The sequence below is a fragment of the Psittacula echo genome (assembly GCF_963264785.1).
Source record: "Psittacula echo genome assembly, chromosome: Z".
Lineage (NCBI taxonomy): Eukaryota > Metazoa > Chordata > Aves > Psittaciformes > Psittacidae > Psittacula > Psittacula echo.
The window spans coordinates 46,769,277-46,913,455 of NC_137742.1; the positions used below are offsets into that span (position 1 = coordinate 46,769,277).

Below are 144,179 nucleotides of genomic sequence, written 5' to 3' on the forward strand. Positions count from 1 at the left end.
TTCCTTCACTCATCTCTCTCTCACACAGCTGCTGTGCAGTGTTTCTATCCCTTCGTAAACAAGTTTTCCAACAGGTACCATCAGCCTGGCTGTGGGTTCAGTTGTGCCCAGTGGTGGGTCTGTTGAAGCCAGGTGAACCGGCTGGAGCCGAGTGGAACAGCACGACTGTCTGACAGGTATGGCTCCACTCTCTTCTCACAGAGCGCACCACTTCAGTCTCTGGCTTCCAGCACAGTGCCAAGGACGCTCCATGCACCTTGTCACCTGTTTTGCATTAATTCCTGCATTCCTCACCTTAAAGGATAAATTCTCCTGAGGTAGTGACTGAAATTATGTACTCAAATTTAGCCAGGTAGCATTTAGTTCATTTATCTTAAGAAGTGAATTACCTTAGCAGAAATATTAGGTTAGTCTGACATTGTAAAGTCTGACCTTCCATAAAAAGTGTTGTATTTTATACCATTTTCCATTTATCTCTATGTCCTTGATTGCTTTTCCCTCAAAAACTGCTACAATAATGTGCATGGATCTGAGTTTGAGCAGAGATCTGTAGTTGTCTACACCTCTTTTTTTATAGTTTTGTGAATAAATGCCATATTTGCCATTTTGTAGTTCTTGGATACCTGCTCCAGAAGAAACAGATCTGTAGCTGTTATTCTTGTAATTCCACAGGTTGTTTTTTTATCAACTTCTGTTTTGGCGTAATGGCTATCTGCTTACCCTTCTCTCTCTCCTGTCTCATTCCCTCAGAAGCGGAGTACAAATTACTTCCCCCTCAAATGAGGACATTTTTGTTTCACATTTCCTACTCAGGGAATAATTACTGTCATATCTTTCCTTCTTAATGCAAATTGGCGTTAATTACTGAGCTTGCGTTTAGGCCATATGTTAGCATAGAGTGGTTCTACTTTTTTCCTTTGTTCTTTTTTTTTTTTTCTTTCCCCCTGCATAAATAGAAGTATGAAGCTGTTCTTGGAAAGACAGCCTAGGTGGAATGGCCTTTTTCTGTCTGTAGTTTCCTTGATGTCAGACACTATTCTAGATGCTGTCAGCTCCTGTTTCTTCTTGCTCTTGTTTTCAAAAAGATGATTTAGCACCTCTTTGCATACCAGTTGCCTTACTTCCTTAGGAGGCAGGCTCCAATACAGAATATAATTCTGTGCTTCTTTACCTTCAAATCTCTCGAACTCTCTAAGATTAAACTTTATAGTGTAGTCATTCTCAAAAGAATATTTACTTAATTTATCAAAATATATCCTTTTACATGCACTTACAGAAATAAGAATAACTAAACCTTATGTATAACTCCATGTTTGTTCTGTTAGTTAAAATGAATTCAATCAGTACAAGGTATCTGGATGTAAGAGCATATTTCAAGCACATATAATGAAAGTATTTTTTCTAATTACTGGAATATATCCAAAATGTCAACCAGGTGAGTATTTGGTGGAGAAATATAACAGCTATCATTCCTGCAAGACTTGTGCACTGGAGAGTATTTGCATTGTGTTAACATTTCCATTATTACTACCTTCTATCATCAATTAGTAGAGTTCTGAATCCCTATCTTAATCTGAGCCTAGGAAACTGGAAATGATGTAGGATATGGCTACTTTTATGAATGTATTAAAGTAATGTAGCAAGGCTGTGTGACTCAGGGTTAAGAGAAATTTTCTACAATCAGAACAGTGAAACTCCAAAACAGCTTTTAAAATAGAATAACAGGTATCCTAAACTATCTCAAGCTAAAGGCAATAATGCAAAAAAGATAAGGAAGATGCTGGTACTTGAAATAAAATATGGGAATTTGTGTTTGCCAACCTTGTTACACTTGGAGAAATAGCAAAGAATCTTGAAATACTTAAAAAATGTCTGAAAGTACCTGTGACCACAGTATGTGGTTATTTGCATGCAATAGGGATTGCATTTTAGAACATTCTTTTCTTTTAAAGAAAAAATGTTATTTACAAGAATAAGTCCTATAAATCTAATTATGAAAATGTTTATATTTTATTCTTAGTCTTTAATTTGTAGAGTAATTCTATTCTGTAAGATAGAATTGGCATTTGCTCTGTTAAATAAATCTTTTCCTCATCCTCCAAATTTGACTATTTAGTAAAGTAATTCAAGGAACTAATAAACTATTCTAAAAAAACAAGTGTGTCTGAGAAAACACCTCTGCAGCACTTCAGTAATCTTGTCCAGAGACACAGTGATCACAATGTACAGCAAAACATTCCTATGAGAAGTTTTTCCTGACCTCTGCCTAGCTAATAAAATAGCTTGGATTTGCTTGGCATGAGCAGGGCCTATAAAGTGACATAATACTATAGAAAATAAGGATAACAATTGGCAAAATGGGTTTAAAACTGAAAAGTTACCAATTGTTCAAGTGAGGTGTCTCTTCAACTCCATGTATGTAAATAAAATATCTGCATGTTATTTGTTTTTCTCTAGTGATATTTAAGAGGAAGAAAAAACCCCAGCAACCCAAGAAAATAAGATAGAAACCAAAGAAGATAGATATCCAATAGCAAAAGAACTCAAGAGCTTGAATTAAACTATAGAATTGTAATAAAGCAAAGAAAAACCAAGAACAGTCTCAAAAGGAAAATAGGAAACTAGGATCAGTAGGAAAATGGGAAAAGATTAGTTACAGGAAGAAATTTTAATAACAAAGGTTACAATATTTTAAACATATAAATATTTCTCTAAAGCTTCTATGTGGATAGGATCTTTTAAATTGAATTACAGTTATAACATAAGTTCTGTTTAAAATAATAATTTTTGAAACTGTCAATCCACAAAAAATGAACAGAATTTTTTTTCTCCTCTTCTAGTTAAACTAAGGGTGAATGTGACCTACATCATTATAGATTCATTATAAAGAGTTAAAAAGTAAAAGTGTGTAATTAAGTTTAACCTGGCTTTCTCTTCCTCATAAAAATATATTTTTGCCATATTAAGGAGGGGTTTATAATCTTGGTGTTAAAAGTGTGTATCACTTTATGATAGTTTTCTTTGATTGTTATACCGAGATGACTCAGCGTTCATTCCTTATACATCAGATTTAAAGGGGGCTATAGGAAAGATGGAAAGGGATTCTTTATGAGGGAATTCAGTGATAGGATGAGGGATAATGGTTTTGAACTGAAAGAGAGTAGATTTAGATTAGTTATTATGAGGTAATTTTTTACTGTGAGGGTGGTGAGACACTGGAACAGGTTGTCCAGAGAAGCTGTGGCTGCCTTATCCCTGGAAGTGTTCAAGGCTGGGTTGGATGGGACTTTAAGCAACCTGGACTAGTGGAAGGTGTCCCTCCCTGTGGCAGTGGGGCTGGAACTGGATGATCTTTAAGGTTCCTTCCAACTCAAACCATTCTGTTACTCTCATACCCTTCTCCTCCATCCTTTCTTCCCTCTCCCCAGCTAATTAATCCATCTTGTAATAATTAATAATAATAATACCTTTAGGTGTGAGTTTATCGTTAAGCTGGTACGAAAGAGCCCTTCATTCAAAAACAAGCTCCCTGAAGAAGAAAAACAAAGTGCCAGTGTGTTACAGAACTACTGAGACATCTTCAGAGAAATTACAAGGGATTTACATTGAATTTAACGGAAGCTGTGAAAAGCAGTGCATTTGCATGCTTCACTCTTCAGTGGACAGCAATTGTCATTTATTTCTGTTTGCCTGAAGCTGTGAAACAGAGTTGGAAAGCAAAGCAACTGATAAGTTCTGCAGCTCAGGAACTATCACAGATTTTTTTTTTTTTTTTTTACCTTATTTCTTTGGTGCACATGAATATGAATGATTGAGGAGTCTTCATACAGGTGGATGTGCAAAATAAAGAAAATGTAAATGTCTGCATGAAACATGGATTTATACAGACTGATTGAAATTGTTGTTGCATAAGCAAGCCATATTAACTGTTATTACTGTAGGATCTCATTTGCGCTTTCTGTGTTCAGGGGGAACATTTCTTCCTTGAATGGATCTGCTGCCTTGCTAAACCGTGAATGTGTGTCGGGTGGTGAGATTAGACTCTTAACTACTTGCAGATGACATTCAGCCATAGCAAACCCTCCTCTGTTGTCGACAGTTTGTTTAATAAATGTGTATATTGCTGACATTTAGACAAGAAAATGTCTGTGAAATGTGTATTCTTACAGAATGTGGCTGAAGCTGCTTAAACATTTTGAGGCTGGTGTTTCTAGGTTTTGATGTGGTCTCTGTGTGTACATACATATCCTTTGTGACTTGCTTGCAAACTTCACCAGCAGAAAGATTGTGCTCTCCCCAGCTCCTCAAAAATATAAAAAGTGTTGGTGTATAAGTTAATTTTAAAACTGGATTTTCAGAAGAAGGTAATGAATTATTCATACTGAACGTTTTGCCTCATTTTCTGTTTGCACATTGTATTTGCAAAAACATTGTTCTAATAATATTATTCAGCTTTCTTCTCAAGGTAATTTCTGCAAATAACTCCTTGTAAACAATTCACTTGAAACTTTTCAGATATATGAAATTTAAGCCTGTTTGATTGGAAAGATTATGCATTTATGTTTTCAGATTGGGATGGTTCTAAATCAAAAGCATCTAATGTGCAGTATTTGTTTAAAATCTATTATTTCAGCTAGCAACTTCCTGCTTGCACTTTTGAGTGGAAAAAAGTCTGCAAATGAATCAGGCTTAATTAACAGTCCAAATAATTACGGGAAACAGCTACTAAAAATTTACACTGATTCCCTCTATGATAGCTGCTCTTAGGGCAGAGCAGTGGGTGATGTCTACCTGGACTTCAGCAAGGCTTTTGACATTGTCTCCCATAGAATCATAGAATAGTTAGGTCTGGAAAGGACCTTAAGATTATCTAGTTCCAGCCTCCCTGCCATGGGCAGGGACACCTCACACTAAACCATGCCACCCAAGGCTTCGTCCAACCTGGCCTTGAACACTGTCAGGAATGGAGCACTCACAACCTCCCTGGGCAACCCATTCCAGTGCCTCACCACCCTCTCAGTAAAGAATTTCTTCCTTATATCCAATCGAAACTTCCCCTGTTTAAATTTGAATCCGTTACCCCTTGTCCTGTAACTACAGTCCCTCATGAATAGTCCCTCCCCAGCATCCTTATAGGCCCTCTTCAGATACAGGAAGGCTGCTATGAGGTCTCCACGCAGCCTTCTCTTCTCCAGGCTGAACAGCCCCAACCTTCTCAGCCTGTCTTCATACAGGAGGTGCTCCAGCCCCCTGATCATCCTCGTGGCCCTCCTCTAGACTTGTTCCAACAGTTCCGTGTCCTTTTTATGTTGAGGACACCAGAACTGCACACAATACTCCAAGTGAGGTCTCACGAGAGCAGAATAGAGAGGCAGGATCACCTCCTTCGACCTGCTGGTCACACTCCTTTTGATGCAGCCCAGGATACGGTTGGCTTTCTGGGCTGCGAGCACACACTGAAGCCGGCTCATGTTCATTTTTTCATCGACCAACACCCCCAAGTCCTTCTCTGCAGGGCTGCTCTGAATCTCTTGTCTGCCCAACCTGTAACCATGCCTGGGATTGCCCCAACCCAGGTGTAAGACCTTGCACTTGTCATGGTTAAACTTCATCAGGTTGGCATCAGCCCACCTCACAAGCGTGTCAAGGTCCCTCTGGATGGCATCGCTTCCTTCTGGCGTATCAACTGAACCACACAGCTTGGTCTTATTGGCAAACTTGCTGAGGGCTCACTCAATCCCACTGTCTGTGTCACTGACAAAGATGTTGCACAAGGCTGGTCCCAACACCGATTCCTGAGGGACACCACTCGTTACCAGTCTCCAGCTGGACATTGAGCCATTGACCACAACTCTTTGTGTGCATGCAGCCATCCAGCCAGTTCTTTATCCACCAAGTGGTCCACCCATCAAATTGATGTCTCTCCAATTTAGAGACAAGGATGTCATGTGGGACAGTGTCGAACACTTTGCACAAATCCAGGTAGATGACGTCAACTGCTCTGCACCTGTCCATCAGTTTCATAGCCCCGTCATAGAAGGCCGCAAAATTGGTCAAGCAGGATTTCCCCTTCGTGAAGCCATGCTGGCTGTCACCAAGCACCTCCTTGTTTTTCATGTGCCTTAGCATGCCTTCCAGGAGAATCTGCTCCAAGATTTTGCCAGGCACAGAGGTGAGACTGACTGGTCTGTAATTCCCCAGGTCATCCATTTTCCCCTTCTTGAAAATGGGGGTTATATTTCCCTTTTTCTAGTTGTCGGGAACTTCACCTGACTGCCATGATTTTTCAAATAGGATGGCCAGTGGCTTAGCAACTTCATTTGCCAGCTCCTTCAGGACCCGCGGATGGACGTTGTCAGGTCCCATGGACTTGTGTACGTTTAGGTTTTTAAGATGGTCTTGAACCAGATCCTCTCCTACAGTGGGCCTAGGGTCTTCATTCTCAAAATGACATCCTCCTAGACAAGCTCAGGAATTATGAACAGAGAAACAGTTTGAGAACTGGCTGAATGGCAGGTCTTGGGGGGTTGTGATCAGTGGCAGAGAGTCTGAAGACTTGTAACTAGTGGTGTCCTCCAAGAGTTAATAATGCATCCACTCTTGTTTAACTTATTTATCAATGACTTGGATGAAGGGGTTGCTTCCTTAGCAAGTTTGCTGACAATACAAAATGAGGAGGAGTAGCTGATAGCACAGAGTGCTGTCATTCAGAAGGATCTAGACAGGCTGGAGAGGTGGGCAGAGAGAAGCCTTTTGAAATTCAGCAAAGGCAACTGCAAGGTCCTGCACCGGTGGAGCAATAACCTCATGCTTCAGTACTGCCTGAGGGCTGGCCCACTGGAAAGTAGCTTTGTGGAGAAGGACCTGGAGTTCTTTGAATCAACAGGTTGTATTATGCCATTGCAGCCTAGAAGGCCAGTGGTATCCAAGGTTGCATTAGGAATAGCATTGCCAGCAGGTTGAGGAATCTTACCCTTCCCCTCTACTCTGGCATGGTAAGGCCACATCTGAAGTAATGTGTCTGGTTCATGGCTCTTCAGTTCAAGAAAGACATAGGCCTACTGGAAACAGTTCAGCAGAAGGCTATAAAGATGATTAGGGGACTAGAGCATCTCTCCTGTGAGGACAGGCTGAGGATGCTGGGCCTGTTCAGCCTAGAGGAGAAGACTAGGTGTGTGTTAAGAAGGTGGGGACAGGCTCTTGGTGAGATGGCAATAGGATGAGAGTCCATAGGCATAAAATGACACATAGAAAGTTCCACCTGAATGTGAAAAATAACTTCTTTACTGTGAGGTGACTGATTATTGGAAAAGGTTGCTCAGAGAGGTTATGGAGTCTCCTTCCCTGGAGATATTTAAGAGCCAAGTGGACACAATGCTGAGTAATATGCTCTAGGTGATCCTGCTTGAACAGGGACATTGGACTAGATGACCTCCAGTGGTCCCTTCTAGCATTAGCCATTCTGTGATTCAGTGATTTATTGCAAGGAAATGTCATTCACTTCAGAAATGAAATGGCAAATATTAGAAAGGAGGATATATTTTCCTCAATTTTCAGACATTTAATTTTTGTAGTAAGTAATTTTAGTAATTTCTATTGTTCTGTAAATTCCATAAGAACACTATACTTAGGCACACTTTTTATAAAGTGCAGATTGTTGCAGAAAAGGGTAGCAATTTGTTTTCCTCCACAACTGTTGCAAGAAAGAGTAGCAATTTATTTTTCTCCACAAAAATATGTTGATGTCCACATAAAGTCATTGCCTATATAGGCACACACATACTAGATTTATTAACTAGCAGTGATCAAATATTCACTATTTAATTGTTTTGGCTTTTATCTCAAGATGCTTTGTAATATTTTTCCTATGAAAACCGCTTTTGAAATTCCACAGCAAACGTTTATTGGTATGCTTAGAGCTTACTAAACTTTATAGAAACTGGGCTTTTTCTTTGTAACTATTTTTCTTGAACTAATAATTCTAAATACCAGCTTTATCTGGCTGTACAGATGTTCAACCTGTAATTGATTTTTTTCTTCTTTTTTAATTTTTACTCACTGAGGTGGCCAGCCTAAAACATATTTTGTCAGGCCCGGCCACACCCTGATTTTATTAGCTGCGTCCATCTGGACCCAACCCTCTCTATCCTCAGGTTGCCTACTTTGATACTGTTCCTAGGCTCTATTCCTAGAGCATCAGTTCCCACCTCTTCTAAGTTTACTATTGATTTTAACACAGCAGCAAATAAAATTTGAACAACAAATACAATTGCGGGCATCTGGCCTGAACTAACGTCACTGCTAAAACATATCCTGCTACCTGCTCTATCCCACCTCTCTGTCAGTGCCACCATAACTTTAATTTTCTCACTAACCATGGCTTTGCTAGGGAACCTTCATTAGGTTCCTTAGCAAAAAAGGCGGTAGCTTATGCAGCCTGATGGCTCCTGTATTCCGTTTTACCTTATTCAGCTTTAGCTAATTTTTTGGCTTTTCATGGTTAAACAAAAACTTCATGTGGTGATCACTGTGAGCTATTAAACATCATGTCTATAGATTCATGACTTTGCCCCAGAGGTTCTCCCACTCTTCCCTCCCTGGAACATGTTCCTGTAGGTAAACCCTGGGGCCCATCTTGGCTAACGGCTTTAGTGCCAGCAGTCCTTAGCTACTGTTCCCCTCTGGATTCACTCCTAATTCCAAACTGATTGCCTCTCAAGTGCTCATGCTTTTGTCAGCTCTAACTTCAGATGAAGATTTATGTGAGGCCTCATTTCTAAACTTAACCACTTGATTCCGACCTAAACCACACATGTTGTCATTTTCAAATTCAGTCCAAACTCTTACTCATCTATAATACATAATTTCAGCCTGTTCTTGAGTTTGATGCAATGGCTATCATCTCTATTTTTAAAAATATTCCTTTGGTCCTGTGATGTCAGATGTTGCCTGTGCATTACTCTGCTTTCTAACTGCAGTCTCATATATGCCTCTGTGTTCCAATAATATATATTTCATCTGTACGGGTATAGACACACAGGCAGAAAGGATTAAAATTTGTTAAAATATGTTATGTGCACCAAAATAAGACTAACAGTGTTTGGTGTTAAAGAAGCAAAAAAATATAAACAGGAACTTCACAATCTGAAATCTCTTTGTGGCAATAAAATTGGTTAGTATGTTTTTCCTTCTTGATTTTAAATTGTAAGCCTAAATATACTAGGAAGTCTTAAAATCAATTTCAATTTTTAGTACTCAAATTGCAAGATAATTCACATTTGCATTGAAGCTATCTGTTCTTCAAGGGTAATTTTTAAGTGATTTTGGCTTCATCTGCTTTTACTTTAAAGAAGAGATTATAAACCATATTCTCATTAAATGTGCTTTTAAAATAAAAAAGATTCAATAGGCCTTTACGGAATAATTGAGTCATGTTCATAGTGAAATATGTTTATTCAATGAATTTGTGGCTTGAAATTCTTACATTAGCAGGAATATACGTCACTGTGTTATATAGCAATGGATGATAACATTGTGATATCAGGTAGTTGGTAATAATCTCATAAGAACTTTACATATTTTCTTATAAAAAAATCATGATTATTAATATTCTTAGTCTTGTGGTTGATATATAAACTTTAGTACTTCACTTTGCATCTACTGAGTTATTTAACATCTCATAAATAAATCAAAAATATCCATTTATTAAATGGAAAGCACACATACATAAATCAGGTGTTTAGTTTAGTTTAGAGGAAAGCTTGACAGCGCAAACCCACAATACATAGCTCAATTAGGAAAAATCAATTGTTGAACTATATTTCAAAAAATATTTAAATAAAAAGGTTCTTATATAAAGGGAAATGGGGAAATATTTTTTTTAAATGTTCTTTTGTGTCAGACATTAAAGTGGAAAAATTAGGTTGCTGAATTAGATATTTGGGACACTGACTTACAGTTTTGTCAGTGGTTTGACTCTGCCCATTAGCAGATTTCATATACCTCTGTATGCTAGAAGACAAAACTACAACTGTATAATTAAGGAATATTTCCTATTTAAAAATCAGGAATATTTCCACCTTAAAAATCATAATTTTCACAATATTTAAATGAAACTTCCTTTTAAAGAGAAATTTAATTAGTAACATAAGCATATTGTATACATTTTAGCTAAGCTTTCTTACCCTTTTTTTCTGTTCCCTAGTGCTTTTCAGTTTCAGCTTTCTTGGAGTAAAAGTTACAATTCAATTTTGTGTTCCTTTGGTTTTTTTCCCTTCAATCTGTGGCACCACTAAAAGTTAAGTGAAATTATCTTTGTCCATTACTTAAGTGGCAGAAGAGCATTGTCTCTTCAGCAAGAGGAAAGGATTTGAAAAAATTGGAGAGATCTGTCCATATATAATGTGATACTCTCTTGTCTGAGACAAAATCTTCTGCATTTGGGAAATAATTGCTTGTCACCCTTCTGAAGCAGTCAGCCTTGTACTCACTCTTAAATGGGAATTAGGTTTACATTAAATAGCTAATTTCTACTCCGGAGTGTCTTACACTTTGCATCTTAGATATTATGAACTCTTCTAAATCTGGATCTACTGTGAAGGTATGCTATTTGTTTCCAGCAATTGCTTACAGATCAGTAGAGGGTCTTAAACCTCAAAATATGTTTTATGAAGTATATTGAATTATTTATTGTTTTTATGTAGATGAGATAACCAAGATAATTTTCCCATATTAGACAGCTAGTGGATTATAAGGCATATAATTTAAATAGTGGAAGATTGCAAGCACATATTAAGTGATTTCTTTAAGGCACACTACATTTGCCAATCCTCAGAAGTTCTTCAATCCTAGACCCAGGTAATAACTCCTGTATCATTCTTTGTTTCTCTTTAATTCAGAAAGAAAGACATTAAAGTTATTAAACATTATATATTGGATATGTGGGACAAATAAAAATAAGAAAGTTAGACTGGTACAATACTTTTAATGTTATTACACTGTAAACCTGCTGATGGAGCATTGCTCCCACTGGTTGAAATCTTCTTTTTCTTTATGAAGGTGTTTGTTATGCTTATCTGAAATATGTGTTTTGAATAAGAGCTGCTAGCACTTATAATCAGACACCTGTGCCTTCAAGATATGCAAATCTGATGAATGATCAGACATAGTAAATATTTGAGTTAAGGCTTTCTCTAGAACCTATCTAACTAGTATCAAGAGAAAATAGGCATTTTTTTCCTCCACGTTTGGTGAGGTTATTTTTCACACTGACTTTCTATCCAATATAATAACTGCAACAGCCACAAAATTTTATTAGGATTTAAGACGACAATTTATTATTAATTATGCTGAATAAAGCGTGTAACTCTCATTACAGTAAGGGAAAAATGTAAAAAGCCACAAGGAAATACAATGTGGAGTAGCTGTACTATTTCACCTGAAAACTGATTTCTGGGACTGCTGAATTTCACTTTAATTTATACAAATCCCACAGATCTAAAAAAAAAAAACCTTTTAGCTGCCTAGAAGCAATACTATTTGATGCAATTATCCTAAAGGTTTCTCTGCTCTCATATTCTGAAGCCAAATTATCTCCAGACGTCAGCTTCACTTGGCCTTTTCTAGTGCCAATGCATACAGCAAGAAATGTCTCAAAATGATAATGATTTGAAATGAGCCAGGATTGAGCAATTCCTTCTGCTGTGATCTCTTCTGCTTCCTTTCAGGTAGTGTTTAATACAGCAAAATGTAATTGCATGAAGTATATGGTTCATATCCAGACTTCACAAAGGACAGAAGTTACAGTAATGGGTGATGCTCAAAGTGACATAGTGCAAGAAAGTAAACGTAAATGAAAATCTGTGTACAGGTGGCAATATGGATACTAGCTCCCCTGGACAACAAAGATCTCAGACGCCAAAACTCCAGCAGTCAACATCCATACTGTGAAAACAGCCAAAGGAAGAAGCTATTAAAAGGTCAAGATCACTTTCTGAGAGCTATGAACTCTTTTCATATTTACAAGATAAACAGGTATTGAGCTTTGTTACCTAATTTATGACAATAGCAAGGTATCTGCAAGCTGGGGAAAATCTTTTCAAGCATCGCTTCAGATGTGATGCTGAAAATATCTTCTTTCCTGTGACCAACTTAGTTCAAAATAGTCATACTTTAGCATTTCTGAGGTTTTTGACCTTTCTTTATAGTGCCATCCCTGTGTCATTCCTCCTTCCTGAAGAAAAGTATAAAAGATAACATTAATAATGTTAAAAGTAAAACCAGTTCTGCTAGGAATTGTGATCCTATGCTTGCAACAAGTACTAGAATGTAATAACCCAAAATGTTTTTCCAAGAAAAATGAGTCATTTTGAAGCCTGGATGTCTTTGTTGTTGCTGAAAAAAGAGAACAAACTTATTGCAGCTGATATTCTCTGTCCCATCCTTGGAAGTGTTCAAGGTCAGGTTGGACAGGGCTTTGAACAACCTTGTCTAGTGGAAGGTTTCCCTGCCTGTGGCAGGGGGTTGGAATGAAATGATCTTTAAGGTCTCTTGCAACACAAACTATTCTATGATTCTAAGATTCTCTATCTGTGGAGTGAATTCAAGGTCTTAATTGGTTTTAATCAACTAGGCAAAACCCCCATATGCTTTACAAAGAACTGGATGGAAGATATGTAGATGTTCAAAGCCTTTGTTGCTAAAAGATTGCGAGAGCTGGGCCTGTTTAATCTAGGGAAGAGAAGACTGAGAGGGGAGCTCATTAATGCATATCAATATCTCAAAGGCAGATGTTAAGAGAATAGTGTCAGATTCTATTCAGTGGTGCCCAGTAGCAGAAGGAGGAGCAATGGCCATAAGCTAAAACACAAGAAGTCTCATCTCAGCATGAGGAAGAACTTCATTACATTGAGAGTGACAGAGCACTGGAACAGGCTGCCCAGGGAGGTTGTGGAGTCTCCCTCCCTGGAGACGTCCAAAACCTGCCTGGACGTGTTCCTGTAGAACCTGCTCTAGGTGACCCTGCCTTGGTAGGGAGGGTTGGACTAGATAATCTCCAGAGGTGCCTTCCAACCCTAATGACTCTGTGATTCTGTGCACATATAACTGGCTGGCAGTTCATGACTTGCTGGCTGCGAAGAAGAGGCTTCTCAATGTTTCTTTTGATACACGGTTGAACAGTCACTGGTGCAGCAGCAAGCAGAGGAGTAGTTAACAGGTCAGAGTAAGTACAGGAGCTCTAAAATTGGATAAATTCAGCAGTGTGGAATTATGCAAAATCTTTTATTTGGAGAGATTTTTGCCATTTATTATTGAAAATAACAAGGAGCTGCTACTTGATGTTAATCTGATGTGGTTGTATTTAAATAAGTATTTGGTGCAGCACAGTAAAAAATCTGTTGATCGATGAAATGTAATTCTAGGACAATGGGGGAAAACCCTTTGTAAAATGACAAAACCATGAAGCTTTAGTTCTGAAAGAGACAAAAAAAGTTGGATGCTGTTTGCATTTAATGAAAATAAGGGCTGAGCTAATCTAAAGTGCAAATGAGCATTCAGAGTAAAGCATGATTTGTTAGTGGAGGCAAAAGGTCAGCTGGATGTCCCTTGTGCAAAAGCCATACCTGAAGCATCAAGATATATTTGTTTATATAATTTCATTATTTGGAAATGAAACAAATATCAACATAGTAAAACAGGCAAGAGGAGGCATGCAGCAGCCTTCAGAATCAGATTAAATTCTCAAATAATATATTCAAACAGTAAGGTAAAAAGTAGAAAGCACAAAGGCCAACAGCAAGAGTTTCCAGAAAAAATCACTGACTTAAAAGGAGTGTATAGTTAAAATCATCATAAAATAAGTTTAAAAACAAGTTAAGCAGTCCATTGTTGCTAAAAAAAGAAATATCCATTTTTCTTATTCCCCACCATGCATTTCCAAGACTGAACTCCAGTGATAAAAGATCTGGTGATCAAGATCAATCCCAGTGATTATGAGGTCTTTTTACTGTTGGATTGGTGGATTTAGTCATCCCAGTGGAGAAGCCTGCACACATTGGGGCTGCTGCAAGATGTGAAGGGTAGCCCAAGGGATGCCTGGAGGAAAGAAAGAGGAACAATACAAAGGGAGTAAGAACATCATTTTCCCAGCAGTGGCTTGTTGCTAGATGAGCTAGATGGGAAGTTTAAGTGTTAGGAACGCATGTTCCTAATTTCTGTTGCTTTCCGTTTGTCTTGTCAAAAATTGTAATGAATTTGTAACTTTTGGAGTTACAGAGGACCTGGAGTAACTGAACGCGCTGTAGTAGCCATAGTAGAAGGAAATCATGGGTCCTCCAAGGGCTGTGAGCCATAACCCAAAAATGTGTACAGTTGTGGTGGTGAAGTCTAGACAAATGTATAATGTTGTGTCATGTTTAGTGGGAGGTATGTGGTTGTTGCCAATACTTGGCACAGCTCCTTAACCTATACAGTATGAAGTTTCTGGTGGAATTGTATTTTTTTAATTGGCTTGGAGGAAGCAAAAATGTTTACATGTTTCTTTGCCAAGGTAATTCTGCTCAACTGTGCCTTACTGAGAGAGACCTGTGCTTTCTAAGTATATGTCATTGGGGTGTTTGTGAAACTGGTCTAGCAGAAGAATGTTTTCTGCCAGAGTTTGCTGCACTTGGATCTATTGGGCAAGTCCAGTTTCAGCACAAGTTCAGAAGAGACAGGGCTTGTGCTGGTTTTGTAGTGTTAAATGGATTTTGAAGGGTGCTGTACAAAACAGGAAAGTAGAAGGAGGAGGTGGTGCAGGAGAAAGAGTGGCTACTTTTGATAAAACAAAGTTTTGTAGAGCTGAAGTAACAATTTCATTGTTCTTTCTAATTAAACCAATTATGTATAATCAAAGAGTGGAAATTTAATTCAATTTCATGATTTTAGGGAGCTGGAAGCTTGGCGTTATGCTGTCTGTTTATACATTCTACACCTTGAAGATGTCATTCCTAAAAATATTTTAAGTTTTTATTGTGCTGAAAAAAAAGTGTATTTTTATTTTTCTTTTGTAAAGATGACTGAGCTGTTATAGTCATATGCGCATATGACTATTGTTTTCATTATATTGTTTTCATTATAATTGTTTTCATTATAAGGCTGCTACTGCTTTTCCAGCTTTTCTGGGGAAATACAGAAATGGTTATTTTAAGTCCCATCACAAACTGAGCTATTCAGCAATGAAATAAAGTGTTTAAATTATCAGCATTTGATCAGTTATATAACTGCTGTTTTCTCTATTCATGCTATTTAATTTGGAATGCTGTTTACAAAATACCAAATGATCACTTGTTCTTGCAGGCTAGTAGAGACCATCAGTAACAATTTCTGATGTTTTATACAGATTTTCTTTCCAACTCTGAAGGAAAACTATCAAGTTGATGCTTTCCTGCCTTAGTTTTAATTGCTAATAGATCACTGTTCTTGTACATCATGCTTCCCATCAGACATCAATTATCATCTGCTCTCTTCTTCAGGAGATGGCTGGATGTGCCTCTGCCTTAAAAACCACTATGTTTCCTTGATCTTGAAGACTGATTCTGAAGAAAGATGTTCTAATGAATCTGTCAGTACCTGGCTGTCTTGGCTATTCTAGGTACATGCTGATTTCTACTTCATTGAAGTGCAAAATGTCTTCAACTGTGACCTTTTAATTATGAGTTAATGCAAAGCCTGAGAAAAAACAAAAAGAAATAAAAATTTTAAAAATTATTTTGATAGAGCTAGGTATACACTGTGCAGCTTCTTGTCCTGGGTTCAGCAGTAGCAGTCATTATTTTCTCCTTCTTAGTAGCTGGTGCAGTGCTGTGGTTTTGACTTTTGGCCTGGGAACAGAGCTGATAACACCGATGTTTAGCCTGACCAAGGACTTTGTGAGTCTCATGCTCTGCCAGGGAGCAGGGGAAGCCAAGAGGAAGCAGAGACAGGACACCTGACCCAAACTAGCCAAAGAGGTATTCCATACCACAGCATGTCATGCCCAGGATGTAGAACTGAGTGTTCCCAGAAGGGCTGGATCGTGGCAGGGTGGCGGTGAGGTACCGGTTGGTGAGCGGTTGTATTCTCTTGCTTGTTTTTTCCTTTATCATTATTATTATTAGTGGTAGCAGTAGTGATTTGAGTTATACCTTAGTTATTAAACTGTTCTTATCTCAACTCATGAGAGTTGCATTCTTTTGATTCTCCCCCCCGTCGAAGAAAGGGTGTGTGGGGGGAAGTAGACTGCATGGTTCTAATTTACGGCCTGGGCTTAAACCATGACACTTCTATATAGTAGGGACTTGGGGTTCTTGTATTTTTTGTCTCTCATGTCATTGTAGGAGGCTCTAGTATTACATTTCTTGAAACAGTGATATATTTAAAGAAAAAATTCATTGGATCCCTCTTCCCCATATCTTTCTTAAAACAATTTACAGAGTCTGTGGCTCCAAACATTCTTACAGTCAAAATAAGTAATTTTACACTGTCACAGTCTCCTTGGATGGCTAAGGTTATTTCCTGGGACTTTGCCAATAGCTGGAGTGATTACAACTTTTAGTTCCTACTATGTCAGAATACAAATCTCAAACACATTTCAGTGGGGCGTGATGCTTTGAGGAGAGAGAGCCTGTGGTCATCGTTCTAGTTCTCAATACAGAATTTAGGATCTCTGCAATTCAGGATTTTGGGAGACAGCCTTCTCAATTATCCTCTGGAACACTCAAGAGATTTGTGCATTCAAGTGAATAGGTTTGGCACTGTTCTCACATTGGACACGTTATTCTACACTAATAAAAGCATAATTGAATAAAAATATATTATAAATATAATCTAATGAAGAGTCCCTCCCCAGCATCCTTATAGGCCCCCTTCAGATACAGGAAGGCTGCTATGAGGTTTCCACGCAGCCTTCTCTTCTCAAGGTTGAACAGCCCCAACTGTCTCAGCCTGTCTTCATACGAGAGGTGCTCCAAGTCCCCTGATCATCCTTGTGGCCCTCCTCTGGACTTGTTCCAACAGTTCCGTGTCCTTTTTATGTTGAGGACACCAGAACTGCACACAACACTCCACGTAAGTGTTTTTCCATTCCACAGAGAATGCGAAAGTGAAATAGATTGGTGGAGCCACACCCTAAGGCAAGGGCAGAGGGAAGTGGTTGAACAAGTGATGAATCCCATTCCTTCCAACCATCAGATAGAAGGAGTGAACTTAAGAGACAAGGAGGTATGGAGGGAGGTCTCTCCCCAGAGAGGTAAGTGAAAACCCTCACAATCCCTTCCTCCCTCCCAGTTGCCCTTGAATAACAGGTATGGGGTCTTGGAATTACAGGGCCAGGTAAATGGAGATGGAGGGGTAGATCTATCTAGTGACTCACCTAGGGCTTGTCACTCACCCCCATGCCTTAGAACTTCCTCAACCAAGAAGAAAAGAAGAGTAATTGTGGTGAGTGACTCCCTTCTGAGGGGAAGAGAAGGGCCCATTTGTCGACCAGATTCATCCCACAGGGAAGTCTGCTGCCTACCCGGGGCTCAGATTAGAGATGTTAAAAGGAAACTCTCTGATCTGGTGCAGCCCTCTGACTACTATCCGCTGATGGTTTTTCAGGTTGGCAGTGATGAAATTATTGCAAGGAGGGCAAGGGCAATGAAGAGAGACTTCAGGGCCCTGGGACGGCTGGTTAGAGGGTCTGGAGTGCAAGTGGTGTTTGCCTTCATTCCTGTTACAAGCAAGGGTGAATAGATAAATAGGAAGAGTCTGCAGATTAATGTATGGCTACGTGACTGGTGCCAAAGGCAGGGGTTTGGGTTTTTCAATCATGGGCTGCTATATGAGGCACCTGGTTTGCTGGTGGCAGGTGGGAGACACCAGTCCCAGAGGGGGAAAAGGTTTTTGGGGCAGGAGTTAGCAGGGCTCATTGGCAGGGCTTTAAACTAGATATGAAGGGGAAAGGGTTGATAACTGGGCCTGTTGGGGACAAGCCCAAATGAAACATGCTAGGGCTTGAAGGATGGCAGACTAGGGAGGACTCTTGATCTATTGTTTCATTTGAGGGAAAAGATAGTTGTTTAGACCCTGTTCCACAGGGGAAAAAGGGTACTAGGGCAAGAGCTAGCAGAGCTCACTCAGAGCTTTAGGTTAGATTCAAAGTGCGAGGGGGTTGTAGCTGGGTTTGAACTAGTGGGGCATTGTTCTAGTATTAATGAAGACCAGAAGGCCTCCCGCCTCCCAAGGGTGCCATTAGCGTGCTCTGCTCGCTCCCTGAAATGCCTGTACACCAATGCACGCAGCATGGGGAATAAACAGGAGGAGTTAGAAGTCTGTGTGTGGTCTAAAGGTTATGATATGGTGGCAATTACAGAGACATGGTGGGACAGCTCACATGACTGGAATGTGGTCATGGATGGCTATATCCTTTTTAGGAAAGATAGGTCAGCAAAGCGAGGTGGTGGAGTTGCCCTTTATGTGAGAGAGCGACTAGAATGTGTTGAGTTCTGTCCAGGGGCAGATGAGGGGCAAGTGGAAAGTCTGTGGGTATGAATTAAGAGACAGGCTGGTATGGGTGGTACAGTTGTGGGGGTCTATTATAGACCTCCTGATCAGGACGAAGGAGTTGATGAGGCTTTCTACAGGCAACTGAAAGCAGCCTCGCAACTACATGCCTTGGTCCTCATGGGGGATTTTAACTACCCTGATATTTGCTGGAAGACTCACACAGCCAATCATTCACAGTCTAGGAGGTTCCTCCAGTGCATTGATGATAACTTCTTAATGCAAATGGTGGACAAACCAACTAGGAGAGGAGCGCTGCCGGATCTAGTACTCACCAACAAGGAGGGTCTGGTTGAAGTGGTGATGGTCAATGGCAGCCTTGGCTGCAGTGACCATGAGATGGTGGAGTTTAGGATCCTGTGTGGGAGGAATAGAATACCTAGCAAGGCCACAATTCTGGATTTCCGAAGGGCCAACTTTGGCCTCTTCAATCAATTGCTAAGGGAAGTCTCATGGGAAAGGGTACTAGGTGGTAAAGGGGCTCAAGATAGTTGGTCAGCATTCAAAGAGCACTTCTTCCAAGCTCAGGTTCAGAGCGTCCCAATGGGTAGGAAATCAAGTAAGGGAGCCAGGAGACCAGCATGGTTAAACAAGGAACTGCTGGGCAAACTCATGTGGAAAAAGAGAATCTATGGATTATGGAAGGAGGGGCTGGCCACTTGGGAGGAATATAGGACAGTTGTTAGAGGATGTAGGGAGGCAATTAGGACAGCTAAGGCCTCCTTGGAACTTAATCTTGCAAGTCGGGTTAAGGACAATGGAAAGGGCTTCTTCAAATACATAGCAGATAAAACTAACACGAGAGGCGATATAGGCCCACTGCTGAACGAGGTGGGTGCCCTGGAGACAGAGGATATAAAGAAGGCAGAGGTGCTGAATGCCTTCTTTGCCTCTGTCTTTACTCCTGCAGACTCTCCCTGGGGGCCCCAGATTCCTATAGCCCCAGAAGGAGTCAAGGATAAAGGTGGAGTTTGCTTTGGTAGATGAGGATTGGGTTAGGGATCACTTAAGCAATCTGGACATCTATAAATCGATGGGTCCGGGTGGAATACACCCATGGGTGTTGAGGGAGCTGGCAGAGATCATTGCTAGGCCACTCTCCATCATCTTTGGTAAGTCGTGGGAAACAGGAGAGGTGCCTGAGGATTGGAGGATGGCAAATGTCACACCAGTCTATAAGAAGGGCAAGAAGGAGGACCCGGGTAATTATAGACCGCTCAGCCTTACCTCCATCCCTGGAAAGGTGATGGAACAACTTATTCTTGACACCATCTCTAGACATATCAAGGATGAGGGGGTCATTAAGAGTAGCCAACATGGTTTTACCAAGAGGAAGTCATGTTTGACCAACCTTATAGCCTTCTATGAGGAAGTAACTAGGTGGATGGATGATGGTAGAGCGGTAGATGTGGTTTTCCTTGATTTCAGTAAGGCATTTGATACTGTCTCCCATAGCATCCTCTTAGATAAGCTAAGGAAGTGTGGGCTTGATGATCAGGTAGTGAGGTGGATCAAGAACTGGTTGAAAGGAAGAAGGCAGAGAGTTGTAGTCAATGGGGCAGAATCTAGCTGGAGGTCTGTGACTAGTGGAGTCCCTCAGGGGTCGGTGCCGGGACCAGTGCTGTTTAATATTTTCATCAACGACCTGGATGAGGGAACTGAATGTACCCTCAGCAAGTTCGCTGATGACACTAAACTGGGAGGAGTGGCTGACACACCAGAAGGCTGTGTTGCCATTCAGCAAGACCTGGACAGGCTGGAGAGTTGGGCGGGGAGAAACTTGATGAAATTCAACAAGGGCAAGTGTAGAGTCGTGCATCTGGGAACGAACAACCCCATGTACCAGTACAGTTTGGGGGTTGACCTGCTGGAAAGTAGTGAGGGGGAAAGGGACCTGGGGGTCCTGGTGGATAGGAGGATGACCATGAGCCAACACTGTGCCCTTGTGGTCAAGAAGGCCAATGGCATCCTAGGGTGCATTAGAAAGGGTGTGGTTAGTAGGTCAAGAGAGGTTCTCCTCCCTCTCTACTCTGCCCTGGTGAGACCGCATCTGGAATATTGTGTCCATTTCTGGGCCCCTCAGTTCAGGAAGGACAGAGAATTGCATGAAAGAGTCCAGCACAGAGCCACAAAGATGATTAAGGGAGTGGAACATCTCCCTTATGAGGAGAGGCTGAGGGAGCTGGGTCTCTTTAGCTTGGAGAAGAGGAGACTGAGGGGTGACCTCATCAATGTTTAAATATGTAAAGGGTGAATGTCAGGATGATGGAGCTAGGTTTTTCTCAGTGATGTCCAGTGATAGGACAAGGGGTAATGGGTGTAAACTGGAGCATAAGGGGTTCCATGTGAACATCAGGAAAAACTTCTTTACTGTGAGAGTGACAGAGCACTGGAACAGGTTGCCCAGGGGGGTTGTGGAGTCTCCTACATTGGAGATATTCAAGGCCCAGCTGGACAAGTCCCTGTGTGATGTACTCAAGGTTACCCTGCTCTTGCAGGGGGGGTTGGACTAGATGATCTTTTGAGGTCCCTTCCAACCCTCGGGGTTCTGTGATTCTGTGAGGTCTCATGAGAGCGGAGTAGAGGGATAGGATCACCTCCTCTGAGCTGCTGGTCACACTCCTTTTGGTGCAGCCCAGGATATGGTTGTCCTTCTGGTCTGCGAGCACACACTGCCAGCTCATGTTCAGGTTCTCATCGACCAACACCCTCAAGTTCTTCTGCACAGGGCTGCTCTGAATCTCTTCTCTGCCCAGCCTGGGATTGCCCCAACCCAGGTTTAGGACCTTGCACTTGGCATGGTTAAACTTCATAAGGTTGGCATCAGCCCACCTCAGAAGCATGTCAAGGTCCCTCTGGATGACATTCCTTCTCTTCAGCATATCAACTGAACCACACAGCTTGGTCTTATTGGCAAACTTGCTGAGGGCTCACTCAATCCCACTGTCTGTGTCACTGACAAAGATGTTGCACAAGGCTGGTCCCAACACCGATTCCTGAGGGACACCACTCATTACTGGTCTCCAGCTGGACATTGAACCATTGACCACAACTTTTTGCTTGCAGCCATCCAGCCAGTTCTTTATCCACTAAGTGGTCCACCTGCCACTGTACCTACACTGACCCATGAGGGACATCACTCGTTACTGGTCTCCAGTTGGACATCAGACATGTACCACAGCTCTCTGCATGTAATTCTTTGTCCACTGTGTGTTCCATCTATCACATTTGTTTCTCTGATTTAGAGACAAGGTTGTCGTGTGGGACAGTGTCAAAGGCTTTGCACAAGTCCAGGTAGACAACATCAGCTGCCCTGCCTCTGTCCATCAGTTCCGTAGCCCCATCATAGAAGGCCGCCAAATTGGTCAGGCCATGCTGGCTGTCACCAAACAGCTTGTTGTTTTTCATGTGCCTTAGCATGCCTTCCAGGAGAATCTGCTCCAAGATTTTGCCAGGCACAGAGGTGAGACTGACTGATCTGTAGTTCCCTGGGTCATCCATTTTCCCCTTCTTGAAAATGGGGGTTATATTTCCCTTTTTCCAGTTGTCGGGAACTTCACCCAACTGCCATGATTTTTCAAATATGATGGACAGTGGCTTAGCAACTTGGTGAACATCAAGTTGAACGTAAGCCAGTGATGTACCTTTGTGACAAAGAAGGCCAGTGGTATCCTGGGCTGCATTAGAAGGAATGTTGCCAGTGAGTCAAGGAAGCTGGTCCTTCCTTTTTACCTCAGCAGTGGTAAGGCCACATCTGAAGTGCTGTGTTCCGTTTGGGCTTGCCAGTACAAAAGAAACACGAGCATACTTGAAAGAGTCTAGGGAAGGACCATTAAGATGATTAGGGACTGGAACATCTCACATAGGAGGAAAAGCTGAGAGGGCTGGGACTGTTCGGCATAGAGAAGAGAAGGTTCAGGGGAATTTATAAATATGTACAAACACTGGAATGGAGGCTGTAGAGAAGACAGAGCCAGGCTCTTTTCTGTGCTGCCCAGTGAGGACAAGAGGTTAATGATCAGAAACGGAAATATGGGAGGTTCCTTTTCAACACCAGGAAACACATTTTTTACTGTGAGGGTGACTGAGGAGTGGCACAGGTTGTCCAGAGAGGTGGTGGAGCCTCTATTCAAAGCTATCTGGATATGGTCCTGGGCAGGTGTCTCCAGATGCCCGTGCTTGAGCAAGGTTGGACAAGATGACTTCCAATCTCAACCCTTCTGTGATTCTGTGACCCTAACTTCTTTTCTTAGGTGATAACTTTCGCTCTGACTTATCATCCTCCCCACCTCCAATCCTATTCTAATTTATTTTCAGATTTTTCTAATCCAAATTTATGCATTAGCTCCATTTACTCCTACCATGAATCTTCACTTTGGACTTTTCTCACTGCTAGAAGTATTTCTTTTGGTACACCTAGCTAGCTATTCTGTCTTTCTGATCCTTGTCTCCTCAATTTCTTGTCTGATATCACAGTATTTCTCATTCACAGGACCCTGCTATTCCAAACCTACTCCTGCCTTCTATTATCAGTTCATTTCCTACCGCTTTCTCCCTTTATGCCCTTTTAAGTATCTCAGATCTGATTTTCTACACCAGTCCTAGAGCCAGCATATGCATGACAGTTTCTTTTCCTTTTTCTTGTTACCCAGACTACTTGCTCTAGACTATTACTATTCTAAGCTTTGAATAACTAGACCCTGTACTCCCCACATTCAAAGCATCAAATCTTTTTGTAAGGTTTGGACTTCAGATGAGACCACTGACCAGCCCATTTTTGATTAGTTCATGTGGTTGGATAGAAATTTATGCATTTACACAGTCTGGATCATGACCGTTGCAGATTGAAAATATTTCAATGGCTATCTCTTACGCATCTGGGAAATTTACTTCTAAATTGATGGGAATAAATTCTGCCAGTAAATTTTCAGGGGAATAAGGATATAGACCTCTCAAACACAAAGGCTACCTGAGAGTCAATATGCGTCACTCTAGCATAGACAGCCCGTTGAGTTTTCAGTGAAAGCCTTAGCTTAGTTTGATAAACTTACAAGCTACTGAAAATAAGTTTGCTGATGGAAATACTTGAAATTGTTAATGACAGGCAATACCACCATCCCCTCCTATAACTGCAAGTTCTACCATTATAAATGGAATAAAGCTGCCTCATGTAATATTTTTCTTTGTCAGAGCCTCCTGTAGACCAATTTTTATCAATAAAACTGTTATTATGAGATGAGGTGCTGTTTATTCTTTGCACAGATGATGGCTTATGCACACACAGTAGTAATTGTTTATGTACCATAATTGTTCATGTACTTTTACAATAATTGTGTTGTTTGTGTACTTAATCTAAATAGCAGTTGTTGACAGCTGAATTATTCATTCTGAACTCATCAACAACTGATACATTTTTTTTTTCCAGCTACTGCTGTAAAGAACTGTGAGAACAGCATGCAGGTTGAGAGCAGCATTTCCTGAAGTGACCGGGAGCTAGAGAAATCTCTTGTCTGAATATCAGCTTAGAGCTTATTGTTTATATCTCCGTGTGCAGCCTGAAGATATGTACTGCAGAAAAAAAACCATGAAACTTTTACCAAGGGAAGGTACCATTATCAGATTTCAGCTTTTCTAAATAATTTTTTCTGTCACTTCCTCTTACAGCCATATATCATTTTCTTCTATGGCTTTGCTGTCTTCACCACATAAAGTAGCAGCCTTTTCAAGCCAAGCATATACTTTGAACATAGGATGGTAGAAATTTTCCTATGATGAGCAATAATCTGGGCTGCATTCCAGCTGAAGTATGCAAAAGCTTCTTGCTACATATTTTAGATGTAGGTTTCTGTGTCTAGATGTGTATACAAATGCTAAATTTTAGCCATTTATATTTACCTATTCTAAGAGGATAACATCTATAAAGTTAGAGAAGAATGATAAATTATTAGTTTGGGGTGTTTGTGGGAGTTTTGTATTTTTTCTTTTCCTTCTAAGTTTATGTAAAGCATTCATGGACCCATTCTGGCTCTTGGTGAGGTTGTTGGTAAGTTGTGCTAGTAACAAAGATTATCTTACTTGTTTTAGTGCTTGGCAGAAAAAGGTCATCGTGAATATGCAGCCTGCAGACAGTACAGTCAGAACACATAACAATATGTCAAAGAAACCATGCTACTGAAGTAAACAAATATGACAGCATTTTGTCAGGGATTCAGCAGAATAAAAGAAGATCCTATAAAATAATCACACAGTAGCAATCTAGCAATCTAGCTTTTTGACTCCACAGTCCAAAAAATTGTAAAAAGAAGGACCACTTTAAACCACTTTAAGACCCCTTCTGTTTCAACCCCCACTGTTTTCTCTATGCACTGTCCGTACCCTCATTTACTGAGGAATATCCAATAAATAAATAAATAAATAAAATTTAATCTGATTGAATGAAACTGAAGTTTCACGCTGGAGTGAATTTGTTACACATCTTGCGTTAGTTCATCCTTCAAAGAACTTTAAGTTAGTTCACAGCTTGTAAACCAGAGAAACATGTTGCATACTGATGGAAACAAGTAAGAATTGATTGGTTAAGAAGGGCACATAGATTGTTCATATTTAGAATGAGCTATGGACCTACTTACTCTTTTATTTATTGAAAGCCTAATTTAAAGAAGCAATTTGTTTGATGCTACTTACATGATCACCATTAAACCATTATAAAAAGGTTTGGTTTCTTTTCCTTTTAACAAATATAATTACTGTTATACTTGACTAGGAAGTATTTAGTGTTCTAAAATGTCAGTGAAGGTTAGATTTTTAAAAATTTATTTATCTTTCTCTTCCTTTAGTTGTTTTCTACGTAGGTACAGAAAAGTCTAATGAGTATCGGAGCTATATCCAACAGACTTTTTGCTCTGAATACTTACTGTGTTAGTAGAGACAGTATGCTAATGATTTAATAGGTATAAGTCTCTGTCCTGGAATTCATCCTTCAATGGATTAAAAATCATGTCAGCAGTGTAAAGAATAGATGGAAACACAGAAGTGTTTTGTTTATATTTCAAACATGATACAGTGATATGCACATTTAGGCAAGTGATTAGTTTCTAAGGTTCCTATGTTACGTGTTACTCATACAAAGACTTTAATATTCTGAATTCCCCACCATCTTCTGTTTCTGTTCTATTCTGTCCTGGAACTGCAACTCATTACTACTTCTCTTCTAGTATGCGGATCGCTTTAGAATGATTAGTTATCACTTACATTGTTAAAGTGGCCAAAAGTTGAATGTTTTGAAAATGTATAGTATCAATATATTTCAAAACCTCACCCACAATGGTAAAGGAAAAATATGATTGGATAAGATAAAATGAAAGGAAATTGTAGTCTGTAGCACAGAAGTAATGAATTTCCACCCTTTTTCTTCATTCCTTCTTTACCCCTGTTTCAAAGAACCTTTCATTTTGGAACTACCATGAATCAAGTTTCATCTCTTTCTGTGTCTGCACCTGTCCCTTTTAAATAGTGGCTGCATGGTCTTGAGAAGTAAATGACTAAGCACTGTCGAAAACTTCAAATCTCCTATCTCATTTTCCTGTTGCTTGTATTGCTGAGGAGGAAGAAAGCCAAGGTCATTCACTCTTTATATTCCTTTTCTGGAATAATTTTAACTTATTAAAAAGAAACTTATATAACAACATTTTAAAGTAAATATGTTGTATATTTTTTTGTTGGTACAGATATGATTAGAAGAAAATCATGGTTTACACCGCATAAAATAGGAATAATGAGAAAAAAATGAAAAAAAAGAAAGAGATTGTGTTTAGGCTTCTTGCCAGCTGTATGTAGGAATTGATGCATTTTGTCTAACTTCAGTTATCTGCAACATAAACATTGATATCTAGTTTGTTTTCTAGGCTCCCTTTGTAAACAATGGAGAAAACCAGGCTCTTTAAGGGTTCAATTCATCTCATTTTAAAGGTGATAACTAAACTAGGTTGGATAGTTGTACTATTTAGAAGTACCCATTTTTCTCTATTGACTAGAAATGGAGGCAAGTTAGCATGTATATTGGTTTCTAGAAGTCAGATTACATATCCCTAATTTCTGATGACTAACAAAAGAAAACATGATGTCAAAGAAGGGTCTTAGTTTTGTTCATGTGATGATGTTCTACCCTTTTGCTTTTGGAGGTGTTATTTTTGCTGCCGACAAGAGGTTATTTTTATTAAATATTGCCTTTGGAAACTGCTATAGAGGCTCAAAACAACAGAGATTAGTTCTTCATGAGACATCTTTAATTATCCAGCTGTTTTTTTCTCTTGGCAATAGTTTATCTTGGCTGATGTTCCTGCTTTTTATTGCTGCTATATTCTGGTGTTTGGGTACTTATGAAAAGGTGGTACCTGCTTTTCTGTAGATGATAATTTACATTTTAAATGTTTTTAAGCATTTAAAATTGTATTATAAATGTCTTAGTATTTTAAATTGCATCCTGACAGAGGGAGGTGGAAGGAGATAGCAAATACAGAAAGCGTTTAATTGAATTTTGACTGGTTTTGAACATGATCTACCAATTGTCATGGTTACCTTCAGAGTGGGCAGCTCCTCCTTCAAGACCTGCAGCAGTATTTCAAAGGGAAGTCTTGCATTATATTAATTATATTATATTATATTAATTATGTTATATTAATTATATTATATCTAATCCCACACAAAAGTGAGTTCCTTCTGAACTCAATATGTACTTCACAAGAAGTACACAGGATAGAACTGGATTTTAAGTAAAAGCTAGGTAGGAAGCAGGAAGGATCTCAGCTTTCAGAGTGCAGAGCTTATTTCTGTCACTTCATTTAAATTCGTCTTCCTTTTGAAGTAACATGCAAACAACAATTACAGTCTACAAATGAAATCAATTAAGAAGTTATGAGTGAGACTTGAGTTGTTTACCGAACTAAGGGGCTGTAAGGTGCCAGAGAGAAGTCTAGCTGTCTGTATGAAGGTTGTGCTTGTTAAAAAAAAAAAAAAATATATATTAAAAAAATATATAAAAAAAATATATAAAAAAAAAATATATAATGTCTGCAAAATACCAATTAGAGAAAGAAGGGGAAAGCCATATTAAACATTAGAAGACAGTTTTGATTTCCTGTTGGGATGCAGATTAATATTTATTAGTATAAGTTTAGATACTGAAAGGTCTTTTTAATCAAGGTGAGAGGCAATTTTCATTAGATGATCTTTAAAAATGGATAAATATGCATGAAGAGATTAAATATCCAAGGCATAGCAAAATTTTAATAAGGATCAAAAAATATATTGCTCTATAATCCGTCAAAGGAAACAACATTGCTTTTGCACTCAGTTGAAGAGACTGCTGTTGTGACAAAGTAGAAAAAAAAGGGAAGAAACTAGTTTGTTTTTTTTTTTTATGAGTTAAGAGGAAGAAATTGTTCAGGAATAACTTTCATGGTCAGTGGACGGTTGCACTGGTGTTATTTGTAAGCATTTAATACTTTAAACTAGATGTGTTGGGGGAGGGGGGCATCATTCCATCCCAACACACCCAGTCAGTTGCCAGCACCTATAATGAGTGCTCGGAGCGATGCAGAGATATTGCAGCCGCTCCAGCCAATGAGCCAGCTTCGTTTGGAGCTCGGCTCAGATGTCTCTATGCAAATGCCCGTAACATGGAGAACAAACAAGAGGAATTAGAGATGTGTGCACGTCTACAGGGGTATGATATAGTAGGCATCACAGAAACATGGTGGGATGGCTCCTACGACTGGAGTGCTGGAATGGAAGGTTACAGGCTCTTTAGAAAAGATAGGTCCGGCAGGCAGGGAGGGGGAGTTGCTATTTATGTTAGGGATAGGCTGGAGAGTATGGAACTCTGTCAGGGAACGGGTTAGCAGTTGACAGAGAGTTCGTGGGTCAGGGTTAAAGGGAGAACAGCAATGGGAGACATTACTGTGGGGATCTGTTACAGACCGCCTGATCAAGAGGAATCTGCGGATGAAGTGCTCTATAGACAGATAGGAACAGCCTCGCGTTCACAGGCACTTTTTCACATGGGGGACTTCAACAACCCTGACATCTGCTGGAGTGAAGGTATGGCCCGGCAGAAGCAATCCAGGAGGTTCCTCGATTGTGTGGAAGACAACTTCCTTCTGAAAGTAACAGAGGAGCCGACATGAAGAGGTGCCATGCTTGACCTCGTGCTCACCAACAGGAAAGGGCTGGTTGGAAATGTGATGCTCCAGGGCAGCCTTGGTTGCAGTGACCATGAGATGGTCGAATTTGAGATCCTCAGGACCGTGAGAAGAGCGTGCAGCAAGCTCACTGCCCTGGACTTCAAGAGAGCAGACTTCGGCCTCTTCAGGAACCTGCTTAGTAAGGTTCCATGGGATACAGCCCTAGAGGACAGGGGGGCCCAAGACTTTTGGTTGTTATTCAAGGATCACCTGCTCCAAGCACAGCAGTGTTGTATCCCAACTAGAAGGAAGTGCAGCAGGAGGGCCAGGAGACCTCCTTGGATGGATAAGGAGCTGCTCAGGAAAATTCAAAGGAAAAAAGAGGCTTATAGAAGGTGGAAGCAAGGACAGGCAGCTTGTGAAGAATAGAGGGATGTTGTCTGGGAAGCTAGGGACCAGGTTAGGAAAGCTAAGGCCCAGTTAGAATTAAACTTGGCTAGGGATGTTAAGGATAACGGGAAGGGATTCTATAGGTATGTAGCGAATAAAAACCAGACTAGGGACAACGTAGGCCCCCTCCGGAAGATATCGGGAAACTGGTTACCCAGGATTTGGAGAAGGCTGAGGTTCTTAATGACTTCTTTGCCTCGGTCTTCACTGGCAAAGGCTCTGACCGCACCATCCAAGTCTTGGAAGGCAGACGCAGGGACTGTGAGAATGAAGACCCTAGGCCCACTGTAGGAGAGGATCCGGTTCGAGACCATCTTAAAAACCTAAATGTACAGAAGCCCATGGGACCTGACAACATCCATCCGCGGGTTCTGAAAGAGCTGGCGAATGAAGTTGCTAAGCCACTGGCCATCCTATTTGAAAAATCATGGCAGTCAGGTGAAGTTCCCGACAACTAGAAAAAGGGAAATATAACCCCCATTTTCAAGAAGGGGAAAATGGATGACCCAGGGAATTACAGACCAGTCAGTCTCACCTCTGTGCCTGGCAAAATCTTGGAGCAGATTCTCCTGGAAGGCATGCTAAGGCACATGAAAAACAAGGAGGTGGTTGGTGACAGCCAGCATGGCTTCACGAAGGGGAAATCCTGCTTGACCAATTTTGCGGCCTTCTATGATGGAGCTACTGAACTGATGGACAGGGGTAGAGCGGTTGATGTCATCTACCTGGACTAGTGCAAAGCGTTTGACACTGTCCCACACGACATCCTTGTTTCTAAATTGGAGAGACATCAGTTTGATAGATGGACCACTCAGTGGATAAAGATCTGGCTGGATGGCTGAATGCACACAAAGAGTTGTGGTCAATGACTCGATGTCCAGCTACAGACCAGTAGATGAACGGTGTCCCTTAGGGATCAGTTTTGGGACTGGTCTTGTTCAACATCTTTGTCAGTGACACAGACAGTGGGATTGAGTGCGCTCTCAGCAAGTTTGCCAATAAGATCAAGCTGTGCGGTTCAGTTGATACGCCAGAGGGAAGGGATGCCGTCCAGAGGGACCTCGACATGCTTGTGAGGTGGGCTGATGCCAACCTCATGAAGTTTAACCATGCCAAGTGCAAGGTCCTACACCTGGGTTGGAGCAATCCCAGGAACAGCTACAGGTTGGGCAGACAAGAGATTCAGAGCAGCCCTGCAGAGAAGAACTTAAGGGTGTTGGTCAATGAAAAACTGAACATGAGCCAGCGTCAGTGTGCGCTCGCAGCCCAAAAAGCCAACCGTATCCTGGGCTGCATCAAAAGGAGTGTGACCAGCAGGTCGAAGGAGCTGATCCTGCCCCTCTGCTCTTCTCTCGTGAGACATCACTTGGAGTATTGTGTGCAGTTCTGGTGTCCTCAACATAAAAAGGACACGGAACTGTTGGAACAAGTCCAGAGGAGGGCCATGAGGATTATCAGGGAGCTGGAGCACCTCCCGTATGAAGACAGGCTGAGAAAGTTGTGGCTGTTCAGCCTGGAGAAGAGAAGGCTGCGTGGAGACCTCATAGCAGCCTTCCTGTATCTGAAGGGAAGGATGCTGGGGAGGGACTATTCATAGGGACTGTAGTGATAGGACAAGGGGTAACAGGTTCAAACTTAAACAGGGGAAGTTTAGATTGGATATAAGGAAGACGTCTTTACTGTTGTCCTGGGTTCAGGCTTAAACCACGACAACTGTGAGGGTGGTGAAGCACTGGAATGGGTTGCCCAGAGAGGTTGTGAGTGCTCCATCCCTGGCCATGTTCAAGGTCAGGTTGGACGAAGCCTTGGGTGGCATGGTTTAGTGTGAGGTGTCCCTGCCCATGGCAGGGAGGCTGGAACTAGATAATCTTAAGGTCCTTTCCAGACCTAACTATTCTATGATTCTGTGATTCTGTTTTTCTTGCTTACTTGCTACATTTCAGTTCATCCACAGCAAATTCACTTTCTCATTTTAACCAGCTGTTTTGGGGTGTGTTGCTGACTGTAAATGTCAGAGTGCTCCTAATTTATCCTTGGAGCAAAGCTATGCAAGCCACTGGCATTGCACTAAGGATAAATTTGACTGGTTATATAGAAGTATATCATAAGTTATAAAAAGTAGCACATCAGTGGTCAAACAAGACCTTATAGCTCAAGATCTCTGTTGTATGCCATTTGTCTGATGGTATGAAAACTGCACCATATTCCAAACACATCTTGACACTATCTGTTTCTCTGAATTCCACAGTTCAAAATGACTTAGTGAAGGTCTGGAGGTTAAATATTGGACATTAATTGATAGGAGGATGGTCTAGAAACCTGATTTCATCCATTATATAGTAAATTACACTACACTACTGCCACTCTAGAACTGTAGTATCATGTGTAATGTTGCAGATTTCCTCATTACACCTTGGTGAGACATAGTTTCAATGCAGTATTAATTAAAGTCTATACATTTTTTTTTATTCTCCCTGTTTATAAGGAAGGGAAAACAGTGTAATAACGTTTCTGACTGAGGAAGATTGTTTTGCCAAAGTCATAGGTTGTTTCACTTCTAGGAAGAAGGGATGTGTAAGTTTGTTGTAAGGTTAGCATGGAACCTCTGCAGAATCCTGCCTTGTGTTCAGCTTGAGAGTTTCAAGACTCTGAAGGCACCTGAAGTAGACTAATCAAAAGTAGCAGAGACAGGGCAAACTGCTGTCAGACCATGAAGATGGTGTAGTGGCAAGACAAACAATGTATTAAGAAGAAAAATAAAAAGGGAATAATAAGACTCTTCAGACTGAGGAAACTGGGGGGGATAAAAACGAGGTGGCCATTTTACTGCTTCTGCTAATGGGGGCTGAGGGAAAGAAGTGTGCCTTAATTGCCTACTCTGCTTTCTTCACAGGTGTCCGTGAGATCTAAGCACAGCGATTCCTGTCTCACTTTTAATTTGAGCTAACTGCAACTCCTTTAGAAGGCTTCCCATACATGCTCAGCTGTCATATATATATAATAATAATAGTTAGACATGAATCCAGCCTCATGATGAGAGTAAAATAAAAATGAAAACCCAGAGCATTACCTGATTGCTTACCTAACCTCTGAAATACTTCATCTTCCAATCCTCTTTGCCCTCATGCTGATGTAAGACAAATTCTGGGAGAAGGTGGGGGAAAACATAGCTGCTCTAGCTGGGTCAAGTATAAAATGTTGACTGATTGAATCAGTGGACTGGCTCAGCCTGTTCTTCTGGTTGAAACAGCAAGCAGAAGTTACTCACAGGCTCTTCCTAAGACACCTGAACTGAAGCATGAAAATCTGTAGAAAGCCATTGTTCCCTGCCTCGGCCGACTGCCTTCTCATGCTGGAGAAGTGTTGTGCATCATGTATCTGCCTCATGGGGCTTTCAGAAACACTGACACTGTGGCCAGGCAATATATTTGAAATTGTTTGTGGAGAGAATTAAATGATGATTGGTCTTCTTGTAGCTTATGCTTTATTTTTGATTTCTCTAAAAAGAAGCTAAGTAGTCTAGTCTTCTCCCTTAGGAGCACTTAAAAATGCATTTCTCAGAAAGGATGCTGGTAGTAGAAAAATAATTGTTCATTATTGAAGGCATATTTTATCTTTCTCAGAAAACAGCTGTGTGGGTTGGTTTTGTTGTTCTGTTTTGTAAATGAGTCATTTTGACTTTGCATTTATCAGAAGGAGCCTTGGAGTTTGTATTTTATATCAAAGAAAAGAATTCTGGAATATTCATATCTTGACAAAAAGAGAAAGACAGATGATTTTTGTGGTATAGTGAACTAAAACCTTCATTAAGAACATGGCCTTGTATCTGAAGAATGAAAAAAAAAAAAAAATCTGACAGAAAAAAATTTCCCCAGACATGAATTTTAAGAAAAGTCCTTCTTTAGTACCTATACCACTCACCTAATTATTTTTTTAATTCATAATGGACCTTCTTAGCACATCAAACTTTCTGGCGAGCCAGTAGCTCATTTGTATCACTTTTACCAGCATTTGCTTTATGGAACTTGTTCGACTGGGTGTTTTTTTCCCTACAAAATAATGCTTTTATTTACATTTGCAATTCTTGAACCTTGGCACGTATATTGCGTAAAATATTATGTACACGCATCACAGGTGTGCATGATGCAAGCTATAAAACAGTAGAGTATAACAAAAGTGGGTGCACTTTAAGAACGACATGCATAGTCTTGTAAGCATTTTCTGAAGCAACAGCTATGTCTGATTGTTAGGAAATAAAAACTCAGATAATCCCTTTCTTAAAAGAAGCAAACTTGTTGTCTCTCTAAATCTAAACCAAAAGGTTTTCTTCTAAGAAGGGTAAAGGCCCCTCTCCACTTAAAAAATCTGGAATCACAGTTATCAGAACATGGACCAGATGATGGGATGTGAAAGTATTGCAGTGCCAGGCTTCTCCTGTCAAGTGAATTTTTGATATTGTAGCTGTTACATGCATGCATAAACTTGATGAAACTCTGCAAGAACCATACATTACATGTGAATTAAAGATTCTTGATTAGAAATGTACATTGATGAGGCAATGAGAAGCCACTTATTACTGTACATCTATCATCTTTGACACAAGATTATTAGGATACATAAGGCAGAATAAAGAATTAGTATTTAATGTCTTTCAGCACAGAGTGGCTGGATACAAATGCTTAAATGGTATCTATCTCTTCCAAATATGTTTTGGCAACATAAAATTCAGTCTAAATCGTGGCCAAACTCTTCACAGTTACTGGCATGCCATATAGGACAACACACAAAATGGAGGCAGGTTGATGCTTGAAATTCATATTAAGGTGTTTTAGTCTATGCAAAGGATAATCAAAACCAAAAAGAAGAATCTGTTACAATTAATGCACAGCTCAGGGAGTATAGCCTAACTAGTGAAAACATGTAAATGTCATCAACAATCATACCTTGTAAGAATGAAGCAAAAATGTATATCCCACTGCTAAAAGTAGAGTGAGCAGAAATAGCAGTGTAAAGCAACTATCCCCCGAAATGCACCTATATGATTATGGAATTTTGGTCTATATTCCTAAATTGTGTGGATTTTTTTTTTTTTTTTTGTCATGTTATGCTCTGCACTGAATCTGAAGTGTCAGAATAATGTTAAGAGAAATTAGCCCGCTTTTCACATCAGTAAAACAGAAAATTCAACAGTCTTTTCTCACTGATTGAAAACTGAGGTCACAGTTCTAGATAAGAGGAATCACCTAATGATTGGCTTGCACTGCTAGAATAATGAAGTGAAAATTTGCATCCAACAAAAGCGTTCAAGCCTAGATTAAATGACACATAACCTATGGCATATGACAGTCTGTTCAAGCCAGAATGAAAGGATAAGTAGCCTGTGGCATGACAAAAATGTTTACACATTTCCTATTGAATTCAAGACCATGTTTTAGTACAGACAAGATAACAGAAAATAGGTAAGAGAGAGAACAAAGCTTGTGTTAAAGCTTATCTTGTTTGCTCTTTCTAATAGTGTCTCTTTAGTCGAACAGACCTGGAGACAAACTTGGCTAAATCAGATCATAGTGAAGCTACAGTGAGGTGTGACTCAAGTCTGTGTCCAAGGAAAGATAACATTGACTGCAATAGAATTAAGGAATGCAATTCCATGTATATGAAGTTTATTCATTGAACATTTGTCTTATAGTGGTTTTAATAATACTTTTGACTCTACAAAAACTGTAGGCTTAAGTCTCTGAATAATAACAGTGCATCGATAACGTGGTTTTATAAAACACTCTTTAGCAATCCAGCCTAATCAAGAAGAAAAGTATTCATAGTATAGGGAAACGTTAGCTTAACATTTGCTGACACTTAGCTCTTGAGTATTGAAAAGGGGATATTCTAGGATTTTAATCAGAAATTTGATTTGCAAATTAGAAATTTATCTCTCAGGGAACAGGAGCTATTTTGCAACTATTCTAACACCACAGCATAGCAGGTATCTAACCACCTGTGTTAAATTCCTAGACAAGCCTGTCCATGCGTTCTTTCCTCTGTGTGTAATGGTTTAACCTCAACTGGCAACCAAGTACCACACAGCTTCTTGCTCACCACCTCTCCCTTCTCCTGGTGTGATGCGTAGGATAATTGGAAAAAAAAGTTCAAAAGCAGCAAAACCCAAATATATTAGCAATGATAATTATAACTCACAATGACTACAGTTTATAAAAAAAATCTATGACACTGGGCAAGTAGCAAAGGTGCACTTACTTTAAAAATAATGATGCTTGCCATCTAAAATTATTCCATGAACACCGTTATCCAACACTTAGACACTAGGCATTCCGATTGTAAATTTTTGGTTATTGATGTATACAGGAGTGATTAAGATGGAAAAAAATCTTTGTACCGTTCTATTAAGCTATAAACAAAAACATGTGTAAAGCTTATTTTAAACAATAAGCAGCTTAAGTCAAAATACCCGATGTACTAAATGGAGACCTCAGACTTTTTGCAATAGTAAGAACTAGAAGCATTAAAGCCAATACATGCCTCTTATCTTTGTGACTGTGAACACATATCAGGCAGCATTTGCATCAATGACCTATGTGCACAGATGTATTTAATGTACATGCACGTTCAGAAGAAAAGCAGGAAACTAAAGGAACACTACATTGCTAGTGGAATACAGTAGCTGTTGCTGAATGAAAGATATAAAACCATCAGATTACAACTTCTCCCAAGAATGCCACAACTACATACCAAGCAGGATGTAGACACATTAAAATCTGACATCATAAAATTGGTACTGGAAAGGTGTTTTTGTTGATTGAGTAGGCCTCAAGTGGACATCTGTACGACATGAAAGTATGAATTTAAAATAAATACAGTAAACTGTAAAAGCAGCTATCTTGAGATATCTCTGCCACCGAATGAATATGTCTGCCAAAGTATACACAGGAGCCTTGAAAATATTTTTATGGCTTTGACAGGGAAGTGTTTGGAATGAAGCTAAAAAAGTTAATTTCCTTAACCACAGGTAAGAAAGTAATCTTAACTACAGTCAAGGAAAAACATGCGTGCAGTTGGAGCTTTAAATGTACTACTGTAATACAGGTTGGATCAGTCCCTAAGATCTCCAAAAAATGTTATTTTGTTATTGATCATGGTCTGTTTTCCAGGAATTTACTGTCTCTTTCCTCCCAGCTTATACCTCCTCCACCCAAATACTGAATATCTCCTTTGATTTGAAACTGAAGCTCTGACTTTGTGATCTTCTTAAGCGAGGCAGATTGCTTTAGACATTAACCACCAGAGATAGCAGATTTCATGTTATGCAAATGCTGTCTAAGTTGTAGTAGGTTAAATGTAACTACTAGTTACTACTAACTTATCTACAGTAAGCAACCTTCATTAGTTCCCTAAACATGGATTGCAAATAATATTTAGTGTCTATTATTGGATAAATTCTCAGTACCAGACAGGATGATTGTGTCATGAAATTCAGGGTTTTTTCCAAACAGTTAGCAAGTCTACTGTATAAAACAGACTATTATAAATTTTCAGTCAACTGTTAAGATTCAGGAGCTGGTTCAAAAAACTTGTGAAGGGCTGGCATTGAACTGCCTACACTATCTTGTGAGTCATCATTGCAGTATTGCCATGTTCAAAACATTGCCTTTGAAATCATTCTGTACTCTCTTTGTGTTAAGCATGTGTTGTCTTCAGGTGATGCAGCATTTTCAGAAAAGGCAATTAATCACTGAGGACTGCTAGGCAATTTAAAGATGTCTATGGGGAGACAGTATCAAAGACACTGCAAGCTCTAAAATTAACATCAAAGTGATTATATCCAAAAGAAAGGCTTGTACCTACTACTGCTTTCACAGCTGCAAACCTTTTCATTTAGAACATTTTGTGTATCTCATGGGTATGTTGCTCACAGCTTTTCTGAAAGTTTGTTTGTTTTTCCCCGTGGAAGCAAGTGATTAACAGGAGATTTTTTTAAAAAACCGAAACATTTAAGCATGTATATCTGTTGAAGTCTGATTGAATGTGACCCAGAAGCTGTTGGTAATGGGGTTTTGAGCCTATGTTCATCACCAATATGTTATACAAGACTGCAAATAATGGTTCCATTTGAAGAATTATAGAATCCAATCTTGTCATCACTAGGTAAAATTCTGATTCCAAATGCTACAGTGAATGGAAGCCCAGATGTGCAGACTTGCTATTGTCAATCAACTATCATCTGGGACTATTTATCAGAGCCAAAAGGAGAACATCAAAAATAATTTTTGGAGAGTTGTCAAATTTCATTCTTTTGATTCTTTCATACTCCATAGTTAAACTTGAGCTCTAAAAAATTCATTTACTTAGAAAACAAAATGGATTACATGTCTTGTGACTATGGACACCATTTTAATAATTGCATGAAAGATTAAATCCAGAAAACATCTTTGTTTCGAAACAACTGAAAAAGCCTCAACAGCTACCTCCTCCCTCTTCAACCCTTGTCTTTTTACTCAACACTGCCACATAGGTTGTCTCTGTTAAAATTCTTACTGTTTTGTGCTTCTGTAGAGACATTTTGCTTTTATAGTAGCAGCTCATGCTTAAGACAGTTTAGAAAAATTCTTGAAGAATTTGGTGTGTAGAAAAGTTGAGCTGCTTTCACAGCACAGTCTCTGTTTTGTAGGTGCAGAGGAGGTCCAGTATGGTTCTCACAGCAAAAGATACTTAATATCATTTGATTCTGACTTTTGCTGTTCAGAGAGAGTCAGAGAGATGATGATACAAAATATTCAAAGAAAGAATAATTTGGGGTTCCTTCAGAGGAAAAAAAAATGAGAAAAGGATCTGAATTCAGACATATTTCAGTGCAAAATGGACAAAATCTGGACAAAATCGTGTGGGCAATAGTAGTAGATCAAAGGAAAGATTAAAATTAAGAACAAGATAAAGGACATATGATTATAGTGTCTTACTCTTAAGATTGTTAGGCAAAATTGAATATATAATACTAGTAGTTACTCTTTCCTGGGAGCTATATCGAGAAGATGTGCATTTATCAGCATATATACCAGTTACTTGTATTTTCCTACTTTTTCTTTAAACATAATCTGAAGTACTGTATTATGTCCTTAGTGAGTGACACCTATTTAGATGTGATACTGATGTGAAAAATTTTTTACAGACTTCTATTTTCAGCAAAGTATTTATACAATATACAAAACAAAGCCATTTCACTGAAGGAAGCAAAAGTATGTTTGGAAGGTTATTTCAATCACAGTCACAGCAATAATATTTTCACTGGAGGCTGAAAAGAGTGGTTAAATTTATGCTGTTGGGTAAAATTTTCTCTTTCCACTATTTTTACCACAAAACATTTATCTGACAGTGCAAAAGAATCACATGCAAAAAAAAAAAAAAAAAAAAAAAAAAAAAGAGAAATGTAGTAACCGGTTCTTTTCACCATAGAGTATTTCTGAGTGCTTTTAATAAAAAAAAAGTGTTTGCTATTATGATGCTCTGATTGCAAATTGCTTGTGTGCTGAAGTAATAACTAAACTGGATAATCATTTCTTCTGACTATATGCAGCTGACACAAAAAGATTTAAAAAATCATCAGTGCAGAGCACCGCGGAATGCCAATATAAAGTGATTAATTATCTGCAAGGAAGAATTTCAAAATCACTAAGGCACCCAGGAGAACTGAAAGTTAATGGCACTTGTACTCCTGAATGTCGTGGGTGTTTTTGATTCTTCAGCTTCTACATGAATATATGACAAAAAATGCTGTTAGAATACTTGGAAAGATCTGTTTGTCGTTTTTTTTTCTTGTTCCCTTTAATGCTCAAAGATTCTTGTGGTCAATATTTGCCTTCAAAAAATGTGTACGCTTTAAAAATAATTAATGTCAGTGCATCAATCAACCTGCTGATCTAATTTCCTGGACACATGTTGAAATTATCCATAGGAGACAATGTTTTAGTTGATTGATTTTGTGATTTTTTTTTTTTTTTTTCCCCCGATGATCTTCTGAATTCTGTTTATCTTGGCTGGATTCTTTGCAGTGAGGAGAGATTTTTCTTGTCAGGTTTGGTTCTCCTTATGAAATGCTGTTCAAGATGCTCAAGATGAGTTGAGATACTCATCAAGTCTGTATCTCCTTAAAAAAAGAAAGAGCTCCAAACCAAAGGTCTCAAGTTTGACAGAGGATTAGTTTTGGGTACAGGTAGATTATTTCTCTATTAAGGCAACATGGTATGTCTTCTGAGCATATTCTGTTGGAACTCTCAGCTTCCGGGATACTTGGTATTGTTGTCTGATTCAATGTTTTTTAGGTTCACAGTTTTAAGCGTTTTATTAGTTTTGACATATTCCCAATGGCTGTGCACGGATAATAATCAAGCTATGTATTTAGCTTGTATCAGGGAGCTGAGGATGATAAAGGCATCACTTGCTTCTTATTTTCATAGCCTTGATGATTTTGGCCTACAGAGTGCTGTGTAGACAGAATTCAGTGATGCAGTCTAATTGCCTAGTGCTGTACTAGCGCTAGTCTGAAGTCATGTCAGATGGCCTAAGTCAGTTTAGTGATGAATGGACTCCCTTGCTTTGCTTGTAATATGTCAAGGATTAATAATTTCCATTTATATGGTACCTTACACTTAATTTGTTGTTTCAGCTGGTCTCTATGGCCATTGATTGCAAATTCTCATCACTTCTGGTTTTGATAGGAAAATGCCATTTAGCTGAATTTTGATTTTGGTTTTTTTAGCCTCTGGTTTTGTTTTGGTTTGGTTTGGTTTTTTTGTTTTCCCTTGGGACTATGCCAAATATTTTGACAAATAGTTTTACAACTATTTGGCCAGGAGCATTTTTCATAGAACAGATTTTCATATGAGGAGAGATTTGGTTCAAGAAAAGTTACCTCTCAAGATTTTAATCAGACTTCTCAAACATTTGCTAAATGGCCTGATGACTATGTTACAAGATAGACTTGGTCTGTCTAACCATACGAATATTTAAATATATTTTAAGAAGCAGAGATGTTCCAATGGGAAACAGACTGATCTGCTTTCTTATTTTTGATGTGCCTGCATCTTCCCCCCCTCCTCCCTATTTCTTAGATCTGTTTTGAAAACCAAGTGTCTGGTGTGGCTGATTTTTCTGAATGAATCTTTTCACCATTACTGGCTGTGTATGTGTGTTGTGTATGCCCATTTACAGAATTACTTCTCCTCTGATGAAGAAAAGTCAGCATTCAAAAGTTCATCAAAAGCAAATTCACTTTCCTTAGGATACTGGGCACATGCAAACCTAGTAATTAATTTTTAAAACACTCTGTGTTAGAAAGGGTCTGTCTGAAAATCTGACTTGACTAAGTAATCATGGAATGGGATACTGACAACTCTACAGCATTCTATATAATTAGCAAAGACAAGATCCTTCCTCTTAAGAGTCCTTAATCTGTTTCATTGATCAGCCTCTAGCAAGTTCAAGGGCAAACACAATTACACCTCCTGTGTCAAAAATCTTTGTCAACAAATCCATTGATGTTTATAATTCCAGAATCTCTGGAATTTGACATAGACAATGTAGTGGAAACAGATCATTAAAATAGTTTCTTTTTACTTTATTTGCTTTGTTAGTAAAAGGTAAACCATTTAATGATGTTTGTGATAATCAGTTTTTATGAAATATGCTTTGTCATAGTATACTACATAAAAAATGTATTTTAATACAAATAGAAAACGGTTTCTTTTGGACAACTTTGACTAGAATTAAATTTTTTTGTCATGCAATCCTTCCAGTAGCCCACCTTTGATAATAGATCAATGGAAGATCACATAGTGGTCTAATCTCACTGCTGAATAAGCAGTGATCATGAGTTCAACATATACTGCAGTAATGATCCAATAACACAAAAATAGTGTGTGTTTTTTAGAATTTTTATTTTTCAGTATAATGAGATGCAGTGAACTTTCCTTTTGGTTATATAATGATTTGACGGGCAATCATAGGACATATAATTAAAGAGGAATATCAAAGGAATGAAGATTCTCTGTGCCAGATGTAATCTTGGCTACGAGTCTTCAAACAAAGACAGAATGAAACTTCAAGTATTATACACCAAAAATAGAAATTCATTACAGATTAAAGACAATGTGATGCTGTGTGTCATTATATCTCTGTTTTTTTCTTCAACTTACAATGCCTTATTAATGTGAAATATTCATGCTGAAGCAGTTTCTCCCCAGGCCCAGAGAGAAAGCATGGTTTCTGAGAAAGAATGGTCACCCATTCTCTATGCCAGGCTGTGACTAGCTATTGATAATTAACAAGGTGTCTTCCAGCTGTTTGTTAAGTTTATCAGTTGCATTATGCATACAGGAAAAAACAATCAGTTGCATTATGCATACAGGAAAAAGCAAACAGGTTTTTGAATGTATACATGTAATGGTTATGAAATAGCTGCAATTTCTGACGAACAGGGACCCAGGATTTCCAGAGCTCAAAGCAGAGCCTACTTCAGTTTGAAAAAAAGACTCAGCTCTCAGTGCACAAGCACTATAAGAGAACATGCTGTTTAAAAGCTAGCACATAAACTAATGCAGCTTTTAATATGATACATATGAACTTTCATTTACAAAAGTCACACTTGAAAAATGAAAGCTATTAATATTGCAAATCCAAGTACTTACCAATAAAATGTTAGTGAACAACTTCTGTAACAACATTATAGTGATCTTGGATTCTTAATTACACTGTCAGATACTGTATTTTTTGCTAAACTCTTACATCATGAGAAAGATGTTCAACATTTACTTCAATCACTGTTACTCACTATGTGGCTTTACTTGCTTGCTGCACATCATATGAATCTTGAACATTTTTTTACTTATCTCTCAGGTCTCCTTTGAAAGTGAATTAGTGAATAAACAAGGTGATTTATCTAGCTGTAAGTCAAATAGTGAAGCTAGATTTCCGATATTTGTAAGAATGGTTAATTTTATGTAATCAAAGACCTGGTAGCATTTTGATTTCTTATGACAGATCAGTTGTTCAAATAAAGATATTTCTGTAATTCATACAAAGCGGACAATGAAACCCGTTTTCTATAATATTTTTCCATTTCTAGACATGTAAATGTATCGATATGGTCAATCCCACTGTGCATGTGTCTGGGTGCACTAGTAAGACCAGCAAACAAGGACTAGTTACTATTGGACGGAAAAATAACGAACTGTTCAATCCACAAAAGTTAACGTATTTGCAATATACCAAAGTAGATGGAGTGTTGTTAACACCCTTTCCTCCCCACCGCCCCCCCCCAACTTTAGCAACTTCATTTACACATTTATTAACTTATGCTAAATCAGGTATTTGTTACATTGATAGGCTTAGCAAATAAATTAGTTGCACTTAGCTTTGCTGGAATGAATAATAAATGAATTTTTTTATAAGCAACATATCACAAAATATTCTTAATACAGCACAGTTTTACTCAAGCATAAATGTTTGCATTTTGATTTGCGAATGTTAGCACTGAATTATTTAAAGTATTCCTGCATTCTTAGGAATGTGAAAATCCATTGATTATTTTATTATTTCTTGCACTTTTTAGTTGAGACAAGTGAACACATTAGTCATTTTCTGCAAGTTACGAACTTTCAGTAAGAAATTTATATCCCAAAAGATAAGCCATTGCAAAGTTCTGGTTATGGAACAGCTGAGGTTGGCAGGGATATCTTGAGATCCATTAATCCAATACCCCTGCTCAGTGAGGGTCAGATGAAGAAGGTTGCTTTGAACAGTGTCCAGCTAGGTCTGAATATCTCCCCAGATATATCCTTACAATCTACCTCAACAAACTGTTTTACTATTAGACAGTATACAAGTGTTTTCTTGTGTTTAGATGGAATGCCCTTTTTTAAAATATGTGCCATCATGTCTTGTTGGTGGACACCACTGAGAAGAGGCTAACTACCTCCTCTTCATTCGCTTTTATCAGGTGTATATATACATATGGATAAGTTCCCCCCAGTCAGGCTCTTCTTCAGGCTGAACAGTCCCAGCTCTCTCAGCCTATCATCATATGACAAATGCTGCAGCCCCTTAATGGTCTTCATGACCCTTTATTAGATTCTCACCAGCATGTGTGGCCTCACTAGTGCTGAACAGAGGGAAAGGATCACCTCCCTTGACCTGATGGCAACATTCTTGCTAAAGCAGCCTAAGAAGCTGTTGGCTGCTTTTGTTGTGAGTACTCATGTCTGGCTCATCATCTGCTTGTTGCTTACAAGAACACCCAGGTTCTTCTCTGCAGAGAAAGGAAAGCAAAGCTGGTTTCCAACTGACTGATCCCCAGTATGAATGAGTGCCTGCCGTTATTCTTCCCACAGCAAGAATTTGCATTTGCCTTTGTTGAACTGCCTGAGATTCTTCTCCACCCAGCTCTTCAGCCTGTCTAGCTATCTTTGAATGGCAGCACAATCCTGAGATGTATTCGCCACTCTTCACAGTTTTTGTCATCTAAGCATGCATGTTGCCCCTGCACCGAGGTCATTAATGCAACTAGAATTTCTGCTTGTGATTACAACTCTGAGAGGCTAACTGTTCATCAGTTTTCAATCCACCTCTCTGACTACTTGTCTAACCTTTACTTTGTCAGCTTATCTATGAGGATTTTACAGGGGACAGTGTTAAAAACCTTCCTAAAGTTGAGGTAGCTTTCCTCATCCACCAAGCTCTACCCTTCATTGTGGAAGTATGTAAATTTGGTTAAACACTTTTTCCTCCTTATAAATCCTTCCTGACTACTCCCAATCACCTTCTTGTCATTCATATATTTGGAAATGGTTTCCAGGATTATTTGCTCCTTCGCCTTCCTAGAGACTGATGTGAGGATCATCTGTTGTACCTCAGATCTTCCTTCTTGCGCACGATCTTTGGGCAAGGTAAACTGTGTGTGGATCAAGGAGTGGAATGTAGTGACCCGATCTAGAAGACCATTGCACATTAGGAGGTCAATGATCCATACCACACTTATAGCTTTAACACAATTAACCTCTTTCCATGGAACGGACGTGTGAAGCATGACATAGGAAAATCCATCTGGTGACTGTAGGAACATATCAGTATCTGAAAGGACAAAAGATTTACTTATTATTTATATTCATCTTTTTATTTATATTCCTCTTTTTATTTATATTCCTTTATGTATTTATATTCCTATATAATAAATATATTAAATATATTTATATTTACCTATATTCCTCTTATTATACTAAACAGCTATTTTATTAAGTCATTTGTTGGTGGAGCTTTCTTACTCTCCCTCCCCTCTACCTTCTTCCCCACCATCGTGAACCACCTTTTAAGCCTTTTAACTGGAGTTTGTTCGTGAGCTGAATTAGCCAAATTCTGAACAATGAGAATAATAAAAGAATAATATTTAATAAAAGAAAACAACAAGAAGTATAGATCCAGGAATATACCAAGTATAACAAAGGAAAATTCAATATCATTGGTTATAACTGTATTTTCCTTTTTTGGTCCTGCATAAAAAAAATCATATCTGCAAATTCATATCATTCAGCAATGCTTTTTTTTCCTCAGTAATTTTATTAACATATAATAAACAGCTTACAAAGGGGCATTTCCTTAACACTGCTATTTTTATTAGATTGCTTGCAGTTTCCACTTTGCATGTAATAGTACAGCTTTAGAAACAGCTAACTGCCAGTCATGAATGACAGATTTGTGAAGTTAATGTTGTTACAACAATTAAGTACTTTTATCTGTACTAGAACATGGTAAGAAAATCATTAGACAGATTTTCTATGCATGAAGAACATAAAAACTATTTGTGTATGATTCCAAGAGGGCAAACACTAATTGGAAGCAAAGTATAGCCTTGGGATATTATAAGAAGGCTCTGATTTCAAGCAAACGATGTGCTTTCTTTCTTTTACTGCTGCTTTGCTTCAAAAATAATTGAAATATAAAGCTTTGAACACTAGTGACTTCTTTTTGCAATGCCGCATCTGGTGATTCAGTAGAGGGTTGAAACATTTTTGAAACACTGTGTAAGTGCCTAAAGGAGTTTTAGATAAAAATGTACTCTGTTGTTTGGTACTATTCATCAACAGGGAAAGTTTACACTGTAAACATATAGCACATATATTTACAGCTGAGCATGTATGGAAAGTGCCTATGACCGAAATTTTGTCTTCGTGCAAAAGTGACTTTTTTTCTAAAGCGTAGAAGGGGTGGTTAATGAGTTTTTGTTTAGATTTTACTCCTCTCTCCCTTTTCTGTAGTGTATGCGTATATATATAAATGCATCACAGTAAGTAAATCTTTTGAAATTAAAAAGCCTGCCTAGAACAGAGCTAATGTATATGAAATGGCACTGACCAGAATAATTCTTCTGCTTATTTAAAGAAGACCTTTTTACACTATGGGAATGCTGTAATGAGTAGTCTTCAAACATGACAGCTCTGGAAGGAGAGTTTATTAACATTCTGGAGAAATAGCATTTACAGCTCAAAACTGATCTGACATATTTGTACAGGGCAAAGGTGGATTGCCCATGAGATCAGAAAACAAGCATACAGATGAAGATATCTGAGTGTGAGCAAGAAAGATATTTTTCATACTATGAGGACATTCTGGTGGCTTGTTAATACTGAAAACTAGCACCTGATAAAGCTCTAGTCTTTTATAAAGATTAAGACTTTGACCTGTTTGGATTTGATAACTGAGAACACCCTCTCATGTGTTTTATGTTTGCATTTCAGGTCCATTTTAAATGTGTACCAAATTCAGATTCTGAATCTGTTCCTTCTGTGGGGCAGATGGCATCACAGGAGTAATGCTGCAGATCATCTTTCTCTGTGGGAGGTTGAGCTGGTGGTACCCCAGCATTGTTGACGTCTGTGGGACTTGCAGCAAACCTCACTGCAGTGCAATTAAAGGTGACATTTTCACAAATGCCTCCACTAATCATAGGCATATTGGTAAGCTACACATCATCATTCAGCAACACGAATTTCACAGAGAATTAACCTAGCTGAATAGAGAAAGGACATTGCTAGTATAAGAACTGTTGGTATTGACCCTCAAAGAAGAAGTCATCATAAATAAAAGCAGGCTTAGTTATTGCCTAGTGTAGCCCTGAGAGCTCTAATGCCTTGGGCAAACAAGCAAATGTCTCTGCAGCCTGGCATCTAGGTAGGCATGCAAACAGCCAGCAAATATTTTGCAAACCTACTGTTTTGTTGCCCTAGGCAACCAGCTGTTCCTGGACAGTATCAGCAGTCCTGCCCACCATATGGCTAAATAACATGCGAGACAGCCTAGTCTCTCCTTCTACCTTTATGCTTATATTATTTGGAATAGGATTAAGTAGTACATATATTCACAAATAATTATCAGGTTTATTAATTGTTGGTTTGTGCTTATTTGGGATAAATACTTCATATAATAGGATTTTGAGTATTGTGGTATCTGAAAACGGTGTAACAGCTGGGATAAAAATGACTTGTTGGACACAACATGGAAAAAGTTTCGCTTGGAAATGACAATGCAGTCACCCTATACTTTGACATCCTTCTTCCCGCTTTCAATCCTGTCTGAATGCTGACTACTGAGTGTCCTGGGTTCAGCAGTAGCAGTCATTTTTCTCCTTCTTAGTAGCTGCTGCAGCACTGTGTTTTTGACTTTTGGCCTGGGAACGGAGCTGATAACACAGATGTTTAGACTGACCAAGGACTTTGTGAGTCTCATGCTCTGCCAGGGAGGAGGAGAAGGTGGGAGGAAGCAGGGAAAGGACACCTGACCCAAACTAGCCAAAGAGGTCTTCCATACCACAGCAAGTCATGCCCAGGATGTAGAATTGAGAGTCCCCGGAGGGGCTGGATGACTGCGGGGTGGGGGTGAGGTACCGGTTGGTGAGCGGTTGTATTCTCTTCCTTGTTATTTCCTTTATCATTATTACTATTAGTGGTAGCAGTAGTGGGTTTGTGTTATACCTTAGTTATTAAACTGTTCTTATTTCAACCCGTGGGAGTTGCATTCTTTTGATTCTCCTCCCCGTCCCTCCAGAAGCGGAGGGAAGAAAGGTGGGGGGGGGGAAGTGGACTTCGTGGTTCTGATTTACGGCCTAGGCTTAAACCACGACACTGAGATAGTACAAAGATGGTGTTTTAGAATGAATATAGGACAAATAATGACAAGCGTCGTCAGCCACTTTTGTCACCTTAGCATGGGTCTGCAGAACACACAGGAAGCAATTCCTTTGACAAATGACCAATGGTGGAAGGCTTTAAATTCATGATTTCTGGTTTTAGCATGTTCCAAATATGATTCACCAGAGGGTACCGGTTCAAGTGTGTTATTTTCTCTGAGCAATCAAATGATGACTGTCCCCAGACTATGATCAGAATTGTCATTGAGAGCTTTCCCTGTGCAGAGGGGAATTGTAAGGAAGTGATTGTAAGGAAGTGATAATTCAAAGCTGAATGATTTTTATTTGAAACGTTTATCCTGAAAATTATGCTAATGAAATAATTTTCAGTTTAAAAATGTAACTTTGGGCCTTTTGGTCAGTCAGTGCTATTTCTGGAGCAGTAATAGGCACACTTCATGAAAGTTGTTTTGTTTTGTTTTGTTAAAGATCCTATTTTCTGCCTAGAAGAAAGACACACAAAACCTGCAATTTACTCAATTCTAAAGAAAGGCAGGTGATAAGGAAGGAAATATCAGTATAACAATTTATTTTTCTATTGAATGCACAGAGCTTTTAAAGTTTTATATTATTCTCTGTCTACTGTTTGCTGCTCTTGCTCACAGTGCAATGTCTAAGATTCAATTGTAAGTTCTGTAGGTCATCCACTGCGTCATTGTTCATATGCAAAGCATATAGCCTTACTTAAGTCCTAAATGTACAGTAATTGCAGCAAAATTCAACCTTGAATTGTTGTAATATAATTTTTTTGGTTATAATAAGACTTGTGGCTATATATGCAGTTCAGAGTTCAGTTTGATGTCCATAGAAAATACTTATAGTCATATTTCCTGCATCTATGCGATGATCAGGCTTTAAACGTGATTTTAATTCAGCAGTTGGTGAAACCAAAGAGCAGAGCATTGTAAGTAGTGCATTATGTTTTCCAGAAACAGATTTTGATTTTGCATAACTCAGCATTCTTTTCCTGGGATAGAGTTAATTTTCTTCACAGTAGGTCATCTGGTACTATATTTTAGATTTGTGACCAAAACAGTGCTAGTAACACAAGGTTTTTAGTTATTGCTGAACAGTATTTGCAGTGTCCAGGCCTTTTTTGTTGCTCATGTTACAGGACCTGAAAACAAGATGGGGGTGGGCAAGAGGCTGGGAGGGGACACAGCCAGGAGAGCAGACACAACTTACCAAAGGGATATTTCGTACTGTATGACTTCAGACTCTGCAGTAAAAGCTGAGAGGGAAAGAGGAAGGGGCTGCGTTTGGAGTACTGTCATTTGTACTCTCAAGTAATAGTTATGTGGGATAGAGCCCTACTTTTCTCAAAATGGCTCACCATATCTGCTGGCTGATAAAGTAACAAGTGAATTCCTAATTTCCTTTGCTTACATACAACTTTTGCTTTACCTATTAAACTGTCTTATCTCAGCCCACAAGTTTTCTCATTTCTACCCTTCCAGTTCTCTCCTCCATCTCAACATGGGGGAGTAAGCAAACAGCTGTGTGGGGCTTAGCTGACATCTGTGGTCACAGAATGTAGTATACAATATTCTTAAATTGCTTTTCCCGTGTTTAATCACTGCATTCTAATTTTATAGAACTTGAGTTTTTAATAGGTCAGGGAAGAAAGTTATGATAGAATTCATAAATGTATCACATATTTTCTTACAGGAAGCACCAATGTATTTTATAGAAAACTTGTGATCCAATCAGCAAGAAAAAGGGTGTCAGGGCTATAACATTAATAATAATAAACTCCCCTATTTAAGAAGCTTGAAAGCTATGTTCACAAGTAGTTACACATTTTGACAAAAGGCACAAAGTATTCTGCCTGTTAAAGAAAAATAATAACATTTGGCTTTTGTGTTGTTTTTTAAGCGTACACCCTATTTTTTAACCTTCCATATCTCTGCTTCTAACACCCAGAAACATCACAGTATTTTCTGGTTATTAAGTTTGCCAGTGCTGTGTTTATTGTGAAAGCTAGCTATGTGCATCGAAGCAATGTGCATCAGTTAGTTCAACAGAGGAAGAATTTAAGCAAGGTACAAGGTCAATATAGGCCCTAGGACAAAGTACTAGTGCTGTTATTAATGCCATCTATAAATGGCTTACTTAATCATTCAATGATATATAGCTTCCTTTACTGGAAAACACAGAAATTGCTTAATAGCCCATTGCATCAAAACACAATGGTTCAGAGCAGAGAATTGGACTAATGTGAGAATATAAATGTAACAGATGTGTTTTATTGGAGTCTACCCTGGAAGGATTATTGGCGTACGAAGACAAAAGCATAAATCTGGCCAGAGAATAAAGAATTTTAATTCTTTTGGGATATTGCAAATATCCAAAAGAAAAGCTGGTGTTAACTGCTATAGGAACAAAGAGTACCGGATTATTTCCTTTCAAAGCTCAATTTATGTAGAGACATAATAAGATATTTCATCTCATATCTGATATAATTATTTTAAAAAATGCTTACCACATAAAAATGGTGCTGGCTACCACATAGCTTATAAAAATGTATGGGGCAACTGTGACAATTAGAAACATGAAACTAGTTAGATGTGTGGAAGGTTTTGCTTCAAAACAAGATGAAATAGAGCTCAGGTAATCAAGATACCAAAGGCAAACAGTAAGTGTTTGATTGAATCTCTAATTAATGAGATGGATATCTTTGAACAGAGAGCAAAACTGTAAAAAAATGCTAGTGAACAAGCTATTTGCAATTGCAGAAGCAATGGTAACAACACCGTGGTTTTAAAACTGGAGAAAGCATCTAAATCAGGTTATGTGCTTGTTACACTATGTTTCCCTTTTTCTTTCGCTATCATGAGAATTACTACAGAAAGTGGTAGCCTATGGCAATGGGTAGGGGAGATGAGACTGTCAGGTATGGAAAACTTCAAATGAAAATATGAAGTTTGTATCTGTGATTGTCAGTTTGTGTTAGATACAGCACTTAAGGCAGTAAGAAGAGACCCAACAAGGAACTCCTAGCAAGTTCTACATTCCGTGTTAAAGGAGCACTATGCACTTGCAACTACCACTTCAGACATTTAATGAACTTTTAATAATATTTTGATTACATTTGATGCTGATAGTCAAGAATTTGGTCAATATTCTCTAGCTTAGCTGAGACAGCATCTCAGGGTTAATTGTAATTACTCCTGTAAACTCACTAAGAATAGAAGGATGAATGTTTTAATATTTAACTAACATAAGTTAAAGTAGGAAAATATGAACATATGGAGAAGACACAAATGAAACATAATGAGGGAAAAGCAAGACTTCTTGCTGTGCCCTTTTATTGAAACAATAAAAATATGTTCAAAGATTTTGAGGGGAATTACAAATGATAAAAAAATTTAAAAAAAATCTGCATGGTTCAGCTGCAAAACTTACTGTTCCTATATATTTTTAAGTTCAAAGAGATACAATAAAGTGAATTAAGTGAATTAAGGGAGTAAGGAATATATACAGTATTGTATTAAAAAGGTTAAATACAGAAAACACAAAGAAAGATGCCTTATTTCATGATAGAAACAAGTAATTTTCTTTCTGTGTCTTAGGAAGAAACTTTGTCAACTGACCTTGTAGGATTTGTGTATCTTTCTCTGAAGAATATATTCTCTGGAGACACTGAATTGAAAAAGAACTGGCTAACACGGCATTCAATTTTCCCTTATGCTTTTAGTCCTTAATGATAACAATAGTCCTCTTAAATGCACATAAACTTACTTTTGTGCTTTCTATCTGTGCAAATGCCTTAAGAAATTATTTGTTTCTGTCCTGTATTTACAAATACAAATTAATCTAAGACAATGTTAAAAAAATATAAATAAAAAATTAAACTACTTATTTCCAAGATGAAACTTTTTATTCTGAGTTTCAGTCCCATGTGATTTTTATAGCAGACTTGTAAAGTATTAAAAATAAGACTTTTAATGGAAAGGCTCACAGCCCCTTCACTGCAATGATGTGAGCAATAAAGCCATAATGTAGTGCTTATAAAACTTTCACATATTTTGCAGTGGTTTGTTTAATATTCTAATGTATTTAAAAAATATTTCTTCTCAAAGTGGTTTTAAGTACTTAAGGTTGTAGTATTACATTTTTACTAAGTGAATGCAACAAACCCCTACTTAATTTATGTATTTATTTTACGTATTTATTTTACTGATATACATAAATCAGATACGCTCCATGCAAAAGCAGCATTGATTGAATTTGTATTCAGCCTCTGAAAACACGGTTCACTCTAGTCTAATGGCAAATCACAATTGCAGGAGTTAGTCATGAAGAAAATAAAGAAAAAGTCAACCTGCAAAAGATCATCTCAGCTAGAGAGCCTAAGTGGAACATCATTGTACAGTGCAATTCACTAAAATCATATAAGAGATCGACGACACATTTTTAATGCAAAGTTTAAGTGGCATTTAGAAATTAAGCTATTATGTGTTTTGCACCTCAGAGAGAAAAACCTTTTTTTAGGTCTGAAATAACTTTAAGAAATGCAAATACAACAATTGTGCACTACAGTGACCAAAGTCATAAGACCATTTTTTTTCTTCTAGGAGAATAGCCTGATAAATGCAGTGTAAGACCTCCTGGCCATAGTCTAGCACCCTCTATTGTGTGTTGCATTTGTCATAAGGAATTATCTCTGAAATTGTGTTGAAAAAATTGTTGCTAAAGGTATAAAATTTCTTCATAAATTTTCTTCATGTCCTTCCATTTGAGTATGTGCACAAGATAGGTGACTCTTATCAAACTTTAAAATTAGAAAAAAAATAGTCTTAAAACAATGTGGTAATTTCTGCAGTCTGTTCCATTCTTGCCTGAAAAGGTTTCCTAAAGTTTTGTAAAGTTCATGGGTTCTGTCCATCTGAATATGGTTGCAAGTCTGACATTCATTGTGGAAATAATTTAGCTGCAAATGATTTCAAATGAAGTAACATTCCTCATCACTCTTCTTTTTCTTTGCTTTCCTGTCATAGTTTGTTAATCTTGCCATTTTCATTCAGTCTTAAATTACTGTGTAAAATCTGGGGCAGGACTCTGTTCTTCTGAAATGAGCGCAATGAAATAATGAAAAATCTACTAGAGATGGGTCTTTAGTCTGATAAAAGCTTACAGAGCTGTTGTCAGTCACATAAGATTCTTATTTTGTTATATGGGACACTTCTACATCCTTCTCCGTAGTTCCTGTACTTCTTTACAGCACATTAAACCACCTGTAACATAAAAAACTCTGTGACATTTCAATGCTTGTAACTCGTGGTTTCTAAAGGGTGAAATGTGTAAGTTCTGTGCTTGTGGCCAGCAGCCCTGGTTCCCCCCCAACTCCTCTTGTTTTGAGGAGAGCTATAAATGTAATCTGGCATCTTTATTCCCCAACTCCAGGGAGAAGAAAGTGGCTCTTTTACACGCAGGTTTTCATCCTCACATGTAGTCAAGGTCAAACAACAGCTATCCTAATAGGAGGCCAGAAGCAGAGGAGAATGCCTTATCCCTTGATTTAAGTGAGCCAAGTTTTCTGCTTTAGTACAGTTCTTCAGCAAATGCTGAATTTATAACTCTTCAAGGAAGTAAGAATATTAAATGTTGATCTCTTCCTGAAAACAAATGTTTTCTTCAGCTTGAGTAAATCATAATGTTCCAATTATTATCCTATCTCAATACCTTAGCTTACACGACATGTTAAATGTCATAAGGATGTGCTAAATTGTTATTAAAAAAAGGCCTGAAAAATGTTTTTGATTTTCTTTTTTTTCTTCAGAGAAAAGAGAAGTTTTAAACAACAAAAGACTTTAGCAGGTAAAGAAAAATCTGACTGTGGTGTGGTGGAGAAAAAGAGCAAACATGCAAAACTAATGTAGTAAATGCATATTTTCCGTTAATGCAGCTGTAAACCTGATTTGTATTATAGTAGGAAAAGTTACAGAGAGACACTGTTTAAATAAAACTAACTTTAAGTAAGTAGAAAGAAAGAGTAGAAAGAGTAGTGATGTCCCTGTTAAAGAAGAAAAATATCTGTTTTATAAATGGAAAATGAATAAGCTGACTGAAAACAATTAATTATTTTAGAAAGTGGTTGAAGGACTAATAGTGATACAAGATGGTATTATTAATTAAATTATAGTCCCGAAATAAGGGTTGTCTTTTGATAGACATAAAAACAAATATGCAATTTTAATGAAATTTTACAAAGGGTGGAAGAAGACAAAGCAAAACAAAAAAAGCCCCCCCAAAAAACCCTCAAAACATACCGGTTATCTACCACATGCCAAAGGTCTGCATCCAGTACTTGCAACGCACTTGCTATGTCACCTAACTCTTCTGCTATTGCTTTCTATTCAGCCTGAAAGGGTTGTGAACCCCATTCTCCCTCTGTGTTTCTGAAAATGGAAGTTGTCATGCTGAGAGAAGTTGCCCTTATTTTTTTGGAAAACAAAAGGAATGACCATTGATATTTTAAGACTATGCAGCTTAAAATGAAGTAAGGGTGGGCTTATGGAAAGACACCTCATTGCTATGCAGTCAGTTTTACTACAACTAAAGAATGGAAACAACAGCATCTGTGTTAGGACACTTTCCGTGCTTTTTAGCTAGAGCTAAAAAGTCCCCACATGGAGACAACTAATTAGAGGACTAGAAGATCAGGATGCTGCTAGTGACCAGCCAGCTAGTTGAATCTGTTGTGCAGGATGTTTGTTGGCAGGGCAATGTTCAGCTACTCCGAGTTGAACCACCTTGTACCGTGTAAAAGCTAAGTCCAGTATAAAGACGTCTGGCAATTCAGGATAAGTGAGAGAGCTGAACCAGTGGCTTCATTTTCTGTTTTTCAGTTACTTGGTAAGTAGGATTTTCAATCATACACTCCCACATGTGACCATCTTTTTTTCAAACATTGAACTACGAAGAATTTTACTCTGCATGGGGCATCTGATTCTATTTTTCACCAATGATAAGCAACAAAATATATCAGTCAGATATCCACTTTACGTTATTAAAGATAAGGAAAGAAATTAGAGTCAGAGCCCTGTGAGCTCTCTAATCAACCAAGAATCTTTGTAACAATGAAGGCAATCCAATTGTGTCATACTCTTTGCTCTTTTACTCTCATTCATTATCATCAGGGTATGATCTCAGTGACCCCTGGAGTTTTGCAAAGTTCACCAGTAGTTATTTCAACACATTCATTTTAGGAAGGACCTATCTTTCACCTTGGCAGCATTCAGCTGTAAATGGTTTTTCTTGTTTTTTTACTAAATCAAGTTGTAATACTTATCACTTCAGCTGGGAAAGAAGGGCATTGGTTGCACAAGTCATACACAGATGGATATACAGGCTCCTAAGTTAAAGTAAGCTCAGACCTCTACAAAAACTTCTGAAGAACTTTACAAAGTGTGATGAGATCTTCAAAAGTGATTAAGTCTTTTTACGGTCACATACTGTAATGATTTATTAAACATAGATTATGAGTCTATTCACTGCTGGCTTTGAGTTTATTCTATTTTCACTCATTGATACATTAAAAGGAAGGATAGGGTCCTCATTCACTGAAGAATTCCTGACTGACCGTTTTCAAAGAAAATTAGAATCGACAGTGTATTTATATCTATGACAAATATTCATTTTACAGTTAACTTATAGGAAATGTATCTCTGGGAGGATCTAACTGAGGATGGAGTAGAATTAGAGAGTAGAATTCCATGAAATGGAATAAGAAAAACCTCCCAGGTTCTTGAATGACCTACCAGGCCTTTTGAAGTGACAAAGAAAAGATATTAAAAAAGGATAAAATCCCTGCGTCTGATATATTATTCTCTTATCTCCCAGAAGAGGTCCTCATTACTCAAACCAAAACCGGGATGAGACCCTGCAAAAGGGACTTCTAACACAGCACTACACAGAATAGGCTAACAGTTACAAAAGAGGCTTCATTTTTTAACGAAAAAGAACAATTTCTTCCTGAAAGATTGTCCTACTCATTGTCTTCCCTATCCATTAATTCCATTGGCATATGGATTTTATTACAGAATTGATGTTCATGCCTCGTCCTGCAAAACAGAGCTGTTTACTAAGGTGTTAAACAATTATTAGAGATGAAATTTTCTCTTTGCAGGGAGTCAATATGAGATGCGCTCATTACTTATACCAGTTCATTTCTGCTAAGGGGGAATTTTATTTTTATTGCTTTAGAAGTTTAAAGAACATTTTAAGGTTGCTTTTGTTAATGACTCAGGATGTAAGGTGGAATAGAAGGAATGATTTTTTTTTTTAAAATAGTTAATTTTATTTGGTTTTATTTACTGAATTGGTATTATATCAGCCTTTGGCTTATGTCCATCTTTTACATACTAAAAGGATGAGAAATGCTATGGATAAGGCTATACTTTCCCTTTTTTGTTTTTTTGGTGGGTTTTTTTGTTTGCTTGTTTTTGTTTTGTTTTTGTTTTGTTTTGTTTTTAATATATTTTGTTTGTTTCAATGGCTTTAGAAAAAAGTAAGTGACAGGTAGGCCAGGTTCCCTTTGGACACATAGACCTGCAGCGCTGAGGGCTACAAGGCTCTTTGGCCAGCATAAAGCAGCCTTTTTTTTTAAGGTAAGCAATGCTTTCTCCAGGACAGAAATTCTGAGTGTCATTTATAGCATCTGCTGGTAGATACTAGGTAGTCAAGCCACTCTGCCAATGCAGAGAACAGGAGTACAGAAAAGATGAAACCATTACTGTCATTGGGTGTGAGTGCTGCAACCTGCCCATCCTCAGCCTGCACATGAGTCAATGGCCAAGCAGAGATCTCACCAGGAGTGTAACTACATTTGGGGAGTATTTTTCACTCCCCCAAAATTACATCAAACATAAGTGAAGCTCTGTTGAGCACAATGCGGCTAACAATTGAGAATAAAAATATAAGTATGTGTAAACATTGACAAAATAAGTTGAGAAGTGTACTCCAAAACCTAGAATCTAAGGCTGATCTTCCACCACAACAGCGAATTTTGTAGTAGTAGCTTTGCGATATCGCTGAGAATCTATTGAAATAAGGCTAAGCTTTCTGCTTGCTTTTTTTCCCAGTTCTTCTGAAAGTGATAAAACTTTATCTCATTATGTGAGTTTTTACTTTGGTTATAGTACTCAATTTATGAGTAAACTTGTATAAATAGTTTGGAAAATTGTTTCACTTTCTAAAGTTTTTTGATATCTCACTTCTGCAAGAGTTAAGAATGAGATCTCAATACTTCCAGGGAAAAACTAATTTCTACAGTCAACTTTTCCATGAGGTTTCTTTTTTCATGAATGCACAGAAAATGAAAAATTGAAAATGAAACACATACAGAAATCTTGTTAACATAAAAAATAAACTTCCTTGCCCCCAGTTCCTCCCAAAATGCTAAGGAATAGAGAGAAAGTTTCTTTCAAGGCACTCATCAGTGCTTCAAATTTTCTGATGGTGGAGGGCATATAAATAAATTGATAAATATCCTTATATAGTGTTTTGATGAGTAATCTACTGGCTGAAGATCTTAAATGAGGAAACTGACGGACTGTTTTCTGAGGCATGGTTAATTTGCAGAAGTTGTTGCCTGTCTTGGATTTTAGGAGCACGTAAGTGCTGGTAAGTTTAATTTGTATGTGCATTCGAAGTTTGACAAAACACCAGAAGAGGCAAGGTCTGCATTTTCCCTCTGATGCACTCTTAACTTTGTTAAATATATGCTGAGTCATTTTTTGAGATATGAAGGAAGGATTTGAATATGATAATGTAAAAGATGTATTCATTGTGGGGAGCAAGACATCTTTCACTATAGGCAGTTGACCAGCGTGGATAGAGATAACCAAACCTTTTCAGAGGAGATAGAAGTGACTTTTACATTTTTTTTAATTTTTTTTTTTTTTAATCCCAGAAAGGAAGGATATTTTCAGATCTTGCTGTATTTTAAAGGATTTCAGACGAACCTTTCAGATACCTGTACATAGTATACAAACAACTCTACTGGAATTGACTTGGAGTACTCACTTACAAGCCTTGCACTTGTCTGGCACAGATATTAATTAAATTGGTTTGTAGGAAAGAAATTCAGACATGGAATTTCTGAGAGCTTAATTATTTTAACCTTAATGTTCATTTTATACCTGACAGCACATCTACTTATATCTCTGAGATTACTAAACCCGACACGCATGTATGTCCATGGGAACCAATTTTCATGAAGATGACTAGAGAGTCAGAACTGAGAGTGCAATGAGAGCTGTGAGTTTGAGCAAATAATTTCTTTTTTTTCAAGAAGAATTCTACAGCAGTATTGAAACCTTTCCTTTACTAATGCTAATGAAACCTGACACACACATCTTCTCCTATTATGTAGTTTACTGTCTAATATTTAATTAATGTATATTTTTAAGAGCCAAGCTAATTATTTGTTTATATTCTGAAGTGCTGTGTTTTTCATTACTAACAATTTAATGTAATTTCCTTATTTATACAGTGGCAAGAATATGTTTGCAAACAGTAGGTACTTATTATTTATCCTACTTAGGATAACTGCAGAGGTCATTCTTCCTTTTTAATATTTTCCAAAGTCTAATTAGCTACCTAAACCAATATCCTGTTGCAAAGAGAATAATTTCATTTATTAATACTATTTTGCATTTCAAAGCAGCTGATCTCATTAATTTTGAAAGTGTTTTCTTTTAATATGTTCAGGTATCCTTTTGGTCTTGCATTCAGATATTTAAAAGTTAGAAGTAAGAAGCTACACTGCTAAGACCCATAGTATTTGTTCTTGTTCTTGGCTGCATGGTTTTCTGCTCTTTTCATTCATGTGCTTCACTAAGAAACCCATTTCTTGAAGATTTTGCAGCCTCTGGCAGACGACACTTAATCCATCTTGCTTCGTTCATGCTCCTGCACATGTCAGCAGCCCACTGCTCAGTTGTGGTTCCAGTGAGACACTGGCTTTCTGCTTTTGGCTGTTGTCATTGTAGGTAGGTATAAACACTAAACACTCTCTGGATGCTTTGATCCAATTTTGCTCCCTCCAGTGTTTCAAGTTAGTACTTTTGTTTGAAAGTCATGCTTTGTTTCCTTCTTGTTAGGATGGAGCCAGCTATGTGTGTGGAAAGGCACCAAGCTGTGTGGGTAACATCCCTGCTCAGTCAGATTCTCTTCATCTTTTGCAAGCCAGAGATGGTGAGCTGGATATAAAGTTTGGGCCCAAAATGTATGCAGTATACGGTGTAAAACTTGCTCACAAGCTCTTTTAAAAAGGATGTTTGGAAGTGTTTCTGTTGTTCTTAATTGATCTGTTTTCATTCTTGGCTAGTTTTACTGATAGAAAAAAGAGCTTTTTGAAAATAAGGGGCTTTTCTCCAGAGGCTCCAAAAAGGATCTCAAGTGCAACTGTGTGTGCATTTGCCATGGTTTAGACCCAGACAGTAACTCAGTACCATGCCACTGCTCACTCACCCCTCTTCTTTCCCCTCCCCAGGTGGGATGAAGAGAAGAATCAAAGGAATGTAAAACCTGAGGGTTGAGATAAGTACGGTTTAATAACTAAAATAAACTACAATATACTGCTACTACTGCTCGCCATCTGGTGACTGATACCCAGCCTGACCTGAGCAGTGATCGGTCTTTTCTGGGTAACTCCCCTGTTTATATACTGGGCAGTACGTGCTGCAATATGGAATACCCCTTTGGCTAGTTTGAGTTAGGTGTCCTGTCTCTGCTCCCTCTCGGCTTCTTGTGCCCCTCCTCACTAGCAGAGCATGAGACTGAAAAGTCGTTGGTCAGGGTAAGCTTTACTTAGCAACAACTGAAATATCAGTGTATTATCAGCATTGTTCTCAGACTAAAGCTAAACCACAGCACTGCACCAGCTACTAGGAAGAAAATTAACTCTATGCCAGCTGAAACTAGGACAGCATTGAATTATTTTTTGGTTCCGTTCACAAAAAAAATAATGAACTACAAGTGGAGGGATTGAACAAAATTTAGGATGTCATCATTGCCAAAATGAAAAAAAATTAATTATATTTGAAGTTTATGCTAAATTTATATGCATCTGAGTTACATTTATAAAATGCCTAGTGATGTTTGAGTACTCAGGCAAAAAATGTAATTTCTCTGAGAGAGGAGATTTGGACCTTCTACTCCACCTTAAGCATCAGGTGTTTGGCTATTCTGTGCCTATACTGTTAATTTCCTGGTTGAACTTCTGTTCAAACACATAATTTAAACATTATCTGAAATAGGAATTTGAACCTTCCTTACTTTCTGTGTGAGTGTTCCACTAGGTCATTTTATTTTCTTTTTCCTTCAATATATTCTTGGATGCTATAATAGTAATATATTTAAGGGGGAAAGAGTGAAAAAGTGTTAGATGAATATTTACATAACTTAACCAGGTATTTGAAAAAAAAAAAAAAGTATTTTCTTTCCAAGAGGAGCCTCATAACCAGTTCCTCACTCTGAGCTTGTTCTAAGTCATTAGCTATCCTGCTAGTTGTCATAATCCAGAATCTTGGTGGGATAAATTCTTACAGAGGTAATCAGAGGTGCCTTTGTGGGCTGGAAAATGAAATCTCACTTACATACCTTTGCAGGATTTATCTGAAAAGCTCACACCCTTTACACTTTGGGATAAGGTTCAGTTGTGACAGAATAGCATACTCTGACCTCAGATATGTATATAAACGTGAAGGCAAACCTGATTAGATACACAAAATCTCCACTAGAATGAAAGAATTATTTATTTTTATTTTTTCATTCTCTGGACCATGTGACCATGTGAATATTCAGTTATTACCGATATGCAGACCTTTGTGAAATAAATACCTTCAGGATCCTACAGTAAACAACTCAATCAAAGCAGGCTGTCAGTTTCATATTTACTCCTCATTCAAGGTTCTAATATTCAGCATGTAGTCTTGATTGCAGAAAAGTGATTTTTTATAGAATAATTAGTCAAAACACATATCTCATCTATCATCCAATAAATTAAGATATGATGAGCTAAAATAACAATATAATGAGTTTTAAAATTTCATTTAGCCATATCGATGTACAAAACTGTAAGTGTAGGAAAAAAGCTTTTCCGTACATACAGCTGAGGCCAAATTTCCTTCTATTACTTCTGATTGCTGCCTAGCAGTGAGGATAGATAGAGGCCTAAAATAATAGATAAAGGAAGATGATTAATTTTTTGGAGGTATATTTTCCAGATTTTTCTTTTCAGAAGAGAAGGTGGTTTCAGAAGTGCTTTATTCACATACAGAGTATTGTGACCTGCATTTAGAGAGCTAGAAATTCTAGAAAAGAAACTCCAAGTAAGTCATCTTTGAATTTCTTCATATTCTGCTGTATGAGAATTAAGAAAATTCTATATCTCTCTTTGCAGGACCTGAAAAGAAAAGCTAAGGGTGGGAAGGGATTATTGTTAAAAATAAGCAGATTTCTTTAGCCTAAGCATTCAAAAGACCCATAGGGTTACAGTTAGAACACAGTGTTGATATTTGATTTACAAACTCTTCAATATTTACCCATTCTGTATATTAGCTTTGTTGAAGAAAGGGCTACAATATTTTTCAGGAAGCTCCACTTCTGTTTCTCCAAAGGAATTTGACTTGGAGTATTGTGTACAGTTCTGGTGTCCTCAACATAAAAAGGATATGGAACTGTTGGAACAAGACCAAAGGAGGGCCACAAGGATGAACAGGGGATTGGAGCACCTCCCGTATGAAGACAGGCTGAGAAAGTTGTGGCTGTTCAGCCTGGAGAAGAGAAGGCTGCATGGAGACCTCTTTGCAGCCTTCCAGTATCTGAAGGAGGTTTATAATGATGCTGGGGAGGGACACTTCATGAGGGACTGCAGTGATAGGACAAGGGGTAACAGGTTAAACTTAAACAGGGGGAGTTTATATTGGATATAAGGAAGAAGTTCTTTACTGTGAGGGTGGTGAGGCACTGGAATGGGTTGCCCAAGGAAGTTGTGAATGCTCCATCCCTGCCAGTGTTCAAGGCCAGCTTGGAGAGAGCCTTGGGTGGCATGGTTTAGTGTGAGATGTCCCTGCCCATGGCAGGGTGGTTGGAACTAGATGATCTTAAGGTCCTTTCCAACCCTAACTATTCCGATTCTATAATTCTATGAATTTGATGGTCTTGCTCACTACTGGGAAGAGCAACTGGAATCATGCTTTGTATTTTTTCAGGTGAGGTGAAGCTGCAAACTAATGGTCAAGGACTGAGAAAATCATTAATATTGTCTTGTTTAGTTTGTGATTTGCTGGGGTTTTTTTTGGGTAAGGTAAAGCTGTCAGGATGAGCACTAATTTTCCATTAACAACACTGAGATCTCTTCATGGGGGCTGGTAATTTCTGATGTGTGAGTTATAGACCTGCTTGATTAGCCACTTTTGTCTGCAGGGTGATTCTGTTGTCTTCAAATGCATGTGGCAGTGGAGGAATGAAATATTTTCACTGCTTCTTTTAGGGACCTTGAGGCAGAATTTTTCTGTGAGGATATTAAAGGTATTTGAAATATGCATTCATGTATATTTTATACGTTCACTAGCCTGGTAATATCCTGATTTTTTTAAATTATTTGGTTATAGTTCTATCTCTAAGAGACAGAGAAACAATGGGATGCAGATCTTTCTAGAGAAGGTGATCTATGAAAAACTTTACTTATACTGAAGGCTTTGAGGACTCTCTATGTATCTTGGTATGAAAATCTGATCATGTTAGAAGATTTTTTTTTTTTTTTATGAGACTATTTGAAAGAGAGAGTTACTGATGGCATTATGTTTGTCTTGTCTAAATGGAAAGGTATGGCAATAGGATATGCTGAGTTTATGAGTAGGCTTCCCCCTAGTAACTGGATGGCTTTCTAATGGAAGCATTTAAGTCATGAAAAATTGCTACTAATTTTCATTCTGTTTTATAGATCTGAAAGGCACATTAACAGGTTTTCTTTCAATAAAACAACCGAATCTTTGAAAGAATAGCAATCTTTCTCATGTTCTTTTCCTACCTTCCCTTTCTATTTTTTTTAATCAGGTTTATTGTCAAAGCCATTTTTGTGTTGTACGTATGTTTGTGTTCAGATGCATGTTAGTGATCCAGAAAAGAAAGTGGCTCTAGTCAAAAGTCAGACATAATAAGTCTTCTATCATGCTGTAAACCATGCTTTTGCTGTAAAATTGCTCAGCTCTTACTACAATACGAATTGGCAATGCTTAGTTCTTATATAAAGTAGATTTTCAAATTTTTGCAGTTTACATTCTGAGCTAAATTGCAAAGGTATTTCACTAGGGAAACGTATGGCAATACAATGTATTAAAATGCCATGAGGCAATTTAAAAATTACTCAAGGACATTAATTAATATGTTGGCTAGAAAATAATGAATATGACTCACTGTTCTCCTTTCAGCTCAGAAAAGTAATGTACAGCCAGTTTTGCTACACACAGAGCATGTTCTTACACCAGACTGGCTGCATCAGTTGATAAACCGTAGAGTATGTGATTACCACAGGCACAGCTAACCCTAGCGTGTATCAGCTCATTATAGCCTATCAACGTTTACACTGTAAACTGGGGGATTATAAAATGCAGATTAGTTCTGTTGCAGGTTCTTCAGCATTTATTGTGAAAACCTTGAGTAGACCCGTTTTCTGATGTAATGGAAGACATTTTAAATTGCTTCACATTTGAGAAACTTTACAGGACTAGGAAAAAACCAAAACGTGCTATTCAAGCCCTTCTTCCCCTAAAAATTTCTTTCCAGTTTAAGAAATATCTTGATGTCAGGATAAAGCTTTAGTGATCTTGGTAGATTTTGCTGGATTGACTAAATACGATTTATTCCCCTCAAACAAGTAGTCAAATTTATGACATCTATTAAGAACTGTAAATGTGAAGCATGGATAAGCAATGAGCATATTCTGAAGTCTGACAAGGAGGGAAGTAACATTTGTAATATATGGGTAGATAATCAAATAAAGGTATTTTCATAATAAAAGACTGAATTCTGACAAATACTATTTGTGACATGAAGGTGGCTTAAGAGTTCCTAGGACGAAATGAGAGATTTCAAAAGACCTAAAAAAGAATTCTTAGGTTACTTCAAGGTTATTTACAGATTTTAATGTAATTCTCATGAAAAATGAGATTTAGCTATAAGATTTCCCTTGCAACAATGAAAGCTTAACTTGCTTGCATTTTTGGACACCTAAACAAGCCAGCAAACAGCCTGTAATTTCTTATGATTTCTATCATACAAAAACCCCAGACATGGTAGAAATACCAAGCACTGACCATTTTTCCACACAGAAAGGAACTGTGCTGTTTAAAATGCATCTGTAGAAGCAGTTGGTTGCATGTGTCCCTTGAGAATTTCATATTTATTAATTATAGCTACAACAGAGAAATAGAAACATGTTTTATTAAAGATTTTGAAACAAGTTGCTTTCATTCTTGAAAATAATAGTAAGAAAACTAGACATACCTTCCAATCTGATTCCTCTACCTTTTTGAAATCCTGAATTTCAACAGTAGACAGAAAGTCTGCTATATGTTCATAAGCTATGACCAGTTTCCATCCTCAACTTGATAAAGCCTTAGTAGGGCCACCTGGATTTGATTTTATCTGTCATGGGGAAACCAGGAAAGACAGAAAGACCTAAAGTGTAACTAAAGCAGAATTTAGGAACCTGCGTTGGAATCAATGTTCTTAAAACTTGATATATCCAAATTCTGAAGTTTCTCAGGCTTATATATAGCTGGGATTTTTGTGTGCACAGAATTCCTTTGGGCTTGCTAGGGCTGAATCAATCCTTGTCCTTCTTCTGGAGTTAGGACTGCAGAAATCCTTGAAAAAGAATTGCAACCTTGCAACCTAGTATCGCCACAGACAGATTAAAGAAACAACTGGCCAGAGTATTACATACACTCTTGTTTTCTTTTTTTCTGGCAAAAGGATATGGAACTGCTTTCTGCAGTGTGGGGCAACTTCTGTAGAAATTGTTGAACTTGGAATCCCTGTTGCTAAAATTGCCAGATCAATCTTGGGTTTGCTATTACCGAGGTTAATGGGTCTAAGACTAATGATTAGTCTTACTAACTTCTGTTAGGGGCGCTGCAGATTTTGTTTTCCTGTATCATTGATCAATGTCTTTATTTACCATTTTATTTTGGTTATAAATGTGCCATAATGCATCATAGAAGAAGGAAGATATCGATAGGACTTCCTTGAAAGAACATTGAGGTTACAGTGAAAGTTTCACTTAAGTAAATGGAATGATTTCCTTTTGGCATTGTGTCAGGCTCCAGAAGACACATGATCACTTTCTCATGGTGATTAGCAAGCAAAATACAGAGCCAGAGTCCATGATGGCAGAGTGTCCTGGGTTCAGCAGTAGCAGTCAGTTTTTCTCCTTCTTAGTAGCTGTTGCAGCACTGTGTTTCTGACTTTTGGCCTGGGAACAGCTGATAACAGCGATGTTTAGACTGACCAAGGACTTTGTGAGTCTCATGCTCTGCCAGGGAGGAGGAGGGGCCGGGAGGAAGCGGGGACAGGACACCTGACCCAGACTGGCCAAGGAGGTGTTCCATACCACAGCACGTCATGCCCGGGGATGTAACTGGGAGCTACCCGGAAGGGCACGTCCTCTTTTCTGTCGGGCTCTTTTCCGGCGAGCGGTATCATATTTTCTTCCCTTGTTATTTCTCTTATCATTATTATTATTGGTGGCAGCAGTAGTGATTTGTGTTATACCTTAGTTACTGGACTGTTCTTATCTCAACCCGTGGGAGTTACATTCTTTCGATTCTCCTCCCCATCCCTCTGGGGAGTGGGAGGGGGGAAGTAGACTGCGTGGTTCTAATTTACAGCCGGGGCTTAAACCACGACAGTTCTTTTTGGCGCCCAACGTGGGGCACGAAGGGTTGAGATAACGACAGATCTGACCAGAGTGTGTCTAATCGTATTTGTGATAAGCATTCAGTGTTTTGGATTAATAGTCACTCGTCACAATGCTGATTTATTGGCTCTCAAAGTTGTTGTTTTTGATCTCACAGTCTCAATATGCCGTAGGTTACTTAGAGCCGGTATTTGCTGTGTTGGTGTTTTTCAAGTGTGGGCCTTGGGCTAAGGTTGTTGTCTCGTTGTATTTTGTGGCAATGACTTGTAATACAATAGAAGGATTGATCATGAAACTGATCTGGCTTGTGTTCCCAGTGTGGTCACCACCTTTATACTTTGGGAGGTATATAATACAAATGCTTAGCAACTATACATCTTTTTTCTCCTTCCTGGGTGGTCAACCTATGAAGGAGACATTCTTTTACCCTCCCAGTGCCCCTCCCAGACTGTTTGCAGCATCGTTTGAGAGTTTTGAAATTTTTGAGTGGCCTTTTAATATTGTTGAGACCTGTTTGCTGATTGTGATGGGGGTCACCATGTTGGCACGCATACAGAGTGTGTTTTGTTCACAACCATTACGTCTGATCTCAAGAGTTAAGCAGAGTCGGGTTTGGGTCTTGTCTGGGGTTGGACGACAAAATAGGGGGACCGAGAGATTTTCCCTGAGGTTGGATAGCCATGAGTGGCAGGGTGTGTGGAATAGTATGGGCAAGTATCTAGGTCAGTGGGCCCCTCCAGTGTTTTGGAATTTCACCACCGAACAAGTGCAAAATCCAGAAGAATTAGTAAAACACTTAAATGAGGTGTGTTGTCATCCTGGTCATACCAGAGAGGGACAAATCATGTCAAAATGCTGGGGCTTGGCCTATGCTTACCGGGCCTTGTTCAACACTATCCAGCACCTTCAAAAGAGAAAAAATGTCCCTGGATCTGAGGGCGAAGCAACAGACAGCGCAGCTACTCCAGCTCCGAGCACAGCAGCTACACCACCCCCAGTGACAAGTACAGCCACTACTCAAACTTCGACTGCAACAGACAGTGCAGCTACCCCAGCGACAAGTACAGCCACTACTCAAACTTTGACTGCAACAGACAGTGCAGCTACCCCAGCGACAAGTACAGCCACTACTCAAACTTCAACTGCAACAGACAGCGAAGCTATCCCAGCTCCAAGCACAGCAGCTACACCACCACCAGCAACAAGTACTGTTGCTACTCAAACCACAGTGATGACTGCAGCTAAACCAGAGGACCAATTCGTACCAATAACGATTGCCCCTCTACGCAAGAGAAAAAGCAAAAAAGAGGCAAGAAGGGTGAAGCAAGATGAAGAAACAATGTATTCACCACCCGGGCCACCATCTGATCAGAAGTCATCATCACATGACGAAGAAGAAGAAGAAGAGGTGACTTCTCGACCTCGGACCTCAACCGAGCTACGGAATATGCGAAAAGATTTTACCTGTCAACCAGGGGAGCACATCATCACCTGGTTGCTCCGATGCTGGGACAATGGGGCTGATGGTCACGAACTAGGAGGTACGGAAGCCAAGCAGCTGGGATCACTTGCTAGAGAAGGGGGAATTGACAAAGCAATTGCAAGAGAGAAAAAGTCCCTCAGTCTTTGGAGGCGGCTCTTGGCAGCTGTGAAAGAAAGGTTTCCATACAAGGACGATATTATGAGTCGTTTGGCCAAGTGGACTACTTTAGACAAAGGCATCCAGTCTCTGAGGGAATCAGCCATCGTAGAGATGATCTATCACATCAAACCAAATAACGGGGATATACCCATAGACCCAGATGAAGTCGAATGTACACGACCCATGTGGCGAAAACTTACACGGAATGCACCGTCATCATATGCCCATTCATTGGCAACAGTAACCTGGAATGACATAGCACCACTAACAGTGGATGAAATGATTCATAAACTCCGAGATTTTGAAGACAATCTCACCCCTTCCATCATCTCAGCTGTGGAAAAACTGTTTCAGGAGTTCAAACAATTGAGGGACGATCTATCTGATTTATCCAGCTCCTCACGTGTATCAACACACGTCTCAGCTATTAACAAAAGACATCCTATTGTTCGAGAGAGAAGATACAGAAGGCATACACCACGGGCCACCCTATGGTTTTACTTGTGGGATCATGGAGAAGACATGACAAAGTGGGATGGAAAACCTACTTCAGCTTTGGAGGAAGGGGTGCATGAACTGAAAATAGGAACAAGGGTCAAGGCTGATCATCCCATGAGAGCTGCGGCTTCAGTCTCTGGTGAGCAGGTTCCCAGATGGAGCGGAAGAGCTGATTTTACTCCAGCTCCTATGATAACCAAGAATAATCCCTTTCAACGTGACTTAAGTGTCCAACGTTGTGATGACTGTTAGAGGGGCCCTGCCTCCAGCCAGGTGGAGGTAGGGGGCAATCGGATTTACTGGACCATGTGGATCAGATGGCCTGGCACATCAGTCCCACAGAAGTATAAAGCTCTAGTAGATACCGAAGCACAATGTACCCTGATGCCGTCAAGCTGTCAAGGGGTGGAACCTATCTATATCTCTGGAGTGATAGGAGGATCCCAAGAGTTGACGGTACTGGAGGCTGAGATCAGCCTGACTGGGAGGAAATGGCAAAAGCACCCCATTGTGACTGGTCCAGAGGCTCCATGCGTCCTTGGCATAGATTACCTCAGGAGAGGGTACTTCAAAGACCCAAAAGGGTACCGGTGGGCTTTTGGTATTGCTGCTTTGGAGACAGAGGAAAATGAGCAGCTGTCCACCTTGCCTGGTCTCTCAGAGGATCCTTCTGTTGTGGGGTTGCTGAAGGTCAAAGAACAAGAAATGCCAATCGCGACCGCAACAGTGCACCGGTGACAATATCGCACCAACCGAGACTCCCTGATTCTCATCCATAAGCTGATCCGTAGACTGGAGAGTCAAGGAGTGATCAGTAGGACCCACTCACCCCTTAATAGCCCCATATGGCCAGTGCGAAAGTCTAACCAAGAGTGGAGACTAATAGTAGACTATCGTGGCCTGAATGAAGTCACACCACCATTGAGTGCTGCAGTACTGGACGTGCTAGAACTTCAGTATGAACTGGAGTCAAAGGCAGCCAAGTGGTATGCCACGACTGATATTGCCAATGCATTCTTCTCAATTCCTTTGGCAGCAGAGTGCAGGCCACAGTTTGCTTTTACTTGGAGGGGCGTCCAGTACACTTGGAACCGACTGACCCAGGGGTGGAAACACAGCCCTACCATTTGCCATGGACTGATCCAGACTGCACTGGAAAAGGGGCAAGCTCCAGAACACCTGCAGTACATTGATGACATTATTGTGTGGGGTGATACAGCGGAAGAAGTCTTTGAGAAAGGGAGGGAAATAATCCAAATCCTGCTGAAAGCCAGTTTTGCCATAAAACGGAGTAAGGTCAAGGGACCTGCACAGGAGATTCAGTTTTTGGGAATAAAATGGCAAGATGGACGTTGCCAGATCCCTACAGATGTGATCAACAAAATAACAGCAATGTCTCCACCAACTAATAAGAAAGAAACACAAGCTTTCTTGGGTGCTGTGGGGTTCTGGAGAATGCACATCCCAAATTACAGTTTGATTGTAAGCCCTCTCTATCATGTGACCCGGAAGAAGAACGATTTTAAATGGGGCCCTGAGCAACAGCAAGCCTTTGAGCAAATTAAACGTGAGATAGTTCATGCAGTAGCCCTTGGACCAGTCCGAACTGGGCCAGATGTAAAAAATGTACTGTACACCGCAGCTGGGGAGAATGGTCCTACCTGGAGCCTCTGGCAGAAAGCTCCAGGGGAGACTCGAGGTCCACCCCTCGGCTTTTGGAGTCGGGGATAAAAGGATCTGAGGCCAGCTATACCCCAACTGAGAAAGAGATACTGGCAACCTATGAAGGGGTTCGAGCTGCTTCGGAGGTGATTGGCACTGAATCACAGCTCCTCCTGGCACCCCGGTTGCCCGTTCTGGGCTGGATGTTCAAAGGCAGGGTCTCCTCTACGCATCATGCAACCGATGCGACATGGAGTAAATTGGCTGCACTAATTACACAACGAGCTCGAACAGGAAATCCCAGTCGTCCAGGCATTCTAGAAGTCATCATGGACTGGCCAGAGGGCAAAGATTTTGGAATGTCACCAGAGGAGGAGGTGATGCGTGCTGAAGAGGCCCCACCATATAATAAAACTATCAGAAAGTGAAAAGCAGTATGCCTTGTTTACTGATGGGTCCTGCCGTATTGTGGGAAAGCATCGGAGATGGAAGGCAGCCGTATGGAGTCCTCAACGACAAGTTGCAGAAACTGCTGAAGGAGAGGGTGAATCGAGTCAGTTTGCCGAGGTGAAAGCCATCCAGCTGGCCCTGGACATTGCTGAACCAGAAAAGTGGCCAGTACTTTATCTCTATACTGACTCATGGATGGTGGCAAATGCCCTGTGGGGGTGGTTGCAGCAATGGAAGCAGAGGAACTGGCAACGCAGAGGTAAACCCATCTGGGCTGCTGCACTGTGGCAAGACATCGCTGCCCGGGTGCAGAACCTGGTGGTGAAGGTACGCCATGTAGACGCCCATGTACCCAAGAGTCGGGCCACTGAGGAACACCAGAACAACCAACAAGTGGACAAAGCTGCTAAGATTGAAGTGGCTCAGATGGACTTAGATTGGCAACATAAAGGTGAATTATTTTTGGCCCGGTGGGCCCATGACACTTCAGGTCATCAGGGCAGAGATGCAACATATAGATGGGCCCGTGATTGAGGGGTGGACTTAACAATGGACACTATTGCCCAGGTTATTCATGAGTGTGAAACATGTGCTGCAATTAAACAAGCCAAACGGTTAAAGCCTCTTTGGTATGGAGGACGATGGCTGAAGTATAAATATGGGGAGGCCTGGCAGATTGATTATATCACACTCCCACCAACCCGCCAAGGCAAGCGCCATGTGCTTACCATGGTGGAAGCAACCACCGGATGGCTGGAAACATACGCTGTGCCCCATGCCACTGCCCGGAACACTATCCTGAGCCTTGAGAACCAGATTTTGTGGCGACATGGCACCCCAGAAAGAATTGAATCAGATAATGGGACTCATTTCCGGAATAACCTTATAGACACTTGGGCCAAAGAGCATGGCATTGAGTGGGTATATCACATCCCCTACCATGCACCAGCCTCTGGGAAAATCAAACGGTATAATGGGCTGTTAAAAACTACACTGAGAGCAATGGGTGGGGGAACTTTCAAGCGTTGGGATACACACTTACCAAAGGCCACCTGGTTGGTCAACACCAGAGGATCTGCCAACAGGGCTGGCCCAGCCCAGTCAGAACTTTTACATATTGTAGAGGGGGACAAAGTTCCTGTGGTGCATATGAAGAATTTGCTGGGAAAGACAGTCTGGGTTATTCCTGCTTCAGGTAAAGGCAAACCCACTCGTGAGATTGCTTTTGCTCAGGGACCTGGATATATTTGGTGGGTAATGCAGGAAGATGGGGAAGTCCGATGCATACCTCAAGGGGATTTGATTTTAGAGGAAAACAGACAATGAACTCAATTGTACGCTGTTGCCTGCTATAGCCATCAACTAGAATTCTGCAGGGCACCAGCGACTGGCCCTGACTTCCCTCCGACCATCATCCCAACAGAGAATGAACTTTGATAGAACCGGACGAGTTCTACAGTAAAGGAATGATCAGCATCAGCAGACAACAATCCAACACTGCACACAGCTTCTCCTGCCCTGAAAGACTGTTACAAGAGATGGAGCCCAACATCATGAACCGAATGGACTCAGTAGCTTTATGGGGATTGGTCCGTGCACTAAGATAACAGTGCACTGAGATGTGAGTGAGGGTATATGGAAAATGTGGGATCTGAGCATGACGTGAATGGTATGGAATAAGGGGTGGATACTGTCCTGGGTTCAGCAGTAGCAGTCAGTTTTTCTCCTTCTTAGTAGCTATTGTAGCACTGTGTTTCTTACTTTTGGCCTGGGAACAGCTGATAACAGCGATGTTTAGACTGACCAAGGACTTTGTGAGTCTCATGCTCTGCCAGGGAGGAGGAGGGGCCGGGAGGAAGCAGGGACAGGACGCCTGACCCAAACTAGCCAAAGAGGTATTCCATACCACAGCATGTCATGCCTGGGGATGTAACTGGGAGTTACCCGGAAGGGCACGTCCTCTTTTCGGTCGGGCTCTTTTCCGGCGAGCGTTATCATATTTTCTTCCCTTGTTATTTCCCTTATCATTATTATTATTGGTGGCAGCAGTAGTGATTTGTGTTATACCTTAGTTACTGGACTGTTCTTATCTCAACCCGTGGGAGTTACATTCTTTCGATTCTCCTCCCCATCCCTCTGGGGAGTGGGGGGGGAGAAGTAGACTGCGTGGTTCTGATTTACGGCCTGGGCTTAAACCACGACACAGAGTCAAATTTTTTTCTTGCTTCGTGAACTAATTTTTATCTGCCCACTTTGCAGAACTATTTTATTAATAATCCAGCAAATGCTGTTTGGTTGATTCTCAGCATCCCACGTTACTTATATGGTCATATATATTCAAAATGATATATTGCAATATCTCACTTACTAAAATGTGTCAGAATTAGGCCTTGACGAAGATTTCTGTCGCTCGTATTTCACTTATAAACTTGTAACAGTAAAGTATCGCTTCGATATTTTACTGTTCATTATCTTGACAAAAAACTCTGATTCAAACACTCACTGGTTCTTTACTTTCTCTTGGCTTCTTCTATGCTTTCCTTATAAGACCAGAAGAAAAGGCTTTTAGAAGTTCCCTATTTCTCTCCCTGTCTGGGTCTATGAGCTCCTGTGATTCTCTGTCCCAAATCATGATACTAACTTCTCTCATTTCTCTCCTTAGTTTCTCCACTTTCTTTGTCTCTTTACAGTATCAGAATACATTTATAAACAAGAAGTGGAAAAAAAAAAAAAATTCCATTCCTCATTCAGATGACAATAGTAGGTTTTATGAAGAATGCACATACATAAAGCAAATGGAAACCATACAATCCCAGAGTTACAATTCTGAAGGCCTACTATCCTAGTTAAATAAAAAGGTGTTGTCTGCTTTATAGACAATCTCCAAATATTTAGAGCATCAACTATTTCACTGATCCTCTGTATTTGCACAGTGACTACCTTTTATAGCTAAGGCACATACCAGTTTGCAGGCCGGAGCACAGAGGACTTCAGTGTTCTACATTTCTGGATAAAGAGAAAAAAAATTAGTGGCAGCAGCAACTGCACCAGTATTAAAGGTGTAGCTTCTTTTAGCAATCAAGCACAGTAATACCTTGACAAACAGACTGTAACAAACTCTAGATTGCCCTGACAGGACTGAAGCCAGCTGGTCGGTAGTAGTAGCTACTCCCTTCAGCTCTGCATGTTCAGTGAAGGCCCAGTGAGAGATGATCAGGGTTTGTGCACCTAACATAAAAGAAGAGGCTGAGGAAGGTGGATTATTTAGCCCTAAGAACAGAAAGTCAAGAGAAGATCTGTGGGATGCTATTTGCTGTTTCTGTAATGCCAATTCTTAGTAAAGGAAACGTGTGGAGAATATAGCAAAGGAGATGCAGAGCAAATTGAGAAAACACAATTATCACAACCTGCAAACAAGGAAATTTTATGTAGATGTAGGAAAAAATCCAGAATATTTGCAATGTGTGGTTAAGAACTGAAAAGAGTAGCACAAAAGAGTCTGTGGAGCATCCTTCCTTTAAGATCTTCAGAAACTGCCCAGAGAATGTCCTAAACCAACTCTATTAGAAAGCTCCTAGAAATCCCATTAAAACTGCATTGAGGAAAGATTAAGTAAGTTCTTACCAGTTACTTATTGTGAAGCTTCTTAATAAGAAATAACTAAAGAAGTAAGAGCAATACTGGTTAAATAAGTTCTTACCATCCAGCTGTTGGAGAGTCAATTTGGATATAGGTATCTTTGAGAGATCATAATTTTCTGTTGAGCTATCTATGCATTTCTTCACAGTGCCCATCATCAAAGCAGTTCTGAATAAGGCAAAGAAGGCATAATAGCCAAAAAGCAGGTCTCTAAATTGTGCTCTAAGATCCTAAAATTGTAGTAACTCGGGGAAGGAGATTTGTTCAATCTTGTTAGATTGATAACATAATAGAAGTGGAAAATCATTCTCAATAATGTGATACAGAAGATTTTTATGAAACAGGATGAAAAAGGATTTTCACATTAGTAGCCCAGTCAGAATCTGCTCTTTAATAAATACATTTTTTTCTCCTGAAAGAGTGCTGCAAACAGTTTTCAATAGCTGGAATGGTAAACCTTCTTTCAAATTTTATGAAAACTTCTACTAAACATTGTATCTCACTATCTGAAATCAGAAGGTATCCACTTAGTTGTCAAAAAGCACCACCAAATCTGATAAAAAAAACCCCAAAACCAACAATCAAGACCAAAACTTGAATCTGCAATAAAAACATCACAATGAATGATTTTTTCAGAAGTCCTGAAGAAATTGTGTTATCCCCAAAATAATCAAGCATTTGAGGATTCTTGGTCACCTTTCCTGTTTCTATGCCTTTTGTAAAGAAAAACTGTATTGTAAATACAGCTGTTTTACTTAACCATCAAACCAAGCGTAAGAGCTGGTGATAAATAAAAACTGATTTATTCAAACCACTTTACATTGTTTGTTGGGTTGTCAGCAACTAGTTCACTAAATCATTAGATTATTATTATTTTAACTAATCTGCTCATTTTTTCTGTAAATAGTTACTGGTCTCCAGATCATTTGTCGACTGTAATTACTATTCAATGTAAATACTTTCATATAAGTTTGATAAGTTTTAAATTACACATTTAGCTGTGACTTGACTAGGCAATTTAAATGGGGTTTTAAGAATGTGAAGGACTTTTACTCTTGACTAGGCATTTATTTTAAGAGCTTCCTTTATATACTCAGTTCCACATTCTGAAACTGAAAAAGATTGCATAAAAGATATCAAGCATATTGTCCTGGGTTCAGCAGTAGCAGTCATTTTTCTCCTTCTTAGTACCTGGTGCAGTGCTGTGTTTTTGACTTTCAGCCTGGGAACAACACTGATAACACCAATTGGCGGGTGGTGTGACTTCATTCAGGCCACGACAGTCTACTGTTAGTCTCCACTCTCGGTTAGATTTTCGCACTGGCCATATGGGGCTATTAAGGGGTGAGTGGGTCCTACTGATCACTCCTTGACTCTTCAGTCTACGAATCAGCTTATGGATGGGAATCAGGGAGTCCCGGTTGGTGCAATATTGCCGCTCGTGCACTGTTGTGGTCGCCATTGGCACTTCTTGTTCTTTGACCTTCAACAACCTCACAAGAGAAGGGTCTTCTGAGAGACCAGGCAAGGCGGACAGCTGCTCAATTTCCTCAGTCTCCAAAGCAGCAATACCAAAAGCCCACCGGTACCCTTTTGGGTCTTTGAAGTACCCTCTCCTGAGGTAGTCTATGCCAAGGACGCATGGAGCCTCTGGACCAGTCACAATGGGGTGCTTTTGCCACTTCCTCCCAGTCAGGCTGATCTCAGCCTCCAGTACAGGCAACTCTTGGGATCCTCCTATCACTCCAGAAATACAAATGGGTTCCACCCCTTGACAGCTTGATGGCATCAGGGTATACTGTGCACCAGTATCTACTAGAGCTTTATACTTCTGTGGGACTGATGTGCCAGGCCATCTGATCCACATGGTCCAGTAAATCCGATTGCCCCCTACCTCCACCTGGCTGGAGGCAGGGCCCCTCTAATATTCATCACAACATTGGACACTTAAGTCATGTTGAAAGGGATTATTCTTCTTTATCACAGGAGCTGGAGTAAAATCAGCTCTTCCGCTCCATCTGGGAACTTGCTCACCAGAGACTGAAGCCACAGCTTTCACGGAATGATCATCCTTGACCTTTGTTCTCCCCTTCAATTCATGCACCCATTCCTCCAGAGCTGAGGTAGGTTTTCCATTCCACTTTCTCATGTCTTCTCTGTGATCTCACAAGTAAAACCAGGGTGTGACGTATACCTGCTATATCTTCTCTCTCGAGCAGTACAAAGCCTTTTCCTAATAGCTGAGATGTGGGTTGGTACCCGTAAGGAGCTGGATAGATCAGATAGATCGTCTCTCAATTTTTTGAACTCCTGAGACAGTTTTTCCACAGCTGAGATGATGGAAAGGGTGAGATTGTCTTCAAAATCTCGGAGTTGACAAATCATTTCATCCACTGTTGGTGGTGCTATGTCATTCCAGGTTATTGTTGCCAATGAGTGGGCTTAGGATGATGGTGGATTTCGTGTAAATTTCTGCCACATGGGTCGTGTACATTCGACTTCATCTGGATCTGTGGGTGCATTCACAGCATCTGGACTGTGACAGATCATCTTTACAATGGCTGATTAGCTCAGAGACTGGATGCCTTTCTCTAGAGTAGTCCACTTGGCCGAACGACTCATAACATTGTCCTTGTACAGAAAGCTTTCTTTCACAGCTGCCAGCAGCCACCTCCAAAGGCTGAGGGACCGTTTCTCTTTTGCAATTGCTTTGTCAGTTTCCCCTTCCCTGGCAAGTGATCCCAGCTGCTTGGCTTCCGTACCTTCTAGTTCGTGACCGACGACCCCATTGTCCTAGACATGATTTAAGCCATGCCTACCCAAACAAGAGCACATGGAAAGTTTACCAGCTGATCACAACAGGGAAAGCAAAACAGATCAGTTTCATGATCAATAAGTCTATTGTATTGCAAGTCATTACGATAAAGTACAGTGAAAAAAGAACTTTAGCCTAGGCTCCCCCAGCTGATAAAGACTAAAACAGCAAATACCAGTTGTAAGTAAGGTATGATGTGCTGAAACTCTGAGATCAAGAGCAACAACTTTGAGAGCCAACAAATCAGCATTGTGATAAGTAACTATTAATCTAAACCAATGAATGCTTATCACAAATACGATTAGACACACTCTGGTCAGATCTGTCATTATCTCAATCCTTCGGGCCTCACGCTAGGCACCACAAAGAAGTGTCATGTCTTAAGCCCAGATGGCAACCCAGAATCAAGCAGCTGCTTGCTAACTCCCTCCCCCTTCCTGTCCTGCTCCTGGAGGGATGGGAAGGAGAATCGAAAGAATGTAACTCCCACAAGTTGATATAAGAACAGCTCAGTAACTAAGGTATAACACAAAACCACTACTACTACCACCAATAGTAATAATGATAAGGGAAATAACAAGGGAAGAAAATACTACTGCTCACCACTCGTTGACTGATACCCAGCCCAGCCTGAGCAGTGATCTAGCCCTTCCGGGTAACTGCCCGCAGTTTATATAGTGGGCATGACATGCTGTGGTATGGAATACCTCTTTGGCTAGTTTGGGTCAGGTGTCGTGTTTCTGCTTCCTCACGGCTTCTCCTCCTCCCTGGCAGAGTATGAGACTCAAAAAGTCCTTGGTCAGAGTAAACATTACTTAGCAACAACTAAAAACATCAGTGTTATCAGTGTTGTTTCCAGGCTGAAAGTCAAAACCACAGCACTGCACCAGCTACTAAGAAGGGGAAAAATGACCGCTGCTGCTGAACCCAGGACACATATCAAACAGACTAGAGCAACTCTACATTCTACTTGAAATCCTGACATTGCTCATTGCTTCAAGTCTCAGCATTTAAGGACAGAAATATTTTGCCTCCCTCAAGTTTGATCTGTTTGCTTCTCTGAATGCATGAGAAATTATCAGGACAAATACTTTGCTGGATTCCTGGGAAACCTACTGATGAAAGATCAGGAGAAGGCTGAGGTAGTTAATGCTGTGTTTGCCTCAGTCTTTAATAGTCAAACCAGCCATCCTCAGGGTACTCAGCTCGCCAAGCCGCTCTCCACCAATTATCAGCACTCGTGGTGTAGTAGGCAGGTCCTAGAGGATTGGAGGTTGGACAATGTGACATGTCTCTACAAAGAAGGCAGGAATAAAGACCCAGGAAACTACAGGGCTGTCAGCCTGATCTCAGTGCCAGGCAAGGTCATGGAGCAGACCACACAGCACATCCAGGAAAACGGGGATCAGATCCAGTCAGCATGAGTTCATGAAGGGCAGGTGCTGCTTGACCAACCTGATCTCCTTCTATGACAAAGTGGCCCATCTGGTTGATGAGGGAAAGGCTGTGGATATTGTCTATTTGGACTTTAGTAAAGCATTTGACATTGTCTCCCACTGCATTCTGGAGAAACTGGCTGCTCATGGCCTGGATAAGTGTATTCTTTTCTGGGTTAAAAACTGGCTGCATGGCCAAGCCCAAAGATAGGTGGCAAATCGTGTCACATCTAGTCGTGTCCGTCACTAGCCCTACTGTGTAATCAATTGTTGTGGTTTAAGCCCAGGCCACAAATTAGAACCACGCAGTTTCACCTCCTCCCCCACCCCCCCCGAGGGATGGGGAGGAGAATCGAAAGAATGTAACTCCCACGGGTTGAGATAAAAACAGTCCAGTAACTAAGGTATAACACAAATCACTACTGCTACCACCAATAATAATAATGATAAGAGAAATAACAAGGGAAGAGAATACGATACCACCTGCCGGAAAAAAGCCCGACAGAGAAGAGGACATGCCCGTCTGGGTAACTCCCAGTTACATCCCTGGGCATGATGTGCTGTGGTATGGAATACCTCTTTGGCTAGTTTGGGTCAGGTGTCCTGTCCCTGCTTCCTCCCACCTTCTCCTCCTCCCTGGCGGAGCATGAGACTCACAAAGTCCTTGGTCAGTGTAAACATTCTGACCAGCAACTGAAAACATCACCTTTATCAGTATTATTCCCAGGCTGAAAGTCAAAACCACAGCACTGCACCAGCTACTAAGCAGGAGAAAAACTGACTGCTGCTGCTGAACCCAGGACATCAACACATTAGGGCCAATGCTGTTTAATGTCTTTATTGACGCTATGGGTGAGAGGATCAAGTGCACTCTCAGTAAATCTGCAGACAATAACTTGTCTGAGAGTGTTGATCTGCTGGAGGATCTGGACAGGCTGGATCAACAGGCTGTGACCAAAGTTATGAGATTCAAAAAAACAAAGTGCTGGGTTCTGCATTTGGGCCACAACAACCCCATGCAACTCTACAGGCTTGGGGAAGAGTGACTGGAAAGCTGCTTGGTGGAAAAAGACCTCGGGGTGGTGATTGACGGCTGGCTTGTGCCCAGGTAGCCAAGAAGGCCAAAGTCATCCTGGCCTGTATCAGAAATAAGTGGTCAGCTGGGCCAGGAAAGTGATCATTCTGCAAGATCTTGAATCTAGTTTTTATACAGAACACCATCCACCCTGGAAGGATGTTTCTATTAAGGCCAGTGTTGCCACCCTAATTGCGAAACTGATTTTATGTCCTCTTCTTCAGTGTTAATTGGCTTATCCATTCATAGTACCTTACGATCAGCTGTGAAATGTCATCTTAATATCTTAGAATGTTGAACATCTTCTTCAAGAGCAGGTAGCTGTAGAGCATCATAGAAGGAATGTTTGCCTGTGCCTATGACACTGAAAAAAGTTATGTTCTAGGACACTAAAAGATGAGTTTCAAACAGATCCACGTATTTCATCTGGTAGCATGGAAATCTCAGTCCTGAAGATCAATCTGCTCATTCAATGTGACTTCATGGATATTAACTAAAGCTGTCTGAAAGCTTTCTGGAGATTAACAAAATTTTGAAATAGCTGTTTGCCTCTTCTCCCTTAAGTATGCTGTCACAATAGGTTTGAGATCATGAGGATAGAAAAAAAAAAAATTCTACCAACTTCATAATGTTTATTCTACTGTCTATTACCACCACACATTGCAGACACTGTATTTCAGAGTAATGTTTTTCTAAAGTGAGATCATTTTTCCAAAACTGAGCATGAAAGCTGTTGTGCTAATGAGAACAGTTTTTCACAAGCCAGTATTGCTTACGAATGCCTCGCAGCCTATCTATTTTTTGTCACATGATAATGGTCCCATCTCAGTACTAAGATGTACCTTTTCACTTGCAGAGATGATGCTGTTTTCCACTATTTGGATGTTTGTCAAGGACGGTAAGAAACTTGGGTTCTAACATTGTTTTTAAGAGTCTGTCTAGATTACTGTACTCTGCATAACTGAAATTCTTAACATTCAGAGATTCAGATTTCTTTTTTATTCTAAAAGCAAGCCTGCATCTGTAATGGACCAAAAAAGCATCAAGCGGATTTGGACTTGGAAAAGTAGTCGGCATTTTAGAAGTAGCACTTTTGCACCATTATCGATGCAGAGAGAGAGAAAAAAAAAAACAAACTAAAACCTGAAAAAAAAAGCATTTTATTGCAGAGAATAATGACCAGAGAAGGGTGATGTTCATGTAGTCCTATAAGATTGTGATGGGAAAGCATTAGACAGCTTGCAAGATATCATGATAGTGATTTCATGTCACAGTTTTGTTATCTCAAAGTAAAGTAGGTCTTCTTTAAATTCACCTAGGGAATAATTTAAAAATGTAATGGATGGCTCATCTGCATTAGTTATACATATACAGCATTCAAACCACTTCCATACTCTTCTGAATAAGGATCATTCAGAGACTAGGTAATCCATGATATCAGAGCTGTAATGGGTTTCATTTGCTCCTGGCTTCTAAGAAAGTCAGTTTACTGAATGTTTTTGTTATAAGTTGAAGAATGACTGTTACTATTTTTAGCTCTCATTTCTTTTTTTTTGACACTAGCAATTTCATTAATATTAAAGAGTTTACCTCTGATCGATTACTACCATCAAGGAATTTTGAGCAGTTTCTATGTCATATGGGTTATCTTGATTTGCAACCTGCTAAGCAGAGATTTCTTCAGAGGTGATATTTCGTAAAGATGCACTTTTATTGAAGCAGTCACTTTCAGTTGCAGATTATGATGCACTAATCTCACTGCTAAAGGCAGCTGAATAATATTCACAAAATAATTTATTCAGTGAATTGTGATTTTTTTTTTAGTAAATTATTCGACTAGTATTTCTTCATTCATTGCCTAACTCTCAAGTTTTGTCAGTTTCTCCTCTCTGTTTCTTATTGGTCTGAAATTAGATGGATTTATATGCAGCATTGCTCATTACCTGAGCAATGAAGTGGATGTTGCATATTTTGAATTGAACAAGACCATGGTTTATTTACAAATAGGCACACCTAGCCTTATTTTTATCCTTGTATGCTGTGATACAAGTGAAGTATTGTTAATTCACAGCTGCTTAAGTGAATTAATATGATACAATGTTTACTTTTTGATATCCATTAGCTGTAATATTGGCTGTAATATTTGACTATTTCAACTATTTACATTTCGTGATAAACCTTTTTTATAGTTATTTACGTATTTTTCAAAGATACAGATCTTCTGTGTAGAAGAAATTGGTGTTATAAATAAAGGTACACTTGTAAGTTCTGATATCTTGCCTTCAACATAAGACAGCTTAAAAGGAGACCAAGAAAAGACCCATATTACAAAGTAAGTACTCCATAAGATTGCTGTCTAGTTTTAAACTGTGAGCAACTCATTAGGAGAACCCTAAGCTTCCATTTGTAAATTCTCACTCAAGTTAACAGTGTTTTGTTTTGGCTTCCTTTCGGGATAACTGTCCTATTGCTTTTAGACAAATAGGATTTTGATGCAATTGTGATGTTCTTGAGGATTAAACTCCATATAGATATAACATTGAGTTTTCTCTCTACTTTTTCTGCAGTTTTGATGTGCAGTATTATTTGCACATAAATGACCCAAGACATATTTACTTCCCTTAAAGATTCATGAACAATAAGTTTGTACACAGAACTGAAGCTTATGTCTCAAAGACAGGTCATTGCTTTACCTCCTCCATGTGTTTCAACAAGGCTTCAAGTTTTTGGGAACAATAAGAGTCTTCATATAGAGGGGTCCTAACACCTGAAATGGGAAGGTGCTTGTCTATGGTCCTTCTTTATGATGATGCTCAAGATACATCTATGTGGGGGAGTTGAGTGACAGGGCACTTGACAAGTACGATCTCATTATGCTTTCATGGACTATAAGCAATGTGAGGCTGAACACAGACCCTTCCCAGATTTTCTTAAAAAAGAGTGCTCTGCTTCGTCTCCACAGCAGCACCTAGAGAATCTGACCCATGCCATTTCTGTTTGTTACACAGTATTTTTGGGAAAAATAATGCTTCAAAATGAAGGCTTGTCTTAGGCAACCTGCCATATAAGAAATGCCACACTACCTCAACGTACAATCCACTTAACCACATATTGTCTCCAACAGCACAATAAGAGAGACAAGGCAGGGTGTTGGCACAGAGCTTCATCACTCTCCCAGTTCCTTCCCTTTGTAATCACCGAAAATAGCCACAACTAATGGATTAAAAATTAAGAATGTCTAGTCTTGGCAGGGAGTCTGTAATAACTTCTAAATTAAGAAATCTGCTGACTCTTAATATCTATTTATGCTTGATCCACATTGAGCTAAGGAGGGTTTGGATGAGGGGTCCCATCCAACCTCAGCCTTTTGGGATTCAATGCATAAATGAGTCAGCTATAATTTTGGGCTTATTGGCAGCTGTGGTACTTCTTAGGATTAGAAGTTGTGCAAAAACAGTTGTTGCATCTTAAAATAGAAAAGACACTGGTCCTGAAAAATTACAAAAAAAAAAAAAAAAGCCAGCTCTCATTGGGTGAGTGCCTGTATGTGCCTGTGTGTTTGAGGCTGGTAAACAGAAAGACCTCATCCAGACTGGTCCTTGAGAGGGAGATGTGCAGCAACTTCTGAATTGGCTAGGAGTGAAATAAATAGTGTAATATTAGGAAAAAAAAAAAAAAAAGAGGAATATTTAATGGTCAAATGTTATTTGGTTTCCCCTGTTCAGTATTACTTTTCACCAATACTGAAAACCTAAGGTGGTACTAAAGTGCTCTGTCAAACCACAACTTTTATATAAAAGGTGACATAAACCTGCTGGATCAAGAATGATCCAGCCAATGCTGCCAGGCAGATAGCTGTATTGGGATTATGGAGCAGAACATGTCAGTGGAAGAATGGTACTGAAATTAAGAATTAAAAAATGGTCCCCACGTATAGTAATAGAATCTTTGGCTTGAAATCTATAATCTAATTGCAGGAATGCAATGTAAAGGTGATACTACAACAAACTGTTTGGCTAAGATGGTGAGAGGGGTGAGGAAATTTTAAGGGTGTCAGGTACATTCCTCTTCCTCCTAAACCTTCAGCTGCATGCAGTCAAGGCAAGATTTTTGGTAGTGCAGTTGCCTAATCTTGGCCACTCACCTTGAAGGAAAAGCTGGAAGAAGCCCTGGCTGGAGCTTATCTTCTGTATGCTTTCGCTTGGGAGCAGCTTTTTAAGCCAATCTGTAGAAGCTCTTGCTTCTACGCATTTTGAATTACCTAAAATATATAAAAATAAGCAGAAAGCATGTGGCAATGACCTATAAAATGTCTCATGAATTTTTTAGTGGATCTCTCTGTTAATACTCAAAATATTTTTCACTCTGATTCATGTTAAACTAAGCACAGTGGTCCCATTCACTGAAATGAGTGTATTAATCCTATTTGTTTAAATTCAGCTGGTCCAGTGCTTGAAGTGAAGCATATAGATAAGTATTTGAAATGTGAGGCCTGTATTTGGGTAGACAAGGTTTTCAGAAGCAGTGAATGTAAGTGTTCTTTTGATGTGTATTTCAAAGGTAAATATATTTGTTTTCTCTTTTTTTCCTCCATTTTGATTATCCAACTTGATCTCATAGCTGTGAGTTTCTATCTCCTTAAACAAGCTGGGCATTACCTGTTACTATGCACCTTCTTTTTCTTCATGTACTTAATTTAACAGTTTCCTGTTATGGTCTCCATATAGTCATTCTTTCTCATTCCCCTAACTAGCTATCTAGTCAGTGTTTTTTTAATTCAAAGGACATGGACCAGACATCATGCTGTTGGTTGTCGTTTTAGTCTGAAAGTGCTATGACAGAGTGGGTGATTGCTCTGTGAAATTAAATGAATAGCAGTGTGTCATTTTTTTACCCCAGTAGGCAGCTAAGACTGGACCACAGACCTCAGGGGTTTACCTCCTCTTAGTGGTGTGTTACCTATAAGCTACACTCTCTTCAGGGCTATACCTGCTGTGACATGGACTTATCCACAGCCACAGTTGCTTTCAGGTACGCTTTCTGTACTGCAGCCTTACCCAAGGGCCTCAACCCCTTCAGGGGTGTAACTCCTGTAGCGTGGCCTTACCCACAGCCACACTCCCTTCAGGAGTACAGCTGCTCCAACATGGCCTTAACAATAACTACAATTCCTTCAGAGGTATACCTTCTGTGGCACAGACATAACCACAGCTACAGATGCTTCGAGATGTACCTGCTCTGGCATGGGATCATACATTCCACAGAAGCTTCAGGGTGTTCTGTTCGCATGTGGATTCATCCACTGGTCACTGTCCTTTCTACTTGAGTTCACATTGGAGTGCCAGCCTTTCCAGTACAGCAGTACAGAAAGAGCAGCAATGTCTTAAACATCTGTCAGCCCAGGTACATGGCCATTGTTCTTATCAAAATGTTCCCAGGCAAAGCAGATTCAGATGATAAGCACCACAAAGTTCAGCAAGCAGCGAAAGCAAAAAAGCAGCTACTAACAAGCATTACTCCACTATACAGTAAGGCTAGCAAGCCCAATGGCAAGGACACAAGCATGCCAACTAACAGCAATAGCTAAACACCAATAGCACCTATGAACTTGATCTAGTGTAGTCGAATCAATTCTGTCACTATCTTGAACCCTTTGAGCCTCCTGATGGGTTCCAGAAAAGGCTGCTGTACTTTAACCCCAGTAGGCACCTACACCCTTCACAGCTGCTCGCTCACTCTCCACCTGCTGGGATGGGGAAGATAATTGGAATAATAAAATTGAGAAAACTTGGTTGAGACAGACAGGTTAATAGGTAAAGCAAAAGTCACGCATGCAAGCAAAACAAAACAAAGAATTCCTTCACCGCTTTCCATCAGATTTGGGATCAACTGTCTTGGTTGTGTCTCCTTCCAGTTTCTTGTGTACCTGCAATCTGCTTGCTGGTGAAGCCGAATAAGAAACAGAAAAGGCCTTGACTCTGTGTAAGCACTGCTCAGCAATAATGAAAATGTCTCCCTGCAATCAAGACTATTTTCATCACAAATCCCAAACACATCATCATACTAGCTACTATGAAAAAAAATAAGTCTATCCCAACCAAACTCAGTATACCGTGTTAGTCTTAATGGGTTAGGAAGGAAATGGCCTAGCTGGTCCATGGAAGGCAAGTAGACATCAAGTTTCTGTCCTGCTCTCTGTAAATGCCAAAATAAAGATAGATGATAGATAAATAGATACGATTTAGATTTTTTTCTGTGTGCAAAGGAGGCTGAGGGATTGAAATATAACTGATACAGTTTCTTCATCAATCAAAGAAAGAAAAAAAGAGAAAAGAAATTTACACAGTAATCAGCTATCCAAAGTACTGTGTAATTACATCTCCACTGTTAGTTCTCATTATTGACCAGTTCATCGTAACTTCCCAATAATGGAGTTTGTGAAACATTTTTTTTAAAAATAGGCCTACACTGTTAACCAGTATGTGGTTTGTCTTTCATCTATCAAAAATTAGCATCTAGCCAGTTACACTTGGGGAAAAATTATTGGTCTTTGAATATGAAGTGCACAGGAAGACAGCATGAAATTAATTTGAAAATGACTTAAGTTTTGCTAATAACTTGATATACCAGTGAGTGATGTGCAGTTATCAAGAAAAGTGTAGTACCCATGTGAATATATGTGGCATCATACTCTTTGGAACAGGATATAAGTAGTTTTAGTCTGTTTGTAAATGTAAGTTTACCTTATAGTATGAACTGATTATCAGAAATGTTTTTTGATATGACATCATATAAATACAGGACCATGAGTGACTGGATTATTCAAGATGGAAATCAACAAACACACTTGGATCTACAAACAGATAAAGCTCTCTTCCTCCCCCATCAAGAAGTGAAGAAGTGATTGGAACTAATTTGCCAAGAGTAAGTTGTTAATTTTTTGTTTGGTTGGGGTTTTTTGTGTGTTTTGTTGTTGTTGTTGTTGGTTTTGGTTTTTGGTTGGGTGTCCTGGGTTCAGTAGCAGTAGTCATTTTTTCTCCTTCTTAGTAGCTTTTGCAGCACTGTGGTTTTGACTTTCAGCCTGGGAATGGAGCTGATAACACCGATGTTTAGACTGACCAAGGACTTTGTGAGTCTCATGCTCTGCCAGGGAGGAGGAGAAGGTGGGAGGAAGCAGGGACAGGACACCTGACCCAAACTAGCTAAAGAGGTATTCCATACCACAGCACGTCATGCCCAGGATGTAGAACTGAGAGTCCCCGGAAGGGCTGGATCATGGCAGGGTGGGGGTGAGGTACCCGTTGGTGAGCAGTTGTATTCTCTTCCTTGTTATTTCCTTTATCATTATTACTATTAGTGGTAGCAGTAGTGATTTGTGTTGTACCTTAGTTATTAAACTGTTCTTATCTCAACCCGTGGGAGTTGCATTCTTTTGATTCTCCTCCCCGTCCCTCCAGGAGCGGAGGGAAGAAAGGTGAGGGGGGGAAGTGGACTTCATGGTTCTGATTTACGGCCTGGGCTTAAACCACGACATTGGGGTTTTTTTGTTGGTGGTGGTGGTTTGGTTTGGTTTTGTTTTTTGGGGTTTTTGTTACCGGAAAAATAGCTCCTGAGGAAATTGTCTACTCTATATAGCTTTTTGATGGGAGAGTCACTGAATGGAAGCAATAGCAAAGAAAACAGTGTCTGAATGGAGACTGAGATATACTCCTGTTTCAAGCAGTAACCCACAGAGAATTTTAACGATTGTCATTATAAATTAGTATTTACTGATAAGCCTCAGAGGGACTATAAAATTGTAGTGTCTAGAATATCATAGCACAGTAACAAATGTAGACTTCAGTGCTGACCTCTGTAACTGCTGAAGGTGCATCAACATGGAGAAATTTGCTTTTCCCCAAGCAATAGATGCTCTATTGATCGATGAGCCTGGTCTCGCAGGCGCAGGCTATAAAACCAGTACTAAATTAATCAAGAATGTTAACACCGAGTTTCTATTTTATACATTTATCATCCCAAATAATAGTCATCTGGTTTGTAGCCACCAATTTAGTCAGTGGAGATTTTCCTTTGTTTCCAGCTATCAAACAATTCTTTGTTTTTCTGTTCATTGCAATAAGTACAAACAAAATTAGATAGTGCCCTTCTCTTTGTTGCAAAAAAAATGTGAAAGGTGAAAATATATTTTTAGAACAACATATTCATTCGTTCTAAAAACATTCCCCTTTTTCATTTTCCTCCCCCCCAACTTTTGACTCTCTAAAATGAGGCCAAATTATATTTTTTATTTATCTTTGCCTAGATCTCTGAATGTCATTTTAAATGTGTGTATCTATCTGCAGATGTGGAAGCTGTGGTATCTATGGAATCAGAAGCAGAACTGAAATAAAGGCAAGAACAAAAGTGACAGGAGAAACAAGTCATTGGAGAACTAGTCACTGGTAAGTGATCATTAAATTTTGTTGTGGTTTCTATAAAATAAAAAATGAGTCAGTAAGTTTCTTTCATTGAAATAATTAAAATTATGAATTTCCGTCAGTTTCAATGGTGCACTGATGGTAAACAGAGTGTTAAAAATAAGCCACAGTATTCTGAATGGGAGTCATTGTTATTTATGCACATACAAGATTCGTTAAAATGGAAAGCCTACAGAAGTATGGAGGGCCTGACTATTGTGTGCAGAACTGGTGTATCACTGAAAAGATAAAAATTAAGATCTACATATTTTACTAAGTTTACATTATACCTAAGTATTCCTAGGATTTTTATCTCCTTTCAACTCAGGTGCAACCTTTTCAGTTTCAAGAGAAGCCAGATTATAACCCAGGTCCAACTTCTGTTTAGCCCAGGTGGTGTCAAAATTTACAACTAAATCGTACAAGTCACAGCAAGCAGCTTCTGCAAGAGAGTTCAAAAGTCCAATTTTTGAGTCTCACACGCATCCAGTTATTTTCTACATAAGAGCATTCATAATCTAAGCCATTTTTTCCCCTATGACAATAGCTGCCAGAAAAATCAAGCTATAGTCCTATCTCATTAACAAGAAGACAGCATTGTATGATTCCACATATGTGCAGCAAAAATCTAAGAAAAGTAAAAATTAAAGTTACTAAAAGTACTTAAGGAATGCTTTATGGCAAGCAAGGTTTTATTTTTTGTATTTCTGTGTTGAGCTATCTTCCTGACTTTTAGTACCTTTTTTTATTTGGTTTTCTCATCTTTTTATTTTAGTACTGCAAGTTGCAATGATGAAAATACTGATTGTGCTCAGCTTTTTTTTTGTTTGTTTGTTTTGTTTTGTTTTGTTTTGTAATGCTAACAATTATTGTAGCTATTAGCTAATGAGGATTGGTTTCTACTTTATATGTTTACTTCTGTGTTTATATACACTCATGCATAAGAACCTTAGATGCATTTTATATTTGCTTTGAAATCTTCAGACACTCTTAAAGCATTATTTATGCAGGTCATAGCTCTGTGGTATGACTCCTGCAAGTTTGATTTATTTCTCATGTCTCCATATATTCTGTATCTTCTTAGCTTGCTCCTGTGTTCTAGACTCTGACAGGCACTATTGTGGGTTCCCCCACATGGCTACTACTCACTCTTGGTGGCAGAGTAATTTCCTGTGTTGTCTCCATATCTGACTTTTCCAAAATATGAATTCATTTATTTTTTACTTCTTGTTATTCGTTGGTATGGATGTGTGATCAGTTTTTAGGGATTCTATAACAGAGAACATACAAATATTTCTTTTAAAGCCAACAAACAAGTAAAGGTTTATATTACATGTACCTAATATATTTTCTAAAATAAATAATTTTATACATCTTAAAGTTTTCGTACATTAATTTATCAGAATGCAATATTTCAAACAATTCCTTTGTTTACTAGATTTTTCTCTTGAGTAATGCAACACAGGAGACACAATCATATACTATTGAAATCATCCTATTGTGGCTTTATTGGCATTTACTTTCATGTCTGGGACCTTTCTTTGAAAAGAAGGAAAACCTGGTTTCTATTTCATTTTTTAGTAAGTGCAACAGAGCTCTGAGGCTGTGCACTCATTTTCTGAGCTTAATAGTTTCCCTGCTGAACTAACTGACAGAACAAATCTGTACATAAAACACGCAAAGTGGCATAGGCTAATGTAATTAGTGATATTCAGTGATATATTTATTGAGTCCAGACTACTCTATCATAAAGGCAAAACACTGTTTAAAGAAAGCTGTAGTTTGATTTGTATTCCATCAACACACCCCCTCTGAAGATGAAAAAAAAGTTTACATTTTGATCAATTATGAAAAGGTTAAATAGTGTTTAAGATCCCAAGTGGTTACACAGTGCAGCTCTAGTAGGGAGGTTCTCCAGCCTCCTCACAGGCCAGACTATGATTTTGACTGTACAATGTGGATGTGTCTGCAGGATTCACTAACACCTGCAAACTGTCTATGCTTAAATCATGACTGTAGATTTCAATATGCAGTTATATGCTTTAAACAGTGCAATAAATTGCACCACTGGTCATTCTTGGCAATTTTTTCTCATTATCTTTAAATAAAGGTAAATAATATTGTTCAAATGAAAGTTATTTTAGACATTATAGTAGTAGAGTATGGATTTTGAACAGCATTAACTGCCGCTATTTTCTTATATGGTAGTCAGAGTGGTTTATATTTGTTGCTGTTTTCCCAGTGAGAGATATGAGGAAGGAATACAATAGAAATGGACTTAGACACATTTGTTTTCTTAGAATACATAACATTCCTCTGACATTATCATTTAGTTCAACAAGTTGGATATGAAACTACAACCAATGATGCACCTTCTATCTACCATGTGACTATATCTTTAAGTGTATTGATTTATTTCCTTCTTGGAAGGAAATTGTCTGAATCTATCTATATTTAAAGCTGTTATGAGTAAAGGTTTTTTAAAAAAATTGCAGCTGTTGTAATAACTTCACCAATGTGCCCTTTCAGCCAAGGTGGTAGAAACAAAAAACCCCGAAAAATGTGCAACTGTACTCGGTCTGACTGCTATGAAGAAAGTTATCTCCATTCACTGAGGTAATCTCATTACAATGTCTGTTATAAATACGAATTTTTCATCATCCTGTGCATCCTCACTTATTAGCTTTTAATGCTACAGTAATACCTGGGATTAATTGACTTGTTTCTGATCTGCAGCTTGGTCTCAGTGAATACTGACCTTTCACTGAAAACTTGCATATTAGTTTGACTAAGAAAATGGTGTTTGTTTCTCAGGATCTTTCTAATAAAGGATTAAATAATTTACACTGATAATGCCAACCATCTCTGTTCATGAATGACAAACACATTAGTCAAACTTGATTTTTCTGTTCTGTTCTTCCATTGTACTTGTGCACACTGAAAGTCTGGAACTGTTAGCAGTAGTACAAATCTGCAGGATTTTAGGATTTCCTTAGCTGTAGGCAACTGGCTGTGAATCAATAACATTACTTTATATGACTTTAATTTTCATTCTGGATGGCAGAATTTTACTAGTAAATGTTTTTAAAGCATGAGCTGGGAATAGCCTTGGCTTGAATCAAACCAAATGTAGATAACAGGTTTGGTATATTCTCACTAAACTCTTTAGAAAATACTTCAGTTGACTTCAGTTGGCTTTGTCTTGAGTACCCAATGTTTGGTTTAACCAAACACCAATATATTTCACCTCCCTTTGCCCTCCTACATCTCTCCTCTCATATTGGTACTTTACTAAGTTACAACAGTAAGAGTACATGTTGAAATACCATTCTACTTGGTATCTGGGGGTGAGTGGACTGAAAATTTAGGAAGAATTGAGCACCTGCATTCTAGTAATTTTCATTACCATGAGAAATCAGTAGTCTCAGGAACCACCTTTAAATTCACAAAGCTACAAAATTGCAAGATAAGCAGAAGAATTAACTGAATTATTTAAACCCATCAAAACTGTACATTTTTTTCAAGTTATCTTTTTTCATAGAGGCTTCTTGGAGATGCAAAATATTTCATTAGCCAGAGAAAATCAAGAATGTAAACTAATAAATGAACACAAGACTTATGCAGAAAGATGATTTCTTGTACAAAGGCAGGACGAGATTCTGCTTTTTTACATCTACATATTTAATATAGTGCCTTCCTATCTACCTACATAAGGAGGCCAAGGTCAATTGTTGTTCTTTCTTTCTACCCCAACTATTATATATATGTCCACTCATACTGGATTCTGCAGAATCCTCATAGAATCATAGAGTTGTTAAGGTTGGAAAGGACCTTAAGACCACCAACTTTTAACACCCCTCTCACGAGCAGGGACACCTCATCGAAACCATGTCACCCAAGTCTCTGTCCAACCCCGCCTTGAACACCATCAAGGATGGAGCATTCACAACCTCCCTGGGCAACCCATTCCAGTGCCTCACCACCCTTACGGTAAAGAATTTCTTCCTTACATCCAATCTAATCTCCCCTTGTTTAAGTTTTAACCCGTTATCCCTTGTCCTATCACTACAGTCCCTAATGAAGTGTCCCTCCCCAGCATCCTTATAAGCCTCCTTTAAATACTGGAAAGCTGTTATGAGGTCCCCATATATCCTTCTCTTCTCCAGGCTGAACAGCTCCAACTTCTCAGCCTGTCTTCATACAGGAGATGCTACAGCTCCCTGGTCACCCTCCTGGCCCTTCTCTGGACTTGTTCGTGTAAAACTAAGAACAATATTTATATTAAGTCCTTTTAGTCAAATCTCAAAGTTAAGAAAACAAGAAAATCACAAAGCTGAAGTATCAAACAAAAATAGAAAAATATTGGTCTTGTTCTTTTCCCAATGGTCTGAAATGTAACAGTTGTTTACATTTCTGAAGTAGCCTTCTCTTCTTGAAAATTTTGAGTTTTCCATTATAAATCTGGTGACTGAGAAAGCATGACAATATAAGCCAGGAATTCTTTCAATTGAAAAGAAGTGAAAGATATGTAGAAAAATGCATTTTCATGAGGTATAAAGAAGATGATGGAAATTTTTCTTAGCATAACTATTGGTATAAAAATACTGAATACAGTTTGTGCCTTTTTTTTTTTTAATGTTCTTTCATATGTATAGAAATATTAGACTGATGAATATTTTGAAAAGAGTTATCACTTCCTTTATAAAGCATTTATTAGCCAGATGATAATTTACTAACTCTTCATATGTTTTTAGCTAAAATAAATTTATGGCTTCAGTTTAGAGAGGAAAATATCCTGCATATTTGAAGAGACAAAAAATGATCCTGTTTTAAAAAAAATATGCTCAAATTTTCTTATTAAAATTATTTTAATTCCCCAAGCACAAATTCATTCTATCATTTTCTTTGTCATGAGTATATTTTAGGATCAGATGAGTTTTGAGAATGTTGATGATCAGCATATAAATAATAAAGAAAATTATAATAACACCAAGGTAAGGCACAGTGAGAGGACACAGGGCTTTTGAGACAACGTTCTTTTCATTTCACAGTTTTGAATGTGTCATATGCATACTTGTGCCAAAAGGAATGATAAATGTTACAAACAGTTAAAATAATTGTAAAGCATGTCAGACAAATTCATTTCTGTCAAGGAATTGTAAAACTTGTTTGGTTTTTTTTTTTTTTTTCAGGGAATTTGACTTCTGGGTTAGGAGGAGAAAAGGAAATAAAAATTAGATGATCCATTTAACATACAAGCTGGGCTCAGTTCTCTTGTGTTCTGAACCCTATTTGCATTTTTTTGTATCTAATTGGTAGCTGCTAGACAAGGCTTATGTGCTGTAGGGACTGCATTTGTTAAGGGTCTCACACAGCAGATCATGTAAATAAATCTTTGCTTGTATGTTCAAAAACCTTTCTGCTGAGAATGTACATGACACCGTTACTTTTGTAACATAGCATTAAATCTGTACTACTTTCTGGCCATTAAAATTTAATTAATTTTTTAATGGTGTTTCAACCTTAGTAGGTCTCACTGCTGATATGCGTAAAATGAAATAACACAGCAAAAAATGTTAGAAGTAAAGTTTGGGTAACATATGATCCACTTCTGATTCTCTTTTGATGGCTTTACTGTGATACTCAATATCTGTTTATCTTTTTATATCTGTTTTTCAAAATATCTGTTTATTGAATATCTTTACAGATACTCAATATCTGTTTCTAGATGATGATTTTTGGATGCATTGCTTTTTATTAGCTTTCAGCAGTACACATTAAAAGAAAGTTATGGAATCCTTAACAAGGCATATGCACATCATATTTATTTTGATTTTGATGGCTTATGTTGTCAAATTCAACACTGCTGTCAGAAAATGCTATGCACAATGAAATTGTTTCATGTTATGAATAGCGGCATTATCATCTGGAATTTGCCTACCCCTGTTAAATCAAAATTATAGCTCCATGGGTTCAGAGCAGCAGAACAAGTGGAAATTGAACTCTTTATCTTAATATGTATTATTAACTATAAATTTAAGCATCTTTCTGTCCTATTGTTAATATTCTGGAACATTTTTCTGGAATTTCTTGAGAGCTCAAGAACTTTTTTTTTTTTTTTTGACTGACATGTGGGAAATTATGGGAAAATATATTCCCTAAAGTAAAGACTTAAACTCTATCACAGTGTCTGAGGGATGGAAAGGAAGTGAGAACTCAATCTAAACCCAAAGTTCAAGGAGCAAACCTCAACCACCGACAAAGGGGGCCATGCAGAGAGGCAAATCTGTGTGGGTGACGGGATAGAAACAGCGAAATGGATCCAGGCATTATTGCCCTGGTCCGGTTTAAGTCCTGGGAACGGTGAAGAAACACGAAGTGTTAATGCCCTGCTCAGGCCTAGGCCTTGGGAACTGTAAGGAGAGCAATGAAGGATAAAGATCAGTTAGCAAAACAAAGCAGGCAGTTTGCAAGATGAAGCAGGATGTGCATCTCAAAGACAGACCAAACAGTGTGAATATTTGTAACCCTTAGTAGTTTCACTAAATCAGGATGATAAGGAAACAAGAGAGTGGAAAGTTACTGCTTAGCACTTAGTAGACTACAAAAGGATGCAAGACACGACATAAAAGCCTTCAGATTTCATCAGAACTGGAGTTCGTCTTTGGTACGCCACAAATGGTGCCCGAACAGGAGGAACTTGGGCTAATCTGTTGGAGTTGGCAGCTGGTGGTGTAGGTTGGCTGAACTCAGAGGAGTCCGGTGGGGACCACTGAAGTCATGCAGACACAAACCTATCACCTGGAGAGGTGAGGAGGCCCGTGGGGGAGCACTGAAGAGGTCCGGACATAAGATCGCCTGGAAAAGGTGAGCAGCAGGAAATGGGACTATGCAGAGGAATATTACTGAGGAAGAAGCCTTCATTTTATGCATGTCTTCAGTCCTTCTTAAGAAGAAGGGAGCAACCTTCAAAGAGACAGACTTAATGTTGAAATGGTTGAAGACGCGTTATCCAGAGATTGATGAGTCCACCATATTTGAGATCTCTTTGTGGGATCGGGCAGGAGTTAAATTGTGGGATGCAGATACAAAGGTGATAACACTGTGAAAAATTGTAGTCATTTAGAGAACTATTTTAGAGACATTAAAGTAAAAAAATGAGATCGTGGAGCCCAGTGCTCCATGGTACCACTGGAAAGGGTACCACTGGACAGCAGGGTTGCTTTCAGACGTTGATTCCGTGAGGCATGCCTCACTACAGAACAGGACGGCTGTTGATTTTTATTGTTACCTCAAGACCATGGGTGTGAAGATTTTGGTGGTATGTGCTGCATGAATTTATCAGATCATTCATAAAAGCATTCTGGACTTACTAACAAGGACAGCACACCTTCAGGAAGATGAGGGACTGAATTGGTTGAACAAAGTGTTTTCTGGCTTGAGCATTACAGGATGGCTTTATTTTAAACATTTTGTTAGCCTTTTTAGGTATCCTAATATGTGTGCCTTGTTTGCTACTATAGTTAGTGGAGAATATAGAAACTTTGGCAAAAGTAGATCATAAATCTATAGAAGCTGTCTTTAAGTAAAACAAAAAAGGGTAGATGTGGGTGACGGGACAGAAATAGTTAACGAAATGGATCCAGGCATTATCACCCTGGTCCCGTTTAAGCCCTGGGAATGGCAAAGAAAACACCAAGTGCTATTGCCCTGCTCAGGCCTAAGCCTTGGGAACTGTAGAGAGAACACTGAAGGATAAAGATCAGTTAGCAAAACAAAGCAGGCGGTTTGCAAGATGAAGCAGGATGTGCATCTCAAAGACAGACCAAACAGTGTGAATATTTGTAACCCTTAGTAGTTTTGCTAAATCGGGATGATAAGGAAGCAAGAGAGTGGAAAGTTACTGCTTAGCACTTAGTAGACTATAAAAGGGATGTGAGACGAGACATAAAGGTCTTCAGATTTCACCAGAACTGAAGTCTGGTTTTGATTTGCCACAAAGCTGCATGTGAAATAGAAATTTTTTCAGCATTTCCAAAATACAGTGTAATTACCTTCTTGGGTGATGAGAAGCACCCACCATTACAAGCAACTTCTTGACTAAGCTCATTTATAAAGCAGATCTGCTTCTGGATCTCTTGTTGAAATAGGAATTTTGGCTGAATGCAATTGCAACTACCAAAGCTATTGTGTACATGGAAACATTAAAACAGGGCACAATCCTGAAAATAATTCTATGTTGCTTACAGAAATTATACAGAAGAATGACAAGTTATAAACTTAACACTATCTTAAACCTTAATCATTATTTCCATTTTTTTGAAGTTAAACCATCTGAACTGTTTTCTGAAATTATAACAGGACAATGAGGAAACAAAACAGGTTGTATTAATATGCCTATACATTACCAACTCTACATGGTTAGTAAAGTATTTACAGTGGATTTTCCACTTTGTATGATGTATGTGGCCTCTGATTACAGTTGGAATCTACATTTAGAGAAGCTGGTGAGAACCAATAAGAGGAAATTCTTTCTATACTATAGTTGTTTTCTCAGAAGGGCTTTTAGAGTTTCCTATCCTAACACCATATTTGTTAACATACAGGAAATGCTTTACTCCTTTGGGGAAACATCCCGCTTCCTTGAAAGGGAGATTTTATTGGAAATGCTGAGAGCAGCTGAAACCATGCATTTCTAGTGATTCCATAGTTTGTTAGAAACCCTGTGGAAGCTGGGTTTCAACATTCAACGGTTCTACTGGGATTCAGAAATCTTGGTTTGTGGAGGTAGGTAAATCTCCATATTTTGTAGGTCAAAGGGAGACTTTCTTCAATTTTCCTATCATTATCACATTCTGCAAATGACAGTAAACATTTACTTAGCCTGAATTTTCCTTTACAGAATACAAAAGGTCTGAAAGCCTTGATTTTAACACCAGTGATGACTATAGCAATAAAAATTTACATAAAGAAGGGGAACATAAAACCCTATAAACACAATATAACCATATTATCAGAAAAAATGCCACAAAACTTTCCTAAAAACCAAATGCAGTCTGGCAAACTGATAAAAAAGAAAAACTCAATTAAGCGTGTGAATATTGAAAGCAGAAGCTGCAATGTTTGAACCTGTCTGTCTTTACACTGGAGTGTTCTATGAGTTCAAAAGAAACTCTGTTCTTGACCCTATGCAAAAAAATCTTAGGTGCTTTCTGAAATGTGTTTATTCCAAGCCACAAAAAAAAAAGGAGTGGTGGCATATGTCCTAAGTCTCCCTCTGGAAATCTGCTAAAATGAGCTTAGAAGAGCTCCTTCTGCAGGAGAATAACCTTTGTAGGTGGGCAACTAATCCACCTGCATCTGGGACATGAAAAAATGCAGGTTCTGTGTCTGCTTGTCAACTGGATAAGTCTGTGCACTCTGCGAGTACAGTCATTAGCAGGAACCCTTCCCACCCAGAAACCCCCTCTGGCAAAGGTGACAACCCTTCTTTAGGAACACAAGAAGTGCAGTGGAAAGAGCAGTGGAGCTACCAGCGGAAACAAAGCTTTGCAAATAAATAAATGACTGAATAAGTAAACATGTAGATGATGGCACTGGCACAAGGGGCCACTAAAATGATTATGATAGGACATGGTAATAATAGCAAATAACATTTTTCTTTTTAATGAAACATAAGTGCCCTTAGTGCCCGTGAACTAAGAATGTAATGTGAATCACTTACACATTCTTTGATGGATCATTAAGATTGCTTTCACCTGAAACACTTAATATATATATTGCCTCTGTCATTTTGTTTCTGCCAGTCTCAAGCATCAATGGTATCTTAAAAATGCTAGCAAAAGTTATCAATTTGATAATGTACAGTAGCATGGCCTCTAGGAAGTCTGCCGTATGCCTGGAAGAGGTTCATAGTGTCAGTACTAGCCACCATATAAATTAAAAATGCTTTCCTGAAATACAAGAAATAAAATTGTTTCTTATGTCCTAATTGCACCTCAAACTTGATAGTGAAATTTGTGTTCAAGGGTATTAGTTGCTCAGTTGATAAATGAAAGATACTTTAATATCTCTTGTCAGATTTTTTATTTTATTATCTCAGTTATTTTGGAGACAGTTACATAAGGGTCCCATCAAGAGAAGTGAGAGAAACCTTGGGCTGTGTTGTGCTTACGATCCAACCGGCAACTAAGTACCATGCAGCTGCTCGCTCATTCCTCCACCCTTCCTCATCACATTCCTCCCCAAGCATGTAAATATAAATGTAAACTCTTCTTCAATGTTCTTCTTCAGGAATACAGGAAGGGCATTGGAAAGAGCAGTGGAGCTAGCAGCAGAAACAAAGCTTTGCAAATAAATAAATGACTGAATAAGTAAACAAGTAGATGATGTCACAGGCACAAGGGGCTGCTAAAATGAAGTGATTATGATAAGATATGTGTAATAATAGCAATATAAATTCAAAAAATATAAACCCCATGGGTTGAGATAAGAACAGTTTAATAACTAAAATAAAATACAATATAATACTACTACCAAGGGAAACAACAAGGAGAGAGATATAAAAGTGAAAAAGGAAAGGAAAAAAACGAACAAGAAACCAAACACAAGTATAATTGCTCACCACCCACCAACAAATACCCAGCCCAACCCGAGCAGCAACCTGGCTCTTCCGTGTAGCTCCCCCAGTTTATATACTGGGCATGGCATGCTGTGGTATGGAATACCTCTTTGGCTAGTTTGGGTCAGGTGTCCTGTCTCTGCTGCTTCCCAGTTACTTGTGCCCCTCCTCACTGACAGAGCATGAGAGATTGAAAAGTCCTTGATCAGGGTAAGTGCTACCGAGCAACAATTAAAACATCAGTGTGTTATCAGCATTATTCTCAGACTAAATCCAAAACACAGCACTGTACCAGCCACTGGGAGGAAAATTAACTCTATGCCAGATGAAACTGGGACAGGATGACAGGCAATAAAGAATTCTAGATGACCGATTGGTAATTCTGTTTATCAGAACTATTACACTGAAGAACAAGCCATGTGAGAAGGATATGTATATATAACAATATAACTTGCATTTGTGGAAGTGGTAGATACATTCTTTCTTTAGGTCTGTTTTAACAGCTAAACCTTACTAATGTTCTTTTTCAGCCAAAGCTACATGTTTGAATTGTATGCATTATACAAAAATTAATCCAAACCCAGAGATCTTATCTTCATCTTGTTAAAGGCCTTAAAATCATGTGATAAAAACTATTATAATATAAACATATAAAAAGGTGACTTAAGGAAAAGGATTGTAATAGAAGAGAGATAATGACAAAGATAAAGGATCTAAATTAAGAAAGCAGAAATCTATGTAAAAAATAAAAAAGATCTGTGTACCTTCCCCAGTATGATAGATCCGTGTATAGTACCAAAAAATTTTTATTTTGTTCTCTTGGTGGAAAATATAAAAATCTATAAGATAATGATGCAGGGACTGTAAGAATGAAGACCCTAGGCCCACTGTAGGGGAGGATCCGGTTCGAGACCATCTTAAAAACCTAAATGTACAGAAGCCCATGGGACCTGATGAAATCCATCGGCGGGTCCTGAAGGAACTGGCGAATGAAGTTGCTAAGCCACTGGCCATCCTATTTGAAAAATCATGGCAGTCAGGTGAAGTTCCCGACGACTGGAAAAAGGGAAATATAACCCTCATTTTTAAGAAGGGAAAAATGCATAACACAAGGAATTACAGACCAGTCAGTCTCACCTCTGTGCCTGGCAAACTCTTGGAGCAGATTCTCCTGGAAGGCATGCTAAGGCACATGAAAAACAAGGAGGTGCTTGGTGACAGCCAGCATGGCTTCACGAAGGGGAAATCCTGCCTGACCAATTTGGTGGCCTTCTATGACGGGGCTATGAAACTGATGGACAGGGGCAGAGCAGTTGACATCATCTACCTGGATATGTGCAAAGCATTCGACACTGTCACACATGACATCCTTGTCTTTAAATTGGAGACATCAATTTTATGGGTGGACCACTTAGTGGATAAAGAACTGGCTGGATGGCCGCACACAAAGAGTTGTGGTCAATGGCTCGATGTCCAGCTGGAGACCAGTAACGAGTGGTGTCCCTCAGGGATTGGTTTTGGGACTGGTCTTGTTCAACATCTTTGTCGGTGACATGGACAGTGGGATTGAGTGTGCCCTCAGCAAGTTTGCCGATGACACCAAGCTGTGTGGTTCAGTTGATACGTCAGAGGGAAGGAATGCCATCCAGAGGGACCTTGACACGCTTGTGAGGTGGGCTGATGCCAACCTGATAAAGTTTAACCATGTCAAGTGCAAGGTCCTACATCTGTGTTGGAGCAATCCCAGGCACAGCTACAGGTTGGGGAAAGAAGAGATTCAGAGCAGCCCTGCAGAGAAGGACTTGGGGGTGTTGGTCGATGAAAAAATGAACATGAGCTGGCAGTGTGCGCTCGCAGCCCAGAAAGCCAACCGTATCCTGGGCTGCATCAAGAGGAGCATGACCAGCAGGTTGAAGGAGCTGATCCTGCCCCTCTACTCTGCTCTCGTGAGACCTCACTTGGAGTATTGTGTGCAGTTCTGGTGTCCTCAACATAAAAAGGATATGGAACTGTTGGAACAAGTCCAGAGGAGGGCCACAAGGATGATCAGGGGGCTGGAGCACCTTTCGTATGAAGATAGGCTGAGAAAGTTGTGGCTGTTCAGCCTGGAGAAGAGAAGGCTGCGTGGAGACCTCATAGCAGCCTCCCAGTATCTGAAGGGGGCCTACAAGGATACTGGGGATGGACTATTCATCAGGGGCTGTAGTGACAGGACAAGGGGTAACGGGTTAAAACTTAAACAGGGGAAGTTTAAATTGGATATAAGGAAGAAATTCTTTACTGAGAGGGTGGTGAGGCACTGGAATGGGTTGCCCAGGGAGGTTGTGAATGCTCCATCCTTGGCGGTGTTCAAGGCCAGGTTGGATGAGGCCTTGGGTGACATGGTTTAGTGTGAGATGTCCCTGCCCATGGCAGGGGGGTTGGAACTAGATGATCTTAAGGTCCTTTCCAACCCTAACTATTCTATGATTCTATGATTCTATAATGATAATAATTTAATCCTTATATTGAGGTAATACTTTTGAAAGTAAACTCTCAATGTAAAATGATGCTCTAGCCAGATAGTTCTAATTACGAAGGCCATTGGGGAAAATATTGCTATTTAAATTTTTAATATGGAAAACTAATAGAAGTCTGTTCCATAAAAGTACAATCTGCAAGTAAGAAATGGAAAAGTTTTGAACTCTTGCACTGAACTGCAAAGAAATGTTCTTAATTAAAGTAGCCTTTTGAATAATAATCCTTTCCCAAACTGTTTTTTATTGAAAATGGTGTTAAATTGACATTCACACAGCATTAATGGATATAAAATGCATTCAGCATCCCTTGCTGAGTCAGTGGATAAATGATTTGGTGCCAAAAAGAATTATAAAATACTATGTTCAGTAAATACTTCTAATGGTTACAATTTTAAAACACCTACCTCACCAAAGCTGAATGGAACATTACCTTAAGGTAATGTATGGTACAGGGAACTTATGTATGGAACATTACCTTTAAGGAGTTTTATATGTCATATGAACAGCAACCAAATATTTATGGAAACTGAGTGCAAGAGTCTGTGTGCACCTTAACTCTACACTGCCCTTCCATGAAAATTTACAAATGTAGCACATTTTTATAGGATTGTACTATAAATAAATGGAAAATAATTCCCTTTGTGAAAGGGAATGACCTTTCGAGAGTCAAAAATATCCAATTCCAAAGAAATATTTTTACATTTAAAGTATTCAAATTGCAATGCAATCTTTTCTTCGAGTATTTAAACTAATATTCTTCTGTTCAAGATTTATTTATGCATTCCGTCAACAATCAACAGTAGCCATAACTAAAGAATGTGGTTGTAACTATTTTTGTGTAAACCCAGGGTAGACAGATAGGACACCAGTTGCATTTTGGGGATTTATTACCTAAAATTTGTTATCATGATCTTTTTTGTTTAATTTTCACATTATCCCGACAGCTGGTAGTTGGACAAATTTATTATGCAAACAGAATTACTCACTGAAAGTATTATAACTCAGTGTCACTTATTTGAAAATTTCAGGGCCTGTGTGTAAAATGCTTCAAATTTCCAAATTCTGTCTAAAATCTACTTTTTGATCTAGAATATGTAAAGATGCTAACTTATTGTTTTGTTTTACTCATTGTTATAGATAGTGTTTCATGATCCATAGCTGTCTAGCTGATATTGGTTTATGTTGGTGGAAATCAGGGTCTTAAGTTATTAATTGAGCCAGAGGAAGTGATACTATTTTGCTGCTAGATGAAACCCATACCTTTTCCATCACATGTTAAAAACACATTGCATTCTTCTTACTTATGGATTTGTGGATGTATATAAAGACTTCAGAATTCTAATTAAAATCTATATATTTTTAAAAAACAAAAAAATCACAATGTGGTTTTCAATGGGGTTTTTTTGGTGGTTTTTTGTTTGTTTGTTTGGTTGGTTGTTTTTTTTTTTTTTTTTTTTTTTTTTGAACAGTCTTGATGTTAACAGAGAAGAGTGAATTTTCAAAGTGTTTGAGGACATGTGTATTTAGCAGATATTTTCAGAAGCACTTAGGGTCCAGATAGTGAAAGACATGTCAAAACTTCTTGGGATAAATAAGAATTCTATTAGTCACCACTTCTATGGTTTCCTTGAGTCACCAGTTAGTTCATTTGTAGGTATTTAAGGAACTGTGCATACTGTAGCCCAGACATTAGGACTACTCCTCATAACACCTGTAGCAGAAGTTAATATTTTTGAGAAGAGTTTTATTTGTTTCTTATTGTCCTGTTTTTTGTAACATTATGGCACTATATGCAGTGTTAAGCAGGTAGTGTAAGACATCCTGAAATTCTACTGTAGATTTGAAAAGTTTGAAAAAATTCTAAGCTGTCATCTTTTTGCTACAGGAAAACTGTAAATTTTCTTTGTACTTGATTCTGTGAAGAGCGAAAGAAACTTAGAAACATATCTTGAATATGTATTTCTCTATTTCTCTTAAGGGTAAATAAGATACATTTTTGAGTATCATTGAAAATCTGTAACAGCTCTTGACAAAACATTAAGCAGCTGCAAATTCAGGTGCTCTGGTTAAGTGTGAATATAATTGCTCAGGAGATGAGAATATGCAAACAGCTCAAATGACTTATGCAGGGACAGAATGTGAAAGCTGAAAAGTATATTTTTCTTTTTCCCTCTTTTTTTTTTTTTTTTTTTTTTTAATCCACACAATATGTTGTCCAGGGCCCCTTTACATTCGTCTGTGTTATTGCATTATACTGATGAGGAGGTTTAGCTTCAGGCAGATTGTTGGTTATGGTAAAAGTTCCTTACAGTTGCAGATTCACCTGAGAGTGTCTAGGAAGTGGATTTTATAGTTTCTGAAAGCATATCCTCCTAAGGATAATAGCAACAATATTTAAGAAAAAAAGACTTATTTATATCATCATCATTTCAACCAAAACACAAAGTGGAAAATTAAAAAAGAAGCAGTCGTTGCTGGACCTTTTAAAGAGAAAAGGGAGCTGATTTCTGGAAACTACTGACTTTGTGAAACCACTAGCTGGACTTTGGTTTCACATCAGCAGAATTACTGGAGTTTTAAAATTGAGCAGCTTTACAGTCATTTTGTTGACTGTTTAAAGATTATTGACCTCTCACCAAAGCTGTGACACAAATATATGTTACAGTAATCTAAAACTCTTAATTTACTTTTCTCTAATACAGTAAATTATATGTGTCTGTTTAATCTATTTTAATGTTGGTAAATACAGGAACATTTTAGGGGGAAAAAAGGTTAAAATCGAACAAGGTTGCAAAGATGAAATTGAAAGGAATTCATGAAGCTGAAGTCAGTGACAATGAAAGATACTGCAGTGACACATGTAGGGGTGAAGACCTTGTATTATTCAGAGGGTAAGTGTTTAACATTGCTAATTTTGTACTTACATTGTTTCTGAAATCTATGAAGAAAGACTGTGAGGTTTCATATCTGAATTATTGACATAAATATTTTAAAATTCTGAAAAAACTACATTTTACCATATTTATAATCTATTTTGAATTACAATTTTTAAATTTAGGAAAAGATATAGTGTAGTTTTCATAGATGCCTTATGAAATACAAAGCTCTGAGTTTGCAATTTACTACATTTTTCTCTATAACTCCAACAACGTTAAGGAAATTTTCACAATTTGCATGGTTAAACACTAGACAAACTTGCCTATAGAGTTTGTGAAACCTCATTTTTGGACATTCTGAAAGATTTGCCAGAGAGGGCCCTGAATAACCTAACCTATTTGGACATTTCTTTGAGTGGCAGGCTGGCCCAGAGGACCTGCAGATGTCCACTTCAACTTAATCTAGTCTATGACATTTATTAAGGATATAAATAATTTTGGTTCTTTGCTTTAAAATGATGGACCCCACACAATGAATATGAGGAAATAAGAATATTTCCTCTACTAAGTTAAGGTTGAGTTTCTCTTTTATTAATAACAGAGGTTTGAGGGCTTTTTATTGAATAATTTAGATTGTGTCTTCAGCAATTTTCTGTGTTGTAGAACATCTATGAAATAAATTTCAGAGATACGCTCAAACATCCAGGTTCAGCATGTACCTGATGGAGGTGTTCATGATAATATGGTAAATTGGTTATTTGAAAAAATATGCTGTGAATTAACACGCCAGTCTTCACATGAACATTGCTGGATACCCGAGACATGTTAGAAGGCCTTTTAAAATTGTTTTTATCAAATCTTTTTAGCGAATGTATTTTTTTAAAGCTTTTTTATTTTTTTAAAGTTAGTTTGCAAACTAACTATATTTAGCTAAACATTTAAAATATTTCATTTTAAGCTATTATCTACTCATTATATTTTCAGCATTTTTGTTTAAATTCAGCAGTATCTAGTACCTTCTGCATGTGGAGCTAACAAGAAAATGGATATAAAGTATATAAATACATATGTCAGTAAAAGCTCTTTTGGCTGCCGGATTATATGACTACTGCAGTGACTAACCTAAGAGAAAAAGAAGCAGAATGTGGCTGAAGTACCAATTATTCATGTTGTGCTAAGACATTATGGCAGATGAATGTGCATTTATGTGAGAAATATTTTTACAAATCAAAAGTGTTTATGTCGTCTTATCATTCTTTAGAGCACTATTGAAAAATTAAAAAATTTCCTGAGGGCTCTATGACCTAAAGTTGTTTCTATGTTCCCAGTCCAGCAGGTATACTGTGTAGAAGAACATAAATGTGTGTTTAGATTCACTGCCTTGAAATGAGTGGGATGCAAGACTGCAGGCTTTACTTATAGGCTTGCTTTAAAGTTGGGACTGGGTGTATTTTTGTCTCTCTAGTGAAGCCTAAATTTGATGTATTGAGGGGAGAACATTTTGGATATTTTTCATACTACTTACATACTATGTCAAAGAGAATGAAATAAATATTTATTTATCGAATAGTCCTGTTTTTTCAGTTTACAAGGCATGTGGATTTTGAATTTAATTATTTTTATACATAGTAAAATTCTATACTATTAATTTTATTTTGGATCTCTTTATGCTTTGAGTGAAATAGTTTCTTATAATCTACTAAAGTAACAGAATTATGTCAAGGTCTCTGTGGAATAACTTGCTGTCGTGGTTTAAGCCCAGGCCATAAATCAGAACCACAAAGTCCACTTCCCTCCCACACCTTTCTTCCCTCCGCTTCTGGAGGGATGGGGAGGAGAATCAAAAGAATGCAACTCCCACGGGTTGAGATAAGAACAGTTTAATAACTAAGGTATAACACAAACCACTATTCCTACCGCTAATAGTAATAATGATAAAGGAAATAACAAGGAAGAGAATACAACCGCTCACCAACCGGTACCTCACCCCCACCCTGCCGTGATCTAGCCCTTCTGGGAACTCTCAGTTCTCCATCCTGGGCATGATGTGCTGTGGTATGGAATACCTCTTTGGCTAGTTTGGGTCAGGTGTCCTGTCCCTGCTTCCTCCCAGCTTCTCCTCCTCCCTGGCAGAGCATGAGACTCACAAAGTCCTTGGTCAGTCTAAACATCGGTGTTATCAGCTTTGTTCCCAGGCTGAAAGTCAAAAACACAGTGCTGCAGCAGCTACTAAGAAGGTGGAAAAATGACTGCTACTGCTGAACCCAGGACAGTATCCACCCCTTATTCCATACCATTCACGTCATGCTCAGATCCCACATTTTCAATATACCATCACTTTCATCTCAGTGCACTCTTATCTTAGTGCACGGACCAATCCCTATAAAGCTGCTGAGTCCATTCGGTCCATGATGGTGGGCTCCATCTCTTGTAACAGTCTTTCAGGGCAGGAGAGGCCCATTGCAAAGTCCACCCCTCGATCATGAGTCCATCTCTATGTTGCATCTCTGCCCTGATGGCCTGAAGTGTCATGGGCCCATCAGGCTCAAAATAATTCATCCTCCCCTGCAGCAGTCTCTGCAACTTGTCGTCGGGGACTCCACACAGCTGCCTTCCATCTCCGACGCTTCCAAAGCACTGGAGGGGCCCAGTGGTTTAGATACTCGCCCATACTGTCCCACACACCGTGACACTCATGACTGTCCAGCCTTGGGGAAAACCTCTCGGTCCCCCTGTATTGTCTAAACCCAGACAAGACCCAAACCTGACTCTGCTTAACTCTCGGGATCAGACAAAATGGCCGTGGGTGAAACACACTCTGTGTGTGTGCCAACATGGTGATCCCCATCACAATCAGCAGGCAAGTCCCAAGGGTACCCAAAGGGCATTCAAAACCTTCAGAACTCTCAAATGGTGCTGCTATGCTTGCCGGCTCTCTCACCACCAGCTTCTCTTCTTCTGAGTCCAGATCTTCCTCCTCTGCCTTGCTGGAAAGCGCTGCGTGGTCTCCTGCATCCTCCTGCGGCTCAGGCTCACGGGGCTCGGTGGGCTGCTGGGGGATGCTCTCGGCCGCCACGGGGCTGGGCTCGGCCGCGGGGCTCGGCTCCTCCGCCGCCTCCTCCCGCTGCTCGGCAGCTGCCTCCTTCCCCTCCTCGACCGCCCCCACTTCTTCCACCAGCAGCCGCCTCCTTCCCGCCCTCCGGCCCTGCTCCCACCGCCGCTTGGTCCCCGGGGCCGCTCTCCTGGGCAGCTTCGGCCGCCGCCGGCTCCCGGGGCCGCTCCCTCTCAGATCCCCGCAGCCTCACGAAGACGGAGGCGAGGACGAGGGCCAGGACGGTGAAAAGCAGCGGGAGAGCCAGGTACAAGTCCACAGCCACGTTCATCCCACCCTGCTGCCGGAGCCCGCCCATATTACAAGCCATTACCATGAAGTACAGTGAAACAAGAACCTTAGCCCAAGGCCCACACTTAAAAGACACTAACACAGCAAATACGGGCTCTAAGTAAGCAACGACATACAGAAACTGTGATATCAAAAAGAACAACTTTGAGAGCCCATAAATCAGCATTGTGCCTCGGTCAGATCTGTCGTTATCTCAACCCTTCGTGCCCCATGTTGGGCGCCAAAAAGAACTGTCGTGGTTTAAGCCCAGGCTGTAAATCAGAACCACAAAGTCCACTTCCCCCCCACACCTTTCTTCCCTCCGCTTCTGGAAGGATGGGGAGGAGAATCAAAAGAATGCAACTCCCACGGGTTGAGATAAGAACAGTTTAATAACTAAGGTATAACACAAACCACTACTGCTACCACCAATAATAATAATGATAAAGGAAATAACAAGGAAGAGAATACAACCGCTCACCAACCGGTACCTCGCCCCCACCCCGCTGTGATCCAGCCCTTCCGGGAACTCTCAGTTCTCCATCCTGGGCATGATGTGCTGTGGTATGGAATACCTCTTTGGCTAGTTTGGGTCAGGTGTCCTGTTCCTGCTTCCTCCCAGCTTCTCCTCCTCCCTGGCAGAGCATGAGACTCACAAAGTCCTTGGTCAGTCTAAACATCGGTGTTATCAGCTTTGTTCCCAGGCTGAAAGTCAAAAACACAGTGCTGCAACAGCTACTAAGAAGGAGGAAAAATGACTGCTACTGCTGAACCCAGGACAATTTTTCTAAATATTTTTCTTCTAGCCCCATTTTTAAATATTCATGCCTTTTCTTTTTAGAAGCCTCAGTTCTAGTGGCTCAAGAAATCTTAAAATTATTTAAATACTGTGAAACTAAAACTGTTCTGATTATAAATTGACATAGAAATATTTTTTTCTGCTAACTTAAAATTTTGGTAGCAAACAAAATAAAACCTTGCAGAATGTGCTCTTTTAACAAACACTTAGGCATAACTTCATGATGTTTGCCATTTTTATGTGTCGTGGTTTAAGCCAGTCGTCAAGTCAGCCACGCAGTTTCTACTCCCCACCCCCACAGAGGGATGGGGAGGAGAATCGAAAGAATGTAACTCCCCCGGGTTGAGATAAAAACAGTCCAGTAACTAAGGTATAACACAAAACACTGCTGCTACCACCAATAATAATAATGATAAGAGAAATAACAAGGGAAGAGAATAAGATACCACCCACCGGAAATGAGACTGACAGAGAAGAGGACGTGCCCTTCCTGATAACTCCCAGTTACATCCCCAGGCGTGACGTGCTGTGGTATGGAATACCTCTTTGGCTAGTTTGGGTCAGGCGTCCTGTCTCTGCTTCCTCCTGGCTTCTCCTCCTCCCTGGCAGAGCATGAGACTCACAAAGTCCTTGGTCAGTGTAAACATTCTGACCAGTAACTGAAAACATCGGCTTTATCAGTATTATTCCCAGGCCGAAAGTCAAAACCACAGCGCTGCACCAGCTACTAAGAAGGAGAAAAACTGACCGAAAGTCAAAACCATAGCGCTGCACCAGCTACTAAGAAGGAGAAAAAGCGACTGCTACTGCTGAACCCAGGACAGTATCCACCCCTTATTTCATTCCATTCACGTCATGCTCAGATCCCACATTTTCCATATACCCTCACTCTCATCTCAGTGCACGGTTATCTTAGTGCATGGACCAATTCCTATACAGCTGCTGAGTCCATTTGGTCCATGATTTTGGGCTCCATATCTTGTAACAGTCTTTCAGGGCAGGAGAGGCTGTGTGCAGTGTTGGACTGTTGCCTGCTGATGCTGATCATTCCTTTACTGTAGAACTCGTCCGGTTCTATCAGAGTTCATTCTCTGTTGGGATGATGATCGGAGGGAAGTCAGGGCCAGTCGCTGGTGCCCTGCAGACTTCTAGTTGATGGGCTATAGCAGGCAACAGCATACAATTGAGTTCATTGTCTGTTTTCCCCTAAAATCAAACCCCCTTGAGATATACATCTGACTTCCCCATCTTCCTGCATTACTCACCAAATATATCCAGGTCCCTGAGCAAAAGCAATCCCACGAGTGGGTTTGCCTTTACCTGAAGCAGGAATAACCCAGACTGTCTTCCCCAGCAAATTCTTCATGTGCACCACAGGAACTTTGTCCCCCTCTACAATATGTAAAAGTTCTGACTGGGCTGGGCCAGCCCTGTTGGCAGATCCTCTGGTGTTGACCAACCAGGTGGCCTTTGGTAAGTGTGTATCCCAACGCTTGAAAGTTCCCCCACCCATTGCTCTCAGTGTAGTTTTTAACAGCCCATTATACCGTTCGATTTTCCCAGAGGCTGGTGCATGGTAGGGGATCTGATATACCTGTCGTCGCGCACGGAGGGAACACATGCACAATCAATATGATTGATAAAAGTGATCCGTTTATTGTGCTCAAATAATGGGTATATATAGTGTCAAACTGCCACGTACACACAGCTTCCCGTAGTGATTGGTTGGCATATACAGCATTGGGTACATTCCAGGTGCATTTTGGTGATTTTCCCCTGCTCATATACACATCCTCCCCTCAAGGTCTCTGCTCCTAGTTCACAGACAATTTTTAGCTACAGGCCGGCTGGTCTTCTATCTCTATTGGTTAACTTCCAGGGTTTTTCCACTTCTGGCAACTGTACACAACTGGTGTTTTTTCTCACTTTCACAGAATCTGTGCTTAATTAAGCTCAGACATGGGAACATGACCTTTGCTTGCTAACCATGTCTCCACATATACCCACTCAATGCCATGCTCTTTGGCCCAAGTATCTATAAGGTTATTCCGGAAATGAGTCCCATTGTCTGATTCGATTCTCTCTGGGGTGCCATGTCGCCACAAAATCTGTTTCTCAAGGCCCAGGATAGTGTTCTGGGCAGTGGCGTGGGGCACAGCGTATGTTTCCAGCCATCCGGTGGTTGCTTCCATCATGGTAAGCACATGGCGCTTGCCTTGGTGGATTGGTGGGAGTGTGATATAATCAATCTGCCAGGCCTCCCCATATTTATACTTCAGCCATCGTCCTCCATACCAAAGAGGCTTTAACCGTTTGGCTTGTTTAATTGCAGCACATGTTTCACACTCATGAATAACCTGGGCAATAGTGTCCATTGTTAAGTCCACCCCTCAATCACGGGCCCATCTATATGTTGCATCTCTGCCCTGATGACCTGAAGTGTCATCGGCCCACTGGGCCAAAAATAATTCACCTTTATGTTGCCAATCTAAGTCCATCTGAGCCACTTCAATCTTAGCAGCTTTATCCACCTGTTGGTTGTTCTGATGCTCCTCAGTGGCCTGACTCTTGGGTACATGAGCGTCTACATGGCGTACCTTCGCCACCAGGTTCTGCACCCGGGCAGCGATGTCTTGCCACAGTGCAGCAGCCCAGATGGGTTTACCTCTGCGTTGCCAGTTCCTCTGCTTCCATTGCTGCAACCACCCCCACAGGGCATTTGCCACCATCCATGAGTCAGTATAGAGATAAAGTACTGGCCACTTTTCTGGTTCAGCAATGTCCAGGACCAGCTGGATGGCTTTCACCTCGGCAAACTGACTCGATTCACCCTCTCCTTCAGCAGTTTCTGCAACTTGTCGTTGAGGACTCCATACGGCTGCCTTCCATCTCCGATGCTTTCCCACAATACGGCAGGACCCATCAGTAAACAAGGCATACTGCTTTTCACTTTCTGACAGTTTATTATATGGTGGGACCTCTTCAGCACGCATCACCTCCTCCTCTGGTGACATTCCAAAATCTTTGCCCTCTGGCCAGTCCATGATGACTTCTAGAATGCCTGGACGACTGGGATTTCCTGTTCGAGCTCGTTGTGTAATTAGTGCAGCCCATTTACTCCATGTAGCATCAGTTGCATGATGTGTAGAGGAGACCCTGCCTTTGAACATCCAGCCCAGAACGGGCAACTGGGGTGCCAGGAGGAGCTGTGATTCAGTGCCAATCACCTCCGAAGCAGCTCAAACCCCTTCATAGGTTGCCAGTATCTCTTTCTCAGTTGGGGTATAGCTGGCCTCAGATCCTTTTATCCCCGACTCCAAAAGCCGAGGGGTGGACCTCGAGTCTCCCCTGGAGCTTTCTGCCAGAGGCTCCAGGTAGGACCATTCTCCCCAGCTGCGGTGTACAGTACATTTTTTAGATCTGGCCCAGTCCGGACTGGTCCAAGGGCTACTGCATGAACTATCTCACGTTTAATTTGCTCAAAGGCTTGCTGTTGCTCAGGGCCCCATTTAAAATCATTCCTCTTCCGGGTCACATGATAGAGAGGGCTTACAATCGAACTGCAATTTGGGATGTGCATTCTCCAGAACCCCACAGCACCCAAGAAAGCTTGTGTTTCTTTCTTATTAGTTGGTGGAGACATTGCTGTTATTTTGTTGATCACATCTGTAGGGATCTGGCAATGTCCATCTTGCCATTTTATTCCCCAAAATTGAATCTCCTGTGCAGGTCCCTTGACCTTACCCCGTTTTATGGCAAAACCGTCTTTCAGCAGGATTTGGATTATTTTCCTCCCTTTCTCAAAGACTTCTTCCACTGTATTGCCCCACACAATAATGTCATCAATGTATTGCAGCTGTTCTGGAGCTTGCCCCTTTTCCAGTGCAGTCTGGATCAGTCTATGGCAGATGGTAGGGCTGTGTTTCCACCCCTGGGGCAGTCGGTTCCAAGTGAACTGGATGCCCCTCCAAGTAAAAGCAAATTGTGGCCTGCATTCTGCTGCCAAACGAATTGAGAAGAATGCATTGGCAATATCAGTCGTGGCATACCACTTGGCTGCCTTTGACTCCAGTTCATACTGAAGTTCTAGCATGTCTGGTAAGACAGCACTCAATGGTGGTGTGACTTCATTCAGGCCACGATAGTCTCCTGTTAGTCTCCACTCTCGGTTAGACTTTCGCACTGGCCATATGGGGTTATTTGGGGGTGAGCGGGTCCTGCTGATCACTCCCTGACTCTCCAGTCTACGGATCAGCTTATGCATGGGAATCAGGGAGTCCCGGTTGGTGCGATATTGCCGCTGGTGCACTGTTGTGGTTGTGATTGGCACTTGTTGTTCTTTAACCTTCAGCAACCCCACAACAGAAGGATCCTCTGAGAGACCAGGCAAGCTGGACAGCTGCTTAATGTCCTCAGTCTCCAAAGCAGCAATACCAAAAGCCCACCGGTACCCTTTTGGGTCTTTGAAGTACCCTCTCCTGAGGTAGTCTATGCCAAGGACGCATGGAGCCTCTGGAATAGTCACAATGGGGTGCTTTTGCCATTTCCTCCCAGTCAGGCTGATCTCAGCCTCCAGTACAGGCAACTCTTGGGATCCTTCTGTCACTCCAGAAATATAGATGGGTTCCACCCCTTGACAGCTTGATGGCATCAGGGTACACTGTGCACCGGTATCTACGAGAGCTTTATACTTCTGTGGGACTGATGTGCCAGGCCATCTGACCCACACAGTCCAGTAAATCCGATTGTCCCTACCTCCACCTGGCTGGAGGCAGGGCCCCTCTAATAGTCATCACAACGTTGGACACTTAAGTCATGTTGAAAGGGATTAGTCTTCTTTATCACAGGAGCTGGAGTAAAATCAGCTCTTTCAAAATCATCTGGGAACCTGCTCACCAGAGACTGAAGCCGCAGCTCTCATGGGATGATCAGCCTTGACCCTTGTTCCTATTTTCAGTTCATGCACCCCTTCCTCCAAAGCTGAAGTAGGTTTTCCATCCCACTTTGTCATGTCTTCTCCATGATCCCACAAGTAAAACCATAGGGTGGCCCGTGGTGTATGCCTTCTGTATCTTCTCTCTCGAACAATAGGATGTCTTTTGTTAATAGCTGAGACGTGTGTTGATACACGTGAGGAGCTGGATAAATCAGATAGATCGTCCCTCAATTGTTTGAACTCCTGAAACAGTTTTTCCACAGCTGAGATGATGGAAGGGGTGAGATTGTCTTCAAAATCTCGGAGTTTATGAATCATTTCATCCACTGTTAGTGGTGCTATGTCATTCCAGGTTACTGTTGCCAATGAATGGGCATATGATAACGGTGCATTCCGTGTAAGTTTTCGCCACATGGGTCGTGTACATTCGACTTCATCTGGGTCTATGGGTATATCCCCGTTATTTGGTTTGATGTGATAGATCATCTCTACTATGGCTGATTCCCTCAGAGACTGGATGCCTTTGTCTAAAGTAGTCCACTTGGCCAAACGACTCATAATATCGTCCTTGTATGGAAACCTTTCTTTCACAGCTGCCAAGAGCCGCCTCCAAAGACTGAGGGACTTTTTCTCTCTTGCAATTGCTTTGTCAATTCCCCCTTCTCTAGCAAGTGATCCCAGCTGCTTGGCTTCCGTACCTCCTAGTTCGTGACCATCGGCCCCATTGTCCCAGCATCGGAGCAACCAGGTGATGATGTGCTCCCCTGGTTGACAGGTAAAATCTTTTCCCATATTCTGTAGCTCGGTTGAGGTACAAGGTCGAGAAGTCAGCTCTTCTTCGCCATGTGATGATGACTCCTGATCAGATGGTGGCCCGGGTGGTGAATACATTGTTTCTTCATCTTGCTTCACCCTTCTTGCCTCTTTTTTGCTTTTTCTCTTGCGTAGAGGGGCAATCGATATTGGTACAAATTGGTCCTCTGGTTTAGCTGCAGTCATTATCACTGTGGTTTGAGTAGCAACAGTACTTGTTGCTGGTGGTGGTGTAGCTGCTGTGCTTGGAGCTGGGATAGCTTCACTGTCTGTTGCAGTTGAAGTTTGAGTAGTGGCTGTACTTGTCGCTGGGGGTGGTGTAGCTGCTGTGCTCGGAGCTGGAGTAGCTGCGCTGTCCGTTGCTTCGCCCTCAGATCCAGGGACATTTTTTCCCTCTTGAAGGTGTTGGATAGTGTTGAACAAGGCCCGGTAAGCATAGGCCAAGCCCCAGCATTTTGACATGATTTGTCCCTCTCTGGTATGACCAGGATGACAACACACCTCATTTAAGTGTTTTACTAATTCTTCTGGATTTTGCACTTGTTCGGTGGTGAAATTCCAAAACACTGGAGGGGCCCACTGACCTAGATACTTGCCCATACTATCCCACACACCCTGCCACTCATGGCTGTCCAGCCTTGGGGAAAATTTCTCGATCCCCCTATTTTGTCGTCCAACCCCAGACAAGACCCAAACCCGACTCTGCTTAACTCTTGAGATCAGAGGTAATAGCTGTGGACAAAACACACTTTGTATGTGTGCCAACATGGTGATCACCATCACAATCAGCAAACAGGTCTCAACAATATTAAAAGGCCACTCAAAAACTTCAAAACTCTCAAACGATGCTGTAAACAGTCTGGGAGGGGCACTGGGAGCGTAACAGAATGTCTCCTTCATAGGTTGACCACCCAGGAAGGAGAAAAAAGATGTGTAATTGCTAAGCACTTGTATTATATGCTTCCCAAAGTATAAAGGTGGTTACCACACTGGGAACATAAGCCAGATCAGTTTCATGATCAATTTTTCTATTGTATTACAAGCCATTACCATAAAATACAACGAGACAATAACCTTAGCCCAAGCCCCACACTTAAAAACCACTAATACAGCTAATACCGGCTCTAAGTAAGCTACGGTGTATTGAAACTGTGAGATCAAAACCAACAACTTTGAGAGCCAATAAATCAGCATTGTGATGAGTGACTATTAATCCAAAACACTGAATACTTATCACAAATACGATTAGACACACTCCGGTCAGATCTGTCGTTATCTCAACCCTTCGTGCCCCACGTTGGGAGCCAAAAAGAACTGTCGTGGTTTAAGCCAGTCGACAAGTCAGCCACGCAGTTTCTACTCCCCACCCCCCCAGAGGGATGGGGAGGAGAATCGAAAGAATGTAACTCCCTCGGGTTGAGATAAAAACAGTCCAGTAACTAAGGTATAACACAAAACACTGCTGCTACCACCAATAATAATAATGATAAGAGAAATAACAAGGGAAGAGAATACGATACCACCCTCCGGAAATGAGCCCGACAGAGAAAAGAGGACGTGCCCTTCCTGATAACTCCCAGTTACATCCCCGGGCATGACGTGCTGTGGTATGGAAGACCTCTTTGGCTAGTTTGGGTCAGGTGTCCTGTCCCTGCTTCCTCCTGGCTTCTCCTCCTCCCTGGCAGAGCATGAGACTCACAAAGTCCTTGGTCAGTGTAAACATTCTGACCAGTAACTGAAAACATCGGCTTTATCAGTATTATTCCCAGGCCGAAAGTCAAAACCACAGCGCTGCACCAGCTACTAAGAAGGAGAAAAACTCACTGCTGCTGCTGAACCCAGGACATTATGCTACTGGCATTGACATTTGTATTTTGCATACAAAGTGCTATGAAAGATGTTATAAATTTAAGATTAAATCAATCTTTGTACCTGAGGTTTAAATAATAAAATGGATTGTAATATTTTGCTTCTTTGTTTTGTACTTCCTACTGGCAAAAGCTGCCTGTTCTTTCTAACAGCAGGGTCTTTCTTCTACAAAAATTAGTTCTCTGAGCACTAGTCTTGTATCTCTAAACAAAAAAGGAGCAAAAAGAATCAGTGTAAAATGCAGATTGTTTAGATGAAAACATCTAACACTGAAAACCAAACCCAAAACAGCTATTTTGTAAAAAGCCCTCAAAAGATTTAAAGGCTAGTATCTCTCTTTTATAAGAAAGAATCACTCCATGTTGGGCTGAATGAAGAATTATCTCTTTTTTCATCCATATCATAACATAAAATGGGAGCTTTCTAAGTAAGCAAACAAAAGCAAGTTTTCTCATTACTTCAGTTACTAAACCACAGCCCTGGTTTAGATATCATGCAATCCCGGAATGACTACAAGCAAAAAATTTTACTGTGTAGACATGAGATATTATAAAACTTGAATTAATTTTTTATTCTACGATTATTGTACTGCTGAAATCCCAGTTAATCAACTTTTTTTATATGCAAAAAAAAAAAAAAAGAATCTTGAAGTTTGGAAATCATGCTTGAATCAAGGCTGCTAAATCATGTAATGTGGATGATGTCTATCTGGAGAAGAATTTTTCTCCAGAACTGATTTTGCAGTTGACTCAGCAATAGTTTTGCATAGCAATAGTTTTGCATAGCCCATGAGGAAAGATACACTGAAGTGTGAATACATTGGTGACTTCAAGGGGAGAGCAGAGCTTCAATGCTCTTTTGCAGAGCACCTTGTTGAGACAAATAAACCTGATGCTTAGAGTGCTCAATTCATGGCTGATCTCTCTGCTCATGTCATCAGTGATGTGGTCCTGCCGGAATCTGCTTAGTGACCTCCTGTGCCAGCAGCAAATTACATTGAAGATTTCGCCAGAAGCTCGAATAAGGTTAACAGTGTAATTTTCCTTATTAGTTAAGATGATAATCACCTGTTCTGTGATTTAATCAAGCCAGCTGCCCTCTTCAAAGTTAATTTTGTTGTTTTGTGTTTAGGTTTTTTTTTTCTTAAAGCTTTTGTACTCCATGTTAGGTTGAACCATGTGTACACTTCCGCATGCTGGCCTTGACTAACCCAGGGAGGCAATGCTCTCTATTGATTAGCTCAATAAAGGCCATTTGCACATGTTGAGGCACTCAGGTGATATAGCCAGTAGATACACTTTTACAGAAGTTTATATGAAAGAAAACCTGCTTTCCACTCCTCTTTGTGTTGAGATACTTTCAGTTTTCCTGGCAGCAGCCAGTTACTCCCTACATTCTTCCCTGAGCTTTATGAACATATTACTTATGCCTCTCTCTGATTCTTTTTCTGCTGTATGGGTTTGTTGCTCCACTGTACATTTTCCTACATGAGAAACCTGGCTACTTCTCACGTATAGTTGCTATTTCCATTTTTCAGTTTAAGTGGCTCTCAGAAACATTGACTTTTATTCCACGCCCCCCCGCCTCCCCTTATTTTACCTCTTCAGTATTTAGGCTTGTAGTTTTTGTATTCTGGCCTGGGAGCTATTCCCTAGAATTAAGAGGGGAAAATTTTTTAAGGATATGTATAAGCCTATGCACTGAAGAGGCAGGCCATATGAAAACAATGGTGTGCAGTAACATAAATGAAGATTACAAGACAATGTGCACATACTTCAGAAGAAATTAAAATTGTGCTGCAAATCTGCATACATATGAATATTATTAGTTCTGGGCTTTGGATATTTGAGCTGGGTGGTTAGTTTTTTTCCATCTGAATTTCATTTTAACTGGAATTCACAAAGTGAATGCGTTCTTAAGCCTGACTTGCATGTGATCAGAAAATAACTATACAGCTAATTATAAAACTATTTAAGAAAACTCCCTAAGATAAGAAAGAACCAATATATAATGTTTCTAACTCACATTTTATCCGCACACTTCTTAGCAAGATTCCTGCATGTTTTAAGTGGTAAATTCCAATCCAATCTACTTTGATAGAGGACAAAGTTCAGTATCTCACTTCTGTGTAGCTTAACTTCATGAACATAGGTTATATTGTCATAATGAATTGATCTAGTTGTGTTTAATGTTAAACATTTGGTTTAAGAAATATTGACATTAATCCATAGCAGTGCCATGCTTCTCCCGGATTTCATTTCATTGATGATGATTTAAATTGTGGAAAGATGAAATTTGGCATCTATTTAATCTACATGTATTTATTTCAGCATTGTGTTATTTATTGCTTTATGTGTGTGTGTGTATTTGTAAGCTTCATAAGCTTTCATTGTTATGGTGCATTAGGATGTTTAACTTGTATTATAATATTGTCAGTATTATTATCACCTCACACTACATCTGTTATCTCTGTAGAAAACTACCTTTTTGGACTGATAGCATTTCATTTCTTAAAAGACATATGGTGTTAAAAGAGAGACAAAACACTGGAGTACTAGATTTTGGTCTATAGGTAATACACTATCACTCCTATTTCAGATTAAATTTCAAGAAGACATTCCAAACATATGAATATATTACCTAAAAGTCATGAAGATAATCATCTGTAGTAGCTCAAATCAGTATTCTAGAATTAACTTTTGCTATTGTTCTTATGCACCAGATATTGGTGAGTGGAAAATTTCAGCATTAGCTCAGACCCTTTCATACAATCATGTACTGTCTTTTTTCAGGGTCAAATAAAAGACTTTTATTCCATGTTTTGGTTATGCAATTTTTACTCATGTCTTGTGCTTGGCTTTGAATTACCATATGTTTGTAGGATAATGATTCTTTTAAAGTAGAACTATTTCACATGTGACATCATTTCTGCAAGGATATTTCTTGCTAAATGTTAGATATTTAGAATTCATTTATGCTTAAGGGCACATTTTGCATCATAACAATCTCTGATCAGCAGAAAGTAGGTCACATTATCCAAGCATCACTAGGATATTTGGCAAATTTCAGAGCTTTACACTTTGCTAATGATAATATTTTGAGGAGCACTGTAAACTACTTCTGTAATTTAGTTTTGTTAAATCACGTTAAGCTAGGCTTGGCATAAGGGAATGTTGCATTTACCAAAGTTTGAAACATAAATTTTGATTTAATCAAGAGTGCCAAAGCAGTTGAGCTCTTTACCACTTAATGTATTAGCTGTGTATTTCTGATCATGATCACTTTATATGTTGAATTAGGGACAATAGATTAATTTTGACAGACTATTTGCAAACCAGCGGTTCCCTTCTGTGGAGATTAAAATATTGAACATCAGATGGAAAAAACAGAAGTGGAGAATAAACCCCCTCCCTTCTCCAAAACAAAACTTAAATGGGTATCTGACATGCACTGTCATGCCCATGTAATTTTGTCCACTTATAAGAAACCTGTGAGCAATTAAAACAGCTATTACTATGAAATCAAGGTAGAACAAGATAACCACCGAATATGAATAAATCTGCTGCTTATTTTATCACATTTCATATCACCTAAAGTCATCTGAGCGGGGGAAGATAAGGGTCCAGGAGCCTCACCTCAGAGCGACAAGAGCCAGCGTGGAGGGAGCCTCAAGTCTTCAACAGGACTTGCCCAGGAGCCGGCAGCCCAGCTCATGCGAGGAGCTGACTCACCGGGGGCTGAGCCAGGAGGAGCAGCACCAGCTGTGAGTGGTTAAAAACCTGCCCAGGGAGCGTGAGTGACCAGGGATGCGGCGAACAGAGCAGGTTGAGGCAGTTTGCACGGCAGTTCACACAGGCAGTTCACGCAGGCACTTCACACAGGCAGGTGAGCGAGATAACCGCCTGATCAAGACGACTCGCCTGGAGCGCAGGAGGAGGAAGGACTTCTTTCTTGTGCGGAGAGATGTAGACGAACCAATCGTCCAGATAGATCATGGTCACAACACGACCAAAAGCTGTACTGAGGAATAATGTAGGTACCCAGATTAAGCCTTCCCGCAGTCATGCGGCCGTGCAGGTCTCTGGCAGCAGCGAATGCCTGAGCCTGGCACTTGTATTGGAGGGAGCCAGTGACACCGCTTGTGTGCGGTGTGAGAGAATAAATGATCTGCTCAGGCAGGTGGTTGAACTGAGGGAGGACGTAGAAAGGTTGAGAGCCATCAGAGAATGCTAAAGTGAAATAGATTGGTGGAGCCACACCCTAAGGCAAGGGCAGAGGGAAGTGGTTGAACAAGTGATGGATCCCCTTCCTTCTAACCATCAGATAGAAGGAGTGAACTTAAGGGACAAGGAGGTATGGAGGGAGGTCTCTCCCCAGAGAGGTAAGTGAAAACCCTCGCAATCCCTTCCTCCCTCCCAGTTGCCCTTGAATAACAGGTATGAGGTCTTGGAATTACAGGGCCAGGTAAATGGAGATGGAGGGGTAGATCTATCTAGTGACTCACCTAGGGCTTGTCACTCACCCCCATGCCTTAGAACTTCCTCAACCAAGAAGAAAAGAAGAGTAATTGTGGTGAGTGACTCCCTTCTGAGGGGAAGAGAAGGGCCCATTTGTCGACCAGATTCATCCCACAGGGAAGTCTGCTGCCTACCTGGGGCTCAGATTAGAGATGTTAAAAGGAAACTCTCTGATCTGGTGCAGCCCTCTGACTACTATCCGCTGATGGTTTTTCAGGTTGGCAGTGATGAAATTATTGCAAGGAGGGCAAGGGCAATGAAGAGAGACTTCAGGGCCCTGGGACGGCTGGTTAGAGGGTCTGGAGTGCAAGTGGTGTTTGCCTTCATTCCTGTTACAAGCAAGGGTGAATAGATAAATAGGAAGAGTCTGCAGATTAATGTATGGCTACGTGACTGGTGCCAAAGGCAGGGGTTTGGGTTTTTCAATCATGGGCTGCTATATGAGGCACCTGGTTTGCTGGTGGCAGGTGGGAGACACCAGTCCCAGAGGGGGAAAAGGTTTTTGGGGCAGGAGTTAGCAGGGCTCATTGGCAGGGCTTTAAACTAGATATGAAGGGGAAAGGGTTGATAACTGGGCCTGTTGGGGACAAGCCCAAATGAAACACGCTAGGGCTTGAAGGATGACGGACTAGGGAGGACTCTCAATCTATTGTTTCATTTGAGGGAAAGGATAGTTGTTTAGACCCTGTTCCACAGGGGAAAAAGGGTACTAGGGCAAGAGCTAGCAGAGCTCACTCACAGAGCTTTAGGTTAGATTCAAAGTGTGAGGTGGTTGTAGCTGGGTTTGAACTAGTGGGGCATTGTTCTAGTATTAATGAAGACCAGAAGGCCTCCCGCCTCCCAAGGGTGCCATTAGCATGCTCTGCTCGCTCCCTGAAATGCCTGTACACCAATGCACGCAGCATGGGGAATAAACAGGAGGAGTTAGTGCGGTCTAAAGGTTATGATATGGTGGCAATTACAGAGACATGGTGGGACAGCTCACATGACTGGAATGTGAGATAGGTCAGCAAAGCGAGGTGGTGGAGTTGCCCTTTATGTGAGAGAGCGACTAGAATGTGTTGAGTTCTGTCCAGGGGCAGATGAGGGGCAAGTGGAAAGTCTGTGGGTATGAATTAAGGGACAGGCTGGTATGGGTGGTACAGTTGTGGGGGTCTATTATAGACCTCCTGATCAGGACAAAGGCAACTGAAAGCAGCCTCGCAACTACATGCCTTGGTCCTCATGGGGGATTTTAACTACCCTGATATTTGCTGGAAGACTCACACAGCCAATCATTCACAGTCTAGGAGGTTCCTCCAGTGCATTGATGATAACTTCTTAATGCAAATGGTGGACAAACCAACTAGGAGAGGAGCGCTGCCGGATCTAGTACTCACCAACAAGGAGGGTCTGGTTGAAGTGGTGATGGTCAATGGCAGCCTTGGCTGCAGTGACCATGAGATGGTGGAGTTTAGGATCCTGTGTGGGAGGAATAGAATACCTAGCAAGGCCACAATTCTGGATTTCCGAAGGGCCAACTTTGGCCTCTTCAATCAATTGCTAAGGGAAGTCTCATGGGAAAGGGTACTAGGTGGTAAAGGGGCTCAAGATAGTTGGTCAGCATTCAAAGAGCACTTCTTCCAAGCTCAGGTTCAGAGCGTCCCAATGGGTAGGAAATCAAGTAAGGGAGCCAGGAGACCAGCATGGTTAAACAAGGAACTGCTGGGCAAACTCATGTGGAAAAAGAGAATCTATGGATTATGGAAGGAGGGGCTGGCCACTTGGGAGGAATATAGGACAGTTGTTAGAGGATGTAGGGAGGCAATTAGGACAGCTAAGGCCTCCTTGGAACTTAATCTTGCAAGTCGGGTTAAGGACAATGGAAAGGGCTTCTTCAAATACATAGCAGATAAAACTAACACGAGAGGCGATATAGGCCCACTGCTGAACGAGGTGGGTGCCCTGGAGACAGAGGATATAAAGAAGGCAGAGGTGCTGAATGCCTTCTTTGCCTCTGTCTTTACTCCTGCAGACTCTCCCTGGGGGCCCCAGATTCCTATAGCCCCAGAAGGAGTCAAGGATAAAGGTGGAGTTTGCTTTGGTAGATGAGGATTGGGTTAGGGATCACTTAAGCAATCTGGACATCTATAAATCGATGGGTCCGGGTGGAATACACCCATGGGTGTTGAGGGAGCTGGCAGAGATCATTGCTAGGCCACTCTCCATCATCTTTGGTAAGTCGTGGGAAACAGGAGAGGTGCCTGAGGATTGGAGGATGGCAAATGTCACACCAGTCTATAAGAAGGGCAAGAAGGAGGACCCGGGTAATTATAGACCGCACAGCCTTACCTCCATCCCTGGAAAGGTGATGGAACAACTTATTCTTGACACCATCTCTAGACATATCAAGGATGAGGGGGTCATTAAGAGTAGCCAACATGGTTTTACCAAGGGGAAGTCATGTTTGACCAACCTTATAGCCTTCTATGAGGAAGTAACTAGGTGGATGGATGATGGTAGAGCGGTAGATGTGGTTTTCCTTGATTTCAGTAAGGCATTTGATACTGTCTCCCACAGCATCCTCATAGATAAACTAAGGAAGTGTGGGCTTGATGATCAGGTAGTGAGGTGGATCAAGAACTGGTTGAAAGGAAGAAGGCAGAGAGTTGTAGTCAATGGGGCAGAATCTAGCTGGAGGTCTGTGACTAGTGGAGTCCCTCAGGGGTCGGTGCCGGGACCAGTGCTGTTTAATATTTTCATCAACGACCTGGATGAGGGAACTGAATGTACCCTCAGCAAGTTCGCTGATGACACTAAACTGGGAGGAGTGGCTGACACACCAGAAGGCTGTGTTGCCATTCAGCGAGACCTGGACAGGCTGGAGAGTTGGGCGGGGAGAAACTTGATGAAATTCAACAAGGGCAAGTGTAGAGTCGTGCATCTGGGAACGAACAACCCCATGTACCAGTACAGTTTGGGGGTTGACCTGCTGGAAAGTAGTGAGGGGGAAAGGGACCTGGGGGTCCTGGTGGATAGGAGGATGACCATGAGCCAACACTGTGCCCTTGTGGTCAAGAAGGCCAATGACATCCTAGGGTGCATTAGAAAGGGTGTGGTTAGTAGGTCAAGAGAGGTTCTCTTCCCTCTCTACTCTGCCCTGGTGAAACCGCATCTGGAATATTGTGTCCATTTCTGGGCCCCTCAGTTCAGGAAGGACAGGGAATTGCATGAAAGAGTCCAGCACAGAGCCACAAAGATGATTAAGGGAGTGGAGCATCTCCCTTATGAGGAGAGGCTGAGGGAGCTGGGTCTCTTTAGCTTGGAGAAGAGGAGACTGAGGGGTGACCTCATCAATGTTTACAAATATGTAAAGGGTGAGTATCAGGATGATGGAGCTAGGTTTTTCTCAGTGATGTCCAGTGATAGGACAAGGGGTAATGGGTGTAAACTGGAGCATAAGGGGTTCCATGTGAACATCAGGAAAAACTTCTTTACTGTGAGAGTGACAGAGCACTGGAACAGGTTGCCCAGGGGGGTTGTGGAGTCTCCTACGTTGGAGATATTCAAGGCCCAGCTGGACAAGTCCCTGTGTGATGTACTCAAGGTTACCCTGCTCTTGCAGGGGGGTTGGACTAGATGATCTTTTGAGGTCCCTTCCAACCCTCGGGATTCTGTGATTCTGTGACTCAAGTACTCGAATTATAAGAATCACATAGTTACATTCTAGGTTTTTGGCATGCTGTATTGGCACTTCAAGAAAGAAAATAGCTCCTTCCATCTCAACTTGGGGCATGGTTGAAGGATTTTGCCATTCTTCCCCCTGTTTCTGTTTTTGCCCACGTACACACAGCATTGTTTTGACCATTCAGTGTAGCTTTAAATGATAATCCAAATACATCAACACAGACTTTTTTGTGCAGTACCTTATGCTGTATATTAGCCCTCATATCTTTAACACTATGAATTATCCTTCTTTCCTTTTCATCAGCTGTTAATCTCAAAGCGAGGCTTAATACTTACTTTGGCAATTTTATTATCCCCTCTGGATAGGAACTGATGTCTGAAATTCTTTGTCTTAAGAGGCTTTTTTCTGTTTGTTAATTCCACTGCCAAATTTGATCAGTACTGGAAAAAGTGCACAAAAGCCAGTCCAACTAGTAATATCTATTAGTTTGTCTGCATGCTGGCCTTCCTTTGCTCCTACCCTGCCATTGTATTATGAAGGAAAATACAAAAGTCTGATGTAAAGTTAACTGGAAGAAAACAAAAGATGCTGATGCATATGGGGAACATATCAGTTAAATAACACTGACAGTCCAAATTTGATTACTTCAATTCCTTTACCTCTTCCCTCAGGCATTACTATACAGATAATATAGGATTGTAAAAGTTAGGATTTCAATGTTAAGACATACAGTGTAAAAGATCTAAAGCAAATTTGTTGAAGATAATGGATTATTCCAATTGACCTCATTAATCTCTGTGGTATCTAATTTATTAACCTTCATATATCTGTCTTTTCACATTTGTCCATATTCGGATTTGTCCATATTCAGGACATTTTTCAAGTTTCTTTTTTTAATTCTTGCCATATCAAGACATGAGAATTTGATGACTGAGGATGCAATAAATATGGATCCCAGGCTATTCTTAAAGTTTAGTAGTTTGTGTATTCCTGATAGCACCTTCTGAATCTTCCTAATAATACTACTTGGTAGATTTCCATGGCATATTTTAAAAACTGACTGTGTTTTACAGACAGAAAATGCGTGCACTGAAAAAATACTTGTCTTAAAAATTGATTAGTTGTTAATTCTACTTGCCAATACTTTTCTGAAGTAACCAGTTTCCAGTCATGTTGTGGAAGTTACAATTACTTTTTGAAGAGGTCAGTTCAATATTTTTGTAGTGTCCTAGAGTTATTTGATGCAACTATAGAGATACAAATTATAGAGAGCTTCGATGTGACATGTCAATACAGGTTTCTGAATGGAAAGTTTGTTAAAAACTTTGTATGTGTACAAAAGGTTAATTATTTCATAGGATCTGGATCATTGCATTACTTTTCTACTATTTTACCAAAATGTATATCAGAATCTGCATGAGCAGAAACCAAAACATAGTATGTTATATATAACCTATGGAGAAAATTTGGTCAAATTTGCTGAAAGCTCTTTCCTGCAAAAGTGAACTCTTCTTCCCACAAGGAGGATTTTTCGCGCTTCCTTAAAATTAATCTACTTCAAATCTTCACTTTTTCATAGTTAAATGCATAAATGAAATTAAATAAATGGTTTTTCTCTAAGAAAGCAAGCAAAAAACCTTTGAAGTCACTCTGCATGTGAGCAATATGTGATAGGAACTTTGTGATGTCACCAAACTTTAGGTGTTTACAACACAAATGACTACATCTGAGATACGTGTCTGAGTTGCTGATGGGTCCTGCCATCAACAGAGGTCTGCTCCACAGGTGCCATCCACAGCATGATCCAGCTACCCAAAGACAGATGTTCATTTGTGTGTGAGATTATTACAAGATTATTTCCAGCTTCATGTGAAGCTGGAAACACCTTTTGTTTTCCTCTCTGTTCTACAGTTCTCACTGGTAAAGAGAGGAATGGAAAAAGTTCCCCTTTGCTTGGGTTACACAGACAGCTTTCAGAGGAGCCGGGAGTACAATGCACTTTCTGACTTCTGTTATACTTCATCTTCTGGCAGAACTGGACATGAGACTCCATGAATAGAATCATAGAATCATAGAATAGTTAGGGTTGCAAAGGACCTTAAGATCATCTAGTTCTAACCCCCTTGCCATGGGCAGGGACATCTCACACTAAACCATGCCACCCAAGGCCTCATCCAACCTGGCCTTGAACACCGCCAAGGATGGAGCATTCACAACCTCCCTGGGCAACCCATTCCAGTGCCTCACCACCCTCTCAGTGAAGAATTTCTTCCTTATATCCAATCAAAACTTCCCCTCTTTAAGTCTTAACTCGTTACCCCTTGTCCTGTCACTATAGTCCCTGATGAAGAGTCCCTCCGCAGCATCCTTGTAGGCCCCCTTCAGATACTGGGAGGCTGCTATGAGGTCTCCACGCAGCCTTCTCTTCTCCAGGCTGAACAGCCACAACTTTCTCAGCCTGTCTTCGTACAGAAGGTGCTCCAGTCCCCTGATCATCCTTGTGGCCCTCCTCTGGACTTGTTCCAACAGTTCCATGTCCTTTTTATGTTGAGGACACCAGAACTGCACACAATACTCCAAGTGAGGTCTCATGAGAGCAGAGTAGAGGGGCAGAATCACCTCCTTTGACCTGCTGGTCACGCTCCTCTTGATGCAGCCCAGGATACGGTTGGCTTTCTGGGCTGCGAGCGCACACTGCCAGCTCATGTTCATTTTTTCATCGACCAGCACCCCCAAGTCTTTCTCCACAGGGCTGCTCTGAATCTCTTCTTTCCCCAACCTGTAGCCGTGCCTGGGATTGCTCCAACACAGATGTAGGACCTTGCACTTGACATGGTTAAACTTCATCAGGTTGGCATCAGCCCACCTCACAAGCATGTCGAGGTCCCTCTGGATGGCATCCCTTCCCTCTGTCGTATCAACCGAACCACACAGCTTGGTGTCATCGGCAAACTTGCTGAGGGTTCACTCAATCCCACTGTCCATGTCACCGACAAAGATGTTGAACAAGACCGGTCCCAACACCTATCCCTGAGGGACACCGCTTGTTACCGGTCTCCAGCCGGACATCGAGCTATTGACCACAACTCTTTGTGTGCGTGCAGCCATCCAGCCAGTTCTTTATCCACCGAGTGGTCCATCCATCAAATTGATGTCTCTCCAATTTAGAGACAAGGATGTCATGTGGGACAGTGTCGAACGCTTTGCACATATCCAGACGTGCAAATGCACATCGAACGCTTTGCACAAATCCAGATGTGCAATCCAGATGACGTCAACTGCTTTGCCCCTTTCCATCAGTTTCGTAGCCCCATCATAAAAGGCCATCAAATTGGTCAGGCAGGATTTCCCCTTAGTGAAGCCATGCTGGCTGTCACCAACCACCTTGTTGTTTTGAATAGATTTGAAGTGAAGACAAACGATTTCTGAAAACTGTCAATCTGAATTCAGAGAAAGACAAAATAATAATTACGTTGTTTATGACCTTTTTGGTAACTTTGTTTAAGAGAAATTTACATTTTGAAAGATTTTTTTTTTTTTTTTTAACTGGAAATTGAAACAGATATAAGACAGGTATTTTCCCTTTTTAAAGCATTAAAGGGTCAGTCCCACAAAACAACAGATTCTTTTCCACAGATTTCTGATTGTTAAGACATTTCTGAATTACTTTATTCACTTCTTCAATAACTTGTCCAAAATAAAGAAAAATTGATTTGTGCTTCAAAGCTGAGCATGCTATAGAGCAGGAGCCGATGCTCAGACTGAAATTCCCATCATATTCACATTTAAGTATAGTCACTATGGTATTTTTTAAAAGCTTTAAATATACTTTTTTCTGTGTTGTTTTTTTTTTTTTTTTTTTTTTTCTCTTCCTGGGATTTGAATATTCAGTTTATTTTCCATATGGGATATGGTAATTTGCTTAGTAGTTATTTTGCATGTTTTATTTCTCTATACCTATTAGCAAGGCTATATTATAGTTATTGTCCCAGATAATTATTCTTTAATGTTCCAGAAAATTTCAAGCTACCAATATTTAAATATTCAAGCTGTGCTATACAGCAATTTATGTTGTTTTCTTATGGGTTGAATTGATCTTATGTGTCATTTAAGGCTTAATTATGATTAAGAATATTTAATAAATTCCAATTCACTTTAATAAATTGACCTTACATTTGCTCAGACTTTATAAAGGACTTCTAAAAGTGAACAATTTGGACTGTTATAGCTCAAATGAGATTTTCAAATATGGATTAGGTTTTCAGGTTTTTCTCACACTTTACGTAGCTGATCAGACTCCTAGTCTTATTTTTAAACTGTTTGCCTTAAAAGTAAGTCTATACATTTTTTCTTTTTTTTTTTTTTCCTACTTTGTTATGATAAACATTGATCAAATGTAGTTAACTAAGAGGAACCTTACTTTCCTCCTTGAGTTATGTGAGCACCAGATCTTTAGCTTTGAAAGAACCCATTGCTCAAAAAAAGAGCTTTCCTATGAATTTCTATTAAAAATAACAACAACAAACTCAGACGCATGGACATCCATGCACACACTTCCACATGTAAGTAACCACTGGACCACTCTTCTTTTGCACTTAAAGAGAAAAAGGTGGAAAATGGATTTTTCAGGAGGAAATGAAACCGTGGACCGAAGGTGTTTTCCTTGTGTTTATGCGTTGTACTTGGGCTTGACATTCTTGGGTTTCTAACCTCAACGCTTTTCTTTATGGCCCAGGCTGTATCAAGGAACTACATAATTTTTTTGACTGTACAATTTTCTTTAATGGTTGAATTCATTATAATAAATGGGAGTTTTAGATAACACATTTAAATGTATCTTTATAAATGTATTCTTTTTTAAAAGCTAAAGTAACCACTTGCAAAAAAGATAATAGTAGAAAGGCTGGAGTGGTAGTCAAAGAAGAAAAATCTTTGTTCAAATCAAAGAACTGTGGATTCCTACTGTGATTCTAAGTTATCAAGTGTGTCATGACCCACATTATTTTACAGGTCTGGTTGTAACCTTAGTAACAAGGTATCCATGGTAACATATATATTCCAAGGTAATTTTTTTGGTCAAAACCTTTTATGATCTGATTTCTGAAGTTCTGATATACTGTATTACTCATTTTAGGATGAAATTAGGGCCCAATATTTCCATTTTTTTAGATATTCTTTATCACACTACAGGTTACTTTTCCCCAAACATATCTCCTCTCAGACTTTTTGTTTATCAGTGACAGGTATGGAAATACTCATCCCCATTAGTGACGGTAGAGATTGTTCTATCTTACAGTACATGATGTGTACTGAAAATGAATGTAAATTGAACAGAGTAATTTAGGATATAACTCATGGATATGCTTGTTTTAACATACAGTAGCAGACATATCAAACTAAAAACATATTTCCTATATTATGCCAACAGAAAGAAATTAAAATATTAAGTACTATATATGCACTTATGTTAACTTTATGTCACCTTTTTACAAATATGAAAAAAAGTCTTTGAAGTTTAAACACTTTAAAAACAACATAAAGTACAGAACAATGACTTGAACATATTATTTGAAATAATAAAAAATCCTAAACAGCAACGTGGGCATTCAGTATAACAATTAGAATGCAACAACATCTAGATAATCATTCACATTATGAAATAGAATCAAGTCAGAAAACACTTTCTGCCCTGAAGCCATCAGTGTGAGCATTTTAATTCAGGGAAAGCTGGAAACACTGAACATACTGAACATCTTTTGGACTAGATTTTCTTATGGACCTCCCATTTCATAAAGGGGGAAATGATAAATTCCAGGAGAGGATATTATCTATAAAGACATGATCATCAGGTTTACTGCTCTGGTAGTAAACTTTACATTATAAACTGGATGCTTTGGTGACTGGATAATTTCTGGATCATATAGTAGCAATCAATATTTAATAAAAAAATATGAGTATTCTCTATTTGAAATCCACTTCAATGTGCTATACATAGTATAATTTATATAATATGTAAACTAATTTATTCAATGATGATGTGGTTTAAGCCCAGGCCGTAAATTAGAACCACGCAGTCTACTCCCCCCCCCCCCCAAAGCTTTCTTTCCCCACTCCTGGAGGGACAGGAAGGAGAATCAAAAGAATGCAATTCCCATGGGTTGAGATAAGAACAGTCCAGTAACTAAGGTATAACACAAATCACTACTGCTACCACCAATAATAATAATGATAAAGGAAATAACAAGGGAAGAGAATACAACACCTCACCACCCGCCAACCGATACCAATACCTCGCCTTCCACTCAGCAGAGTTCCAGCCCTCCGGGAGACTCTCAGTTCTACATCCTGGGCATGACGTGCTGTGGTATGGAAGACCTCTTTGGCTAGTTTGGGTCAGGTGTCCTGTCTCTGCTTCCTCCCATCTTCCCCTCCTCCCTGGCAGAGCATGAGACTCACAAAGTCCTTGGTCAGGCTAAACATTTGAGCAGTAATTAAAACATCAGTGTTATCAGCTCTTTTCCCAGGTTGAAAGTCAAAAAGATAGCACTGCACCAGCTACTAAGAAGGAGAAAAAATGACTGCTACAGCTGAACCCAGGACAAAAGAATATTATATTGCATATAATAAAAACCTGTGCAAAATCACAGCATTTTACTAAAATCTACTACTAAAGACCTCCAAAATTTCTGTTACAAGAAGGTAAGTTTCTAATTTTTCCTTCAGCGTTTAGGTTCTTCTTTTTTCAGAGGAAAAAATGTATCCATAACCCACACCAAATTTAATCGGAAAGTTTATAAATGTGAATTAATAATGGAATATTTATGAATTTTTTAACTGCATAATATTGTCTCAGATGATGTTTTGACATTATCTATTTTATTTCTGATAACATTCATCTCTAATGCAAATAGGGCTCATATCGTTTTACCTTCTGCATATCAAGTTATTTTAGTCACAATTCTTTACAGTTTTGTTTTCTCTTCACTGCACTGCAAACACAGAAAACAGGAAAAAGGTGCCCACCAGTCCCCCATATTTTTGTATTGATCCAGGTTATGCATGCAATTTAAGAAAACTTTATTCAGCTTTCATCCATATCTTTCTGCTGCACAAATGTGTGCAAACTCCTTTTCTCTGCAAGCCATGCTAACTCTATGACTTTAACAACCAATTTCAAACCAACCATTGTTATTTACCCATTTTTGGTTTTTTTTCTGGTTTTGTGGTGGTTTTTTTTTTTGTTGTTGTTGTTGTTGTGTTGTGGTGTTTTTTTTTTTTTTGTTTTTTGTTTTTTGTTTTTTTTTTTTTTTTTTTTTTTTTTTTGTTTTTTGTTTTTTTTTCCATAATAACAAATGCTTTACATTGCTATGACGGACTTGGTGATGGTTCAGGATTATAACACCTCATTGTTGATTCTCAGTATGTTTGCATGACTATACTGAGTTTGAGCCCAGTGACTTGAAGAATCCAGTAAAATTAAGATGAACACCTGTGGAATCAACAAAGATGATTTATTTTGAACTATTTAGTGACATTTATAGTTGAAACCCTATAGAGTTTTAATTTCAGCATTCCTGGGCTCAAAATCAAGATTAAGTATTCTTAAGAGTGAAGTAGTATTTTTAATCCTTTCTTGTTCTTTTTTTTTCCAGGGAGATGTAGCTGTCTATGCATTGTATCTGATAGCCCTTTTTGCTGGCACTTAATGTGAATTGGTCAATTTAAAGATATAGACTATGCCCTACAGAGCTGACAAAATAAATTTAGAGCTGATGCAAATAATAGTGTATGGAGATGACAAGGTTACTTACCCAGCCATTTGTAGTGAAAATAGTGAATATTTACCATATTTATTTAGTAACTATACTGGTAAGTTTCTCTTGAGTAGATGATTGACAAAATTTAGATTATTTATAACTGGAAGATAATAGATATACAATAATCTGTTTCAATCCGTTTGATTCTGACTGTAAATCAGGTTCAATTTTTAATGTTTAACATTCTCTTAAATAAAATGAATAAAAAATTGTCTGAATATATACTTGCTAATTGATATAAATAAGTATAAATTTATAAGATTAACACCTTTCCATATGGATGAAAAATTATTTAAAAAAGAGGTTTTTTTGCTATAATGCTTAAAAAAGCTTTTTAAGGCAAAACATTTCATTACAGGCATTGTTATAGAAAAATACTAATTTTTTTAAAGTATGAAAATATTGTGGGGACATCTTGATTTTGGTAACTATTGATAAATATAGTTTTTGAAGGCATAGCCAACATACATTCCTAGTAGCTACTACTCTTAATGTTTATTTTAAGGTTAACCCCACCCAAACAAATGGAAAGGTTATGTTAAAAAATTTCTTTAAAATTTAGCACAACATACTTAATCCTTGCTGTTAACCAGAAGAGAGTTAGAAATTACATAGATTTCTTTCCCTTTATGTTGGTTTATTTCTGCTAGGAAGAAAGATCATCTCTAGATTTTTCATTATCTAGCTGTTATGCAAATCATTAAACTGCATAGTCTCCACAAGAAAGAAGAACTTAATATATTCTTTTTGTGTACCTTAAAGTTATCCATCATTTCTAAGACCAAGAGAAGTCCTAAATCAGAAAAGAAAAAGGCCTGGCCTGAGGTGCATTATATAGTTGTACTAGTAAAGAATTTTTTTGATGTAATTTTTGATCAGAAAATAACAGCTTCATCAAACCTGAAACAGTTTCTAGACAGCTGTTCTGAAAGGTTGTTAAAAAATTGCAAGCTGAAAGCTGCTTTTCAATTTAAAATGTAATTCATACAATAAAATATATTCTACATAAGAAAACTTTTTTTTTTGACCTATCATTAAGAGACAAAATTAAGAATACAATTATACAAAGGCAGCCAAACATGACTCCTGAAGAGATCATAAGCATTAGTACTGCAGACATAACTGGTCTCTGATATTCTGAATCATGATAACGTATCTATGAAACAGCATAGAGATAAAACAGCCATTTAATGCTTTCAAAAATAGCATCTGAACACACTATTTATCACACTATATGATAGTATTTGCGTGAAACACAGCCTGAAATAAGTTGATTCTGAATTCAAAGTGAACTTCAGAATATATTTTCAATTAATGAAAATAATCCTCTTTTTGCCTCTTTAAAATCTGTAACCTTTAAAAATGTTTTACTGAATATGAGGAAGACATACATTCTTCATACATGCAGAATCCCTATTAATAAAATATTTCTTAGTTTTCTTTGGAATCTTTTCATCATCATTACAACAATCAGAGTTCTCATGGAGTTTTCTTTTTTGAGACTGGTTTCATAGAATTGTAAAATAGTTTAGATTGGAAAGCATCCTAAAAGGTCATAAAGTCCAACCCCCTATAAATAAGCAGGCTCATCTTCGACTAGATCAGGTTGCTCAGAGTGCCATCCAACCTGACATGGAGTGATTACAGAGGTGGGGCATCTACCACCTCTCTGGGAAACCAGAGTTTCACTACACTCGTTATAAAAAATTTCTTCCTTATATCTAGTCTAAATTTGTGGTTTAAAACTATTACCTCTTGTCCCATCACAACAGACCCTACTACAGAATCTGTCTCTTTCTTTCTTCTCAGCCCTCTTTATTTCCTTAAAAGTTGTAATAAGGTCTATCAGCTTCCTCACAGCCTCCTCAGGAGAGGTGTTCATCCCTGTGATCATTTTTGTATTCCTCCTTTAGAGGAGGAACATAACAGGCGGACCTCCAACAGGTCCATGTCTTTCTTGTGTTAAGGGCCTAGAGCTGGATGCAATACTACAGGTGGGGTCTCAATAAAGCAGAGCAGAGGGACAGAGTCACTTCACTCAATCTGCTGGCTACAATACTTTTCATGTAGCCCAGAATACAGTTGGCTTTCTGGGCTGCAGGTGCACACTGCCAGTTCATGTTCAGTTTGTCATCCACCAGCACCCCCAAGTCATTTTCCTCAGCGGTCTCTCAATCTCTTCATTCCCCAGCCTGTATTACCACCAGGAGTTGCCCTGACCCGGGTACAGAGCCTTGCACTTGGCCTTGTTGAGTTTCACACAGAGCACTTGAGCTTGTCCTGTCCCTCAGGGGGATTTCATACCTTCTGAAGTACATCTGAACATATAGAGATAAATCAGACTGAAGGAGAAGTTAATAAGGTTTAAAGTCTTTTTGAACCTTGGAACCTCCATTTAAAAATTATTTATTATCTGCAGTAAATAAAATGTAAAAACATTTTTAGAAGGAGAGTGACAGATTTAAAATAGATGAAAGCTGCTTCCAAAATTTATATGATACTATAAACATGCAGTGTGCTGTTATTGTAACATTTGTATTGTAAAGATCTGAATATTGTATTGAAAAACTTTGAACAATAACAAGCTGCTTTTTCAGGATGGCCAAAATGCTATCAGGTACAATACAAAATAAGGGAAGGAGAAAAAAAAAAATGAAAAAAGCAACAGGGAAAGCCTCTTATTAATGCTTAGGTAAGGGAAATATTTCTGGAAATCTGCTATCAGATTAACAAGCAAAGTTCCATTCTGATTACAACCATACTTTGGTACAAGCTGACACAAAATTCAATGACTAAATATAATAAGATAAATATGTGATATACTGTACTCAGCTATTAAAATCCCTGTCCCCCACATTTTCTGTTCTTTCCAGTTACTACAGGTTGTCTCTTAAGCAGTTTTTGGCAGCAATATCATCATTTGTGATTTCTGGCACAGTATAGCACTAATAACATTTCTTCTGAATGTTTGTCTTCTAGGAGTTACATGGTTCAAACATTGCTGGCAACAAAAATATTCCATAACTGTACCTATACATATGTAAGTTTTGTGACTTGCTTTTAAATAGGACAAGTCAGCAAGGAGATGGAAGGCCTACTGTTATGTATTGTTGTCATAAGGCTGAATCATGAAATTTTAATTTCAGTCCTCCCATAGGGGCATTTTGAAATTGTACTTCAAAATTTATCTGCATTTTTAATGAATAAAATAATCATGCTGGCAGAGTCTTCCTAGTTGTCGTTTGAGACACTCAGCTTGCCAAAAAACCAAAGGAATTTCATAATTGAAAAACAGTACCAGTTTTAAATTTTCTCCTTCAAAACTGCTATGGGCTTATGGTTAAGCAACTGAAAAAGTACAGTAGGGAACGCATGCCATCTATACTAGCTCTTGAAGACTTTCTGGAATATATAGTAAACAGCATGTATTTCAGAGCAACAAATCATTCTGATATGTGTTTACAGAACTTCAGAAATAGGCTCTTAAGACAACTGTCTCCCTCCCAAGAGACATTCATCAAAATCAACATATATCTGGCTACTCCCAACAGGGAAACCTTAGGAGGAATGTAAGCCTCAATTTTAGCCAGGGTGGGAAGGAATTAACTTTATCCAGTTACTCTGAATTTTGGGAAAGGTACCTTCTAACCTGTTTTCTTTAAACACTGCTAAAATCCTCTCCTTTCCTCTCCCCTCCCCTCCCCTCCCCTCCCATCCCCTCCCATCTTTTCTCCTCTCTTCTTCTCTTTCTTCTTCCTTCTCTTCTTGTGAACTCCATATAATTTAATTTAATCATAATTTAATTATAACATTTTAGTTTTAAACATAATTTAATTATAACATTTCTGAGAGACATTTTAAGTTAATGCATCTTACTCTATAATATGCATCAGAACTAAAAAGAAAATATAACAATCCTTTGGTATGATCGTTTACCATCTGTTTCTGTCACCACGCTAATTGCACTGAATGATCCCATCTCCTGATAAATGAGGTCAGGTACAAAAAAGCCTGTGTATCTTACATGTTCATTTTCATAAATATTAATCATTCAACATAAGGATGAAAACCAGGATTGTCATCTTTGAATATGCATTGGGAGTGAATATAAGAAAGTAAAAACGAGTTGCTGAATGCTCATTTAACAGGGTTAGGTCTCTGGCTTTTCCTTTATCATCAAATAATAATAAGAACTGCTGCTACATTCTATGCTTAGATTTAAGTCTTTGTAACATTGTAATGGCTGACAGCTTAGTAGCTTTAGTGAATCTGAAATAAAGAAAAAAGAAGTTTTTCTGACAAGTATTTCACATAGGATATACACGTGAAAAAGAGTTGACAAAATTTAATGATTATTATCATTAAACTGGGAAAAAATGTGCCATCATACACAAAAGGTAGTTTTGTTATTCAGGTGTTCCAAATCAGCACACTTTCTTTGCATGGATTGTTTTTTCCTGTACCTTGTCCTGTCATATCCTTTCTACTGCCAACAGCTGGTAAGTTGGCTTTGTAGCTTTGTTTCTACTGTGCCAAAAGCTTTTAGAAAGTACAAGTTAATGTCTGGAATATATATTGATATTGTTATGTGTGCTGTGCTGTCCTCTCAGTCCTCTGGCACTATGGTAATCCAAAATTACACCAATGAATCTTGCAAAGCAGTAATTCGAATTTACATTGGTCAGGCATTGGCTGTTAGTGCCTGATTTAGCATGGATTTTAGAAGCAAGAGAAAAACTGAAGACAATCTTTCTTACAAATCACTGTTGGTGTCTGATGACAGTTCACTCCAGGTTTTGCACCAGCTCCTGACACTGAAAAGTGGTACCATATGTCACACACATAGTGTAACTGCCAAGTTTTCAGCAGCCCTGCTAGCTGACATGTCCTTTCAGGACTCAAAAAGTCCAACTGTAGCCCAAGGAGGCTGTTACCCTGTTTCAAATACAGTTGGTAAGCAAATTTCTAGGTAACCTTTCAAGTCTCCAAAACCGATTTAGAGCCTAGGATAAATGAACTACTTGCTGTAATGAGGGAGGCCAAGCTCCCTCACTACACTAACACAGAGTCACAGGATGGCTGGTGTTAGAAGAGACACCTGTCCACCTGGTCTAACTCTGGGAGTGCTGAAGCCCAGTTGTGCTTGTAAAGTCTGAGGCAAAAAAGTCCTTTTTCATATCTTGTGTTACCAGATGTCCTGCCACATTCAGCAATGAGGCCACATTTTGTCTACTGTTTTCCCCTTATGGATTTAGAGAAATCATTCTTGTGGCCCTTGGCATCTGTTGCCAATTTCAGCTATTCATGCATTCTACTGCATGCTCCGATAGTGTCTGTATAATCATCCCAAGTCACTTGTCCTGGCTTTGACCTTCTTTATTTTTCTTTTTAATGTTTCATTTTTTTAGGATTCTCTTGTTCATCCATATAAGCTTTCTGAGATTTTAACCTTATTTCCTGCTCACTGGGGTAAACTACTCTTGGTAAAGCCTTTTTAGATATTCTTGATAAAGCTTCCTGCCAGATTTCACATTCACAAACAGTTTTTACATTGTTTGTGAGTACCACATCTAGCAGAGTACGTCTCTGTGTTGGCTCCTCTGTCATTTCCATCAGGAAGTTTTTGTCAATGTTTTCCAGGAAACTCCTGGATTGCTTATGTCCTGCTGTATTGTTCCTTCAGCAGAAAACAGGGTAGACGACGTTCCCCAAGAGAATCAGGACCTATGAACATGATGCTGCTTCTAGCTGTCTGTAGAAGGCATCATCCACTTGTTCTTCCTGGTCAGAAAGCTTATGTCAGACATTCACTGCACTGTCACCCATATTGGTCTACCTGTGAATCCTGACATATAAGCTCTCAGCTGGCTTCTCATTCATCCCTTAGCAGAACTCCATGCATTCTAGCTGTTCTCATGTAAAGCACAACTTCCCATCCTGTCCTTCCTAAAGAGTCTGAATCTCTCCACTGCAGTACTTCAGTCACACAAGCAGCCCTGCCACATCTCTATGATCCCAGCAAGACTGCGGCACTGCAGCTGCTCACAAATCCCTATTTCCTCATATTTATTCCTAATTCTGTGTGCATTAGTGTGCAGACACTTTAAATCGACACTCCAGCATGTTGATTTCCCAGAAACAGCCTGTTTGGGCTTGGGTTTTGATGGATTTTCCCCTTGCCAATGGTGCACTGTAGTAGTCATTTCACATTAGTTTGCATGCAGATGTTTGAGGTCACCCCTAAACCCAGTTTTCTTGATTTTGCATTCCCTTTCATTCACATTTCTCCAGCTTCTTAGTTTGTCAGCCTTGTCCATCACTTCATGAGTGGCTGGTGAATCTCACCCTGCCCACATTTCTGTTTTAAGGACCACGTTACCAGATCAGCCTTCCTGATGGCAAAATTAACTTTGACTCTTTAATGACGTGGATCCCAACTCTTTCAAGCAGAAGCTGATGCTTAAGCAGAGTCCCACAATTACAGAAACCAAAGTGTTATTGCTGATACCAGCTCTGCAACTAATTATGGGCAACTAATTGTTGACACACAGTGTCACAGTGTCTTCTTAATAATCCTTTTTCCTCACCAGCACGATTCAGGAAAACACCACCTGCACCCCCCCCCATACCCCTGACTATCACCCCTAGGGCTCTGTAGTCACTTTTGATATTTTCCAGGTTGTTCTTGGCAGCATCATTGGTGCCCACATGGAAGAGCAGGAGGAGGTAGTGGTCAAAAAACTGGACAGGCCTTGGCAGTCTCTCTATAACATCCTGGATCTTGTCCTTGGCAAGCAGCAATCCAGTGCTGTTGTTTACTATTGCAGAGAACTGTTGATTTGTGCAGAAAAAGTAACCAGGCTGCAGTCCTGGGTGAAATGATTGCTAGGTAGCTCATTAATCAATGTGGGAGTTTGGGTAAAAGGCATTGCAATGTGATAAATATCTGTTCACTGTAACCTTGGCTTTCAATCAGGCAGTAGAAGAAGGAAGAGTGCAACTTCATCAGAAGGATTTGATGTACTACATTACACAATACTGTAATACATTGCAAATTATAAAAATTAGTTTTTCTTATTGTCATGTATCCAAAACATTCCATCAATCTTTCTTTTTTACAGCAGATCTCTCTTCTAGGTTATCAGTTTTATTCCTCAACATATTACAGTATTTAATATTCTCAGAATAATGCATCAATCAGTTTGCCTGAGAGATCAGATTTCTCTTAAGGTTTTTTATCATAGTGAGCCAGTTTCAGCCAGTTTCTTGTCTGATGACTTCAGAAGAACCTTCAGTAATGATGGATTAAAGGCAAGTTTCTTATTAGCCAAGATACTCAGAAAGGTATTTAAAGCCACAGAGGAACTGTAAAACTCTTACATTCAAGAGATATGTTGCCTTAAGAGTGGTGCAAAGGACTGTGAGTACCCTTAATTTGCTGAGCAGTGAAGAGGTCTTGTCCCTGCACCTGCCTGTGAGCAAAAGTTTGGTATGGAGATGAATTCCCAGTCATTGGAGTCTGGCCATGAGAGTCATCATTCTTTGATCCTATAATACTAGACCTTAGTGACCTCATTCCAATTGTCTACAATTTGAAAGTAGCTTTTCAGCATCTATTTGTTTTCTGAACCTATTAGAGAAGAGCATTAATAAAAATATTTGTAGACAGAGGTTTTCAAGGGATATGCCTGCAGCTGGAAAATTTTACTGATTCTGCTATTTCTAATTTTCAGATCTTTTATTATTTGGTGCCAGGATGATAATAACTTCATGACAATGATAAGTTTAAAGAGTAAAGAGGGCAGAGGCCTGAATCCTTCCTACTCACACAGTGACATTAGCTCATATATGTTTGAAAGAAAGATGTATGTTAAAGGAATGGGAAAAATATTCTATAGGGTTAACACAATGTGATTATTCTTTACTTGTCATAATCTTTGACTTTTCCATTTCATTATACTGTATCATACAATAACTTTATTTTCCCTGTTCTTCTAACACTGCCCATGACTAACCCTTTACTAAAATGGAAGACTGACTGGTGATTTTTCTTTCTTACTATCAAATATATTGGTAGACTACTTTTTGTAGAGTTAGTGCTTTGTGAAAATCCTGCTCTAAAAAGGATGCCAGTCTCCATAAACATTAGTTAGTTCAATCAGCACCTCTGTAGTAATTTTCCTTGGTAAGGTGTTACTCTTTCTAAGCAAGAAGATGGCCAGCTATGAAGAGGAGACAGTGACTCTCAGGTCTTAGTACTCTCAGGTCTTAGTACTCACTTGCAGGGTCCTGAAATGTTAGCCTTTGGGATCATGGATGTTTTCAGGAAAGGGTATAAATATACAGTTCAAGGCTTCAGTCTTTCTGTATGTTCTAACCACCTTAATGACATTAAAACTATATTAAGGCAATAGGAATGACTTTCTGAAAGGAAAAGATTTAATCTTTCGTCATCTATGGGAAATTGTAAAAGCTTCATTTTGATAGGGAAATTTGTATGTGCAACATAGGTCTTAAATAGCAACATTAGGAGGCTTGCAACTTTTATGAATACATTCATTTTTTTTCTTGTGAAGTATTTGAGAGGAAAAATTAATCCACAGGTAGTACTTAATACTAATATCTCAATGTGACTTGCAGTGCTGATGCATATCACCAGTGTTAACATACAGAACTAGAGATAGAAACATAAAGCTTTGCTTTGCTGTTTACTTTTGCAACCTAGAGCAATTGTCGTAAATTTTGCTTTGAGACTGCAGCATCTGTGAGGAACAGCTCAGTCTGGGGCTAATCTTGAAAGATGACTTATGCTTGTAAATCCCCTGGTGCCCGTCAAGTACCCTTTCAGGATCGAACCGTTTGATCATGACTAGCATCTCAAATGATGTTTCTCCAGCTTTTCAAGATGGAGAAAGGCATGTGTACTCAATTAAGGGAGTCAGTTGTCTTAGAAAAACTTTGCAGAACAGCACCCAGGGTAATTAGCTTGTTTGTGAATTAAAATTAAGTTATTCAATAAATAGCTTTGAAATTTCACAATGAAGCTGAGGTTAATGATTTTTTTATTGCAGATTGGAAAGAAATAAATGAAAAAATTTCTTTTGATGTCTTGCAAAGGAGTTTGTTCTAATTAATTTGTATTTATTGCAAGTAAGTATGAAATTAGTGAATGTATTTTGCTTTTTGAGAGGTTACGTGTAGAACTGAATGGCTTGTTTTTAGGATCTTAAAAGTTGCAGAAAGGAATTAAATTGTTAGATTAAATACTTTTGTCTCCAACTGATCCCAAATAAGGAAATATTCTTTGTTTCAGCATGTAGAAGAAATACTGTAACTAAAATTACTGCTTTTTTAGGTTTTCATAGAACAATACAGTTTGCAGTGTGTTAGTATAGAACCTGATTTTTCACTTAGGTTTCAGGCTGTCCTGGGTTCAGCAGCAGCAGTCAGTTTTTCTCCTGCTTAGTAGCTGGTACAGCGCTGTGGTTTTGACTTTCGGCTTAGGAATAATACTGATAAAGCTGATGTTTTCAGTTGCTGGTCAGAATGTTTACACTGACCAAGGACTTTGTGAGTCTCATGCTCTGCCAGGGAGGAGGAGGGGCCGGGAGGAAGCAGGGACAGGACACCTGACCCAAACTAGCCAAAGAGGTATTCCATACCACAGCACATCATGCCCAGGGATGTAACTGAGAGTTACCTGGAAGGGCACGTCCTCTTCTCTTTCGGGCTCATTTCCGACGGGCGGTATCGTATTCTCTTCCCTTGTTATTTCTCTTATCATTATTATTATTGGTGGCAGCAGTAGTGATTTGTGTTATAATATTTGTATTTTATGGTAATGACTTGTAATACAATAGAAAAATTGATCATGAAACTGATCTGGCTTATGTTCCCAGTGTGGTCACCACCTTTATACTTTGGGAAGCATATAATACAAGTGCTTAGCAATTACACATCTTTTTTCTCCTTCCTAGGTGGTCAACCTATGAAGGAGACATTCTGTTAGCTCCCAGTGCTCCTCCCAGACTGTTTACAGCATCGTTTGAGAGTTTTGAAGTTTTTGAGTGGCCTTTTAATATTGTTGAGACCTGTTTGCTGATTGTGATGGTGATCACCATGTTGGCACACATACAAAGTGTGTTTTGTCCACAGCTATTACCTCTGATCTCAAGAGTTAAGCAGAGTCAGGTTTGGGTCTTGTCTGGGGTTAGACGACGATATAGGGGGATCGAGAAATTTTCCCCGAGGCTGGACAGCCATGAGTGGCAGGGTGTGTGGGACAGTATGGGCAAGTATCTGGGCCAGTGGGGCCCTCCAGTGTTTTTTTTTTACTCCAGCTCCTGTGATAACGAAGAATAATCCCTTTGAACATGACTTAGGTGTCCAACATTGTGATGACTATTAGAGGGGCCCTGCCTCTAGCCAGGAGAAGGTAGGGACAATAGGATTTACTGGACTGTGTGGATCAGATGGCCTGGCACATCAGTCCCACAGAAGTATAAATCTCTAGTAGATACCGGTGCACAGTGTACCCTGATGCCGTCAAGCTGTCAAGGGGTGGAACCCATCTATATCTCTGGAGTGACAGGAGGATCCCAAGAGTTGACTGTACTGGAGGCTGAGATCAGCCTGACTGGGAGGAAATGGCAAAAGCACCCCATTGTGACTGGTCCAGAGGCTCCATGCGTCCTTGGCATAGACTACCTCAGGAGAGGGTACTTCAAAGACCCAAAAGGGTACCGGTGGGCTTTTGGTATTGCTGCTTTGGGGACAGAGGACATTAAGCAGCTGTCCAGCTTGCCTGGTCTCTCAGAGGATCCTTCTGTTGTGGGGTTGCTGAAGGTTGAAGAATAACAAGTGCCAATCGCAACCACAACAGTGCACCAGCAGCAATATCGCACCAACCGAGACTCCCTGATTCCCATGCATAAGCTGATCCGTAGACTGGAGAGTCAGGGAGTGATCAGCAGGACCCGCTCACCCCCAAATAACCCCATATGGCCAGTGCGAAAGTCTAACCGAGAGTGGAGACTAACAGGAGACTATCGTGGCCTGAATGAAGTCACACCACCATTGAGTGCTGTCTTACCAGACATGCTAGAACTTCAGTATGAACTGGAGTCAAAGGCAGCCAAGTGGTATGCCACGATTGATATTGTCAATGCATTCTTCTCAATTCGTTTGGCAGCAGAATGCAGGCCACAGTTTGCTTTTACTTGGAGGGGCGTCCAGTACACTTGGAACCGACTGACCCAGGGGTGGAAACACAGCCCTACCATCTGCCATGGACTGATCCAGACTGCACTGGAACAGGGGCAAGCTCCAGAACACCTGCAATACATTGATGACATTATTGTGTGGGGCAATACAGTGGAAGAAGTCTTTGAGAAAGGGAGGAAAATAATCCAAATCCTGCTGATAGACGGTTTTGCCGTAAAACAGGGTAAGGTCAAGGGACCCGCACAGGAGATTTAATTTTGGGGAATAAAATGGCAAGATGGACGTTGCCAGATCCCTACAGATGTGATCAACAAAATAACAGCAATGTCTCCACCAACTAATAAGAAAGAAACACAAGCTTTCTTGGGTGCTGTGGGGTTCTGGAGAATGCACATCCCAAATTACAGTTTGATTGTAAGCCCTCTCTATCATGTGACCCGGAAGAGGAATGATTTTAAATGGGGCCCTGAGCAACAGCAAGCCTTTGAGCAAATTAAACATGAGATAGTTCATGCAGTAGCCCTTGGACCAGTCCGGAATGGGCCAGATCTAAAAAATGTACTGTACACCGCAGCTGGGGAGAATGGTCCTACCTGGAGCCTCTGGCAGAAAGCTCCAGGGGAGACTCGAGGTCCACCCCTCGGCTTTTGGAGTCGGGGATACAAAGGATCTGAGGCCAGCTATACCCCAACTGAGAAAGAGATACTGGCAGCCTATGAAGGGGTTTGAGCTGCTTCGGAGGTGATTGGCACTGAATCACAGCTCCTCCTGGCACCCCAGTTGCCCGTTCTGGGCTGGATGTTCAAAGGCAGGGTCTCCTCTACACATCATGCAACTGATGCTACATGGAGTAAATGGGCTGCACTAATTACACAACGAGCTCGAACAGGAAATCCCAGTCGTCCAGGCATTCTAGAAGTCATCATGGACTGGCCAGAGGGCAAAGATTTTGGAATGTCACCAGAGGAGGAGGTGATGCGTGCTGAAGAGGCCCCACCATATAATAAAACTATCAGAAAGTGAAAAGCAGTATGTCTTGTTTACTGATGGGTCCTGCCGTATTGTGGGAAAGCATTGGAGATGGAAGGCAGCCGTATGGAGTCCTCAACGACAAGTTGCAGAAACTGCTGAAGGAGAGGGTGAATCGAGTCAGTTTGCCGAGGTGAAAGCCATCCAGCTGGTCCTGGACATTGCTGAACCAGAAAAGTGGCCAGTACTTTATCTCTATACTGACTCATGGATGGTGGCAAATGCCCTGTGGGGGTGGTTGCAGCAATGGAAGCAGAGGAACTGGCAACGCAGAGGTAAACCCATCTGGGCTGCTGCACTGTGGCAAGATATCGCTGCCCGGGTACAGAACCTGGTGGCGAAGGTACGCCATGTAGACGCTCATGTACCCAAGAGTCAGGCCACTGAGGAGCATCAGAACAACCAACAAGTGGACAAAGCTGCTAAGATTGAAGTGGCTCAGATGGACTTAGATTGGCAACATAAAGGTGAATTATTTTTGGCCCGGTGGGCCGATGACACTTCAGGTCATCAGGGCAGAGATGCAACATATAGATGGGCCCGTGATTGAGGGGTGGACTTAACAATGGACACTATTGCCCAGGTTATTCATGAGTGTGAAACATGTGCTGCAATTAAACAAGCCAAACGGTTAAAGCCTCTTTGGTATGGAGGACGATGGCTGAAGTATAAATATGGGGAGGCCTGGCAGACTGATTGTATCACACTCCCATCAACCCACCAAGGCAAGCGCCATGTGCTTACCATGGTGGAAGCAACCACCGGATGGCTGGAAACATACGCTGTGCCCCACGCCACTGCCCAGAACACTATCCTGGGCTTTGAGAACCAGATTTTGAGGTGACATGGCACCCTCTGGGGTGGGGGGGGAGTAGACTGCGTGGTTCTGATTTACGGCCTGGGCTGAAACCATGACACAGGCCTTGACACCAAACCCTTTTTTGGATGAGACCCTCTCTTACAGTGGTATTTGAGATGTGCAAATTACATTTATCTATTCATATCCCTCATATATAAAAATTGGTCAATGGTAAAAAGAATTCTATCTGTATATGGAATTGTTAAAT

At 39.7% G+C, this 144,179-nt stretch overlaps 1 protein-coding gene across 1 annotated transcript; it reads right to left on the minus strand.

The window, feature by feature from the left end:
* Positions 1-43,938: 43,938 nt before the first annotated feature.
* On the minus strand, positions 43,939-106,443 carry LOC308232239 (uncharacterized protein; the record flags this gene model as incomplete). Its single annotated transcript, XM_080638313.1, is given in 3 exon segments — positions 43,939-44,330; positions 105,938-106,245; positions 106,247-106,443. Coding segments are annotated over 3 exon segments (897 nt in total).
* Between the last annotated feature and the right edge of the window lie 37,736 nt (positions 106,444-144,179).